Source organism: Papio anubis, chromosome 5 (genome assembly GCF_008728515.1).
Source record: "Papio anubis isolate 15944 chromosome 5, Panubis1.0, whole genome shotgun sequence".
In the NCBI taxonomy this organism is placed as follows: domain Eukaryota; kingdom Metazoa; phylum Chordata; class Mammalia; order Primates; family Cercopithecidae; genus Papio; species Papio anubis.
In genome coordinates, this window is record NC_044980.1 from 144,214,009 (window position 1) to 144,358,187 (window position 144,179).

General features: G+C 46.7%; 1 protein-coding gene across 1 annotated transcript; it reads right to left on the bottom strand.

The window, feature by feature from the left end:
• Positions 1-7,012: 7,012 nt before the first annotated feature.
• FAT2 (FAT atypical cadherin 2) lies at positions 7,013-81,008 on the bottom strand. Its single transcript, XM_031666829.1, has 24 exons — positions 80,225-81,008; positions 68,555-71,833; positions 66,279-66,593; positions 58,885-58,943; positions 56,869-57,180; positions 55,686-55,896; positions 53,943-54,082; positions 53,066-53,347; positions 51,762-51,972; positions 44,738-48,790; positions 43,010-43,218; positions 42,783-42,822; positions 37,262-37,660; positions 34,506-34,889; positions 32,105-32,319; positions 30,913-31,050; positions 30,152-30,295; positions 28,675-28,872; positions 24,204-25,014; positions 20,561-20,706; positions 15,026-15,467; positions 12,959-13,112; positions 10,058-10,515; positions 7,013-9,018 (listed from the first exon to the last, which is right to left on the bottom strand). Exons 1-24 carry the CDS (start codon positions 80,247-80,249, stop codon positions 8,486-8,488), a joined length of 13,158 nt encoding a protein of 4,385 aa, XP_031522689.1. The 5' UTR covers positions 80,250-81,008; the 3' UTR covers positions 7,013-8,485.
• Between the last annotated feature and the right edge of the window lie 63,171 nt (positions 81,009-144,179).

Here is a 144,179-nt window from a genome sequence, read left to right on the forward strand (position 1 = left end):
ATAAAGGCTGCATGGGTTTCTTTAGGACAGAGTTTCTTAACCGCACTATTATTGCCATTTGGGGCTGCCTAATTCTTTGTTGAGGGGCTTTTCTGTGCATTGTAGGATGTTTAGCAGCATCCTGAGCCTCTGCCCACTAGATGTCAGTTGCACCCTGCAAGTTGTGACAACTAAAAATGTGTCCAGAATTGCCAAATATCTCCTTGGCTGGGGTGGGGGATGGGGTGGAAATCACCCACCTCAGCTGCCAGGAACCAATGCCTGAGAACATTTAGCTCCCACCCACCTACCTTTAGCTGAGGGGATGTCCTTTTTTTTTTTTGAGAAGAAGTCTCGCTCTAGTCCCCCAGGCTGGAGTGCTAGTGGCATGATCTCGGCTCACTGCAACCTCCGCCTCCCGGGTTCAAGTGATTCTCTGCCTCAGCCTCCCGAGTAGCTGGGATTACAGGCGCCTGTCACCACGCCCGGCTAATGTTTATATTTTTAGTAGAGACGGGGTTTCACCACGTTGGCCAGGCTGGTCTCGAACTCCTGACCTCGGGTGATCTGCCCGCCTTGGCCTCCCAAAGTGCTGGGATTACAGGCATGAGCCACTGCGCCCGGCGGGGTGGGTGGGAATGCCCTTTTATTGTGGCCATGGAGCAAAGGAAAGTGTGTCAATATGGGTAGTACACAAAGAGCTGCTTTTCCAGTAGTAATGGTAAAATATCTCTAACATCTCCTGAACGTTCACTATACCAGCTGCGCTAAGCACTTTATGTATGTTGTCTCCTTTAATACTCAAATCCAGTGAAGGAAAGTGCTGGTAATATCCCCACTTTGCAAACTGGGCATAAAAGTTTACATGACTTGCCCAAAATCACATTTCTAAAGTAGCGAAGCCAGGTCTGTCTGATGTCAAACCTCATGTCCTTGCCGCTGGAATTTTCTCCCCTGCCAGCTGATTCCTTCATTCCTTCCCTCACCTCCTTCAGTGAGCACAGCACATTTCCAAGCCTGTCTTTTGACTCCAGCCTGCTTTGCACCCTGCCCTCCATTAGTCACTCCCAGCCATCAGAACTACCCACCATTGCCCAAATACTTAAAACCTCTAGGCCTTCCCTTTGGGATTTTCCCTTAGCCTGGCTGACCCTCCTTTCTGTGCTAAATCGGAAGCTCTGCTTTAAGACCAGCTCAGATGGCTGGGCCCCTGTAGACCTTCCCTGGCCAGTTCAGTCAGAACTTACAACTCGTCCTCAGCAATGCTGTCACCGCCCTCCTCTGGTTATCCTCATACCTGCCTGCGCTGGAGACATGTGACTACGCGGCCGCTTTCCCCAGATTGTGAGCTGCCTGAGGGCACTGATCAAGTCAGATGACATCTACCCCTACTCTTCCCCTGGGGGCTAATTATATATCCGAAATCTTTGGTTACTAAATTCAGTGTTGTCTCCTTCCATAGTGAATAGTGCCCTGGCCTGCTAAGGAGGTGACATCACTATATTGTCATCTTTGTATCAATCTAACCAAGCACCTTTCTTGGTTAGACGCTTTGGATTCATTGAGGAATTTTGAGAAAAGTTTTGAAATTGTCTTTTTGCAGCTGGATGCCTGGGAAAGTTCCTGCTTTTCATTCAGTGAAACAGCTGGTACCCCTGTTCTAGAAGAAGTCAGAGGCTGCCCGAGGGTTTCCAAAGCCTGTCCTTAGACACCGCACCACAGGTGATGGATCAGCACCTGGGTCTGGCGCCCTAGCAGGCTGGCAGTGCACCAATGTTTCGAGTTGTGCAAAGAGGTTGGATTGACTCTTCTATACTAGACCAGCTGCGGGCCCTGGGCACAGCATTCCATGCCTTAAAACTTTACCTGGTGGGTCTTTTTTGCCCTCTAGCTCTTTTAGAATCTTCATACATAATCTTCAGTCCAACAGAGGTCGTTTTCCCCCCAAGGCCTTTGGCTCTGTCCTTCCTCATCCCCAGACGCTCACGTTTTGAGGGTTCTAGCCCAGGCCTCATGCCTGCCTCAGAGATCCATCCCATGTGCCTCCCTCCAGAGCACTGCCCTGATGCCTGATAAAACATATGTGCCCTTCCTGTAAAGGCTTGAAAACCACAGTGACAACAACTGTGCAAGCCCTCCCTCACCCGCCAGCCCCCGAAGGAAGCCGTTTCCCAATTCTCCTGTTTCCCAATTCTTACACGGTTTGTCCTGGCAAATCCCAGCTGCGTTTCCTTCTCCAAGAGCAAGGCCTCGTCTGGCTCCTGAAACCACTCCTCACGGCATGGCAGCAGGTCCCCACCCTGCCTCTCCCTCCCAGCCTGCTCCTCTAGCAATGCTCAAGGTCGCTGTGCCACTCTTAAGGCCCAGCCCCAAAAGTGGATGTAGGGCTTCAGGAGAGGCCTGGGGTTGAGCCCTAAGGGGAGCAGACCCCCACCTCCCCAAATCTGGATACCCTGGCTCTGTGCCACCTGGAAGTGAGCATGGCCTTCTCTTGGCTTGTTCTGAACTCAGCCTGCTCCGTTGCACTTGCCGCTGCTCATCAGTCCCCCGTATTTGTCATTTATTTCACGAACCCAAATGTAAGGCGCACCTCCCGAGTCAGGCCGACCTGGATTGGAATCCTGGCCCTGTCACTCGTGAACTCTGTGACTTACCTTATTTAAGTTACTAACACAAATTACAGGCCCCTCAGTTTATCTGTGCCTCGGTTTCTCCATTCGTAAATGATGATAGTACCTACCTCGTTAGGGTTTTTGTTGTTGTTGTTGTTTTGAGACAGAGTCTCGCTCTGAAGTGCAGTGGCATGATCTCGGCTCACTGCAAACTCCATCTCCCAGGTTCAAGTGATTCTCTTGCCTCAGCCTCCCTAGTAGCTGGGATTACAGGCACATGCCACCATGCCCAGCTAGTTTTGTATTTTTAGTAGAGACGGGGTTTCACCATGTTGGCCAGGCTGGTCTCGAACTCCTGACCTCAGGTGATCCCACCACCTCGGCCTCCCAAAGTGCTGGGATTACAGGTGGGAGCCACTGCGCATGGTGCCTCATTAGGTTTTTGTGAGAATTAAATGAGATAAGACGCTAAGTGCTTGCACAGTACCTGGCATAGCAAATGCTCAGGAAGAGGAGGCAGTAGAGGTGGTGGCTGATGGTAGTGAGGGTAATGACGGTGAACTGAAAATCTACCTGAGTGCCAGTGGTTTAGGATGCGGGGATTTACCTGAAAACCTTTAGCCCTCCCCACAGGCTCAGTAAACTAGTCCTTGATCCCAGAGAGCCCTCTGGTGGCTAATCTGTGAAGACTCAGGCTGTGGACGAAAAGGAGAAGGCGGGGCCTGGTGAGGAGAGGATGGAGGTGGGCTGGATAAGAAGGCGTTCCCCATCCGGGAGAATGGGAGTCAGGGAGGTGCTGTGTGGACATTCCCAGGCTGGGTGTCGGACCTGAGTTGGGGTCTTGCCCCTGGAATTCTGACTGAAAGACCTCAGACAAATCCCTTCTCTATGGGCCTTAGTGTGCGGAACATTAGGAATGAGGAGGACCAGGTCATTGTTTCCCAAAGACAAACAGGGGGCCCCGACAGTCATTTTTTAATCTGAATGGTTACTTATTTTCATGGTATCAGGAAGAAATACTCTCAAATCGTTTAGTGTAGAGATATTATTGTTTAAAGATGAATAGAGAGTATTTTGTAAACATCGAAATATATTTTTTAAGTATTATAGTACGAGTTGTATTCTATCAGGGCAAAAATTATGAAAGTGATAAGCAAAACAACAGAAATTTGGACAACACTGGACAATTTGTGATCTCCTGCACAGTCCTGATAAATCAGTCCTATCTGTATGCTACCTGTCCTTTTTTGTTTTTTGTTTTTTGAGACAGAGTCTTGCTCTGTTGCCCAGGCTGGAGTGCAGTGGCACAATCCTGGCTCACTGCAGCCTCCACCTGCCGGGTTCAAGCGATTCTCCTGCTTCAGCCTCCTGAGTAGCTGGGACTACAGCCGCCCACCACCACACTCGGCTGGTTTGTGTATTTTTAGTAGAGACGGGGATTCACCATGTTAGCCAGGCTGGTTTTGAACTCCTGACCTCAGGTGATCCGCCCACGTTAGCCTCTCAAAGTGCTGGGATTACAGGTGTGAGCCACACACCTGGCCTGGTATTATTTTCTATTATTCTGGCCACCATTTATTGTTTATGCTTTAATAAGCTTTCCATTTACATGTATTTCTCACGACAATATGAGATAGCTATTATTCCTATATTATTTACTATCTTCATTTTACTGAGGAATGAGAGGCCCAACTGAACTTTGATAAAGGAGCAAAGGCACCACAATGGAGCAGACAGCCTTTTCAGCAAATTGTGCTGGACAGCTGGACAGCCACATGCAAACAAAATGAACCTAGACACAGATCTTACATCCTTCACAAAAAATAACTTAAAGTGGACCATAGACCTAAATGTAAAATGCAAAACTATAAAAGTCGTAGATGATAGCATAGGAGAAAACCTAGAGACCTTGGCTTTAACAATGACTTTTAAATAAAACACTGAAGGCGTTATGTATAAAAGAAATAATTGACAAACCAGACTTCCTTAAAATTAAAAACCAGTAGGGCAGGTGCAGTGGCTCATGCCTGTAATCTCAGCACTTTGGGAGGCCAAGGCGAGGGGGATCACCTGAGGTCAGGAGTTCAAGACCAGCCTGACCAACACGGCAAAACCCTGTCTCTACTAAAAATACAAAAATTAACTGGGTGTGGTGGTGGGCACCTGTAATCCCAGCTACTCGGGAGGCTGAGGTGGGAGAATTGCTTGAACCCAGGAGGCAGAGGTTGCAGTGAGCTGAGATTGCATCACTGCACTTCAGCCTGGGCAACAGAGTGAGACTCTGTCTCAAACAAAACAAAACAAAAATTAAAAACCTGTGCTTTTTAAAAGAGTGTCAAGAAGACAAGGCACAGACTGAGAAAATATTTTCAAAGGCGTATCTGATAAAATACTGTTTTCTAAAATATACAAAGTACTCTTAATACTGAACATTGAGAAAACAACCCAGTTTAAAAATGAGCCAAACATCTTAACAGCCCCCTCACTAAAGCAGATCTATAGATGTCAAAAATATATATATATGAAAAGATGCTCCACATCCTATATCATCGGGGAAATGCAAAATTAAGACAACAGTGAGATACCACACCACACACCCATTAGAAAGGTCGAAATCCAGAACATGGACACCACCAAATGCTGGCGAGAATGTGGAGCAAAAGGAGCTCTCAGTCACTGCTGGTGGGAATGTGGAATGGTTCCGCCACTTTGGAAGACTGTTTGGCAGTATTTACCCAAAGGTGTCGAAAACCTATATCCACATAAAACCTGCACACAGATGTTTACAGCAGTTGTATTCATAGTTGCCCAAACTTGGAAGCAACCAAGATGTGCTTGAGAAGGTGAATGAGTAAATAAACTATAGTACATCCAGACAGTGGAGTATTACTCGACACCAAAAAGAAATGAATGATCAAGCCCTGAAAAGATATGGAGGAATCGTAAATGCGTATTACTAAGTAAAAGAAGCAGGTCTGAGAAAGCTACATATCATATGATTTCAACTATATGACATGCTGGAAAACCGAGACAGCAATAAGTTTTGTGGTTGCCAGGGGTTGGGATAGGAGGGATGAGTAGGCAGAGGGGTTAGGGGGCAGGAGGGATGAGTAGGCAGAACACAGAGGATTTTTAGGGCAGTGAAACTATCTGCAAGAGCCCGTAATGCTGGATCCATATTATACATTTATCCAAACCCACAGAATGTGCAACAGCAAGAGTGAACCCTAGTGTAAACTATGGACTGTAGGTGATAATGGCCCATCAATGGAGAGTTGTCAGTTGCAACAACTATACCATTCTGGTGGGGAATGTTAATAATGAGGGAGGCTATGCATGGGAGGGAGGGCATATCCCTGTACCTTCCATTCAATTTTGCTGTGAGCCGTAAAACTGCTCTTAAAAAATTCTCATTGAAAAATGAGAGGCCAGCCGGGTGTGGTGGCTCATGCCTGTAATCCCAGCACTTTGGGAGGCTGAGGCGGGTGGATCACGAGGTCAGGAGTTCAAGATCAGCCTGGCCAACATGGTGAAACCCCGTCTCTACTAAAAACTACAAAAATTAGCCGGGCGTGGTGGCAGGCGCCTGTGGTTCCGGCTACTCGGGAGGCTAAGGCAAAAGAATCGCTTGAACCCAGGAGGTGGAGGCTACAGTGAGCTGAGACCATGTCGCTGCACTCCAGCCTGGGTGACAGGGCGAGACTCCATCTCAAAAAAAGAAAAAAGAAAAAAAGAGAAATGAGAGGCCAAGTCATATATCCTCAAGTCCACATAATTAGTGTGTGACAGAGCTGGGCTTGGAATCAAGCCTGTCCAACCTCAGAGCCACCGTCTGTGTGGTATCTCCCACGGGTGTGCCTTCTTTGCCCAGCTGGATTGGGAACTTGAAGGCAGGGACTGGGCTTTCCTGTCTCGGTGTCGTCATGGTTGCCTGGTGAAGTCACATTTAGCTGGTGACTAAGGGTGTGCTGTGGAGTAGCAGCCACAGCCTGACCCTGGGTCCCAGGAGGGCGGGCTTCCCAAGACTTGTGATAGTTAAGTCCCTTCTCTGTAACTAATGCCTTGCAGTGCAAAGAGTGCTGGCAAGGGCAGGAAGCCCCAGGTCTTGTCCTGGGCTTTAGCTAGCCTGCTGGTTAGTGGACTCATCACTCAGAGCTTCAGAGCCCCATCTAAATGGAGGGGTTTGAACCACTGCAGACAGTTGTACCAGAGGCAGAGGGTTTTTTCCAAATAACTTCCTGGACCCCACCCCCAGAGGTTCTGGTTTTGTGTCTGGAGTAGGTAATGTTGCCAGGTCGGGAATCTCTGTGCTTGACAATCTCTAGGATCCCTTCCAGCTCCCAAAATCCATGAATCTTGGAAGGGCCTGTGGACCGTTGCATCATTCCCCGGACCCCAAACAGGCTAAATGACACAGAAAATAACAGTAAAAAAGATACTTTATTGTTAAAAAAAAATGACCAATGAAACCATGTATCTGTCACTCACACTCACAGTTACACACGCAGCCACAAACCACTCACACAAATTGGCTCTCGCCCACACAGCTCCCTCTCGCGTGAAGCAGCAGCCCTATGGGCAAGTCTCCATTGCTCTTCCTTTTGACTTCTGTCTCCAGAAACAACACACATGAAAAGGAGTGGACCAGAGGGAGGGACTGGATGGGAAGGAGTGGTGAGGTCACCAAAGGCCACAGAGGCTTCTGGTCCCTACCACTCCTGGCTACATACATTCTACGCATGTGTACACACATATTATCCATGGGCACCCACATGTGTAGACATGTGCCCACATTGACCCTCCATGCATAGGGTTGAGTCGCTGCAGGTAACACTTGATGGGCAGGCGTTTGCAATGGAGAGGAGGCAACGGCAGGTGTCCAGCCTGGACACTGCGGTCCAGCTCCCTGCTTCCAACCTGCCCTAAATAGGAGTTCAGAGTTCCTTGTGTCTAGGGAAGAAAAATCCCATTGAGGAAACTCATCCAGACAGCAAGGTCAAAAAGTGCCTAAGAATTTTTAAAATGAAGAATTAGTTCCTTCTTTCCTTTGGCCAAAAGTGCCTGGGAAACTTGGGATGAAGAACCCAGAGTTCCATGAGGTCTGAATTCTTTAACGAAGAAGGTTCAGAGCTGCGTAGACTCCTGGCAGGCCCTGACTGGCAGACAGTGGTGTGACTCTGAGGCAGGCCATTCCTCTGCGTGTAGGCTGAGCAGCGGGACCGCTGAAGCCCGAGGCCCGGTGATGCTCCTTGGAGTCCTTGTTGCCCTCCATCACTGTTTTCTCTCCGGTGCAAAGCACAGTGCCTGATACGGAGCAGACACTTGACAAAGACACAGTGAGTACTCGACTGAGGCAGGGGCACAGGGGACTGTGCCTGCTCCCCTGCTGCTCACCTCTCAGTCCCTAGGAGGACGCCACACAGCCCTCTAGAACTCCTCGGTATGGCCCGCGTAGTGGGTGCCTGTCAGGCACCAACCTGCCTGCCTCCAAAATGGAGCTGTGGGCAGGTATGAGAATGCATCTTGGCGAAGCTGAGCCAGCATAGTCAATCAGACTCTGCCCCGGGGACTGAGAGATGGCAGATCGGGGAGACTGCCTGTCTCTTGCCCACCCTGGGAGTCAATTGTTCCTGGTCTTCCAGGGTCACTGCTCTAGGCATGTCCCTCTCCTGGGACCCTAGTGCTGTTTCTGGAGCTCTATCCTCAGCTTCCCTCCACCCTCAGGGACTAGCTGGGGGATTGGAAGACCACATTTCAAGGGACAGCAGCCTGGGCTGGGGGTGGGGCCTTCCCTCCCACTCTCCCAGCCACACTCAACTCACCCGCTGAGACAGGAAGAAATAAGCCAAGTCCAGTCCTTGGCCTCCCGCCTGCCTTGCTCTGGGAATGGGAAGCTAGAACATGACCTCCTCACAGCTGCCGTAATCACTCTCCACCATGTCAGAGCCCTCATAGTTGGGGGGCGCCCGGTGCTGGCCCTGGCCTGCAAGAGGTGCCCCCTCTGCCTCACAGACAGCATAAGAGGGCCCAGCTCGGCTGAGGCGCATACTCATCCCCTTGTAGCCCCCCTCTGCCAGGCAGGGCCCTCCCCCTCCCTGCCGGAACTGTGAGTGGTAGTAGCTGATGGCCGTGTACTCATTGAGACAGGGGGCAACCAGGCGCTCCCGGGGACTAGGGGGCCGAGAGGGCATCAGATCTTCCAGGTTCTGGTTGCTGTAACGGGGTGGGAGAGGTGCCCGCTTATTTTCCATCTCCAGGGGGAAGGGGAAGCCCCCATAGAGGCCAGTGGGCTCCGGCATCACAACGGGGGTTGAGTGGCGGTGAGCCGAGGGCGGCAGAGGGCCCTGAGTCACTTCGGAGTGGGGGTATTCCCAGCGTTCATTCCTGGAGTAAGTAGGTGGCCAGACCATAGCTCCGCCAGGGTACACTGAAAGGGAAAAGCAAGATAGAGTGAGCTCATTTTCCCCGGGGAAGGTTTCAGCTGGCTCTATAGCAACTATATATAACCTAGCGTGTTGTGGAGACAGGAGTGGGTGCATTTGGGCCCCTCTGTGCAGGTTGTCTCTGGTGGCTCAAGTTGATATATAGAATCCAATGGGGCAAGCTCAAGGCTAGGGGTTTCACCCAAGGCCAGCCAGTCTTGCAAATCTCTGCCACTAATCTGAGGGTCAGTGAACAAGGGAAGGATCTGGATGGCTCCATGCACCCCACCCCCACAGCTGGGTACAGTAACTCCATCCCAAGTCCTACTGGTGAGTTTCATCCCCTTAACCGAAGGAAACACACACAGTTTGGTCTCACAGGTGTGATGGAGTCTATCATGGAGAGTGATGAAATGAGATGTGGCTCAGAAATCAGGAAACCAGGAGCCCTTGGTCCTAGCCCTGCCTCTGCTACTGAATAGTTGGGTGAGTTAGAACAAGTCACTACATCTTGACGGGCCTCGGTTTCCCTATTTGACACAGTGAAAATACCTGTCATAACTGCTGATGATTATGCCAAAACATGAAGTGCTTTACTAATGTATCTCCTTTTGAACCAAAGATGAGAGGAAGGTGATATGCCCCTCTAGATGAGCCAGGTCTGGCCCAAGGCTGCTGCACTTCCAGATTGGGCAACCAGAAGCTTAGACCACTGCTTCTCCTTTCCCTTCCCAGAAAAGCACAAATGTGCAGAAGCCCCCTTCTCACTGCAGGGATTCTACCCAACCCTATCCAGGGTCTACGAATTTCTGTCATAAACATCAATCCCATGGAGTGACTTGGAATTTAGGGGAGTGCAATAGAATGAGACCCAGAAACCTGACATCTGCTCTAGCATCAGTGCCCTGTAACCTTGAACACATGTCATCATGTCCCATCCCAAAGGGTTGGATGCGTGGTGGCTAAAAATGCCTGTGCCTCAGATAGCGGACCACCACCCACTGCCATCAATCCCAGAGGCTAAGCGTCTCTGGCTATACTGACCCATCTCCTCGCCGGACCAGGTTCTCTTAATGACAGGCTCATTGTCAGAGTGGGAAGGGACCGCAGCTGGCGGGAGTCTAGGGGGCACACTGCAGACCACTGGCCGTTGCTTAGAATTGGGTCCAAATGTGACAAGTTCATTTGGAAGTGAGGTCTTGCTGGGTTCCGGTTGGTTCAGGTTGTTGCAGGAGCTGGCAGTCAATGGGTTGAGCTCGATGGCAGGTATGGCTTGGGTGTCAACACCAACACTCCTGGCCAGGAGGTCTGGGTCCTCCATGGCCACAGGCTTGTGAGACTTGCAACGGCGGCAGTAGAGGAGAAGCCCGACAGTGCTTATGATAATTAACACTACGGCCACTATGATGATCAGTAACTCCTGCTGCCCCCAGTCCCCTCTTGTGATCTCAGGAGTAACTAGGCAGTGTCCTTCTGAGCAACCCCTCGCCTCCATTTCACACCTGCAGAGACAGAGAAGTAGTCAGGGGGCCGAGTCATGAAATTGCCCTTTCCATGTCCTTACAGAGATCTATGGGATAGAGACTGCTCCCCCAAAAACCTACCGTCTCCCATTTTTCACCCCCCAAAAAAGCAATTATCAAGCATATCAACATCAGAACTTTCCACCTTCCACCAGTAAAGTACGGGTCTCAGCTACATCCTCATTTGTGACCATTAGGATCTGGGAATGTCTATTATTTTTCCAGCAATGAGATCTAGGCAGTTGATACACTCTCTATCATGAAGTCAGATTTCCTCCCATGTCACTGCAGTAGAGACATTGACATACCAGCTGCCCTCTAGCAATGATGTCAGGGTTCCAGATACAAGTCAGCATTGCCCAGTAATAGCAGCCAGGCACCTGTGTTCCCTGCTCTGCTTCACCAGGAGGTCACAGGAGCCAACGTGGTCCTGCACAGATCAGCCACCTTACAATGGGCAACTTGCTCAGAGAAAGCATGTGACCTCTCAGGGTACCTCTTGCTTGGCATTCCATGGTGTGAAGCTCCAGGGAAACTTCTGTGGCCAGCTTTATCCACTTTTGAGGGATATTGGGAAAGTTTGCCCCATCCCATTTAAGTCCAAAACATTTCTCAGTGCCTGAAATTTCACTACCAGTTGTTTGTTATTTTGGGTTACATGTTGTCTTCCCCAAGGTCCTCTTTTAAAATGCAGACACCACTTTCAGCTGTGAAATGTCCTCCCAACACATCTCGTGAATGAATAGCATTCCCTACTGCAAAACAGGACAGGAAGCAGAGCAGGACACACCAGTTGCTGAGAAAAAGGACTGAGGTTGACCAGGCGCAGTGGCTCACGCCTGTGATCCCAACACTTTGGGAGGCTGAGTCAGCTGGATCGCTTGAGGTCAGGAATTCAAGACCAGCCTGACCAGTATGGTGAAACCCTGTATCTACTAAAAATACAAAAATTAGCCAGGTGTGGTGGCGCATGCCTGTAATCTCAGCTATTTGGCAGGCTGAGGCAGGGGAATGGCTTGAACCTGGGAGGCAGAGGTTGCAGTGAACTGAGATCACACCATTGCACTCCAGCCTGGGCGACAGAGTGAAACTCCTTCTCAAAAAAAAAAAAAAAAAAGAGGAGTGGGGTCATCAACATACCCAGAGTAATCATGGGAAAGCCCTTTCCCTGCCTAGGCCTCAGTTTCTCCAGCTGTAAAATGACTGGGTGAACTACATCACTGGCTGTTATACACAGGCTAATAGCAAAGGGATCCATTGGGAGCTTGTTAAAAATAGAAGCTAGGCCCATTCTTGGAGATTCTGATTCAGTTTGTCTAGGCTGGGTCTGGGAATCTATATTTTTCATGTCTCTTTCGTGATTCTTTAAAGTCTCCTAAGTCTGGGAGCCATAAAACCAGATAATTGTCAAAGCCTCTTTCCCTCTAGGAGTCTAGGAATGACAGTGTCCCTTGCAACTGCCGCAGCCCCACACAGTGTGAGGCACAGACAGCTGGCAGTGGGGTTCCAGGCACAGCAGCACCTGCCCAAGTGGAACCATTTTCCCCAGGCCACTGGGGAGTTCGGGTCCAGAATGAGAGAATAAGCACTTCAGCCATTTTCAGACTGCAGCAAGGACCAGAACTACCTGAGGAGCTGGTTAAATGTATAGATTCCTAAGCCCCAGCTTGTGAATCTGAGGCAGCAGGTTCAGAATGGGGCTGGGGAAATCTCTAACAAGCAGCTTCTTCCTCCTCCAGAAGTGTTGTAATGCAGGGGTTGGAGAGAGATGCCCTAACCCAAGGGTCCTCAACCCCTAGGTCATGGACCCATACTGGTCCGTGGCTTGTTAGGAACCGAGCTGCACAGCAGGAAATGAGCAATGGGTGAGCAAGCATTACCACCTGAGCTCCGCCTTCTGTCAAATCAGTGGGGGCATTAGATTCCCACTGGAGCACGAACCCTGTTGTGAACTGTGCATGTGAGGGATCGAGTTTGCGTGCTCCTTATGAGAATCTAATGCCTGATGATCTGTCGCTGTCTCCCATCATCTCCAGATGGGACCGTCTAGTTGCAGGAAAACAAGTTCAGGCTTCCACTGATTCTACATTATGGTGAGTTGTATAATTACCTCATTATATATTACAATGTAATAATAATAGAAATAAAGTGCACAATAAATGTCATGTGCTTGAATCATCCTGAAACCATCCCCCCTTTCTCCTGCCTCGTCTGTGGAAAAAGTGTCTTCCATGAAACCTGGTGCCAAAAAGGTTGGGGACCACTGCCCTAACACATGGGAAAGGCCTAGAAGCCAGGTCCCTGCAGCACTCTCCCCTGGCCTCCCATTGGACTTTCTAGGGGTCAGAGTGCAGAGCGCATTCCCTAATGGAGCCAAATCCAAGGTGAGGAGCCCATGGCAGGTGGCCTCTCTTGGGATTACCTGTCTCCTGTGAAAGGATGAGGGCAGTTACAGGAAGCTCCTTTGGGGGAGAGGATGCAAGTTTCACCTTCCAGGCAGGGTGCAAAAGTACAGTTCTCCCTTCCTTGTTCACAGTGCTTCCCAGAGAAGTGTGGGGGACATTTGCAGACATAACCTGGGAGAAAAAGAAGGGAGGTGAGAGAGCACTCTGGCCTAGCAGTTAAGGGAGACCTGGCATTGGCAGACTCATATGTTCGTGCAGCCATTCAGTTACCATTTATTTATTTGGTTTTTCCTCTCTGTGCACAGCACTGTGCTGGGCATTGGTGCCCTGCTGAACAAGAGCACTTTGGTCCCTGCCCTCAGACAACTGACAGCCCACCAGAGAAAACAGTCATCTAAAGAACAGTAATAAACAGGATAATAATCATAGACACTAACTTAGTCACTATTCCAAGGATCTTCCTGTGTTGGCTCATTTGATCCTCACGATGACCCTGAAATTGGTGACTGTCACCATCTTCATCAGGGGACAGGTACAAAGGGATGGCAGATGAGGAAAGGAGGCACAGAGAATGGACAGAATTTGCTCGAGGTCACATAGCCAGTAAACGGTAAAGCTAGGGTTCAAACCTAGACAGCTAGCTACAATATCAGTATCTCACTAATTATAATAAAATTAGTTGTATTAAAGGGAAATGCTGGGAGGGGTGGGGGATGAGGCTAGCTTACTCTAGGGACCTGGAAGCTATTTCATTTGAGATCCGAAGGATGAGTGGAAATTAGCTAGCAAGAAGATAGAGGGCAAAGAGAAAGGTGTTTCAGATGGAAGACAAGAGTGTGTGCAAAGGCTAGGGAAGGGTGTGGCGTGGTCAAGGAACTCAAACCACACCAGGGTGGGCCCGCCCAGTGAAGGACAGGAAGAGTTTGAACTATGGCCTGGGAGGTGCAGGAGCCACATGCGGGGATTGGACACTATCCTAATAGCATGGCGGCCACCGAGCAGTTCTCAGCAGGAAAGTGCCATGCATAGGTCTGCGCTGGGTAAAGATCACCCCGGCTCCTGCTGGAAGGTGGGAGGCAGGGGGAGAAGCTGGAGAACAGGGAGGAGGCTGGTGCCAGGGTGAGAGGTGATGGGGCCTTGGGTGAGAGGGACGGCAGTGGGGAGGGAGAGAAGTGGTGGACTCTTTGGATATTTTACAGGTAGCAATGACATGATTAACCAGACAAAAATCAGAAAGTGGGGTAATGCGAAGTGTTGACAGGCATGTGGGTACGTAGGAACCTCTCACGTTGCATGTGATGTATAGATGGCTGCAGCCATGCTGAGAGCACTGTAGCCCTATTTAGTCAAAATAATTACTTACATGCTATGAGCATGAGACTTCCACCCCTGGCTGTTGGGGGTGTGTGTGAAGGAAATTCTCACACAGGTTCACAAGGAGACATATAGGAGAATGCTCACTGCAGCATTGATGATGGAGATGGGTGTCTGGAGTGCGAGGGTGGAGAGGGAAAATGTGAGTGCGTGTACATCATGGAGTACTGAGCCACAGTTAGAAGCAATTAATGAGAATTGCTCATGGCAGCATTGACGGATCTTAAAAATATGGTGCTGAGCAAAAGTGTAAATAACATATACCACTTATATAAATTGGAAATTTAAGCATATGAAAAACAACATGTATTTTGCAAGAACTCATTCAAAAACTTAAAATGTTTGCCTCCAGTGTTAGGGAAGGGGAAGGGAGTGGAATATAATTTAAAGGGGAATGAGAAGGAGACTGTGCATAGACCAATGATGACACTAAGGTATGTGATTAATTCAACCCTCTGTCCCTGAGGTCCCCATTCATATCCTCCCTTGTCTCCCCAAAAGTAGAAAGACAGTTTTTGTTGATGGGGAAGGAAGACTCCTGACTTCCCCTGGTCTAGATTTTGCAGATTCCAACCTGTTACTCACAAGATAGGGGAAGAGAGAGAAATTTGGAACCAGGAAACTCTGAGATCTCCACCCTGACATGCCTTTCCCACCTGAAGAGCCTTCTGGGATAAATCCTGGGTTCAGCCTGGCACCCTAGCCCTCACCTGCTCCATGGGTCCATGAGCACTTCCCACCATTGAGGCATGGATTCTGGCTGCAGTAGTCACTGTGGAGGCAGCACTGGGTGAGAGCTTGTGTCTCCAGCAAGCCTGCCACCGTCTTGCCAGGGACTAGCAGATCTAGAGCCTCTTCATTGACCATGACAGCATCCAGGCAGCCTTCAAAGCCCTGGGAGACATTCGAGGAAGAATGCGACAAGACGAGGCCGCCCAGCAAAAGGTGTCTTTCGGGCCTCAGACCACGGCAGTTCTCTGGGACCACAAGGGAGGTGTTGCCCATGCTGTCAATCATCAGGCGAATGGAAGCGTCCATCTCCTCCACCAGAATGGAATGCCACTCATGGTCATTGACATGGCGCTGGGAGGAAAGGTTTCCATAGAAACCACCCCGACAGTGATATTCCAGCTGGGGCACTCCACTGACCAGCTGCAAAGGAAGCCCAAACAGCCATCAGCAAAGCCAAGGAGTCCTTGTAAACCTGCTAACAGGCAGCCAGTTCAAAGAATGTTGTTTGTATTTTTATGGGTTGGGGGGGTGTTTGGTGATTTTCAAGGCTGGTTTAGACATGGCATTTGCAAAGCATAAAAGCCCTCAAAGTGTTTTTGTGTTGATGGTCTCCTTTGCTTTCACCACACCCCATGGGATGGTCTGGGTAGGGGGTGACATCTCCATTCACAGATGAGGAAACTGAAGCCCAGAGATGCTTTGCTGATCAAGACCCTGTATTTTGGATGCTTCTTCACAGGCCTGTCCAGAGTTCCACACTTGTGAATACTGGCCTTCAGGGATTTGAAAAACCTCTCTCCCACTCCCACTTCCTTAGTCAATAGCTTAGCAGTTCTCAAAGTAGGTCCCCAAGACCTTTTCAGGGGAGCCACAAGGGTAAAGTATTTTTATAGTAATCCTAGGAGTTGATTTGCTTTTGTTTTCTCACAAGTATACAACAGAGTTTTGCAGACACATGTTGTCACAACTGATGAATGCAGAAGTAAATATGAGAAGCTAGCTATCTCCTATTAAGCCAGACAAAAGAGAGGCTTGCAAAAATGTAAAACAATGCCACTTTTCCTTTTTCTTTTGGAAAGTAATTATTTTTCATAAAAGTGTATAATTAAAGACATATACTCATATGTTGACTGCAGCACTTTTCACAATAGCAAAGACATGGAATCAACCTAGATGCTCAAAAATAGTGGGCTGGATAAATAAAATACACCATGGACTACTATACAGCCATAAAAAAGAATGAAATTATGTCCTTTGCAGCAACATGGATGGAGCTGATGGCCATTATCCTAAGCAAACTAACACAGGAACAGAAAATCAAATACCACATGTTCTCACTTATAAGTGGGAGCTAAACGCTGAGTACACATGGACAGAAAGAAGGGAACAATAGACACCAGGGCCTACTTGAGGACAGAGGGTGGGAGGAGGGTAAGGACCAAAGAACCACCTATCAGGTACTCTGCTTATTCCCCGGGTGATGAAGTAATATGTACTCCAATCCCCTATGACACATCAGTTACCCATATAACAAACCTGCGTATGTACCCCTGAACCTAAACAAAAATTGGAAGAAAAAATTAATTAATTAACTAATTATGGTATTTATGTTAACATGTGAGTTTCTTATTATTTATAAATAAATTAATACATATTTTTAAATGTCTCAGTTTTAATTTCTAATACTGAAAATGTTGATAGTTATAACCCATATAAACAAAACTTCCCTGGCATCCTCAATAATTTTTAAGAGTGTAAAAAGTCCTGAAATCAAAACGTGTGAGAACCACTGGGTTAAAACATTTTCTTTCACTTCATTCCCAAGAGGTAGGACTGCCTGTGGCCAAATACTTTTCTGGTCACTTTGGGCTACGTAGAGTTTTCTCTGTTGAAATTTGAAGATCTAACCCAGTGTTTCTTATACATTGGTCATCTGTACACCACCTCTCAGATTTTTGCCCTGGTTGAATACTACCTATACCTTTATTTACTTAAAAAGGAGACACTATTATTAGGGTAAGTAGAAAACCAACACACTTGCCATTAAGAAATGGGAATAACAAAAATGAATGCAACTCAAGTAAAATATTGCAATGAAATCATTTCTTTTTATCTGTCTGGGACCACAAATCTGTTGATCCCACTGTCTTTTCATTGTCTCCCACCTCTGTAATGTCTTCATTCCTCTCCTTATCCAGCTTAAGTTCCATAGTCAATCATCCTAACTACTCCCTTCACATACTCTTGACCTGTCTCTTTCTTACTTCATAGAACTCACTTGGTAAACCCACAACTGTGGAAAAAGCTGACTCTCCACCTGCTCTATACAGACATGGAGCAGAACATGGCTGGAAAAAAACCTGCAGCTTTGCTCACCAGCCTCTCTTTAATTTCATGACCATGGCTCTCAAATGAGCCTTTAATGATGCCCGGCAATCACACTCCCTTCCTGAGTCCATTCATTCTTCCAGATGATGGTTTTCACTACATCTCTCTCCTGAGATTCCTAATGCCTCTCTCCTCATCCCCACTCTCAGCTGATCATCTCACATCCTACTGAAGTCATCAGATGGCGGAACCTGCAGACACTTTCACCATCACATCTATCCACCTTAGCTAAAGCCAGTCTCTCCATTTATGCACTAGATTCCACCTCCTCACCTCCTCAAGGCTCTACTGATTCTCCTTCCTCTTTCCTACATCTTTATTCATTCACCACTGAATCATTCCACAGCATACAAAAACATGCTGTTATTGCTCTAATCTTTACTGTCAAAAATATACCTTCTTTACAGATGATAATCTTTATTTTTTTAAAAAAGATTGTCTTCACTTCAGTTTTCCAGCCAGATATTTTCCTTCTTTGCTCTCTCTTTTCAGCAAAATTTCACCCCAACCCACCATACACGGAAACCATTGGTGTCAGGGGATTCAATGATCTCTGTGTTGCCAAATCACTTCCCATCTTACTGGCCTCTCAGCAGCAGATCACCCAGCAGATCACTCCTTCCTTCTTGATACGTGTTCTTCACTTGGCATCCTGCATACAATATTCCCTGGGTTTTCCTCCAGCATCACCAGTTACTCATGTTCAGTCTCCTTTGTTGAATCCCCTCTTCCCCTAGACCTGCTAATGTTGGACGGTCTCAAGGAGTAATCCTTGGCCTACTCTCTCTTCAATCTACACTGCGTGGTGATCTCCTCCCATCTCATGGCTTTCAGTACCATGTATGCGCTGAAGACTCCCAGATCTCCATCTCCAGCATAGACCCTTCACAACATTAGGCTTGTCTTTCCAGATCCACTTGGAGGTCTAATGGGCATCTGAAACTTACACATCCAAAATTGCACCCTGATCTCCCCTCCCGAAACCTTGTATTCACCCATACCCTTCGCCAGACCTGCTGGCACAAACTCCATTCTTCCAGTTGCCCAGGCCAAAATCTCACCACTTGCCTTCTCTCCCACCCTTCATTCAATTCACTGGGAAATCCTGTTGACTTTGCCTTCAAAATCTTTGCGGAATCTATCTTCTTTCCAGTTCCTTTGTCATCACCCTGGTCTAAACCACCATCCTGTCTTACCCAAATTATTTCAGTGGCCTCCCGACTGGGTCTCTCTGCTCCTATCTTTGTTTCTCTAAAGCTGATTCTCAACGAAGAAGCCTTGATGACGCTTTTAAAATAGATCATTGCAATTATCTACTCAAAACCTTCTAATGCCTCCATTGTGCTCAGAATAAAAGCCAAAGTACTTACAATGTCCTACAAGACCTTTATAGATGTGCCCCCTCCCATTATGTCTCTGACCAACTCCTCTTCCTACTGTTCCCTTTACTCACTTCACTGGAGCCAGGTAGAACTCCAAGCCATTGCTTAAACATGCTAAGCATTCTCTTGCCAAAAGGCTTTTGCATTGCTATTCCCTCTACCTAGAATGTTGTTCCTTCCAGATGTCCATAGAGCTAACTTTCCCATCCTCTCCAAATTATTGCTCAATTATTATCTCAATGAAAGCTTCCCTGGCCACCTTATTTAAAATTGTAAAATTGTAACTCTGGCTGGGCATGGTGTTTCATTCCTGTAATCCCAGCACTTTGGGAGGCCAAGGTGGGTGGATCCCTTGAGGCCAGGAGTTCGAGACTAGCCTGGCGAATGTGGTGAAACCTCGTCTCTGCTAAAGATACAAAAGAAAAAAACTAGTGAACGTGGTTGCGCACACCTACTAGTAGTAATCCCAGCTACTCCGGAGACTGAGACACCAGAAGCACCTGAACCCAGGAGGCAGAGGTTGCAGTGAGCCGAGATCATGCCACTGCCCTCCAGCCTGGGCGACAGTGTGAAACTCTGTCTCAATAAATAAATAAATAAATAAATAAATAAATAAATAAATAAATAAAAATTGCAACTCTCCTCACCCCTGATGCCCCTCCAGTTTTTCCTTTTTGCTCATAATACTTATCAAATTTGAATGAATTCTATAATTTTCTGAGCTATTATTATGTTTATGTTTATTGTCAGTCTCTCCCCCATAGAATGAAAGCTTTAAAAGGGATTTCTGTCTTTTTCACTGATGAGACCCAAGCACCTAGAACAGTTCCTGTCACATAGTAGACGCTCAATAAATCTGTATTGAATGAATTAAAATCTAGTGGCCAAAGTTGGCTTTCTCTTTGTTGAAATGGTAGGTTGGGGCCGAGCACAGTGGTTCATTGGTTCGTGCCTGTAATCCTAGCACTTTGGGATGCCGAGGAGGCGGATCACCTGAGGTCAGGAGTTCGAGATCAGCCTGGCCAACATGGCAAAACCCCATCTCTACTAAAAAAAATACAAAAAACAGCCAGGCATGGTGGCATGTGCCTGTAATCCTCTACTTGGGAAGCTGAGGCAGGAGAATCGCTTGAACCTTGGAGGTGGAAGTTGCAGTGATCCGAAATCACACCACTGCACTCCAGTCTGGGCGACAGAGAGAGACTCTGTCTCAAAAAAAAAAAAAAGAAAAAGAAATGGTAGATTGGCACATGTGATAGAGGTGTTAAAATTAGACAGGCAGACTGTGACCTTCTATGTGACATAATCCAAATAACTGAATGATTATTACAAAGGAAATTTATTTTTCTTCCATGTGATCCCATGTGACTTCATGCTGGGTTTATCATCTTGAACACCCCCAGTGGTAGGCAGTCCCCCCCTCCGTGGGAAACACTGGCCTATTACTCAGCAAAAATGGTAACGTCACCAGGGCTAGGTGACCTCGTCCATCTCCATTTCTATCTTACCTCCCAGAGTAAGCAGCCCCATTGTGGTTGTCCTTGGACGTATATCTCCCGGTTGGGTGGCTGTGACCATCCAGGACAGGACAGTCATGTGGCCCAACAGTCACACCCAGAATCCCTGAAAACTGTGCAGGGATTTCTTTGGCAGAAATGGGCTTCCTGACATTCCTCATGTTGCACCCCCACCTCCTCAGCCTGGCACACCCACGTAAAATCTCTCAGGCTGGCAGTGCCTTACCTTCAGGGAGATGGATGCTGTTTCATTGGTGAATAGGAGAATGGCCTGTGGCTGGAGTGTTTTCAGATAGAAACGGATGTGCCAGTTCCGAGCCGCTGGGGCCCTGTACCGCACGTAGCTCTGACCACTGAACCTTGCAGCAGTACCTGAGAAAGCAACCAAAGCTGTCACCTCTACTTGAAGTGGTCCCCACTGAGCCCTTGGACTGACTTTGTCTTATTTAATCGTTGGGTGGCAGACAGAATCATTGCTCATATTTTATACAAAGAAACTAGGCTGGGTGTGGGGCGTGCTGTACCTTTCCAGTCTCACACAGAGAGCCAGACAGGAGCCTTCACCCTACCTTTTGTTAGCTGCAGGGACCCCTGCCTTAGGTCCTAGCCTGAGTCAAGAAGTATTAACTTAAACCATTAAGAAAGCAAAAGTCATCCAGGTGCGGTGGCTCATGCCTATAATCCCAGCACTTTGGGAGGCTGCGGCGGAAGGATCACCAGAACCCAGAAGTTCGAGACCAGCCTGGGCAACGGAGCAAGACCTCATCTCTAAAAAATAAAATAAAAATAAAAATAGCCAGGCATGGTGCCACATGCCTGTAACTCCAGTTACTTAGAATTACATCCTCTCAGCTGAGGCAGGAGTATCACTTGAGCCCAGGAAGTCAAGGCTGTAGTGAGCCATGATCTTGCCACTGTATTCCAGCCTGGGTGACAGAGAGAGACTGTGTCTCTAAGAATAATAATAATAATAATAATAATAATGATAGTAATTTTAAAAAGAAAGTAAAAATCAGGCCAGAAATGTAATAAATCAAGTGTGTGAAAATCAAAATTTTTATTCTACATAGTTTCCATGTTGTTTCTGGCATTGGGAATCTACATTGGGAATACAGATTTTGCATGTGGGTGTGATTTTAGACCTACAAAGGTTTTTGCCTCAGGATATTTCCTTGTATCAGCAGGAGTTAATCATGTAGGAGGTCAAGAGCCACTCTATGATAAAGAGAGGGGGGCAGTGATAGACTGTATGGCCAAAAGTTTTGTAAAGGCTGGCATCCTCCATCCCGCCTTAGCAATGGCTAATGCACAGTTGCATAGTATGGAGTAAACTTGAGTTTCTTAAGCTTCTTTGACTGTGGGACACTCTTATGTGGACCACTCTTGGGAATAGCATTCTATTGAACCCCCTTTGGGAAGCACTGCCCTCCCCAGATTTTAAAAAAATCCACCCTCCTCAGAAGTGAGTCCAGCTATTAAATCCCCAAAACCTCAGTGTAAATAAGCTTGTCAGTTGTCAGGGGAGAGGATGAGCGGTCCACCCTCTAGATACCTAGCAAAGAGGAATTGTTGAAGAGAGAGAACAAAAGTCAAAAGAAGGAGAAGGAAGAACCAGAAAAGATGAGGCACAAGGGATTATAACACAGAGATTCCAGCTAGACGCAGTGGCTCACACCTGTAATCCCAGAACTTTGGAAGGCCAAGATGGGGGATCACCTGAGGTCAGGAGTTCAAGACCAGCCTGGTCAACATGGTGAAACCCCGTCTCTACTAAAAATACAAAAATTACCCAGGCATGGTGGCACTCGCCTGTAATTCTAGCTACTCAGGAGGCTGAGGCAGGAGACTTGCTTGAACCCAGGAGGCGGAAGTTGCAGTGAGCCGAGATTGTACCACTGCACTCCAGCCTGAATGATAGAGCGAGACTTCATCTCAAAAACAAAAACAAAAATCCAAAGAAGTCCGAAATTCCCTGACACTTGCAATTCCATTGTAGTAGGTACTTACTGGATGGGATATTGAAGACAATCTAGATCAGAAATTCCCACCCCTAGCTGGATATCAGGATCAGCTGGAGAATCTTTATGACACAGAATCCTAAGTTCTCCTCTCAGAGAGTCTGATTCAGTAGTTCTGGGTGACACGTGGAAATATGTATTTTAAAAATCTTACCATCGTGGGTGTAACTGGAAGGGGGCCCAAGGGAGGCTTCTGAGATGGTGGTCATATTCTTTCCTTGATCTGGGTACTGGCTACACAGATATATTTGCTTTATAAAAATTATTTGAGGTGTGTACTTATGATACATGAATTGGTTTCCTGTATGTTTTATATTTCACTAAAATGTTAAAAAATAAAAAAACCTCTTTTCAACTGATTCTGGTGATCCTTGAGTTTATTCAGTATTTCTTCAACTTAAGCCCTTGCACCTGCTGCTTCAGAATTAAATGCCAATTCTAGGACTCACTCAGAACTTTCTAAATAAAAACCTCTGGAGGTGACACCCAGGAGCATGTCTCTTTAAAATCACGCTCTCCAGAAGACTTTGCAAAATCTTGAATTTTAGAACCCCTGCTGTCTGATGCCAGGTGGCTGAGACAGACCCTTCAGCCTTCTTGGCTTTCCCTGCAGCAGGCCCTGGGGCAAGAAACACAGAGAAGGAAATCCTCTCCCTGACAGAGAGAAGCCCACCCAGCCTAAATCGAGTGGTCCCTGGACAAAGTCCACAAATCTTCTGAGAAATTATATCCCTAATGCCAGGCGGCTGGACCCATAAGGGGCAGGCCAGGCCAGGCCGGGCAGGCCAGGCCAGGCCAGGCAGGAGCGCTGGTGAGCTGAAAGTCATGTCACTTTCCTTTAGCCAAGACTCCTGAGCTGCTCCCTTGGTCTTAATGCCAGGGGTGCTAGGTGAGTCTTGGAGTGCCTGAAGAGCTTAGTGAAGAGTTCAGGCTTTAGAGCGGGACACACAGATATTTGAATAACCAGGCCTTCACTGGGAGCTGCTTGCAGGACACAGGCAAGCAGAAATCTCATATCCTGAACTTTGGCACCTTGGATGAGATATATATGACTCTACCTATGGTGAGCTGTAGTGCCAGTCAGTTTTGGGTGACGTCTGGGAAGTGGTGAGTGGCACGGCGGGCTCCTTGGGCAATGGCTGCTGTGGGATGACGTTGCCTCCATTGATCCTAGAGGTTTGTTGGGCCAGCCACGGGTTAAGTGCTTTTTATAACTGTAGGGAATGGCCCTTTTTAGCCCAGCTGGGAGGCGGATGTCAGCTATTTCACTACACAGTGAAACTCCATCAGAGGGATTTTAACAAGGTTGCAGCTAGTGACTGATGGGCTAAAGTTTCCTGTGTCTGAACTGTGGGGCTTTGACCCCGGACTGGTGATGTGGTGGTATTTGGTGGCTCGTGTGTTGGGCCTTTTTCTGTGTCGGGCGCTTGTTCTGAGAGTAGAAGCGCCCGATGCATGAGACTGGGAGTGTAGTTCACCATACTTGGCGAGCCCAGCTCAGAGTCACGGAGGTTAGTTTCCTAAAGTCCTGGATTTAGTAGAGGTAGGTAGAGGCTGGGATTTTAACCCATGAGGACTGAAGCCACAGCCTATGCTCTTAGCCATGATGTTAAACTGCATATTGTAGTCTTACTGTTATTTTCTAAATCTTGAAAGGGAGCTGAGAATTGGGTATTATTCCATAACTAGATTTTGTGAGGCCACTAACTGTCTTATGGTGATCAGTGGCCTTTGGGCTTATTTAAACTTCCCTGAACTCTCCCACAGAGCCTCAGTGGAATCTCCATGCTTGGAGTCAGGCGGGCTGAGCCCAGCAGTGCTGCTTGTCCCTAGGGAAGACGCGGTACTTACCATTGCAGGAGCAGCTCCTGTGCAGGTGGTGCCGTGGGGTCAGGATGCTAAGCCTGGCGGTGCTATATGTTGGCCCAACCTTGGGGTCCAGATGCACTGTGTTATGGCAGATTTGACTCTGGCAGGTTGGCCCCTGGCAGGGCACCACGGGCATAGCTGACCGCATCTGAACCCCCACTGAATGCTCCATCTCCTTGGCTGAGTGAGTGATGATGGATGCCAGCTCCTGGAACTCGTAGAAGGTTCCAGAATGCCCCTGAAAGACCAGGAGCACGTCCACCCCATCCACGGCCTCTGCAGGCTGAAGGCTGGCCAAGTGAATGTTAGCCCGTTTGATGTCCAGCTTATGGCTGAGGAACCTCTGCAGGTTCCGCCAGTGGTCACTCACCAGCTCCTCGGGGGTGAGCTGGTAGAAGCCCATCCACATGGCCTGCTGCAGAGCCTCCCGTCCTGCATGCCACACGTACACGTGGACCCCAGCAGTCGTGGTGAAGGTCCCATCGCTGACTGTGACGTTGAACGAGTAGCGGCCACGAGGCAGGCCCTGGGCGGCGATAATCTTGCCATCGGGTGCACCCACTGAGAAGTGCCTGCCCAGGGTCTCCTCTTCTGCCAGGCTATAGGTCAGCATGTCTTGGGGGTCTCGGTCTGTGGCATGGATCTTACCCACCATGCCACCCTGGAACTCCTCCTCCCCGACAGTGATGAAGATCTCCAGTGGGAGAGCAGAGGGTGCATAGTGGCTCTGCTCTGTGACATGGACACAGACAGACGTCGAAGACGAGAGGGGAGGGATGCCACTGTCTGACGCCTGTGGGCAAAACAAACACTGCTGTCACCCAACAGAATGGCAGTGCTCTCGGGCTTGACTGAGGCTGGGCCTCCCTGTGGAGCTACGTTTCTCTGCCCCACACCCAACTTGAGGGCTGGCTCAGTGCGTTGTCACATTTAGAAAAAAAAAAAATCGAACTCCAAAAACACTGACATGTAATAAAGATTTTCTGAAGGTTTTGTAGAGATTGAAGGAGGGAGTTACATCCTATACCATGCAGTAAAACAATGCAGTTTCCTCATCTGACGTCTCTCTGAGCCTCTTCCTAAATCTCTCCAGCCATAGACTTGGGCTAACTTCCTCATGAACTTTCTCATTCTGTCCCTGTCCTCAATTGTGCTGTCAGATGTCTCAGCGATTCTGATGCACCATGCACTCTGCTCAGCCTAAGAAAATTCTCCCTGGGATACCCTTTTGCTATGCGGTTGGAATGGGAGTCGGGATTTGTTCTTCTAGTCAGTCAACAAAGTCTCCTGCTGTGGCCAGGAGAAAAGAGATAATAAATAAGTTACCAAATAACTTGGATAAAGTGCTGTGAAGGAAATAAACAGAGACCTAACTTGGATCAGGTGGAAGGGAAGGAGTCTCTGTGGAGTGACATTTGAGTCCTGAGGAATGAGAAGAAGAGGTGACAGACAGAGGGAACAGCAAGTGTAAGGTCCTGGGGTAGGAATGCAGGCGGTATGTTCAACAGCACAGTCGGGGCCACTGGTGCTGGAGCAAGTGGGCAGGGAAGCAGGCCTGGCCTCACTGCTGGGCTGGCGCATGCAGGGTTGCAGTTTATGTCAGAACTGTGAAAAGCCGTGAGGGTGACAGGACCACACTTAAGTAGGGAAAAGAATGTAAATCATAAATGCATTTTCCTTTCATGTTTCACCACACATCCCTGCAACTTCCTGCCTGACTTAGAAAGGACAAGCTTGCCTTCCTCTCCTCAGTGATGTTATCACTTCCTCAGCTGTCAACAAGGGTCTCCACAATTTTCCCTGTAGTGATATCTTGTTTACCTGCACTCCAACACTTTCAATGTACAAGAAAGTTGTAAGATTACACCTACTGCTGGAAGTCATGCAAACACTGAAGAGATATCAATAGCAACAACAATAATTAACTACTACTAATTACAATGTATAGCTAACATTAGTTACAACAATACTACTACTACTGATTATGTATAATACAGAGCTAACATTAACTGAGTACAAACCATGTGCTAGCCATTATCATAGCTTATCTTTCTTATGAGATAGGTACTATCAAGTCACCCATCCTACAAAAAATATAACTGAGGCTCAAAGAGGTGAAGTAACTTGCCCAAGGTCATACAGCAGGTAAGGCCTGAGCAGAATCTAAATGCCTATCTGTGTCCATAGCCTGTGTTTTTCTTGGCTGGCCTCTGGTGCCTCCCAGTGCATGGAAGTGGAAATATGGGACAAATGCAATTGATGGTGATGATGCCAGTCGTTATCAAGCTCCTGTCTAGGCAGGGCATGTGCCTGGGTCTTAGAAAACAGAGGTCAGGAAGCCGTTCTCTGTCATCTCTCCCTAGGCAATCACATCCATGCTCTTGACTTTAAGGGCCATCTACCTATCCTCTGAGCTGCCAACTCCATTTCCCGGCTGCTCATTGGACACCTCCGCTTGGACGTCTCACAAACAACTGGGAAATAATGTGCAAAACAGAGCTTCGGTTTAGCCCATAAACCTGTCCTGCCTTCCCGTCTGGGCCTTTCCAGTCTCATAAATGCACTACCACCCAAGTCTTCACAGGAGCCAGCAGTTTAGAAATCATCCCTGAATCTTCTCTTTTCTTTCTGTCTCTACATCCACTCCACCAACTCCTATCAATTTACATACAAAATCTGTCCCAGATCTGTCCACTTCCTGCATCTTCTCCATCACCCCTTGGTCTCAGCCCCACTATCTCCAGCTTGGATGACTTCTCATTTGTCTCCCTCACGCACTCTATAGAGCTTGAAAAATGAGCTTCCTGAGACACAAAAAGGATCCCTTTTCCATCTGAAACCCTTCAACCACCTCTCATTGTACTTAGATTAGAATCTAAAAGTGTTATACCATCTAAACCATGTGCTAGCCATTATCATAGCTTATACTTAGAAGATTGGCTGTCCTGGTTTGTCAAGGACAGTCTTGATTTTTACCTGTTGTAAATCAGCTATTACCAAGTATTATTTTTAGTGCCTGTTTTGGACTGTATGTTTGTGTCCCCTCAAAATTCATATGTTAAAATCTAATTCCCAGTGTAACAGTATTTGGAGGTGGAGCCCTTGTATATGGGATTAGGGCCCTTATAAGAAGGGCCATGTGAGCATACAATGAGAAGCCAGCAGTCTGCCATCCAGAAGAGGGCGCTCACCAGAACCTGGCCATGCTGGCACCCCGATCTTGGACTTCCAGCCTCCAGAACTGTGGGAAATACATTTCTGTCCTTTAAGCCACCCAACCTGTGGTATTCTGTTGTAGCAGCCCAAATGGACTAAGTCAGTGCTTCTCTCACTCTCAAAAGGTCACAGTTTGGATCTCAGATAATACAGTCATCCAAGCCACAAGGCCCACACGATCTACCCAGCCTATCTCCTCAGCCTCATTCCCACCCCTGCTCATGATGTTCTGAGCACCTCAGGCCACTTCAGGCTCTTTCCCAACTCATGTTGCTCTTCCTGCCTGGAAGACTCTCCTGCCCACTTTTCACATGGTTGGCAGCTCAGCTCTCTGCTCAAATGTCACCTCCTGGGGGCAGCCACCCTCTGAATGTGTGTCCCCCTGTCTTATGAGTCTCTCATCACTTTACTTCCTTATCATCATTTGTAAGGATGTTACTTCTTTATCTGTCTATTGTTTATCTCCATGATTACAATTGAAAGCCCCTGGAGACAGGAACCATTCCCTCCTTTCCCTCTGCTATGTTCCTAGCAGCTTGCAAAGGGCCTCGCATGTCATAGATGCTCAATAAGTACTTGTTGAGAGATGGACTGACTGACTGAAAGAATGAATACATCATTCCCTGCCCATAAGTTCACAGAATAGTAGGGTCCACTGGACTTGAGATTTAGGGAAGGGATTTGGGGAAAAAAGTGAGGGAGAGATATCAGACCACCATCTTGGCCACTGTTCTTTAGCAATTCCTATGCAACCCATAACACCGCCACGAGAATCCCCTGCACATGTGCATACAATATCTGACTTGAACCCCAAGCCAGTTCTCTGAGGTAGGTTGTTTTAGCTCCTGAGGTTCAGAGAGCTGTTCTGGCTCAGCTCTAGGAGCTACAGTCAGAGGGTGTTTTGCCCAGGCACAGAGCAAGGATTAAGAATTTGGACTCCGGGGTCAGAGTGCTTGGGTTTGAAGCAACCCACCTTTGCCACTTATTACCAGTACTACTTTAAGCCAGTCACTTAAATCCTCTGTGTTCCTCAGTTTCCTCATCTGTAAAGTAGGGTGGTAACCATACCTGCCCTGAGTGTTGTGAGGCTTTAGTCCTGAGAAGCACCTAGCCCAGTGCCTGATGCATCCTAAGTGCTTTGTACATTTTTCCCCTAATGATAGAAACACTGATGGGGCTTTTGCCAGCATCTTTACTGTCCCCATGGTCACCACGAGAAGCCTAGCACAGCTCTCACCTGGATCTGAAGCTGATACCATTCCTGGGCCCTCCTGCTTAGGCCCTCAGCAGTCACCAGCCATCCATCCGGGGTCACTCGGAAGGCAGAGCCATCGTTCCCCTTGGTGATTCGAAATGAGTAGGGGGGGCCATTCTCTGGAGAGTCTGGGTCACTCAGGATCAGCTGCAGGACTTTGCTGCCAATGGGGGAGTTCTCCTGAGACCAAGAGTGACAGGAAAGCAAAGAGCAGAATGAGTCCCAGTCCTTCGTTTTGCACCTGTCTGGGTCCATCATCTGGAATGAGTCCTCAGTACTCTGACTGCTTGTAGATGATGCCTGGACATCAAGCTGCTGCTCATTCATTCTGCCTGCCTTTGAGGTAGTTGTTGACTGTCCTGTCTTGACCAGGAGCTCCCCAAGGGCAGTGTTGGGTCTTAGAAACACAGCCCATTGGGGCAGGAAGGATCCTTAGAGACCAAAGGTTAAACCCTTTATTCTGTAGAGAGATGACTTGCCCAACATCACACACTGCTGAATCATGTATTTAAATCAGTTATTACCTGGGTTACATAAGGGAATGTTGTGATTTGCAAAGCCAGTTGAACACTTATAAATGATTTCTTCCTTAGAGGACCTGCATGCAATATGCATCTGATAAGCACACTTAAAGATGACTAGGAATTTAATTAAGAAAAACCAGATTCCCTGAGTATCATTTTAGACTTTGTTGTATAGCATGGGAATTTAGTATACTATAACACAATGGTTGCTAACTTTTTAGCTTCACAATATTATCTACAAACAGCATCTAATGGGCAGAAACTGATCATTGCCTATCCAACAGACATTCTCTGTTCCTTTCTTATAAAATCCTGCTTTTGTTCAGATGTGGACTGGTGATATTCTCAGAAAAGATATTTTTAGTCAGGTAACTTGTTATTTGCAGCCAAAGCATCCTAACCCATACCCATAATATATAAAACAGGTAAAAGTGGAACAGCCCTAGGTAATGCACAGTGGGACCTAGAACTCTGCCTTTTTATTCACTCCCTCACCTCCCTCACCACTTATGACCCTGAAAATTACTCATAGAATCCCAAGGCCCTCTCCAAATCCTATTTGCAAACCATTAGTAGGGAATAGCTTGGGTTCTGGAAACAAACAACAACAACAAAAACGGGGTTAAATCCCAAGTTTGCCACATTCTAGGCATGGCATGTTTTTATACCTCAATCTTCTAAATCTGTAAAATGGGTACTACCTACTTCAGGCTGTTAAGGGTCTCAAACGAGGTAATGGATATGAAAGTGCCTAACACAGTGCCTGATTCCTTTTATTTCCATAATGCCCTCCAGCAGTCTGTGTTGCCTTTGGGGACATCAGTGGCAAAGTCACAGCCATTGTTCATGTGGACTAATACCACTGAGGAGCATCTTCTGCTAGGAGGGAAATGAAGGGAGGAAGGGCTCAGGGTGCCTTGGAAGCTCAAGCTTACCTGGACAGTGGTGCTATAGTTGAGCTGGAAGAATCTCGGTGGGTTATCGTTGACATCAGCCACTTGGATAGTGATGTCTGTGTCCTCATGCAGTGGAGGCTGCCCACTGTCTGTGGCTCGGAGCTTCAGGGAATAACTAGAGGCCTGTTGCAAAATGCCCAGTGCAGGTTAGCAATGAGGTAGTTGTCCCTCACTTCTGCCCCCTGAGTCATCACTAATATTTTCAGAAAAATAAGATGGAGACACTTTCCTATGTCCACCCCCACTGCCCACCCATAGCATTTTAGGGCTTAGGTTCTGGAGTCAGACAGAAATAGGTGTGATTCCCTACTCAATCATTTGCTACCAATGAGACCTTGGGAAAGTGAATGAATTTATGTGAGGATAATGTCAGGATGCACTTCCTTAAATTATTTTGAGGATCAAATGGCATAAATCCTTATAAAACATTTAGGAAAGTGTCTGGCATACAGTAGATGCTCAAATAATGTGGCTATTTTATAATGATCTAACGATCCCTGCTCAATTGTGAGAAGCCACCTGAGCTCCTCTAGGGAAGGTTATGGGGTCACTCAGGCCCTCTCCTGCCTCTGGCCTCACAGTCCACAGAGGCCCCACAGAGAAAACAAGTGAGAGACATTCTGGGCAGGTCTGAGGAAGTTTCAGGATGGGGTCTTGACTGCGATTCATCTTCTGGACCTGCAGTGGGACTGTGTCTCTGCTCTGATGAGCTCAGGGTACACCCCTCCCACATGACTCACCTGTTCCCAGTCCAGGGCCTTGGCCACCTGTAGCTCCCCCTTCTTGGGGTGAATGGTGAAGTGCCCAAGCTGGTTCCCTCCTATCAGGCTATAGGTAATGTCACTATTTAGGGGTCCATCTTCATCAGTCGCTGATACCTGCAGTGGGGGACGGGGATTGTGAAGGGAGGGACAGGAATCTTGACTCCTGGGAGTGTAGGGGGAAACGGATATGTCCCTGCCCCAATGACTGCCTTTGGGCTAGCAGTGCCGGGATCACAGTCATCCCTGCCGAAGTAATCTCTTCACTTACATCCTCGTGTGGACTTCAGCATGCCATGGTTTATTCATTCACTCACCATTCACTTTTGCTAATAGTATGCTAGGCCCTGTCCTAGAATGTGAGGAATGCGCTAAAATGAATATGCCTGCAGGAAGTTTAATGCCTAATTTTATGGGTAATTCTAATTTGGGGTAAAGTATGATTAGCCTTATGAGAGCACAGAGCACACAGTGATACATTACACTGGGGATATTAGGAAAGGATTCATGAAGCCCTGAAGGATCAGGAGGGCTTTTGGGGCTGGAGCAGGCATTCCAGGCAGAGGAAATACTGCGAGCCCAGAGTGTGGAAGTGCAGATGATGTTTGGGGGAAAGGTAGATATCCCTGTGTGGTTGGAGCATAGGATGTACCATAGTAGGGAGTGGAGGGAGAGACTGGAAGGTGGGATAAAGAGTGTGGGAGTGTGGGTGGACAGAATTGGGTTTCACTCCATTGAATGAGGGAGCTATTGCATATTTAAATGCAAAGAGGTATTATTTGATGTCCCCTCAGTCCCTGCTGTCATTGACAGCTGTCATTCCATGTCATCCACTATGGCCAGGCCCTTCCCAGGCTTGGGAGCCTCTGGCAGTCCTCTGGGGTCTGTCTCTTTTCTCTCTTCTCCTAACAAACCTCACCTATCCCATGCCCCATTGCATCATCTCTGATCTTATCACATGGCTCTGAGACATTCTCTCAGGAGAGATAGTTTGGCCAAGCATGGTTTGGCCATACTCAAATCTCACATAAACCTCTGACAAGTCAGAGTCAAATCTACAGTGTGTTAACTTAATAAACTGATCCATGCTCATAGATGGCTGTGTGTGGGGGTGAGATAAGAACCCACCCCAGAGTTCGTCCTCACAAAGAGCAAGGTGGCAGATCCTTACCGTAAGGATGACGTCACCCACAAGGGCATTCTCTAAGACCCTTGTGCTATATGGATCTTGGGGGAATTGGGGCCGGTGTTCATTGACATCAGTGATGTTGACCACGACTGTGGTCACGTCACTGAGGGAAGAGGAGCTCTTCCGGCTGCACTCAATGGACAGGAAGTACTTGGGGCTTGTCTCAAAGTCCAGGCTCGCGTTGACATACAGGATCCCTGAAGAAGCAAGAGGTGACAGGAGGAATGAGGCAGTTGGGCCCTCAAAGGCACAGGACTGAGGGTCTGAGCCCAGCCCTAGGAGAGGCAGCTCAACAGGGTTAGGCAAGGCGAGTGTTGTCTGTCATCTCCCCGTCCATCTCCCTTTGCTATCCCCTTGACTCCCTTCCCCATCATCTCTCTCATTTTCCTTATTATTATTCCAACAGCTGTATTTCCCTCACTTACTTCTGTAATATTTGATTTAAATCTCATTTAAATGTGTGATGCTAAATTTATCTCATTGAGACCTATAAGAACCCTGTGGGGCAGGAACAATTATGATTCCCATTTTCTAGGTCAGTCCATTGACCTAGATGCTCTAATAGGCAAGTGACTTGTCCAACCTCACCCAACTAGTAAATGACAGACCTTAGGTCATAAAATGAGATTCACAATACTCAAAGTTGCCAACAAATTGTTAGGGCATAGGTTATTATTCTGAAAACTGGAAAAAAGAAATAAAAGAACAAGGATTTATTCTGCCTTTCCTGGCTAACCAAATAGTTAATGGTGGACACTCTGCTTTTTGTTTTATTTTATTTTTCCTTCAACAGCATCACTTGCCAATGAACATCTTTTTATAATTCAGTCAGAAAATAATGAGGAGTAATAGGATTAGAAAATCACCATTTTACAGCCCTTAATGAAAAGGTATATCTATCTAGGAAATGATCAGCAAAGGCTGCTAAAACCATTAGAAGAAAGGCTGATGAAGAAGTCTATAATGGACTTACATACCCAAATTATAACTATATATTTATATATAATGGATCAGGTTGACAACACCTGAACTTACCATCTATCTTAACACCAGAAAAAAAAAAAAAAAGCCAGTTAGCCCTTATGTCCCTCCAGACATGATGCAAACAGCATAGCATTATCTGTGAATCACTGTGTTGACCAAGCACTGTCAACTAAACCTGATCAAGGCCTTTGATCCAAATGTCATTCCTGGGAAATACAAGGACCCGAGGGATACGCTATATGACACTATAAGGAGCCAACCAATCCAAACGATGGAAAATTCTATCAGACACATGACTCAAATGTTTCATTAAATAAATGGCAGCGGGAAATAAAGAGGAAGAAGAAAATGTTAGAGATTTAAGGACACTTAAAATCTTGCATATCAACCAAATACAATGTGTAGACGTTTTGGGGATACTAACAAACCAACTTCAAAAAGACATTGACGAGAATCTGAAAAATGGCCTGGTGATATTAAGAAATTGTTATCTTCTAGGTGTGATAAGGTATTGTGGTTTCATTTAGAAAAACACTTATTATTATACAGAGATACACACTGAAGTCCTTACAAATGAAATGACACTGTGTCTGGGATTGGATGGATGTGGGGGCCGAAGGGTAAAGAGGAAACCAGGCTGGCCTCTGCTGATGGTTACTGAAGCTGGGTGGTAGGAACATGGGGCCCATTGCACTATTCTATTTTTTTAATATGTTCAAAATCTCCATAGTAAATTTTTAAAAATATTGCTCAATGATAAGGCAGCTGTTTGGGGAGGTAGAGAGCACCATTCCAGGGGAGCCATGGGGAGGAATCTGCGTGAGACACAGGCTGACCTGGGTAGTCTCTGAGGCCCTTCGCTGAGTTTCTGTGAGCCTTAGATTCTTCTGTGGCTAGTAGGAAAGAAGAGAGAAGGTTTCCTAGTTCTTTCTGTCTTCATGAGAATAAGAGAAAATTAAGGGGTGCCAGGATGTTTGGAGCGGATGTGGGGATCCAGGAGGGAAGCAGGCAGCCTTGTCCAGGGTTGCTTAAGCCCCAGATTCCAGCAAGGGCTTCCTGCCTCTGCAACCAAGCCTTTTCTGCCTCCTGCGCTGGGCCTGAGCTGAGACCATGAAGCCACTAACTGTGGGAGGAGACTGTTCATTGAGGGTCCTCGACACAGAGACCTGGCTGGGGACGTGGGAGGGTCCCCTTTAAGAGAGGCTCCCACAAAAGCTGGCCCCCCGGGCGGAAGGAGGTACCTGGCACTTGGGGAGAAGCAGAAGAGAGGGGAGAAACGACCAGAGGAGGCCTGCTCTGGGAGGCGCAGCACAGGGCAGATACGCACACAGGGGAGGAACACAGCGCTCCCAGAAACCCTGTAGGCGACGCTTCCGGGTTTGGTGGATCAGGCTCTCACCTGTGCGAGCATCCAGGCGGAACCGGCCTTGCTCGTTCCCGCCGACCATACGGTAGCCGGTCTTCTCTGCGCCTGGGCGAGTGAGGGTGGCCAGCTGCAGCACCTCCGTGCCAGGTGGGGCGTCCTCGGGCACCTGCACACTGTGCTCGGTATTCAGGAACACGGGCAGGTAGTCTTCTAGGCCCACCACCGAGACCGTGACGGTGCCCAGCGTGGACAGCGATATTGGGGTGCCCAGGTCGGAGGCACGGACCGTGAGCTCCAGTGGTGCCTGGGGCCTGACCTGCAGCGGCTTTTCCAGGCGGATCACCCCAGTGGTGGCGTCGATGGAGAAGTGGCCTTCGGCTGAATCCGGCAGAGAGTAAACCACCTGGGCATTGGCGCCTGGCAGGGAGACCAAGGGTGTGAGTCACACTGAGGGCGCCCCCTCTGGCTCTGCCCGCAGCAAACCCTGCAGCCACAGGAGGGGCTGAGGAGGGGGCTCCCATGAAGGCTGACAAGCTGGCTCGGGTATGTGAGGAGTTGGGATCTCTCCAGCAGGGGGTCTTGACTGGGGCAGGGAGACCCAAGGCCTCACTAAAAGGTTTTTGGGGGAACCTAATCTGCAAATCTATCAAACTATCGGAAAATATTATGTGGGGATTAGGGTCTAATATCAGTTTATTAATGAAAAACGTGCAGATAAAACCACCCATAGAGAGTTCCTTGACTGAGATAGAACAGCTCTGTAGCTTGATTGTGGTGTTGGTTACAAGAATCTAAACGGGATAATATTGCATAGAACTAAGTGTGTGTGTACACATACACACACACACACACACACAAATGAGTTCATATAGAAACTGATGAAATCTGAGTAATAAGGCTGTAGTCTAGTTACCAACAATGGTCCAATGTCAATTTTCCAGTTTTGATATTATCCTGCTGCTATGTAAGATGCTCCCATTAGGGAAGCTGCATGTAGCGTGCACACAGTCCCCACCAGTCCTATTTTTGCAACTTCCTATGGAGTCTATAATTACGTCAACATAAAAAGTTAAGAAAACACCCATGGAAGTTCTTAGTAAATCAAAACACACAGTGTTTCTCCAGCTTTGTCTCCAATTCTGTTATTTTCTTTGGTTAAGTACCAGATGAAGCAGTTGGCCATAGTGTATGAAAAACACCAACATTTAAGGCTCAGCTGTGAGGTTCTGCCCCAGTGAGATGAACACAGGCCCTCAGCCTAAGGGTCTCACATCTCCCACACACGTGGAACACACACTTCTCTGGTGGAATGGTGACAGGAGTTGCCTCTGAGAAGAGTTGAATTTATATCCATTAAATGCACATGCCATGCAACTTCCCCATATAGGCACTTATATGAAGAAACCATAATTTTTCTAGAGACAGAGAGATGCTGGTCAAGCCACACCTGGATTATTTAGTTGAAATATTTGGGTTGGAATAACCATTTTGGAAAGATTAATGGTAAATTGATGTAAGGCCACTCTAGGAGCCATCTAGGAGATCTGTGTGATTGTAGAGGGCAGGACCAGGACTGACAGATGTCCCACTTGATAATGGCCTGAAGAACCATAGAAGGAAAGGGCTGCTTAAGACATAGGGAGCATCCTGTCCCTGGAGGTGTGTAAGCAGTGGCTAAGGGAGCACTCACAGAGCCCTGCAGCCATTAGATGGAGAGGTAGATAAGATGGCTTATAGGTCACTCCAGCTCTGATGTATTCCTGATCTCTCCTATCAAACCCATTTCTGCATCTCAAGCAAGTCTATTCCACTTCCACTTGTTACCTCCAACACACATGCACGCACACACACACAACACATACACACACATTTCCCAGGTCCAGCTACTCTGCCTTTCTGTTGACTGTTTGCTCTCTCTAGAACCCCTTCATCCCTCGAATATCTCACCTCCTTCAATGCCAAGCTAAAACTCACTTTCTCTAGGAAATCTTAATTTTACCCTGCTGGTGTCAAACAGAGCAGGGTGTTTTGATCCCACTTTTATCATCATCATTTTCCTGTGTTGACCTGGCTACTCTGATGCTGACAGCATTTTTTTAACCCTACCTGCATTATAAAATTTGACTCAGGAAAATTGAACAGCTATATATATATATATATATCTCATATTAATGAGTTATATATATGTATGTATACACATATGTACATATATACAATCAGAATAGAACACGCTGTGGTAGCAGAAGCTATAATTGGTACAATATGGAACAAATATGTTTGAATGAATGCAATTTACCTTGTAAATTTTAAAAGAAAAAGAATTAACTCCAATGAAAATAGTGGCACCAGAGTTAAAATGTAAAATATTGAAAATGATTCAACTTCACTGTTTAGAAAATTGATCAAGGAATGTAATGGGTTTACTGGGGTTGGTGCCCAAAATTCCTTTCCTGAGGCAAATTAATCAGAATTGAAGAAGTCTGATTGGTATATTTCTGATTAAATGTTTGTACTTAAAAATGCCTTTGTGGTTAAATGACAGTATTGAAAAGTCCCCAGGTCTAAGTGGAAGGGGAGAAACAATAAGGCTGAAATACCTTTTTCCTGCTTCAAAACATTGCTAAAATCATTTGTCATATAGCACTTAGGTGTGCAGTTTGAGGATAAATACTTTTTACTTTTAAGTGTCCACAGACTCAACAAGGAGGCACAGCCCTTACCAGTCCTAGAGAGACACAAAGGGGACCCAGGAGATCATTGGAAATGGCCTCAATCCTTCTCAGACTCACCTTGGTCGGGATCCCGGGCAAATACTACAGCCACAGGGGTCTTCACTGTGGTGTTGTCAAAGACAGCCACAGTACAGTGGCTGGGGAAGAACCGTGGGGCATTGTCATTCACATCCTCCACATGGAGGGTGACGTCTGCCTGGCACGATCGGCCACCTCCATCCGTCGCCTTGGCAACAAGGTTGAACACATCCTTCCTTTCTCGGTCCAGGGCTGTGAGTGTGGTCAGCTCCCCTGGCCAGAGAAATGACAAAAGTTGAGCTTTCTCTGGGGAAATATTACCCAAGCATGTGCCCTCTAGATATCTACAGGAGACAAACGCAGCCACACAGAGTTTTGTTCGCAGCAAGCGGGGGTCAATACAGTCAGGAAAGCAGCTAAGCCTATATTCCCCCACACCCATTCACATCCCTGATTCTCCCAAACGCACTTCATCACATTGCCAGTTTAAGATAATCACCAACAAGCTAAAAATAGGTATATTCTTAAAGGCCAATTAGGCAATTTCTAACAATATATAAAATGCATTTTTCCTTTGGTTCATAATTCCACTTCTAGGAATATATATATTCTAGAGAATAATCAACCCAACGATAAAAATCTATGTATAAGGATATTCTCTGCAGCACTGTTTATAATAGCAACATACTGAAATCATCCTATATGTCTTTCAAAAAGGGACTGGTTAAGTATATTATGATTTTTTTTTTTTTTTGAGACGGAGTCTTGCTCGGTAGCCCGGGCTGGAGTGCAGTGGCCGGATCTCAGCTCACTGCAAGCTCCGCCTCCCGGGTTTACGCCATTCTCCTGCCTCAGCCTCCCAAGTAGCTGGGACTACAGGCGCCCGCCACCTCGCCCGGCTAGTTTTTTGTATTTTTAGTAGAGACGGGGTTTCACGGTGTTAGCCAGGATGGTCTCGATCTCCTGACCTCGTGATCCGCCCGTCTCGGCCTCCCAAAGTGCTGGGATTACAGGCTTGAGCCACCGCGCCCGGCCCAAGTATATTATGATTTAGCCACACAGTAAAATACCATGTATGATGTTATATGTATCTTGGTTTTCATGCGTGGCTTCTGCCTATAACTCCCACAGCCCTTGTTATACAGTCTTTTGTTATAATGTTGGGTATGTTAGGCCTCAGGAAGCACGATGTCTCTGACCTTCTCCTGCTCTCCTTTCACCTGCTCCAAGGCAAGACTCCCATCTTTCCCCCCTTTTCTGATTGTGGGTTTTAAGACTCTCCCCAGAGAGGGTCCTGCCTTATACCCTGGGGCAAATAATGCTGACATCATGAGGCTCCCATAACAACCCAAGAGGACTGGGTTCCGAGAGCTTCCACATAGCTGAACACATGGCAGTTCCTGGAGGGTGGTGCGCCCAGGGAGGATACGGGAGCCCCTTTCCTCATGTCTCACCCTACACCTCTCTTCACCTGTATCCTTTGCAATATCCTTTATAATAAACCAGTAAACACAAGTGTTTTTCTGAGTTCTGTGAGCTGTCCCAACAAATTAATCAAACCCAAAGAAGGAGTCTTGGGAGCCCCAACTTGAAGCCAGTTGGTCAGACATTCTGGAGGCCTGGACTTGCAACTGGTATCTGGGTAAGGGGGTACAGTCTTGTGGACAGAGCCCTCAACCCGTGGGATCTGACACTATCTCCAGGTAGATAGTGTCAGAATTGACTTAGAGGATGTGTGAGTGGTCTCTGCTGCTTGTTGTATGGGGAAAACCCACACACATTTGGCCACAGAATTCTTCTATGTTGATGATTGCTTTGGTGTGAGAGCAGAGGGAAAACCTGGTTTGAGAGAGGTTTTTCCAAAACACCATAAAACCAAAAATGGCCAGGCGCGGTGGCTCACGCCTGTAATCCCAGCACTTTGGGAGGCCGAGGTGGGCGGATCACGAGGTCAGGAGATCAAGACCATCCTGGCTAACAAGGTGAAACCACATCTCTACTAAAAACACAAAAATTAGCCGGGCGTGGTGGTGGGTCCCTGTAGTCCCAGCTACTCAGGAGGCTGAGGCAGGAGAATGGCATGAACCCGGGAGGTGGAGCTTGCAGTGAGCCTAGAGTGCACCACTGCACTCCAGCCTGGGCAACAGAGCAAGACTCCATCTCAAAAAAACAAAACAAAACAAAAAACAACCAAAAATGAATTATGATAGAGCTTTGAGATACAGCTGAGTGAAGAAAAGCAACTTACAAATAGTATTCTACTTTCATGAAGTAATTATATAGAGATTTTGGAGATGTATGGAAAACCAGTTGGATAGAATATATACCAAGAGTCCTTATCTGTGGAGGAAGGGGTTATCATGCAGACGTTCCAGTTTCTGCATAATGCATAGCTACATTACTTGAATTTTATACCATGAACATGTATTATTTCCATATTCAGAAGAAATGCCATTTTTTTTTTCTTTAAGTCCTTGCTGATCATCCTGCAAAGAGCAGCAGAGAGAGGTTAGGTAACCTGCCTGGGTCACTCTGCATGCCCCTGCTGGGTTTAGGAAGGACAACATTGTCCCCTATCTACCCAGAGAGCTTCCTGTGACACCCCTCTCCCCTGCCACCTCCTGCTCAGGTATCTCCAAGTCATCCTTTGAGCTACTGGACCCAAGCCAAGTGTCAGCAGCTGGCCCTTGTGACCTGGGCCTTCTGTGCTGCCCATCCCCACACCCTCCCCTGCAGCAGCAGGGCAGGAATCCCTCCTAGATGGGCTGGTCTTCCAAAGGAAGTCCACGCCACCAGACTCTCACAGCCCAGCCTCTCCTGGCTACTCCTGGCCTACCCTGCAGGAATCTCTGCTTCTTATTCTGCTGTATCCCCTGGCTAGTAACAATGATAAGGGCAACCACATCCTACTGAGTCAGACCTGGGCTAGGCTTCCATATGGTTTCTCACTTGTGATCTTCACAACAATTCTATAAGACGTTATCCCCGGTTTGCAGCATAGATATCTTGAGATCATGTTCTTGGCCATGACACTCACCTGCCTAAATCCCCCAGTGGCTCTAAAGGTGGGATTTGGCCCTGCCCACCCTGGGGCCTCATTTTTTGTCCTCTCTCTTCCCTCTCTGGGCACCAGTTTCTGGCCTTCTCTCAGGTCCTCAGTGTGCGTGAGCTATTGGTCCCCAAAGTCCAAGATCTGTCGTATGAATTCTCCTGCCTTGAGTGCCCTTTCCCCTACTCTCTCACCCCTGGCTAACTGTTCTGTGTCTGCAAGGCTCACATAAAGTGACATTTCCTCAGTGATGTTTTACTTAACCCCACTCCATAGCCCAAGTCAAGTTCTGTTGCCAAATATTCCCATAGCTAGCAAAGAGAGACACTAAGAGGGCAGAGATGAACAGAGACAGAGAGAGAGAAAGCAGAAGAAAGAAAGAAGGAAAGGAACAGAAAGAAGGTAGAATAAGATGAAACATGCAAGGAAAATTGAGGTTTAAAACAGGAAGAGGATGACAAGAGAAGAAAGAAAGAAAAGAGAGAATGGAAAAGTTCTGCCATCCAAAAGCCCACAGGCAGGGCTAGAAGGGACGGCTACAACTTCTTCCACCCAGTCCTTTGAGGCTTTTGGAGGAGGAAGGAGAGATGAGCCTGATGCAAGCATTCTGGAAGGTGTCAGGTCAACCTCCCCTGCCTCTGTGGCGAGGCCATGCTATTAAGCTCATCTCCCTGACTATATTCCCAGGACAGACCCTTGACCTCTGAGTCAGGTCTGGACTCCAGTGGCTCCATCACTTGGCCCACCCTCCCTTTGCTGCAGGTACTGTCACGGCATCTGAGGGAGTGGCAGAGGGGAAAGGCTGGAGCTCCCTGAGAATTCAATTTTTCTTCAGTGGCTGGCTCTGAGCCAGCCTCCAAGCATCATGCTTTCAACCACTGTGGAGTGTGGGCAAGCATGGACCCTACATGCCCTGGATGGAAACTTTATTCATTTTCTTGTTTTCTTTTTTTTTTTTTTGAGACAGTCTCACTCTGTTGTCCAGGCTTGAGTGCGGTGGCACAATTTTGGCTCACTGCAACCTCCTCCTCCTGTGTTCAAGCAATTCTGCCTCAGTCTCCTAGGTAGCTGGGAGTACAGGTGCGTGCCACCACACCTGGCTAATTTTTTTTGTATTTTTAGTAGAGACGGGGTTTCACCATGTTGGCCAAGTTGGTCTCAAACCCCTGACATCAGGTGATCCACCTGCCTCGGCCTCCCAAAGTGCTTGGATTACAGGCGTGGATGGAAGTTTTATGCCTGGGCAGGCTGTGTGGAGGTGGTTCCCCAGGCCTCTTTTTTCTGGCTGTAATGATGCTGTGAATCATCTCTGGGAGGGCCAGGGTGAGCCTGATCCCAGCCTCTCCCAGCATGGGGAGGACAGAGGTTGGTTGTAATGATGGCTGAGGGAAAAGAGAAGGAAGGTGACCACCATTCTCTCCAAAAAAGCCTCCTTCTGAGACCACCCCAAATATGGTCATCTCGGATCCTGAAAAGACATTTTGCATGCATACCAATAACTAGACTCTCTTTTTCTACTATGCTTTATGTGACTGGCATGTAGAAGAGCGGAGGAAGAAAAGGTGACGAGATATAAGTATTTATGTGTGTTGCTAGGCATGTGTCTATACATGTATATGTGTGTGCAAGCAAGTTGAAGTTTCTATATATGCAAATGCATATGTAAGTATGTTCATGTGAATTTATTATGTATAGTTGCATGTGTGGGTGAGTATATGGATGATTGTGCTAGGTATATAGGTATATGCTTATATGTTCATGTGTATACATGTATAGGTATTTGCCTGGGTGTATAGGGTTGTAGATGATCCTTTGTGTATATGTGTGGGTATGTATAACTGTGCATTTGTATATATATACTGAATGGCTGGATTATGATAATTTGAGATGTTATAAAATTAAAATGTTAGCAGTTTAACTTTATCTGTAAACTTTGAAAGAATGTAAATCCTCTCAAAATTAAAAATTACTTACTGTGTTTTAAAAAATATGTTTAAAATCAAAGTTCCATGACAGCAATTGTTGGTTTATGCCTCTAGGAACACAGTTTCTCTCCTGACAAATGCATACGCACACACACACACACCACTCAACATTTGTTCCCACTGGAAGTTTGGAGTTAAATTACATGAGATCCTTAAGAAAGTATCCCTCACCAAATGAAATTGCCCTATCTCATGTTTATGTCTGTATAAGTGAAAGAGGACATCTCAATGGGCTAAATTACCCCAGCCGATGTGGAGAGGTGCATATATGGGCATGGAGCAAGGGGTTTGTCTGGGGCCAGGTCTCTATGAGTGTATTTGATAATAGTGAGTCATGTCAACAAGATGAGCAGTGCCAGGGATTTGTCCATTGGGCATGGCTGGCTGTGTTTGGAGAATGCGTATGTTACTTTCCTTCTGGATATGTTCTGCGGAGAAATAGACCTTTGTTGGGAATGTAGGGGGAGAGATGTGGACCATGAGTCTTGAACAGCTTGGTATATCCCTATGGGGGCCAAGGAATTACCTAGAATGGTCCCTGCCCCTGGGAACTCGTCTGAGGCTTTCTGGGGAGAAGCAAGGGAGGTGAGGTCAGTGATGGCCAGCCTCAGAGATGGGTCCCTTGGTCCTCCTTTCTCCTGCCCCTCACTCTCTGTTCTCCTGCCCCTCAATCTCCCTTCTCCTGCCCCTCACCCTCTGTTCTCCCGCCCCTCACTCTACCTTCCTTGCCTCCACTACCCACTCCGCCCCTCACCAGGCTCTCACCTGTGAGCACTGTGGGCTGTTATCATTGACGTCCAGGACAAAGATCTCCACGGTGACCGAAGCCTGGAACTTGCCATCAGATGCTGTGACTCTGAGTAAGTACTTGGCTGTGTGCTCACGGTCCAGGGTCTTCCTTGAGGAAATCCTCCACTCATCTCCAACTTGGCTGATGCCAAACTGGCCCAGGGGGTCTCCCTCTAAACAGATGGGGCAGAGCTTTCAGAAGCCAAGCAATAGAAATGAACTCGGCTTTGTGTCATAGGTGGCTGCCCATCGGACACATTTTTTAGAATTGCTGGGAAAGCAAACATTTCCTTCCTTAACTAGGAACCCACAGTTCTACACTGAGTCCACTTTTTGCTGTTATGAAGCTACTTTGGACTTCAAATGCCTCCTGTTAAATGAAATTATCAATGCAACAAGCATCACTCCAAAATATGTGGCTGAAGGGAGGGTTATTTTTGTGGCCCAGAAGGCATGGGAGGAAGTTAAAGGGGAATAAATTTCAATTCTATGTAAATATCTAAGAGGCATAGCTATATAACAGTGGAGAGGTAGGAAGCAATGAAAAACACCAAACACTCCAAGGTTTTATTTTATAACTAAGGACCCACCCTAAGTGGAGGTTCTGTAGGAGCACTAGGTTTGCTTGCTAAATCATCTTTCTTTCCTTGACACTAATCACTGACAAGAATGTAGGAATATGGATTTCTCACTCTGAGATCCTAAGATTCCGGAGTTCTAAGATCCAACTGCTCCAAGAATTGATAATATGTTGACATTTATTACTCTATTATCCTGAGATTTTAAGACTTCTGTGTTTTTAGGAGTCTGATATTTTAAGATGATAAGATTCTATTTTTCTACAACTCTGTATTTCAAACAGCTTTGATCCTATGTCTTCAGGAGTCTGTGGTTCTTGGTCAGAATTACAGGCTCGTGGGCTTTTCACTGGACAGCTGTGAGAGCAGAAGGAGCCATGTTCATGGGAATGGGGGGGACATGGCACCTGGGGTGAGAAAAAAAAGGACACAGGAGTGAAGAAACTCTCTTATGGCCACTGGTTAGCTGGCTTAGTCACTGGATTGGGAATAGGGTAATTTAGTTTCACAGTAGGTATCCACTAAGAAAAGCAGCTTATAGGTGTGGGTTTTAATCCCAGCCCTGAAGCAAGCACAAGAGTGTGACCTTAGTTGAAATTCTCCATCTGGGTCTTGGTTTTCACATATGCGAAATGAGGGAATTATACCTAAGGAAGTGCTGTCATTCCTACACTTAGGACCTGTGATTGACTAAGAAGCGTTTTTTATCATTCACAACTTTCCCTGGGCAGGACACTCTCCATAAAGATAGTCACTTGACAGAATTTTCATGGATCACGCAACTTTGTTTGTGCCTCCTCCATCTTTCAAAACACAACTCACAGCAGTTAGAGTATGACTCACATGAAATAACGAGACATCCTTTTTGGAAAGCACTTTCTAACGTATAGGTGCTTTCTATAAATTACAGATCTTACAGCATGCCTGTGAGGTGAATCATAACATGCATGCCAAGTCTATAGGTGGAGAAACTGAGGTCCTAGGGAGTTAAATGTGCCCAAGGTCACACTGCTAATAAGTGGCAAACCCAGGACATGAACCCATTTTAGGGCACCTCTTCCTGGATGTTTTTCAATACATTCCAGAGCCTACAGTCCATGACAGGTGTTCTTACCTGTGATGTAGCAGGTGACCTGCCTGTTCTGCTCAGAAATGTCAGCATCCAGGGTCTTTAGAGTCACCACTAGTTTGCCAGGCTCACTGTTCTCAACCACAGATCCTCTGTACTCTTCAGAAGCAAATCGGGGAGCATTGTCATTCTCGTCTGTAATGGAGACCTGAACCAGGGCCTGAGAGGATAGCTGGATGGTCTGTCCATGGTCATAGGCCACCACATGAAAATGATAAGTCTGGCAGGTCTCACAGTCAAGTTCCTGAAGTGTGGTGATCCAACCACTCTCACTGTCAATGGCAAAGAGCTCATGGACATTGCTACCAGGGTCTGCAGACAGCCTGTAGCTCACCTGGCCATCTCTCCCAGTATCCTTGTCAATGGCAGTCACCTGAATGACTGAGGTCCCCACTGGCATATTCTCAGTGAGGACAGCCTTATATGGATCAGCCTCGAATACAGGCCTATTGTCATTGACGTCTCCCACTTGGATGTTGACAGAGACCAAGGACACCACGTCACTGTTCTGAAGGCAATGTGCCATCACATCAATCTGGTACAATTTGGTGGATTCATGGTCCATGGGCTTCCTCACCTTTATGACCCCTGTGTCTGGGTCCAGGGAGAAGACACCATCCTTGTTGCTCTCAGGTGTGGTGCCCCGCACTAGACTGTAGATGACTGGATCTTGAGCTGCCACTGCTTTAACAACCCCAATTTCAGACCCCTCTGGAAGGTCTTCAAGTGCAGAGAAAGTATACAGAGGTTCAGAAAATTTCGGCAAGGATACTTTTTTAGGAACCACCTGAAGTCGTACTGGTACCAGAGAGTTCCAGTGAGGAGGGCCTCCATCTTGGGCTTTGATGAAGAAGTCAAGGGTCTGATTTTCCAATCCCACCAGGCTGTCTTTCACCTTGACCACACCAGTGACTGGGTTAATTTCAATGACATCTTTAACTAGGTCCTCTGGATTCATTGAGTAGGTGACATCTGCATTCTGACCTTCATCTGCATCATAGGCCAACACCTGGATAACCGGAGAGTCTTTACTGACATTGGATTGAATGGATACTGTGTACTCAGATGCTTTGAACTGTGGAGGGTTGTCATTTTCATCTGTGAGGATGATCTTCACCGTGCAGAAGGCTACTCTTCCTCCTCCATCCCGAGCCATGACCTTAATAGCAATGACCCTCTCTGTTGAATTTTCCCGATCCAGTTTCTGTAGAGTGGCAATCTGGCCATTGGGGTTTATGGAGAACTTCTCACTTGCTAGTTTATTGATGATAGTATAATCTACAGTGCCATAAGGACCACTATCTTTGTCTATGGCTAGCAAATCAATCACCTTGGTTCCAACCATTGCATTCTCTGCTAATTCTGCCTCATAAAGGTGCTGCTGGAACTCTGGGCTGTACTTGTTGACATTTGTGGTGTTGATGTACACAGGCACAGTTGCTCGGAAGACTCCATCAGAAGCGCCTATCCTCAAATTGTAAGAAGAGTCCAGGTGCTTTTTGCAAAGGTTGAACATAGAAATTATTCCTGATGAGCTGTTAATGGAGAAGTGCCTGTCCTGATTGCCAGAAAGAATTAGGTACTCCAGGCGGGAGGTGTCCCTGCTATCAGGGTCAATAGCCTGGACTTTAAGAACCAGGTGTCCACAGGTTGCCAATTCACTGACATTGGCTTCATATTGAGGTTGTCTGAACTCTGGGGGGTTGTCATTGATATCAGACACATTGACAACCACAAGGGTTTCACCAGTGAGTGGGGGATCTCCTTTATCCATGGCCCTGACTTTCACATGAAAGTGTTGTTGGGCTTCATAATCCAGTTCTTGAACTGTGGACATCTCCCCTGTGCTCCCATTGATCTGGAAGAACTTGGAAACATCTGAGCCATCCTCCACAATCTGATAAGAGACGTCACGGTTCTGCCCTGAGTCCCGGTCAGAAGCCAACAGTTGGATCACAGGGGTCTGAGCAGGCAAGCCTTCTGAGATGGAGGTGGTATAGACCAATTGGGAAAAAGTGGGAGGGTTATCATTGACATCCTCCACTAGGACTTCCACTGTGGCTTCAGAAAATGACCCCAGAGCTGTATCCGTGGCTCTGACTGTGAACACATGTTTGGTCTTGGACTCATAGTCCAAAGGCCCTGTTACTGTTAGGACACCAGTCTTAAAGTCAGTGGTGAACAGCATCAAGGGTTCTTCCTCCACAATGTTGTAGATGAGCCGGAGTCCCTCTGGACTCCGGGCCTGGGTGTGGAGAATTGGGGTATAGAGGGTGATATTTTCAGGTACTCTGACTTTGTAGTAAGGACTCTGAAACAGTGGGTTGGATTTATTTCTCACAGTGACAAGTACCTCTTCCTCACTCTGGAGGGATGGCGTTCCTCCATCCTGAGCAATGACTTTGAGGCGATACTTATTTAAAGCTTGATAATCAAAGGGTTTTTTGAGTGTTATGTCCCCAAGATAGGGGTCAATTCGGAAATACGTGTAATCTTCTGCAAATTCATATGTAACGGCACCATTTGTCCCCAAGTCCTCATCAGTGGCAGATACCTGAAAGAGGACATCCCCTGGCTCTGTGCCATCTTGGATGATTGTGTAATAGGGCAGATGCTTAAATTTGGGGGGATTGTCATTGACATCCTCAATAGAGACTCTGACCAAAGCCTGAGCCACCCGCTGAGGCGTCCGATTGTCTCTCACTTCCACTGCCAGCTCGTGAGTGTCCTGCTGCTCCCGGTCAAATGCCACACCTCTTGTCTGCAACACGCCTGCTGACTGGACCATATGAAACATATCTGTGCCATTCAAGAGGAAGTAGGAAAGGGTGTCATTCAAATGATTGCCCTGGACACCAAGAATCACCAGTGCCTTTCTGTCCTGTAAGTTCTCCTTCACAGCTGCTGTATAGACATCCTGATCAAACTGCAAGCTTTTGTCAAGCACTTGGGTCAAAGAAATTTTTACCAGTGCAGTGTCTTGATACAAGCCATCAGAAGCCCTGATGGTGAGCTTCCGAGAGAGTCCCAGGAAAGCAGGATTCAGCACAGATATGCTACCAGTGATAGGATGGATGGTAACAGCTTCATCAGCATTGCCAGTTTTGATGCTATAATTGACTTCTGAGTCATCATCACTGGCCCGCACCATGAGAAGCTCCATGCCTGGATGGATAGGTCCCACTATTGCTACCTCATATATCTGTTCTGAGAACCTGGGAGGAGAGTCATTCACATCTCTGACATGAATGATGACTTGGGCAGGTCTGGGTGCAAATAATATGGGGCTTCCTTGGTCATGGACATAGACACAGAATTGGAAAGAGGGCATGCTCTCATAATCCATCTCTGATACAATGGTTAGTGTTCCCATGCTGGGATCAATTTTGAAAAACTTCAAGGCCTCCGGCTCCAAAATTTTATAGACCAACAAGGAATTAGTTTCTTTGTCACTGTCAGAGGCATGAATCACAAAGGGGTTGTTGTTTTTATCCATGATCATGCTGTACAATGGAGCTGCTTCACTAATTTGGCCCACAAAAGTTGACTTTAAGAACATAGGAGCATTGTCATTTTCATCAATTATGTCAACCACCACCATGACATCAGTAAATGCACCTGCCATATTGCTGCCTCGGATTTTCAGCTGGTAAGATGAGATTTTCTCATGGTCCAAGTTCTTCTGGGTGGAAATGAGGCCAGAATATGAGTTCATAGAGAAGACTCCATCCTTGTTTCCCTCTCTTAACTCATAGGTAACTTCAGAGGAGCTCATAGCAGAGACAAGGAGGATTGGGGAACCAACAGGGATTGATTCAGGGATCTCTACAAAGTACTCAGATTTTGAAAAGATGGGGGTGCTCCTATCTGAGGGGTAGACGTGAATGATCACTGTAGCCAGTTCATGCCACTGTGGGGAGCCTTGATCTTCTGCCTTCACTGTCAGAGTATGTGGGGCATGATTTGCCCGATCAAGCTTTTGAGCTAAAGTAATGATGCCTAGCAGGGCATTGATGTTGAAGAAACCTTCGCCGTTCCCTGAAACAGAAGACAAGACAAACAAGTTTGCCACACCCTCGAGAGGTTATCAACTAGGCTGTCTAGATCAGTAAAGGGACCATCAGACAAAACCTGGACAGAGCAAAATCTGCATATAGTGTACATCCACCATGGATATAGTGTATAGAGTAGATAATTTATAAAATCTCTAACATGTTGCACGTAGTAGGTGCTTCAAATCACACTGTCAATTATCACGAAGTTTCTGGGACACAACTTAAGCTACAAACCAAAGCTATAGTAGGTCTTTGAAACCAAACAAGGAGGCTCCATAGGAAAAGCACACTCCACCCTGAATTTCAGTGAAGGCTTTCGTAGGAAAAGCTTCATTTTGCATTATACAGAATTTGTAACCATATTTTGTACAACCTTTTGTTTTTTTAGAGTCAGGGTCTTGCCTGTTACCCAGGCTGGAATGTAGTGATGTGAGCATGGCTCAGGGCAGCCTCAAACTCCTAGGCTCAAGTGGTCCTCCATCCTCAGCCTCTGCTGGGATTACAGGTATGAGCCACCCCCGTGCCTGGCTACATTTTTAATATGATTTTTAATAGCTTTGGTTATATAGAACACCCATATCTCGAGGCTCCTGAGCAAATGTCTTTGCCCCATGCCTGTATTTCCTAAACTCTAGGCATTCTCACATCATCTTTATAATTTTTTCAATATCCATCTATTGCCTGTGTTACGTTACACTATTATTTAATTGACGTTTTCCTTTAAATAAATTCACTCAAAATTTGATAAATATTTTAAAGGTAATATTATGTTGCTTCTTTAAATAAAAACACTGTATTGCTTACCATAAATCAGAAGTTATCATAAAAAGAAGTCAAAGAAAAAATACCCTATTAAAATCGAGATAAAATCTACTGCTTGCCAAAAGGTTTGAGCCTGTGAGCTATCCTCTTTCTTTGGTAGACAAAGAGTGGCAGGTGTTAGAGAAGACGACAAGACGTTCTAGAACCCAACAGAGGCTTTGTTCTTTATTCTATCAGGGAGCTTGAGTAATTTAACGAGGAGTGCTTTCTCCATGCCCAATAATCTTTTAATGCCATTAAATGAGTAATAGTTGAATCGTTTTGCTCACCACCACAGGTACAGGCCTTAACACTTGAGAAAATACTGCCGTTTACATGTCTTACTCCCTCTATCACATGGGTGCATATTTTATTATTTCAACGGCAAAGCAAATGGCTAAGTTTTGTCATAAACTTTCAATCTGATTCTTCCACCTCTGAAGCCCTTCTCCAGCTGACTGGTTAGGTGATTTGTCACATAACCGCTAAATTCAGTCAAAGAACATGGTTTTAAAGAGTAAGTAGTCGTTTTAAAGTGATTCCATTAAAAGCAGCTAAGTTAACAACCTAGATGTAATTCTGATTGTAATTTATGATATAATATCACACTGCTGAAAGAAATAAATCAGGGCACAAAATTGTATATTCATTATGATCTCAATATTACAAAAATATGCATAGGGCAAGATGAGAGGGAAAGACAGAAAATCATTCTTTTGGGGTGATGAAAATGATGGCTGTGTGTTGTGTTCTTTATACATTCCTGTATTTTTCATGTTTTCAAAAATGAGCATGTGTTACTTCTATAATCAGAAGAATATTTTAAAGCTAATCTTATCTGGAAAATAAAGTCATTATCTCCATCAGTGAGGTTGGCAATGAGATAAAAGATGTGATTTCATTTCATAAATCACAAAAAGCAAGCAATGCATTATAAACCATATTTTTCTTCTTTGGGGGTGAATAGACTTCTGTTATATGGCAACTGTTTCTTCCAAAAAGAAAAGTTAAAGCTACTGGCTTTATACAGTACCAGTAGCTACTGTATAAGCTACTGGCATGCAATAAATGAACATTAGGTCTTGCGAGGGCAGACAGCAAATTATGTTCATCTTTGTTTCTCATAGCAACTAGCTCTATGAAGTATTATTATTAAATATAATTATTACTATTAAATATCATTAATTATGTATTACAATTATTACAAATTATCATAATAACTAGTTGGATACTGGATATTATCGCTTTTGTTATAGTAATTGCTTATAATTAACACTTATCAATGATAGTAGTAGCCCCTGGCATTTGTACAATATTTCAATTTACAACATAGATTAACATACATTTTCTTTTTTGAGATAGAGTCTTGCTCTGTCACCCAGGCTGGAGTGCAGTGGTGTAATCTCAGCTCACTGCAACCTCTGCCTCCCAGGTTCAAGCGATTCTCCTGCCTCAGCCTCTCAAGTAACTGGGATTACAGGTGTGTGCCACCATGCCCGACTAATTTTGGTATTTTTAGTAGAGATGGAGTTTCACCATCTTGGTCAGGCTGGTCTCGAACTCCTGACCTCAGGTGATCCGCCCGCCTCGGCATCCCAAAGTGCTGGGATTACAGGCGTGAGCCACCGCGCCCGGCCAGCATACATTTTCTCTTTTAATCTTTGCAATGACTTTCTGGCACAGGTAAAATTATTCCCATTTTTCAGGTGAAGAAACCCATATAATAGATACTAAATCACTGTGCAGCCTTATCAGAAAATAAAAATTACTTCTAAAACTATGCCATACAACTCATAAAACATTCTAACATACATACATGAAGTTATTACATTTTCAAATGTTGCATGGACTTCATAAATACCTTCTACATGTTTGGTCACTGGTGGGTTTATATAATATATATGCAAATTCTCCCACAGCATGAGTGGTCCTTACTCATACTGTAGTAGTTATGTTATTACTATCTTTGGATAGTAATACTATCTTTGGAAGTGCATTAATTTAGGTAGTCCCAGGGAATGCTCTAGAATTATTGTTTGCCAAGGCTTAACGAGCTTGGTACTCGATTAATTTGCAAATTCATGCCTCTAGTGCTTTCCTTTCTTTCTAAAGCATCTTGACCCATCCTCTGAGCTCATGGCCAGGCCTCTCACCTTTCAGGAGGGAGTAGTGGACCTCAGCATTGACTCCCCGGTCGGCATCCATGGCTCGGACCTGCAGCAGCTCTGTGCCAGGGACTATGGTGTCAGGAACACTTGCTTCATAGTGGAGCTGGGTGAAGCGGGGTGGGTGGAGGTTTCCATCCTCCACATGAATGGTCACCCACACAAAGTTCCTCTTGATGGGTATTTCCTGGTCTCGGACCTATGGGCCCAAAGGGGTAATTGGGTGAGCAGCAAATGGAATTAGGACAAGGCAGGGTTAGGGTAAGGTCAATGAACTAGAATGCCAATTTAAAATATGCCCAGTTGTAACTAACTCTCCGTATTCTTTTAAATCTTGTTCTAATCTATGCTCTTTTTCTTCTTTTGTGTAAATTTGTCAGTCAATGATTCCTAGGCTCAGCTATTTTAATGGATAATTCTATTTTAGGAGAAAGGCAGAAATAGGCAGAGAAGCAGTGTTTTTCAAATTACGTCTCAGAGAATAATACTCATTCTTCAAGATGTTAACATGTTATGCAGGGAAAAATAATTATATGGTCACGTAAATTTGGAGAGCACTGAATTAAATGCAAACAGTTTTCTTTGCTGCAGGACTTCTCAGAGCCTTGAATACATATTATATGCCCAGAGGATGATAAATTAGCATAAGAACCCTGATCTTTAAGACAGGAGGCCAGACTCCGATTCTGGTTCCATCATAAATAACTATATGGCAGTGAGCAAGTCTGTCTTTCTCTGTGGGTTTCAGGTGTAAGATGAGACAAATGGGCAGGATCAGGGATAGAGCTAGGGGTAGGCAACTAGGGTGCAAAATTTAAAGAGGCCCTGACTCTTGGGGTCATAAAAATGCAGGCACATGGCCCAGAGAGAGTGAGCCCTCCTTACATTTTGTGTCCTGCATGGCTTGCTGGCCTAACCCTAGTCCTTGCTCTCAGTGGGAAAGCCTCCGTGTCCCTTCCAGCTCTGACACTGTATGAATCCACATTGTGTCATGAAGTCACTGAGCAGGGAGATAGCTCTTGGGGAATATTTGGGGTAAATCCAGAGAAAGCTGAGGTTGACAGGAGTTTCCTTGGCAGCCATCCCATCTCTACCTTCACTTCCAGGCATCCCTTATGGAAGGTGCCCTTGGCCAGCTGTGAAATGTCACAACTCTGTCTCATGTATGGTCTTTATGAGCACTGGTATGCCTGGCTCACCAGGGAAGGGGACCTTTGGCATGTCTCCAAGCACATCCACCCCCACACATCTACATGCAAGCATATTCTCACCAGATTTTTCCATTTACTCACCATGACTGTCAGTGTGTGCTGGGAGGGCCCCGAGCCCAGGTCCAATTTTCCCACTGTTACCAGGACACCAGTGCTTGGGTCCAACTGGAAGAGGCTGGCACTTCCTGGGTCTTGGCTGCCATGTATGGTATAGATGAGGCTTTTGCCCTTGTCTTGATCTATGGCCTGGACTCGCAGGAGCTCCACCCCTGGCACGGTGTCCTGGGGCACTCTGACCTCATAACGAGTTTCCAGAAACTGGGGCCGATGGTGGTTAATGTTGGCAATCATGAAGATGTGGACCTAGGGAGGGAGGTCAGGGAGAAGGTCCACTGCGAGCCCCAGGGGAACAGGGACTGGGTCTGTCTGGACCTCCCTGTACCACCCAGGCCTAGCACAGTGTCTGGCACTCAGCAATCACTCGATAAATATTTGTTGAATGAATGATAGTATTTCAAAATCAAAAGACCTTCAGATGCTACACAGTCTAGTGTTTTTCAAAAACAAAAATTTTCTTGAAGGGCCTTTCCATCAAGTGAAATGTTGTGTGAAATCCAAATGTAAGAAACAGATAAAACTCTGTCTGAAGCCAGAATAGAAATTCAGAGCCCCACTTACCCAGTCATCATCCCCCTATACCCATTGGTAGCCCCATGGTACTCTATCTTTAATTAAAACTGCTCATTTAAACAAGCTTCCAATTATAGACAGATTCAGAGTGGGAGCAAGAATTCTCCCAGGGTCACAGAATTACAGAGTGTATTAGACAAGAACGTTGATTCAAATTCAGTGTTCCTTGAGGAACACCACATCCACAAAAATCCTCTGTAGCCTCATCCCAACCAAGGAGGCCTTCCATCTCCTCTCAACACAACGGTCCCCAGCTGAGGCCTCTAACCTGGGTGGCAATGGTGCGGGACCCATCTGTCACCTCGACAGTCAAGTTATAGCTCGACCTCCTCCTGGTATCAAGAGGCCTGGCAATGACGATGCTGCCTGTGGTCTTCTCAATGTCAAAGTCCATGTCCTTATCCCCACCTAGAGTGGGAGTGGGGAGAAAGCACACACAACCTCAGTGGTTTAGGCATCACAGCATAAGACAGGCTTTGGTTGTCAGGCTCAGAGGACGTGGTGGTAAAGTCCACAGTGGTAAAGATGGTAAAGGTGGTAAAGGTGGTAAAGATCTGGGTGACAGGTGGTAGTTTATTCCCCAGTCCCAAAAGTGTAATTTATTCTGTCAAGTTGTTGTCAAGTTATTTTCATTTAAATTTTACTAATAAATCAAATTGATTAATAAACTATAAGAATCCAAATGTAAAATAATATGAAGTTTTTAAAATGTCTAGTATATAGAAATATGTTTAGTGACATGGAAATATGTTCACGATATATTACACTTAAAAATATTATAAAACAATATTTTAATATAACCCTAAGGGTGTGTGTGTGTGTGTGTGTGCGTGTGCGCGTGTGCCTGTAAAGGAAAAATGACAAGAAGGAAACACATCAAAATTATAACAGTGGATTATCTTCTGATTGGTGGGACTTTAGGTGATTTTTATTCTCTTCTCTGCATTCATTTGTATGTGTGTATTTACCTATTTATAGACAGGCTCTCACTCTGTCACCCAGGCTGGGGTGTATGGTGCAATCATAGCCCACTATAACCTCAGCCTTGGCCTCAAGTGATCCTCCTACTTCAGCCTCTCAAATAGCTGGGATTACAGGTGCGAGCCACTGTGCCCAGCCCATTTGTGCTTTTGAAATGTTTTAGAGAGTACATGCATTAATTCGGTATTAAAGAAAAAAAGTCAAATAAAAGAGCAGTAAACCAGAACTGGAAGTAAGTCCAGGAGTTTCAAAGAGCTTGGGTCAGGGGCATACGTCCTATCCTACTCTTAGCCAGGACAGAAAACTGTACCAGGACTCCATGTTCATGTGGGTGCTGAAACTCTTAGAGATTTTTAACCTGGAATCCCTGGATGGGTTTCAAAGAGCCTATAAATCCTCTAAATTGTAGGCAGGTTTACATTTGTGTGTGTTTGTGCACACAACTTTTTGGAATGAGGACCTAAGCATTCATCAGATTCCTGAAGGGTTCTGTGACCCCCAGATGTTGAAACAAAACCTTGATTTAGAGACAGAGAGGAATTTCAGAGAAGGCCATCAGAGCCTGGATCCAAGTGCCTCCTAGAATGAGAATGGGCACCTTCCCCTGATCTCAAGGGCAAAACCTGAAGCCAGAACATTGAGCATGGCCCCAGGGTATAGCTGATGGCAGGCTCACTGTCCACTACGACTTTCACATTGAGGCGGAAAAGGAAACACAACGCGTTTCTGCTCTGAGTCTTCCTGGACCATCTTAGGTCTCCCAAGTTCTTGGGGCAACTGGAGGCACTGCCAACTCTGGCCGGGGTTAGAGATCGTGGCTGGAGTGAAAGGAAAGCTTGGCATTCGTGGCATTCTTACTGCCTGTGCTCCCGGAGAACGAGGGAAGAGGCAGTCCGCCCTCAGGGCTGAAAGAGGGGGTGCCAAGGAGCCCAACCTTGAGAGGGCTCAGAAGGACTGTAGCAGGAAAACTAGAGCTGGTGTATAACGACAGGAGGGCCTGGCGCTCGTTGGGCCCTCAGCCTCGCCTCACCTGAGATGTTGAACCAGAAGAGGCCGGGTCTGCCCTCTACGCTGATGACCCCCACCATGTGGTTCACAGGGTCTGTCTCCATGACCGTAAAGCTGTAGTGGGTCTCATCAAAGGCCAGGGGGATGGAGGACGGCCGAGGCTGAGGGATCCACTCAATGTGTAGCCGGACACTAGCTGAGAGTGGTGGCTGCCCACTGTCTGTTGCCTTGATCTGAAAGGAGGCCAACACCAAAACTGAGGGCAAGAGACAAGAAGACCCAAGCAGCCAGGATGAGAACCAGAGCGTTCTGTGATTCTGACCAAGCTGGCCTCTCATGCAGTCGTTCATTCATTTGATGCACACTTGAGGGCTTGCTGTAAACAGGCACCCTGCCAGTTGCTGCAGGCATGGTGGTGAACAAAACATACAACCTGTGCTCAAGAACCTCATGGTTAGTATAAAAATAATAAATGCCACTGTTAACTGAAGACTTACTGTGTGCTACTTCCTAAATTGAACTTTACATACATATGCCCTTTGCTTTTCCCAACTACCATAAACCTAACAAGCTAGAATTTATTGAATTCTCACTATTATCAGGCCTTGTTCTAAGAGCTTTGTGCACAATATCTGATTTAATCCTCACAATAACCTTGGAAGAGGTCCTGTTATCATCTCTCTTTTACAAGAAGAAACTAGGGCTCAGCGTGGTCTATTCACCTACCAGATGAAATGCTTGGCTAGCAATGAGACAGGGGTTGAATTCAGGCTGACTGATGGAAGCACCCATGCACTAGCTACTTGATATATTGGCTTCTCACAAGGAAAACGTTCTTATCTCCATTTTACAAATGATAAAACAAAGGTTAAATGACTTGTCCAAGATCACACAGGTGTAAAATGGCAGTACGAGGATTGGAACCTAGGCTTATTGATTCCAAATCCTCCCTTACTCTCACTAAATCCTTCTTTCTATGAATCGAGGGGATTTCCCAGGCAAAGACCTTATTGCCCTCAAAGAGAAGGACCCAGAATTTGATCCTTTGGCTGAAGCTGGGACTCCCAGTTTCTCTGGGAGAAGGCCAGGAAGGAGAGTGCCACTTCCCTCATGACGGCAGGCTGTCTCCCTCCTCCTGAATTCTCAAAGAAGGTCACTAACCAGCATGCCACTCCTCCCTCTGTGGCTTCCTTCTGTCTGCTCACCGTTAGGATGTTGTACTCTCCAGCTGTAAAAGTGCTGCTGGATGACACCACACCTGTGACCGGGTCGATACTGAAGCCCTCCTCATCGCTCTCCTTGATGCTGTAGGTGACTCTGCCATTAAGACCCTCATCCAGGTCTGAAGCCACCAGCCTGTACACAGGCCCAGAGGACACTGGGCTCAGCCTCTCTGGAAGGCGGACATTGAAGAGTTTATGGGAGAATACAGGTGGATTGTCATTGACGTCCAAGATGCCTATCACCACCCTGGAGGTAGACTTCAGTGAGGGCTCCCCATTGTCCAGCACAGTCACCTGGGGGCAGAATTGAGCATGAGCACCTGAGCTGACAATTGCAAATTAGTGACTATGCTTTGCCACCCACCACAGCCCTACCACCACTTTTAACAACCTGGAAATATCAGTCAGTTTGTTCTTTGGTATAAGCTTGTGCTTTTTATTATCATAACTTCACCTACTTGGAACTCAGCTCTCTGGCAACTTTGCCCATGGGAAAGCCAGTGAGAACAGAGAAAGGAAGCAGAAAGAACCGGAAGAAGACAGAGTCAGAGTCTCTAGACAAAAGCTGGTGCTGTGTATGTGGGACAACCCCTGGGCCATTTCTCAGAGACTACCTACTTTTTACTTGCTTGTGTTTCTCATAATCTTAGTTCTCTGGTTTCCTTAAGCTGCTCAATATTAGAGAAAACAAATGAGAAAATGTTTATGAGGGAATGAGTGGTACTTTTTGAGTCAGACACGTGGCCCAATGCAATGAAATCGAGTGAGAAAAGGCCCCCAAACCATTTCAGAACCAGTAGTTATTTAATGCAAGGGCAAATAAGCACAGGCATCAATAGCCCCAAGGGCATCATATCAGACAGGATGTTTCCACCTGAAATGGTTCCAAATTTTTAAAAACACTTCGGTGTTTAAAGGTAAATATCTGTTACTGAACTGTGGAGAATGCTTTCAGTCCTTAGGAATTCTAGAAAGCTCTTTAGCTACTTCTTACTAATAATACCTGTTTCTTTTTTTTTGAGACTGAGTCTCGCTCTATCGCCCAGGCTGGAGTGCAGTGGCACGATCTCGGCTCACTGCAACCTCCACTCCCGGATTCAAGTGCTTCTCCTGCCTCAGCCTCCGAAGTAGCTGGGATTACAAGCACCTGCCACCACACCTGGCTAATTTTTGTATTTTTATTAGAGATGGGGTTTCATCATGTTGGCCAGGCTGGTCTTGAACTCCTAACCTCAAGTGATCTGCCCGCCTCAGCCTCCCAAAGTGCTGGGATCACAGGCATGAGCCATTGCACCTGGCCAATAATACCTGTTTCTTACCAAAGGAAAAAGAATGTGCAGAGCATGGAATTATCAAAGGCAAAATTTATTTCCTGCTGAGGAATATGTATTCCCCCCTCCTGATGCCTTTAAAACTAGAAGAGATAATCAGTGAAGGACAGCTCAGGAGAGGAAATAGTTAGATTTCCACCTGATCTCCTTCTCTTCTGATTTCATTCCCTCTAAGCCACTAACCAATGCCTTTCATTGGAATAGGCACCAGGAATGCCTATGTGATTTTAGAGGCATCCTAGAAAGAACACAGATCTAGAAGACAAAGGTCTGGTCTTCATCCTGGCTCTGCTACTGACCTAGTGTTTGACCAAGAATGATTCTGTCTCCCTGGGCCAGGAGGGATGGACTGGACTCAATAAGTACATAGCACACATGTACTGCTCCCCTCTCCTTCACTCCCTGCAGGCATTACTAATCAATCAATGGTGCCTTCCCAGCCTGGACACAGTTTCAGACTCCTTCCCTTCTCAGTGCTGAGGAGCTAGCAAAGATCCAAGGATCATCCAGCAAGGCTCAGCTCACGTGTATCCTCCTCCCTGAGGCCAAACCCTCCTCAGCCACAGTGCTAGACATGCACGTGGCTCCAAGGCCTAACATGGCTCCACAAATCACCTTCTGTGGGAGGCATTCAAACCCAGTCGATGGATTCACCACCATTACTTACCTCCAGGATGTGTTCATCCTTGTTCTCTCTGTCCAGCTGCCGGGCTGTAGATAGGAGACCTGGGAAAGAGATGGTAGGGGAGAGACATGAGCAAAAGGCTTTCAGGGCCACTTTACTGAGGCAAGTTCAAGAATTACATTCAAATCTCAGATAAGAATTCTGATCTTTGAAGAACACTTAAAGATCATCCTCGACGTAGGATAGTTCAACTTAAATTTCCTACTTTATCATGGTGTGAAAGTGATACACATTCAGTACAAACCATACTTCAAGTACCCATACATTGTTTTTTACTTTCACTTCAGTATTCAAATACTGAAGTATTGAGTACAAATACTGAAGTGTTGAAATATTCAATACTTTATTATAAAATAGGCTTTGTGTGAGATGATTTTGCCCCCTTAAGCTAATGCAAGTGTTCTGAGCACGTACAAGGTAGGCAAGGCTAAGCTATGATGTTCTGTAGGTTCAGTGTTTAAACACAGTTTGGACTGACAGTATTTTTAACTTATGATGGATCTATTGGAATATGACCTCACTGTAGGCTGAGGAGCATCAGAACACTAAGGGGAAATGAAACTCGGGGGAAAGGAAGGGTGAAGTGAGGAGCTGCGAGAGAACAGCAGAGATAATATGTCAGGTGAAGTTCCCAGCTACTTCCTGCTTTCACTATTAGGCAGGGGTGATACATCAAAACTTCAGCAATCGGCCCACCATGAGCAGCCTCCCCAGTCAGGATGGTTGCCAGCTGGAAGCACCCAGTAGGGTTACTGGTGCACAGGGGTTAATGTCAGCACTGCTGTGATGCAGTTTTGGTTTCTTGTCACTAAAATCTATGGAACATGTTTGCATCGGGATGTCTTCTGCTCATCATTCATTTCCTCTTCTTTTAATTAACAAACGCCAGTTCTCCTGAGGGGAAACCCATTTTAGTCCTTCACTATCTGGGGTGAGGCTGAACCTCCTGGGGAGAAGTTTATAGCCCAAGGATAGCCAGTCAGCACAGACTATCCCCCTGGCCCTCGCAACTGGCTCTGCAATAGATAAGGGACCCGTCTGTCTGATAAGAATCAATTCTGGGACTTTTGCAAGAGCTCTAGAAAGATACTTTTTCTGCTGGTGTGCTGAGAGGACAGGAGGAAGCCTGACAGCAACAAGAAGAGGGACTCCTGAGGATAGATCCACTCAGAGAAAATAAGGCCAAGAGATGAGCAGAGGCAGAGCCTTCATTACATTATTCGAACGTTGGCTACACCTGTGCCTGCAGCCATCATATGTCTGGAATTTTCCATAAAGTAAGAAAAACAATGTCTTTTATTGCCTCAGCCAACCTGCATTGGGTTTCTATCTTTACATCTGAAAAAGTCCTGGCAACCAATTCAATTCTGAGAATTCACATGTTGGGACAGGAATGGGTTAGGGGTCATGGTGAGGCTGGGAAAGCATTCAGGGTCTTTGGGATTGGGAGGCCTCCAGAAAGGATTCTACCTCCTGCCTCAGCCTCTCCCTTCCCCTCCTATGGCCCTGCCAACCCCCAACTCCAGCCTCAGGTTCCTTACAGGGGACCCACTAATCCCCTCTGTGCCTTGCTTGACTCCAGGAAGCTCCTGTTAATTCTCCCAACCTTATTTCAACCCCAGCCTCCTCTGCAAAAGGAGGAATGGAATTGAGCGACCTTTAACATCTTTCTGGCTTAAGTTCTGAACTTCTCATCCCACTTTAAGGAATTTATTCTAAGGAAATCAGTGCATACATCTGGGAAGATGAGTACACACGGTGTTCACCTTAGTCATGTTTTAAAAGCAGATAATTGGACACAATCCATATAAGGGACCAGTTGTATACAGTTTACATAAAAAGGAATCTTAAGCAACTATTCAAAATACATTTTGTAGATGGGGAAATGCTGCACACAATATATTGTTGAGTAAAAAAGGCAGCTTGTCGCCCGGGCATGGTAGCTCACACCTGTAATCCCAGCACTTTGGGAGGCCGAGGTGGGCGGATGACCTGAGGTCAGGAGTTTGAGACCAGCTTGACCAATATGGTAAAACCTCATCTCTACTAAAAATACAAAAAAATTAGCCGGGTGTTGTGGCATGTGCCTGTAGTCCCAGCTACTAGGGAGGCTGAAACAGGAGAATTGCTTGAACCCAAGAGGCAGAAGTTGCAGTAAGCTAAGATCGCGCCACTGTACTCCAACCTGGGTGACAGAGCAAGATTCCTTAAAAAAAAAAAGAAAAAGAAAAAGAAAAAAAAAAAAAGCAGCTTGTCAGGAGCTGCAGCAGAAATAACAACTATTGCCTTCAGTTTCAGAGAAACCATGAAGTGATAGCATTTTCCCCATTTATTATTATTACTATTCACTAGGGTCCTAGTACTGGCTCTTCCCATGACAGGCTGGTGCAGATGAATAGAGAGGGGGCTCCTCTCAGTTCATCTCCTCTCACTTCTCTCAGTTCATCCATAATTGAAGAAGTTGGGCAGAGAAGGTGCTAGCTCTCTGCAAGATTCCGGGAAGTTGAGGTGGAGGTTTTCAGGGGCCCAGAGGTCATCCAAAGCCATGGCCTCAGAGGCCATGGTTCATGTGGATGGTCTCTTGTAAATGAAAGCAGAGTTACTGGTCAAGGTTAATGGAACATCTGAACACTTTCAGTAAGTTTCCTGATCTTGTTTAGGTGATGAAGTGATTGAGATCATGGAATTAAGTGTAGAAAAAGAAGCTCAGTGAAGAGCCCAGAGGTTCCCTGGGGGGCTCAGTGACAGAGCTGGGAGCTCAGCAAGGGGAACAGGGATTCGGTGCTGGGCCAGAGCCTCCAGTCATGGCAATGGGAGTGTGGTGTGAGGATGTGGGCTCTGTTAGGGGCATGTTTTTGCCTTGTGTAGTTGAACACAAGTCATTTCAGCTTTTTCTTCCCTAACTGAAGGTTGGCATGTGAGGAATTGGAGAAGGCTCCTGAGAAGCTCCACACTCAGGCACCGTTCCAGTCAAAGAAGAACAAAGGGAAGGAAAGACACACTCCTGTGGGACGGGAGGGTGTGGACACTGTCCCAGCTTGGCCCCAAGCTCAGGTGCCTCATGGGGGAGGGCCTTGGGCTGGGGTCCCCCAGGAAGAACGTAAGGACTAGGGGGTCTTGGCAGGTAAGCCTTCCATCTGGCTCCATCCCTTCCTTTCCTCCCTGCCCTTCTCTCCTCTCCCTTTGCTCTTTTCTCTCTGTGTATCTCCTTCACCATCCTACTCCTCTCTTCCAGCTCTTCTCTCTCGTCTCCCCTTGTGCCTCTGAATCTCAGCCTCTCTGTCTCTCTCTCCCTCTCTCCTCCAACCCCATTTGGTTTTTCTTTTCTCCTTCTGCCTCTCACCACTGCCTCCCCTGACCTTCTAAGGTCCTGTGCCTCTGGAATCAATGCCCTGTGGCATCCTGCACAGTGGCCCCTATTCTCATCCTCATCCTCCTCTCTGAAGTCAGTGTCAGAGTTCCCAAGAAGTGCCTGAATAGAATGGGGATATAGCAGAACCACCTCCATAGGGCTGTGTGCACAGTCACTAAGGTGCATAGAAAACCCCTCTCGCCCTTCCTGGATGAGGTGGCACTCAGTGGACTTCACTCTTACCATTTTTCTCCTCCAAACAAATGTTTCCCCAGCACCCTATCTCAGACCCATATTTGACCCTTCATCTTCCCTCCTCCAACAGTTTTCCGACTGTTGTTGATTCTATCTCTGATAGATTCCTGATCTTGAACTCCTCTTATCCTGAGTCACCACAATCTAGGTCTTGCCCCAGCTACCTTTCCATCTTTATCTTCCTCTTCTTCCCTCCTGCAGCATCAAAGAACCAACCCATTTGGAGCTCTCACATGCACAGGCATTCAGCTAAGCTCTTTCTGTAGCTCTGTATGTTAACCCATTTAATCCTCACAACAGCCCAGGTGGTCTCTATTATAATCTCCATTTCACTGGTGAGAAAACTCAAGCATAGAGCAGGTAAATCACTTTCCCAAGATCTCATTATTTATAAGTGGTGGAACTGTGATAAACCTTTAGAAAGTCCATCTACTTGTATTGTCTTCAACAAGATCAGGGTCTTCGTCCCTCTCAGATAGCACCTGTGTCATCATCCTTGCCCATTTGCTCTCCCAGACTGCTGCCTCTCAAAATCCTCCCGCCCTCCAGCTCAGCATAACCACCCCTGTTCCATGAAGCCCTTGCAGATCTACCACCCAGAGCAGCTTCCTCCTTCTTCTGAGTGGCCAGGGCACTGTATCGCATATTTTACGCATATTTTACGATGTTACACCCTTTCAAACTGGTTCTATCATGTTTATATCCAAATCTTCATGCTCCTAATGGACTGAATTTCTCAACACCTGAAATCGTGTTTTATTTGTCTTCATATAACTCCACGGCACATTGTTTAGAAGCCTCATAAGGGCAGACACCTTTAAACATTTGCTGAGTGTGTGAATGAATCCTAAGTTTAACAAAACATTGTGGATGCTGGCAGAGATTCATTCATCCATTTAGCAATTCTGTGTTGAGCTCCTAATGTGTGACAGGTACAGAAGAAATTGTGGTGGGCACCAACAGTTAGGGTCCCTTTTCTCGGGGAACTCTGAAGTCTAGTGAAGGACACAGACTATTAATGGAATAATCACACGAGTGAATATAACATCACAAAAGGAGTAGGTGGTGCTGGAAAGTGTGTTAGGGTATCAGGACAGACTTCTCTAAGGTAAGAACAGCTGGGCTGGCATCTGAAAGAAGAGCGGGAGTTGACCAGACAAAAGGAGAGAAGAGTCGCCTGCTAGAGAGAATGGCACATGCAAAATTCTGTGTGGAGGGGCCCCGACGGCGGCAGGGCATGTGACTGGAACATGGGGAGGGGCAACAGGAGAGGGGCAAGATGAGGCCAGAGAGGTCAGCAAGGACAGACCAGGCATGACTTTGTAGGACACAGCAGAATCTGCCTTCCTGCCTGCCTTCCTTCCTTCCTTCCTTCCTTCCTTCCTTCCTTCCTTCCTTCCTTCCTTCCTTCCTTCCTTCCCTCCCTCCCTCCCTCCCGTCTGTCTTTCTTTCCCTTCCTTCCTTCCTTCCTTCCTTCCTTCCTTCCTTCCTTCCTTCCTTCCTTCCTTCCTTCCTTCCTTTCTCTTCCGAGACAGGCTCTTGTTCTGTCACCCAGGCTGGAGACCAGTGATGTGATCATGCCTCACTGCAGCCTCAACCCCACAGGCGCAAGCCGTCTTGCTACTTCGGCCTCCTGAGTAGCTGGGACTTCAGGTGCACACCATCACACTAGGCTAATTTTTGTATGTTTTGTAGAGATGGGATTTCGCCATGTTGCCCAGGGAGCTCTTGAACACCTGGGCTCAAGCTATCCTCCTGCCTCGGCCTCCCCAAGTGCTGGGATCACAGGTGTGAGCCACTGTGTCTGGCTTACTGACTTTATCTTAAGGGCACAGGGAAGCCATGCAAGGCATCCAAGTAGGGAAGGGGGACAAAGTAATGATGGTGATGAGAAAGGTGGGCTGGGGGTGCATTGGTGATTTGTTCTACTTTTGAAAATGTTCATGCGTATAAAGATTTCTTCCTTGGCCGGGCGCGGTGGCTCAAGCCTGTAATCCCAGCACTTTGGGAGGCCGAGACGGGCGGATCATGAGGTCAGGAGATCGAGACCATCCTGGCTAACACAGTGAAACCCCGTCTCTACTAAAAATACAAAAAAAAATTAGCCGGGCGTGGTGGCGGCGCCTGTAGTCCCAGCTACTCGGGAGGCTGAGGCAGGAGAATGGCGTAAACCCGGGAGGCGGAGCTTGCAGTGAGCCGAGATCGCGCCACTGCACTCCAGCCTGGGCGACAGAGTGAGACTCCGCCTCAAAAAAAAAAAAAAAAAAAAAAAAAGATTTCTTCCTTTCAACTGCAGGAAGGCTAAGAACATCTCTGCCCTCTAGGGCATTTTGCCAGACCTGCCGTCAGGGAACTGTTGATAGTAAACAGAGCAAGGATTTGGAAGAAGCTGAGAAGTTAATGCCTTAGGTGAGAGATCTCTTCCCACTCCTGAAGAGGGAGGGACAGGGAGGGACAGGGAGGGACAGGGTGGGCCCAGGTAGAGAGCCAGCTTTAGCGTGTTTTCCAGGAGAAAAGCATCCTCCTCCTAGAACTACTCCATACCCTGAGGTCAAAGGTTAACAGGAAAGGTTGGCAACAAATGTTACCAGGCAAATAGGCACTTATATCTCACTCACCCTCCTGTCTGCTCCAGGACTCCCAGCCTCATCCTCCTCCTGGTTCCCTTTTGTCTTAAGAATAAAGGGACTGCCCGCCCGCATTCTTCCCTTCCTCCAATCTCACCAGGTTCCATCCTTCTCGAACAAGAGTAAATTGTTGGAGACGGAAAACAGGATGTTGGGTTCAGTGGGGAATATGTCAGCCTTCTCTACAATAGCATTGTTGTTCATCCCCCAAGAGGAAGATGCGGCTTTAAGAAGCGTCGGCAGCAGTGGGACCTAGCTCTCAAACTGCAGCACCAAGGAAAGCCAGGCAGGTGGTGTCAATGAGGGAGGCAGGCTGGGAATAACAGGGGATGGCAGGAACTGCAGGGACCAGAGCATCTGTGCCAGGTCTACAAAGGGAGCAGCTATTGGCTCCGGGCCACTGTGGCCCAGCGGGACTATGAAGACAGTGTGGCCTGATCCTTCCATTTTTAAAGAACAACCAGAAATCTGGAATGTTTTGTGGAATTTTCTAATTTTATGTGTTGGCTGCAACTTAAAAAATAATTGTATAAAGCTTAAGCAAATCAAACAAAACACCTTTATGGGCAATGTCTGACTCATTGCTGCCAGCTGCCAATGTCTGGATTTCTCCCAACCATCCACCATCCTTGCCCCAGAAGGCTTTGGGCAGGTGCTCCTGAGATGGTTGACAACATAAGTGGATTCACATTGCCAACACTCTGGGCAGGGTTTAGATCAGTCTGAAACTAGGGTTAAGGGATTCAACCTGTGGCTCATGACTCAGGAGAGAGTCAGGTTGGGACCATTTGGAGGTCTGAACTAGTCTCAGGTTGACCAATGGGCAACCTGCTTAGTTTCCTTGGGCCCCAAGGAAAGAAACATGAAGACAGATCCTTTTCATTTTCACACAGAGATGGACTTTGTAGAACAGCATTGTCAGATGTTAGCACACATTTGAAATACATCAGAATCCCCTGCAAGTCTTGCGAAAACACGGATTGCTGGGCCTCACCCTCGAAATTTTGATTCAGTGGGTTTAGGGTGGGGCTGGAGAATTTGAATTTCCAAGTTCACAGTAATGCTGATGGCGCTGATTGGGGCCCACAATTTGAGAACCACTATTTTAGAGATCCCTGTTCAACCAGTTTTTGGATCCTTACCTGTAACAGGGTGAATAATAAAGAATCCCATGTGGTTCCCACTGGTGATGTTGAAGGTCAACTTCCCTTTGGAACTGGAGTCTGGATCCCAGGCATCCAGTTGAAGCACAGAGGTGCCCACGGGAGCATCCTCCTGGATGGAGGGGTAGAACACAGCTTGGGACATCTGGGGTGGGTTGTCATTGGCATCCGTAACCTCAATGTAGACTTCCGTTACAGAAGAGAGGGGCACGGAACCCCTGTCCACTGCTAATACCGTCAACCAGTAGTAAGATGCAAATTCTCGGTCCAGGGGTGCCAGAGTCTGAATCATTCCTAGGGACAGTAAGTCAGCAAACGCAAAATACTTTAGAGCTCAAAGTGGCTTGAGAAATCACCCTTACCCACCATTCCCCAAACTGTACTGTGGAAAGGATATTAATAAGTAGATTTCCTATGAAAAGAAGAAACTGCTTCTACCAATATAATGTGGGAGATGCTGATTTGAACATAGGAGAATTAATATCCTTATTCTAGAACCTCTCAGAACATTCCTCTGCTAAAATGGGCCCATGCCTTTAGCATGTGAGCATATTTAGGGTTTTCAGAAGACAGTGGTAGTTTATCTACTTTCTCTTGACTACTTAAACCCAAGTTCCATTGATCTATTTCACATTCTGTAAGTGAGGTTTTCTTATAGTTGCCCTTAAATTCTTTCCTTCACACTTTATGTCCTGGTAGATAATCAGTTTCAGGGTTAGGGATTTGATGAATAAATTGCCATTCCCTTCTCCATCATTTTCATGATTTTAAGGGGCTGAGCTTCATTTTTTAGTTCATTCCCTCCACAAATTGCTTACTATGGGCTAGCACTGTTCTAGAAGTTGAGGGTCCAAGAATGAGCAAAAGAAGATTACACCCCAAGCTCTCATGGATCATGCTGTACTGGCAGGGTCTGTGTGAGATGGCGTGGCCCATGCTTACAGTCATAGCATGACAGAGACGACTGCTGGGGAAACTGAGGCTTAGAGAGGGAGCAAGACTTGACCAAGATCATGTAGCAAGTATGTGGAAGAACTGGGTCTGGGATTGACTCTTAATCTAATGCTCTTTCTAGTTACACAGCTTAATTAGATTAAGCTGTTTTCTTTCAGTGGCTAGAGTTAAGAGACAAAGGTTGCTGAAAGCCAACATTGAGAACAAGTTATTACAACTTGGTTTTGGTGGAAATAAATCACCTACCAAATTGCAAACTCTTTGAGGGCAGCCATCTGCCTTTAGTCACCTTGGATCTCCTGCAGGTACCTATCTTAGGGCCTTACCAGTACTGGGCACTCAAAAAGTGCTGACTTACACATATTTTCCTTGAAACTTAAAAAAAGGAATGTGGTTGTGTCACATTTTTGGAGAGCAATTTGGAAATACTTGTTAACACAGAAAATGCACATTGTCCTCTGACCTAGAAACTTCGTTTTTAAGAATTTTTCGGCCAGGCATGGTGGCTCACACTAGCAATCCTAGCACTTTGGGAGGCCAAGATGGGTGGATCACCTGAGGTCAGGAGGTTGGGACCAGCCTGGCCAACATGGCGAAACCTCATCGCTACTAAAAATACAAAAGTTAGCCGGGCATGATGGTGGGTACCTGTAATTTCAGCTACTTTCGGGAGCCTAAGGCAGGAGAATCACTTGAACTCAGGGGATAGAGATTGCAATGAGCTGAGATTACACCACTTCACTCCAGCCTGGGTGACAGAGCAAGACTCTGTCTCAAAAAAAGAAAAAAATTTTTTCTGTAGAGACTGAGGCATATAAGTATATAAATAAGAATATTATGCCTATATGGTAGAATAATATGTGGCCAATTAAAACAAATGAACTGACAAATAAAATGTGTTGATGTTATATGACATGAAAAAAGTAAATTTTAGAATAGTATCTATTATACTATATTTTTATAATAATAAAATGAACAATATATGATATATAAGACACAAAGAAAGAAACTTTAGAAGATTATAGACCAAACTGTTAATAAAGATTATATCTGGGATGATGGAACATGGGGGAGCATTCATTTTAAAATTTTACATAAAAAATTTATAATCTGATGTATTAGTTTTATAAACAGAATATGTAATATATGTGCATATATGTGTATGTCTATATGCACATATATAGACATATATTTCCAGTAAAAACAAATTAAAAATAAAATACACAGGAATCTCTATTTATTTTTTCCTTCAGCCCATCTACCCCAGGCCCTGGCACCCTATCCTACACCACCCCCAGTACCTGTGTCTTGGTTGATGCTGAAGGCTGCGAGTCCAGTGCCAGCGCGCAAGAAGTACTGGAGCTCCCCATCCAAGCCACTGTCATCGTCCTGGGCAGCCACTACCATCACCTGAGTTCCCGAGGGGCTGTTCTCCTGCACCTGGCCCTGGTGCACGAAGGAGGCAAAGTGGGGAGGGTGGAGATTCTCATTCACATCCAGGACGATCACCTCCACATGGCAGAGGGTCCTGCGGGCCAGGGGCCTCCCACTGTCACTGGCCCACAGGCTCAGATTGTACCCAGCTCGCCTCTCAAAGTCCAGCTCTCTCTCCAGAATAAGCGCCCCTGTCATCAGGTCCACCCGGAAGGTCCCATGGGCGCCATCCATCAGAACATATCGCACTTCACCTGCGGGGCCCAGGTCAGGATCAGAGGCATCCAGAAATGTCAAGACAGTCCCGGGGGGCAGGTCCTCTGGGACCTTCAGCCTGTTGCGTTCTGTGATGCACTGGGGAGAGTTGTCGTTGACATCCTCCAATGTGATTATCAGGTCAGTGACAGAGAAGAGCTGGTGGCCCTTGCTGGGCTGATCCCTGGCCTCCACCTTGAGTATGTACCGAGGCTCTGATTCGCGGTCCAGGTGTCCTGTAACAACCAGTTCCCCAGTGAGAGGGTGGAGGGAGAACTTCTCTGTGGGGCTTAGCAGGGTGTAGCGAACCCTGCCATTGTCTTCTGAGTCAGCATCTTTGGTTGTCAGCTCTGCAATTGTGGTTCCAACTTCTGTGTCCTCCGAGATGGTTAACTGATACCCACCAGGAGGAAACCTGGGTGCATTGTCATTCCAGTCTTTCACATTCACTGTCAGCAGCTTCCAGGAGGACTTCTGGGGAGTGCCCAGGTCATATACTGTTACATTGAGGATGTAGAAATTGGTGACTTCATAGTCCAAGGGAGCAGCTACAGTGAGCAGCCCTGTCTCCAGCTCTATGTCAAAGCAGCCCTCCTCATTGCCATCTGCAATCACATAGACCAGTTTGCCATTAAAACCAGCATCAGGGTCAGTGGCTGCTAGGCGGGCCAAGGGGGTGTTGATAGGGACACTCTCAAGGACATCAATGGATTGGGGGAAGTGGTCCTCAAACTGGGGGGTGTAATGATTAATCTGATATGTGCTTAAAGAAGTGAATTCCTCATCACTGGACTCCTGGTTCTGAAGCCCAATAGAGTGGAGGATAGTCTTTGTGAACTGTGTCAATACTCCTGTTTTATCACATGTTACAGGAACTTCAAAATGAGGGTCCTTCACCACAGTAATATTCAAAGTTGTGGGTGAGGCATAGTTTTTGCCATCTGAGGCTGTAATTTTCAGGGAATAACTGGTGGGTTGACCAGCAGTAAGATTGATAAAAGAGCGCTTGAGGGATATCACTCCGGAGAAATGATTTAGATCAAAATACTCTAATTCATTGCCTGATATAATCTCGTATTTTAGGTTCTGAAGCTCATCCACATCTATGGCTGACATAGTCACTATTGATTTCCCTACTGGCCAGTCTTGGTGGATAGACCCTGTGCAGTTGACTTCTTCAAACATGGGCTGGTTGTCATTCAAGTTCCTGAGCTGAAGAAAAATGGACACTTCCTTCTCCCGGCGAAAGGGGGATCCCCAGTCTGATGCTCTTACCCGGAAGGTATAAATTCTCTTCATGAGTTCATAGTCTGTGGGTTTGGAGGTGGAGATGATCCCCAGGTAAGGGTCAATAGAAAACGGCAAAGCTTTTGGTCCAGCAATGGAATAGGTGACATATCCATTCTCCCCGTGATCCCGGTCAGTGGCAGTCACAGCCAAAACACTGGTGCCTGGAGGGATGTTCTCATCCAAGGTGCCATCATAGGAAGACCTGTTGAAGATGGGGGCATGGTTGTTGCAGTCCACAATGTCAATGACAACCATGGTGGAGACCTGGCCCGGTGAGGTTCTGATGTGTAGCTGATAGTGGGCTCTGTCGTGGAAGTCCATGAGCTTCGTGGTGGTGATCAACCCAGTTCGAGCATTAAGTTTAAATCCTACATTCTCTGAAGATGGCTTTAGAACATACTGCAGGTTGGGGAAGGCTGGGGTGACTCTCACCATCACTACCCGACTGCCAGGAGGGGAAAACTCACTAAGTTGCACTCTGTAAACAGCCTTCTCGAATTTGAGGGAAGCCAATTTGGAAGGTGGTAGGTGAAAGCCCCTGATCTGGGAATAAAAATAAGGTCCACTCCCACTCCTGGCCTGGAGGCTGAGGTTGAACCCATGAAGGTACTCCATCCAGTTGATGTCTTTGACAGACACCAAACTGAACTCATTGCTCCGGGCATAAGACTTGATGGCTTTGAAGTGCTTTCCAGGGTCACCACCAACAACTTCCACCGACTCCACTTCAGCTCCTGAGCTATTTGCGTCGACCAGTACAGTGGCATAGGTGGTACCATCATTGCTGTCTGGTGGAGTCACCACCACCGAAGCAATGGCTGGGGGCTTCCTGAGGGCAGGCTCCACATGAATGACAAGTGCAGCCAGGCTGCCAAACCCATCGCCCTCAGAGATTTTCCGCATGCGGTCCACAGCTAGCACCTGGAGCTCATGCTTCCCTCGCCAGGTGACGTTAAGCTTCCCAGCCACAGTGACCACACCGCTGGTGGGATGGATGGCAAACATCTCTGACCTTGTGTTAAAGGCATAATAGAACTCAGCATTCTGGCCTAGATCAGCATCTGTGGCAGTCACCTTGCAGATGGGGCTCTTCAGGGGCATGTCCTCAGAGATGGTGACTCTGTATGAAGGTGGAGAGAAGAGAGGCTTCAGGTCATTCTGGTCCAGGATGTGGACCACCACGCGGGTCAAAGCTTCCAACTCCAAGGTCTTCTCTGTGGCTTGGATGATGAGGGTGTAGCTGTCTCGCACCTCTCTGTTCAGAAGAGCTGTGTTGCTGCTCTTTGTCCTTATTCTTAGGAAGCAGAAGTTGCCCACCACATACTCCTCAGTTTTAAATGCATTGGCCACATCTCCAGAGATGATCCGGTACCTCACTGCCCACTGTGGCTCTGCGAGGTAGATGCCCATTTTCTCGAAGCTCTCCACATAGGTCTTGGGAGAAGAGTTTTCATAGATGGTGGCATTGTAATGGGAGTGTGTGAAGTGCCAAGCAGAGGAGGAGAGAATCCCTTCTAGAGGCTTCTCACAGGTCGCACAATGGAGCAAGAATATGGCAAAACCCAGCAGGGCAATAGTCATGGTGGAAAACTCCCGAAACCCTGGGCAGAAAATAAAAGACAGGGTGCAAGTTAGGAAAAAAAATGGTTTCTACTGCTATGGTTCTTAACTGGAGGTGATTTTGACCCTCAAGGGACACTTGGCAATGTCTGAAGATACTTTTGGCCGTCCCATCTTGGGCGCAGTGGTGCTAATGGCATCTGGCAGGTAGAGGCCAGGGATACTGCTAAACATCCCACAATGCATAGGATGGTACCTTTGTATTAGTCAGTTCTCACACTGAGAATACAGACATACCCGAGACTGGGTAATTTATAAAGGAATGAGGTTTAATGGACTCACAGTTCCACATGACTGGGGAGACCCCACAATCATGGCAGAAGGCAAAGGAAACGCAAAGGCATATTTTACATGGCAGCAGGCAAGAGAGCGTGGGCAGGGGAACTCCCCTTTATAAAACCATCAGCTCTCATGAGACTTATTCACTATTACAAGAACAGCATGGGAAAAACACACCCCCGTGATTCAATTACCTCCCACTGGATCCCTCCCATGATACTGGGGGATTATGGGAACTACAATTCAAGATGAGATTTGGGTGGGAACACAGCCAAACCGTATCAGCCCTGCAACAGAATTATCCAGCCCCAATGTCAGTAGTGCCATGGTTGAGAAACCCCGTGGCTGAAGAATAGCAGACTAGTTCAAAATGCTCTCTCAAAGGCACTCAGCAGCTAGAACGCAGTCCTGAACTCTTACTCTTTTTCCCAAAAACTTTCTGTGACTCCTTGGGTGATGGTGAGATAGTCCCAACTCTTAGCCAGGAACCAAGTTTAGCAATCTGGTTCTAAACTACTCTTCTCTCTCTCCTTCCTACAAGGCCTTTCCATTAGGGCTGAGCTCTAGCCAAACTGAGCTGTTTCCGCACATGCAGAGGCTGCAGGAAAGCAAAGTGACCAAGATCCCAGGCCTGGTGTCTGGCTTCCTGGCTCTCAGCCCTGCCTCAGTCATTTGCTAGGTAGGTGACTTTTAGAGCAAGTTATTTAACCTCGATGAGCCTTCATTTCACCTTCTGTAGAATAAGGATCAAAAAATTATCAGTCTCATAGGATTGTTGTGAAAATTTAGTGAAATAATAAAGGTAAATGACTTATCAGAGTGACTGGTTTATCGTCAGTTCTAACTTAATATCAGCCATTATTGATAATAGGAAACTAAGGTTCATAAAAGGAAGGGAGCTGCCCAGGGCCTTATAGCTAGTGGGAACTCCTTGCACAGACCAGGGTTGCCTCCCTGCCCCAGTCCTATTTATACCTGTTTCACCACATGTCCCTTATAGACAGGGCATGACTCGGACTCATCTTGTAACCTGGAACATGAAAACTCCCAGGCTCCTGGAATGTCTGAGTTGAAATGTACGTTAGAGATGATGGGGTTCTATCCCTGCTTTTCATCCTAGATGAGCATAGATAGGGAAATAGAGCCCCAAAGTCGAGATCAGTCAAGCTCCAAGTCACACAGTGTGTGACCAGGTAAGAACTAGTCCCTGGGAGTTAGTTCTTGTTGAACTAATCAGGAATAAATGCTTTGCCTCTCTTAGACCCTTGTTGTTTCCCACAGAGCCCATCCCTGAACTCCAGCCTGGGTGAAAATGTGAGACTCACCAGGGCCAAGGATGCAGCAAGGGGCAGGTAGGAGCGGGGCCGAGTTTGGCAGGGCCATGTGTAGGGCTGGTGCACCAGGCTGATGCCTGGCTTGCCCCTGGGAGCCTTGATTCCTAGGAGCTTCGTGGCTGCCAGCCAGATGTGCTGAAGCATTCTTGGATAAAACTGGCCAGACTTGATTTTCCAGTTGCCTTGCTCTTCAAAGCCAAGGAAGAGTTAAACTTCCAAGGCAAAGGGGGAAGGAGAGGCTTGGGGCCGAGCCTTCCCAGAGTCCTGTGTGAACTGGGCACAGGGTTCCCCAAGATCCTGCTGACAGCATCCCGAGATAAGAGGCAGGAATAGAAAAGTCTGCCTAACTCGGGGTCTGAAGGCCTGTGACAGAAAATAGTTTCAATATGTCCCACCCTTCCAGCTTCCCTACCACCTGCCTCCCGACTCTTGAGATTCTGTTGGTGGTGCCCTAAGCCCAGGCACCTTGGAAAAGAGAGGGCAGGAAGGAGGCAGACTCTTCACTCGAGGTCTGAAAGCTAGTGGCAGAAAGAGCTGTTGTACATTCCCCACCCTGCCTGCCCGCTACTGTCCCTCCATGCTTAGGGCTGCAGCCCACAGTGGCGCCAGCCTCAGGCAAAAGCCACACTCACCCTACCCCTGACCCAGCCCCCACAAGCGTAAGGGGACCCCTGAGTCATTCGGCCTCCAACCCCTGCAGGATGGCATTGCTTTTAAAGTTGAAACCCAAGGGAAAAATGAGTCCTCACCCCAGTCCCAGGTCCACTGGCTCCACAGCTCTGCGAACCCAGGGTGCACGCAGCCTCCCAGCCCTGCCTGCCCTGCTGTATGGAGAGCTTCCTGTTCCCCAGGTCAGTACCCGTGTTGGGCAGGTCCCAGCAAGATACTCTGCTCGGTGACTGCACAGGCGCCTTGCAGCGCAGGCTCCGTTAAGATGAGCTGGAGGGAAGGGGAAGGGGAGGGGTCTCCCTGGAGGAGGATAAAATGCAGAGAGAATGCACCCTGGGATGGCAGCTTGGTGCCCATGGCCTGCCCAGGCTGTAGGACCTGCACACCTGGGGAGTAGTTTGCTGAGGGAGGGAACAGTGTCTGCACAGCTGTTTCCTGGCCTCAGGTCCAGATGAGTGAACAGGCTCGCAGGGCTCCTTGTACTACCTTCCTAGTTCACGACACCCAGGGACCACTATTTTAAAACATCTTGTGTAAACATACATCAATTCATCTGACTTACCTGCTTAAAATTTTCCTGTGGCTTTCCATAGCACTTAGATTAAAACAGAAGCTCCTTGGCCCATGTTACTTCTCCAGTTCACAAGCTGCAGCCACACAAAACTGGGACCTGCCTCGGCGCCTTTGCACTTCCTGCCTCCGTTAAGATTCTCACATGAATAGTTCCTTCTTGTCAACCAGTTTTCACTTAAATATCACCTCCTGAGCCCCTGTTTGGAGTAACCTTCCTGCCAACTCCCTCTTTATCACTTTGCCCTATTTTCTTCATGACACCTATCACTATATTTTCTTGTTTACTTGTTTAATGACTGTCTTCCCACTTGACACTGGACTCCATGAAGAGAGGAGTTCTGTGTATCTTATTCACAGGTAAATTCCCTAGTGCCTAGAACGGTGCCTGGCATAGAACCAGGCTCAATCAATACTAGTTGAAAAATGGAAGAATCTGGACTCAGGAAATGCCATGACAGAATGAACGCTGAAAGAGCCTTTCATGATCATTCCTTCCTTTTGGAAGCTGGAAAGTAAAGTCCCAAAGAAAGAAAGAGACTTGCCCAAAGGGTGAGAATTAGAGCCAGGTTCTTTCCTCCCAACCGTGCTTCCGGAAAGAGCTGTGGTCACTTATGAATCTGACTGTTTGAGTTCAAGTCATAGCTCTACCACCTGCTACCTGTTTAACCTTGGTAAGTTACTCAGTGTCCCTGAATCTCAGCTTTTTCATCTGTGAGACAGGGCTATTAAGAGGACTGCATTCATATTCATAGGGCTTTATGGAGACTACATAAGATCATGCACATTAATGTACTCAGCACAGTGCCTGGTATGTAGACAAAACTCAGGACATATTCGTTATTAGATTTTAATGCCACGGCAGAATCAAAGCCTAGGCTAGGTTGAGGGCGGGGTCCGCTGAAGCCTCTGGAGAAGGTCCAGCCTGTGCCCCAACACAGCAGGAAGCCACTGGTCTCTGGTCGAGTCTAAGCTTGCTGGCCTAGCCACAGACTGTTCTGGGAAGCTGCGAGCAGGCGCTTGTCTGGGGTGGGGCCTCATGTTCCTTGGCTCCTCAGGCCCAGAAAGAGACCTGCAGTGAATATGCACATTTACAAGAGGACACACATGCATACTTAGTAGTCAATTTTTTGAATAATTGTGTGGGTACATTAGTTCTGTGTCTACCTGGCCATGAATGGACCCTTTTAGGATACATGTATGAACCAACTTTGCCTCCATGTAACTCCCAGCCCCATTTCAAAGATGTGGAAGGTGGGAAAAGGTGGCTAACAACACACAGACTCTGGCTGTGTGACCTTGGGCAAATGGCTTGCCTTTTCTGATCCTTAGTTTCCCTGCTTCCTGAGATCATTTTGAGAATGAAAGTGAGTTAATGCACATAAGTGCTGAGCACAATACGTGATACAGTTTTCAACAAATATTACCCAGTAATACTACTTTTTAGCACCTGGCTTATACTATTAACAGTTGAGTTTGTGGATAATAAAAACTTTCAGGCCAGGTGCAGTGGCTCATGCCTGTGATCTCAGGATTTTGGGAGGCCACGAGGTCAGGAGATCAAGACCATCCAGGCCAACATGGTGAAACTCCGTCTCTATTAAAAAGACAAAAATTAGCCAGGCATGGTGGCAAGTGCCTATAATCCCAGCTTCTCGGGAGGCTGAGGCAGTAGAATCGCTTGAACCAGGGAGTTGGAGGTTGCAGTGAGCCAAGATCGCGCCACTGCACTCCAGCCTGGTGATAGAGCAGGACTCCATCTCAAACAAAACAAAACAAAGCAAAAAACACTTTCAGACAAATTATTCCGTCATCCCTGATCTATGCTTGTGCAGGCTGATTTTCTGCAACTTAGCGCTGTAGGGCTTTAAAGAGGTTGTGATTCAGTTCACCCTGTGTTTCAGCTCTCTACTCCAGCTTCTCAGGATCTTGATTCCGACATTCAGAAACCTGATAGTGGTAACATCCATGTCTTTATCCAACTCATGGATAAAAGTTTGAACGTGGAGAGCTCCTCCTCACCGAGGGAATCCAAGCAGAATCTGGGCGGCCACCTGAGGAGCATATTCTCCTGTAGGAGGGTATTTGTCCTTGGGGGAGATAAGAAGCATTCTGAAGGCCCTTCCAACTCATACAGGCATGGTTCTTTGGCCTGTGCACACCTATGGTCTCTATCAGACCCTAAACAAGCTCCGCAAAGGCAGTGAAGGGATTTCCTCTGGTTGTGGATCAGGGTTATACACCTGCCAATGCTTGTTTGAGAGTCAGTGTAATAAACTGATCCCCCCTGACCTGGGTTCTGGGAGGCTGAGACCTAAAGTCACTCATTCTCTGTCTGTTCTTGGTCAAGTAAGTCACCTAAGCCATGTGGACCTTTTTCCTCATCTGTAAATAATGTGTGTGCATATAGAGGGAAGGGCTGTATTGGATTGGTGATTCCAAACCCCTCTAATTGTCCTACCGTCTGCCCCACGTGTTCAGTGCTAAGACTGGCTCTTGTGACTCTCCAGAAAGAATCCTAAATATATTCTATTTATGAAAAACCTTAAGGAGGTGAGAGAAATAAAATAAGAGGGACTGTGCTTTGAACCAGAATAAAAACTGTAAATGAAAGAATGGTGACATTTGAGGTACCTGCGAGTCAAGTCTTAGCCACTGAAATAATTTCTCTCCTTGGTAGTAGGGAGTCATTGACAGTTTTTGAGAAGAAGCAGGACCAGGACGGGGCTACATCATTGGGATGAGTAATCTGACATTAGACCAAAAAAGGGATTTTCCCGTTCAAGACTCCCACTCTGGTATGGACAGGGCTTGAACACCAGCTTTGTTGGTTTAAGACAACTGGAGTTCACTGAGGGTAGAGAGGCTTAGTTTACTTTCAAGAAACTTGTATGAACATGTGAGTCATTTGTTAGTTAGTAGGCAGCCACTGTTGAATTCTCATGTAACAAAACAAAGAACTGGATGTGGCCAGGAGTGGAGTCAGTGGTTGGAGCCATTGATGGGTCCTGTGACTTGAGAATGCCACAGAATCTCTCCTGGGCCTCAATTTGCTTGTCTGTAAAATGGAGATAATGATAGCTACTCCTACCTACTTCCCAGGACTACAGGGAAAACAGAAAATTTGACAAGTGAAAGCACAGGGAGGAAAAATGCAGAGTAACACCTTATTAGAACAAATAATGGCTCAGTAAATGGTAGTCTGAAGGTCAGCTGGCAGACAGGCCATCTTAGAGGGGTTGACTGTAAAAGCCAGACCTGTCCTAGTCTGGAATTAGAAATGACTAAAAAGAAAATCTTTATCTAAAACATGGATGAAAGAGAGCTGGGACATGGGGTCCCATTATTTATTAGTATTCTTTTTATTATTGATGACAAAAATTATTCTGTCTTACATCTGTATGATAATCTATAAGTTTTTAAGTAAGCATTTGCATGCGTTATCTCACTTGGTCTTTGGGTAGAGTATGCAGTACTTGACAGAATTAAAAGCTAAGAAAGTGGGCTCTGATATCAGACAGACCTGGTTTCAAATCCCAGCTCTCTGTTTATCAGCTGTGTGGCCCTGGGTGGTCATTTAACCTTGCTGATTTCAGTCAAAGGGAGATGATCATGGTACTTAGCTCGTGGAGTTCTTGAGAAGGCTGAATGAGTTAAAGTACGGCAAATACCTAGCACTGGAACACACTCAGTACCAGTTAGTGATGTACCGTCATCATCTGTACTATGACATTCATTACTCTGAATCTGTAATTGTGAAATTGAGGGTTGGATAATTTGAAGACTGTGCCCAGGTTCACTCATCTAGTAGGTGATGGATGCAAGCACCAGCACAGAATAGGAATCCACATTCTAAGAAGAGAGACATCTCAGAGGCCTGGAATAGCTGGGGCTCACTCTAGAGCTGCGCTTTCCAGCAGAACTTTCTGCAGTGGTGAAGTGTTCTGTCTCTGTGCTGTCCAGGGTGGGAGCCACGAGCCATGCATGGCTGGCTATTGAGCACTTGAAATGCGGCTAGTACAATTGAGGAGTTGAGTTTTTCATTTTATCTTATTTTAATTAATTTAAATTTTAAAAGCCACACGTGACTTGTGTCTACCACATTGGACAGCCCAGCTCTAGAGAACATGGCATAGGAACCACAGGATTCATGAGATTCAGAGAAGAATGCTGGGTCCACTCATCTATAAGGCACAGTGGGCACACCCAGGACCCAGGACTACACATACTATTAAAGCAGAATGAAAAGGAAGAATCTCTTAAGAAAATTGAGATCTTAATATGTGGGCTAGAAAGATATGGAAGGGAAAAAGCTAAAATTCATAAATATACTTAGCAGTATGGTGTAGGAACAATGGGGTATTTTTAAAATGGTTAGCTTTTGGAATGACTATGCCCCCAAATTATGTCTTAGAGGAGGAGGGGAATGATCTGAGGGAGCAAACTGGGAGATATTATCTGGAACAGTGGGCCTCAACTATTAGCGCATATTAGAATTACCAGGAGAACATTTAAAAACATTTCACTCACCCCTAGTTTAAATCAATTAAGTTATACTATAGGTTTTTGGGTTTTTAAACATCTTTTCAGGAATGAGGACTACTGTAGAAAGTTACTATAGTTAATAAATTATTGATAATTTCCTTTTAAATTTGAAAATGGAATCAATAATAAATGTTTTAGTTTATTTTAAATACAAAAGAAAGAAAAACTTTTAGGTTGAAGAGTTTGGATATATAATAACACAGGTATGTCTCACTTAACAATGGGAATACATTCTGAGAAATGTGTCACTATTTGAACCAGAATAAAAACTGTAAGTGAAAGAATAGTGACATTCTAGGTACCTGCTAGTCAAGTCTTAGCCACTAAAATAATTTCTTTCCTTAGTAGTAGGGAGTCATTCATGGTTTTCGAGAAGTTTGCACAAGTTTGTCATTGTGCAAACATCATGGAGTGCACTTACACAAACCTAGATAGTGAAGCTTACTATACACCTAGGCTATGTGGTACAGCCTATTGCTCCTAGGATACAAACTTATACAGCTCCTACTGTACTGAATAGTGTAGGTGATTGTAACACAATGGTAAGTATTTGTGTAACTGAACATAGAAAAGGTACAGGAAAAGTATGGCATTATAATTTTATGAGACCACTCTCATATATGCAGTCCCACACTGACCAAAATGTCATGATGTGGTACATGACTATATATGCATCTTTATACCAATGCTGTCATAGAACATCATTTTTAATTTATGACTACATAATTATAATTTATAATTGTTTCATGGAAGAAGGGGCCCACAAAGACTAAGATGCTTAGAGCGCTCAAAAGTCATAGTATGACCCTGGAGAAATGAATATTTGAAGGAAGAAAAGGGCTTCCAGTGGCCTGGGCTTTGGGGAAGAAAAGGAACAAAGTGGGGGGCATGAAGAAAGTGTTTTATTATTGAGCTTCCTCTGCCAAAGTCATTCATTCATTCATTCAGTCAGTCAGTCAGTCATTTAATACTCACTGAGGGCCTGCCCTGTGCCAGGCATCTAGAGCAGCGAACAAGAGAGATGAGGTTTCTGCTCTTGTGGAGACTGTATTCTAGCAGGAGAGAGAGACAATAAACAAGAAAATATTGACTGTGTCAAGTGATGAAAAGCAATATAAAGAAACATCATGTGGGGCAAGAGGTACAGCACGGAGGGGAGATGCTATTTTTTAAAGGGGAGTCAGGGAAGTCCCATATGACAAGGTGACATTTGGGCAGGGAGCTGAGCAGAGTGAGGAAGAGAGCCACAGAGCTATCTTGAGGAAGAAAGTTCCAGACAGAACAGGCAACGCAAAGGCCCTGAGATGGCAGCAAGGAAAACGCTGCTGTGGGTTTCTGAGAGTGCAGATCCTGATACTCAATGAGGCCCAGAGAGAGGAAGAGGCGTGTCTGGGGTCTCTTCCTCTTAGGGTTGTTTATATGGATCTATGAGCTTTGCATTTGCCGCTGAAAAATCCCTAAGCCAGAGGGAACCTCAGAACTGGAGGGCCTAGGGTGGCAGGGAGAGAAGGGAAGAATCCTGAGGGATCAACAACTCTAGCCCCACTTCTTCTGGGGCTCTCTGGTAGGAGGAGTTTGTTAGATGAAAACCGTTAAAATCCATGAAAAGGGAAAGGTGAAAAAAAAAAAAAAAAGATCAAAACCAACTCCAGCTTAGCAGAACAGTGCCTGGTATTTACTCATTAGAAACTAAACACAGAACAGACTCTCCAGGAGGACTAGAAAGCTGCTTTCAGATGGAGAAGAGAACAAACTGCAAAGGCCAGAATGTACCTGCTGAATGGGTCTCGTTTTGTGGGGTGCTTATTCTCCTGTGCTTCTTGCCACTTTGATCCAGTGGAATCCTTTGCCAAAGGATGAGTTTTCAAACACAGACCTCAAGTCCCAACTGAGGCGACCTTGGATAACTTGATCCCTGAGCCTCTGTTTTTCTTCACCTTTGAAAGAGAGTTACTTAAAGCCACAATTAGATTGTGTTAGGATGACTATTCTCGAAAAGACAAGAGATAACAGCTGTTGAAGAGAATGTGGAGAAAAGGGAACCATCAGACACTGTCGGTGGAAATGTAAATTAGTACAGCCATTATGGAAAACAGTATGGAGGTTCCCCAAAAAATAAAAAATAGAACTACCATATGCGCCAGCAATCCCACCACTGGGTATACATCCAAAGGAAACGAAATCAGTATGTCAAAGAGATACCTGCAGGCCCGTGTTTACTGCATTATTCGCAATAGCCAAGATACGGAATTACCCTAAATGTCCATCAGCAGATGAATGAATAAAGAAAATATGGCCTATATACACAAAAGAATATCATTCAGCCTTAAAAGGTGGGTAAATTTTGTCAATTGTGACAGCATGTATGAACCTGGAGGACATTATGTTAAGTGAAATAAGCCAAATACATAAGGACAAATACTGCAAATACTTTTTTAGAATCCACATATACTCACTTCTGTGTGAATTCTAAAAAGGTTAAACTCATAGAAACAGTGAATAGAATGATGGTTACCAGTGGCTGGGGTGAGGGTGGGGATTGGGGAGATGGTCAAAGAATACAAAATTTCCATTTGGAGTTGAAAAATTCCTAAGCCAGAGGGAACATCAGGAACACAGGGCTTGGGGTAGGAAGGAGGGAAAGCAGGAATTCGGAGGGATCAACAAATCCAGGCCCACTTCTGGGGCTCTCTGTTTGGAAGGGAAGTAAGTTCAAGAGATCTACTGGTACAACATGGTAACTATAATTAATAAATGCATTGTATATTGTACTTGAAAATTTGCTAAGAGAATACATTTTAAATGTTGTCATCACAAAAAAATAAGCGTGTAGGGGCCAGGCATGGTGGCTCATGCCTGTAATACCAGAGCTTTGGGAGACCAAGGCAGGAGGATTGCTTGAAGCCAGAAGTTTGAGACCAGCTTTGGCAACATATCGAGATCCTATCTCTACAAAACATTTAAAAATTAGCCAGGTGTGGTGGTTTGCATCTGTAATCCTAGCTACTCAAAAGGCTGAGGTGGGAGGACTGCTTGAGCCCAGGAGTTTGAGGCTGCAGTGAACAATGATCACACCACTGCACTCCAGGCTGGGTGGCAGAGCAAGACCCTATCTCTAAAATATGAAAAAAAATAATTTAAAAAAGGCATATGAGTTAATGGATGTGTTAAATGGCTTGGTTTAGCCATTCCACAATGCATACATTATCAATACATTATGTTGCACACCATAAATATATACAAATTTTGTCAATTTAAAATACCAATAAGCAAATACTTTTTAAAAAAAAAAAAAAAAGAGAGAAAGATACTAACTGAACCCACCTCAGATAGTGTTCTAAAGGTAGAACTAGATGGTACCTGTTGAACATTCAGCACATGCATGGCACCTAGTAGTTGCTAAATAAATGCTAGCTGTTGTTATTTTATAACTATCATTCTTGTTATGTTAAGTAGATTGAAACAGACCTGCTATGATAGATGTGAGAGGAGCCCCAGAGACCCATCCCCTATGCATCGTCCCTTTGTCAGTGAAATCCACGGCCTCCCTAGGGTACAGTTTGAAGACAACTATGAGTCCAAGCTCTGTTTAATGAAGACGAGAAAACTATTCCCAGAGAAGGGAAGGGGTCACTTTAAGTTGCATAGCATGTTGGTGGCAGAATTGGAACCAGAACCCAGGCTCCCCATCCTGGGATTTTGCCACTGGCCATGCTGTTCTCCCAACCCCAGCTCTGCTGTCAACCTGTAGGATCCTCAGGAACCCACAAGGCCAAGGTCTTCTGCATTAGTCAAGAGGAGAGTGCAGGGAGAAAGAACTGGTTTCAGGATGAGACCTGCCCTCAAAACAGCCTCTGCTTGCATTGAGGGGCAAAGCTGAGCCTATCTAAGCCTCAGTTTCCCCATTTGTGAAATGGGGCTAGTAACACCTTCCTGGAGGATTTAATGAACACATGCATGGATGGCATTTGGCATGGCGCCAGTCATGCAGAAGGTCGCTAATGGGTGGTGGTTGTTACCATTACAGTAGGTGCTCAAAAAATCTGTGTAGAATGTAGGAATTCTTTTCTGTACGTGTGCTGACCCTCACTCGTGCCCCAGGAGCCTTTTGTGGGAGGGTCCCTTAACACATACACGTGCACACACACATACACGTGCACACACACACACACATACACACACACGGGTCTTTGTGACATTCCTTCTCTTTTTGCAGTGATTTGCAGCAAAGCTCAAGCAGCAACTTGAGCACCATTAAAATAATAACAGATGTGACCTCCTTCAGAGTTGAAGAGGGGGCAGAGGGTGGGTGTGAAGTGGTCAGAAGAGTATTCACAGTGAAAACACCAGGTAGAAAATGTCCTGCACATTCTATAAAAACATACATCTCCCGATCTTTTGTGCTCTGCCACTGACGTGTTGGGGTGACCACTCTGGGCCCCCTTCTTGTCTCTATCCAAGACACAATAAGCGGCCTTCCCAGGATCCAGCAGGCCCTGTGACCAACAGCAAAAGGAATACTGTTCCTCTTAACTGCTGAAACAGAAGCTTCTCCTTGTTCCCTTCCGTGAGCCCATCAGTCTCACATGGCCACTCCCAACCAGGTTCTGCCTCTAACTCAGGCACCTGCAGGAGGTGGGGTGGCTACAGTAAGGCCACACACTGAGGCTCTGGAGAGGGGATGCCTATGTTGGAGTCCTGCCCTGGCCCACTGCTGGTTGTATGTAATGTTGAGCAAATCATGGGACCTGACAAAGGCTCGGTCTCTTCAGGCGTAAACAAGGGAACATAATCATTCCCTCATTTATGTTATGAGGGTCAGAACTAAGAAGAAGGGCACAAAGCGGTGGGCACAGTGGCTTGCATGTGAGCCCCCACGAGGTAGCTGCTGTGATGAAGATGACAATCCAGGGACCTCAGACCCTACTCCTTTGGTATTATATTGGAGGGCTAAGCAGGGGTCCCAGTGAGAGAGCCCCGAGCAAATCCCCTCATTTAATGGAGACTCCACCCATCCATCTGGGAACGGAGACTAGTCCCAGCTTTCCTACCTCCCTGAGCTAACCCTCTGCTGCGCTATCACCAGCTGCCCTGAAGACGGTGAGGTTGGAACTATGGAGTGCTTGCAGAGGCGCATGCAGCTGCTCACAGCTGACTTTTATTGAACATTTATTGGGTGCCAGGCCCTGTGGTGAGCACTTGGCAGGCATTATCTCTTTTAAGCTTGCTTACAGCAACCTTATAATTATCCTCATTTTGTAGATGAGATAACTGAGACTCAGAGAGGTTATTTAACTCCTGAGATCACACAGCTAGTATGAGCCAAGCCGGGATAAAACTCAGATCACCTGTGTGTCCAACAGTCCCACTGGCCCGCTCCCTATGCCCATGGGTTAGAAAGAGCAACTGTGAAGGGGAAGGATGATATGATCCCTCCCCCATATCAGGGATCACATAACCTCAGATCCTCTCCTGCCAGCAAACACAGATTCTCAGCATAGGTTTCATTTCCAGTCTTCCCTCTCATTCCCATTTCCTCCAGCCTGGCCCAGCCCAGCCCAGCCCAGCCATCTGTCTGTCCTCTCCCCTCTGAGTAGAACAGCTTAGGACAAAGCCAGGCAGGCAGGCAGGTTGCTGCAGGTGGGAGCTGCGCTCTGGCAGTGGGGCAAGACAGGCTCTCTGCTGTCTGATGCATCCAGTCCTGCTGCTGAGCTGGCTGAACCTAACTGCAGAGCCAAGGCACGAGAGAGGTCAGGGATGATTTGGGAGCACCCTGAGTAACCCAAGGTGCATACTAATGAGATGCAAATGAGCCGCTGCCGGTGGGCTGCAGGCCAAGTGTCTGTGTTCAACATTCAAGCCCCCTGGGTTCCGTCCACACATACCAATTTTTCTTAGCCAAGGCAACTGCTCCACCCAGCCATCAGCAGACACAAAACTCAACAGAGCGGCTGGGCCCGTCTGTGTTCTCATCTACAAAGCTGGCCGGTGGATTGAACTGATGATTCCCACCATTAGGAATTCCCCAAGGGGATGGGGGTGAAGGTTAAAAATATATATATTCCCAGCCCCACCCCAGATCTAATGAATCAAAATCCTTAGGGGTGGGGCTCAGAAATAGATGTTTAACAAGTTCCCTGGGTGATTTTGGTATGACCGGTGTTCGAGAACTGCTGAACAAGGGAACCATCTCTTTCTTTAGGATCTTACACTCTACCATGCCTCTTTTCAAAGTTGATATCCCAAATGTGGCCTGATCCTACGCCCTGGCGGAGAGGGGATGGAGGACATCAGGAAAAGAGTGCAGTCTTTAGAAATTGTTCAGGCTAGAGAAGTGATTCTCAAATGTCACTGTGTTAAAAATCGCAACCTCTTCCTCCAAAAGCCTGTTTCAGGAGGGCTGCCGTGGGACTCAAAGTGGGACTCATATTTCTCCTGTAGGTGGTCTGCTGACTGTTGGTGTGGGGAACACTGGCCCTCAAGCAAAGTGGACACAACGTTACTGCTAAAGTCAAACAGAAGAGCAGATGGGAGAGGGAACGCAACAGATCTGAGTTTCATGCCTAACTTTATCACCTGGAAGTCTCTGAGCCTACACATGTCACTGTCTGCACACGCCTCTGTTCATCAGCATCTCCAGCCCCAGAGGCAGCTGTTCATCTTCCTGGGGTCTTTTGATCTTCTAGATAGATACTGAACCCTGGGGAGCCATGTTCTACTTGTAATAAATAGAACTTAACCTGCAAATAAGAGAGTTCCATTCATATATGCACAGCTCATGACCCAGCAGTTCCACTTCTAGGTCAACAGAAGTGTGAACATATGTTCACCAAAAGATTCATCACAAGACTATGCAAAGCAGCACTAGCTATAGCAGCCCCAAATTGGAAACAAACCAAATGGCCATCAAGAGCAGAATGGACAAGTATATTTCAGTACGGTCACATAATGGAATACTACACAGCAAAGAAAATGAACTGCTGTTCTAGGCACAACAGAGATGAATCCCATTCACAAAATATGGGGCAAAAGAAGCCATATATTAAAAAGTACATACTGTGGTAGTCCATGTTTATAAAGTTTAAAAACAGGCAAAACAAATCTATAGATTAGATTAAGATAGAGTCACTCTTATGTGGGAGGGAAGTGGTGAGTGACTGAAAAGGGTACAAAGAGGGTTTCTGCAATAGTAGTAATATTCTATTTATTAATCTGGGAGCTGGTGAGTTTCTGGAAAATTAATTGAGCTGTACCCTTGTGATTTGTGCACTTTTCTGTATGCATATTATACTTCATTAAAAAGGTTTTTTTTAGGAGCCAGGCATGGTGGCTTACGCCAGTAATCCCAGCACTTTGGGAAGCCAAGGTGGGTGGATCACTTGAGGTAGGAGTTCAAGACCAGCCTGGCCAACACGATGAAACCCCGTCTCTAGTAAAAATAAAAAAATTAGCTGGGTGTGATGACATACACATGTAATCCCAGCTACTTGGGAGACTGAGGCACAAGAATCACTTGAGCCTGGGAGGCAGAGGTTGTGGTGAGCTGAGACTGTACCACTGCACTCCAGCCTGGGTGACGGAGTGAGGCCCTGTCTCAAAAAAAAAGTTTTTAAAACACTAGTAAATGACTTCAAAGAAGACTTTAATTAAAAAAGAAGAAGACATTAAAATAATAAAAGCATTTGGACTACCTGCAAATTGCATGGGATTTCACAGCTATGGGATCTTGGACCCTTCCTGCCCCAGGAACCAGGAAGGAGACAGCTCTCAGAAACCAAGAAGCTCAGGAACCATGCCAGGGCATACCAGGGCTGTGGAAAACTGACACCTCAACGGTTCCCTTTACCCTCCCCTGCCCGGCCTGCCCTCACAGAACCACGAGGACAATGGCAAGCCCACTTTCCACAGGGTTCCCAGGCTTAGCTGGGTTCCAGCTCATTGGGGTTTACTTCCTGCAGCATTTTTCTGTTCTTGGAGCAATATTCTGGTCCATTTTCTTATTTAATTCCTTCAAAGACCCTAGGAAGGAAGCAAGGAGTATTTCCATTTTGTAGATGGGGAAGTCAAGGCCAGGAGACGGGGGCTCAAAAGACTTGTCCAAGGTCATATACCGCTAGCAAGTGGCCCGGTCAAGACTCAAACACAAAACTTCAGATGCCAGATTCAGCACTCCCTTGGCTCCATCGCATACGGTCTCTGCCCAGTATAATAGTAATGTTGATTATAGCACCTAGCATTTAGTGAGCGCTTGTGCTGTGGATGTCTCAGTGCCTTTCAGCAACCCACAGAGGCAGGTACTATCCTTTCATCTGTCTCCATTTCACAAATGAAAAAACTGAGGGTCAGAAAGGCCATGTGACTTGTCCAAGGTCAATGGCCAGTCAGTGTGGAGCACGGATTGGAACAAATGATCTATCTGACTTGAGTCCAAACTCTGAACCGCTAGTCCAATGGCTACCAAGCCCAGTTAGACCTCACCTCGAGCGCCCTTGGAGCTTAAATATATATATAGATTCCCGTCCTTCACCCTCACACTCCTCCATCTAATTTTGTAGACTTAGGATGGCGCTAAGTAATTTGTAGTTTTTAAAAAACAGCCCCAGACATTTGGGAAACTTGCCTCTAAATTAGGCTGCCTCTGAAATATGACAGTAAAAATTAAATAATTTAAGGTAAAGTTTAATTTAGCAACTTCCAAATTAACTCACTGGACCTCTCTAATAATTGGAGTTCTCCTAACAACAGTAAATAGCCCCTAAAGAAGGAGTGACATGGCCATCCTCAGAGGCATTGAGAATAGCCTGGCCATCTGAAAAGCAGTCACTCAACAGGGGCCAGTGACTGGCAAGGGGCACCAGGGGGATTTCAGGGGGCCGGGAACGTCTGCTTTTTGCTCCAGTTACTGGTTAACTACCATCTGAGTTCACTTTATAACAATTTATCAGATGTGGCCAGGCTCCTGCCTGTAATCCCAGCACTTTGGGAGGCCGAACCATGTTGGATCACTTGAGGTCAGGAGTTCGAGACCAGCCTGACCAACATGGTGAAACCCCATCTCTGCTAAAAATACAAAATTAGCCGGGCATGGCGGCACATGCCTGTAATCCCAGTTACTTGGGAGGCTGAGTCAGCAGAATCACTTGAACCCGGGAAGTGGAGGTTGCAGTGAGCTGAGACTGCATCATTGCACTCCAGCCTGGGCAACAGAGCAAGACTCCATCTCAAGGAAAAAAAAAAAAATTATCAGCCATAACTTACAATTTATGTATTCTGTTTTTGAATTTGTCATACACTACCAGGACAGAGTAGAGAGTGTACTAGGGATCCAATAGGGTTCTCTAATATACGCTTCCAAGAGTTTGAGCTTCTAGGAATTTTTCAAGATGCTATAATTCTCTGAGTCAATTCCCAAGACTTCAGGAGCCCCTAAATCTATAATAGTAACTAACATTTAGAGAGTTCTTAGCTTGTGCCGACTATGCTAAGCACTCTACATGCATCAACTCTCAGCAGCTCTGTGCGATAGACAGCATTATACAACTCTCAGAAAGGTGGATCATGCGTTAAGGTAACAGAGATGGAAAGTGTTAAGGCCAGGACTGGAACTCCAGCACCCCAGCTCCAGAGCCCACGTGCCATACTGATAGCGATCTCTACCGCTTCCTCAGCCTAAGCTTCCAAGGGTCCAAAATGATACGTTTTGCACCATTGAGCCTTGCATTTAATGGGAAGACCCTGAGGGGAGAGGATGCTGCAGGGACAGGCAGCAGCTCTGACACTGGACACGTGAGCACACGCAGGCCAACACGTGCACACATGCTGACGTTACTGCACCACTGGCTTGTTCCATCCTGCTTGGCTTGTGCCCAGGCCAACTGCTGCGGGCACTGGAGCCAAATGGGAACCAGAGAATTCTCATCTGTGAGCTCCCTGCCCCCAGCCAGCGGAAGGATAGATGGCATTTTCCTGTTGCCTCAGGTGGTCTTGCAGGGGCCGCCCAGGAACGGAAAAAGGAGCAAGGGAGGATTTCTCTCTTTTGCAGACTCACACTGGAAAATGCTTATGACATCGCCCCTTTCAGGAAGAGATGGATTTCAGAAGATAATTTGTTAATCAATGGGTAGTGGTGGAATATCAGGCACTGTGATCGGCCAAGGGGGAGAAAATAGGATATCTTAGCCTTCTAATCTGACTCCTTTCCTTGAATTGGTGTTCCACCTCACGGGCAGATAGGTCTACCTAGCCAAAGCACTCTAACTTAAACTCCTTTAACGGTCCTCCAATGTTTATAAAATAAAAGCCATGCTCCTGAAAATACTTTCTGAATTCTTTCTGTTTTAAAGAGATATATGGAAATATTTTCAGGTGCAATCATATATCTGGGATTTTTGCTTCAAGATCATGTGATAGGGGAAGAGTTGGAGGAGGTATAGAGGAAGCATAATTGTTGACCAGGCACAGTGGCTCAGGCTGGGCGCAGTGGCCCACACTTGTAATCCCGGCACTTTGGGAGGTCGAGGCAGGCAGATCACTTGAGGTCAGGAGCTCAAGACGAGCCTGGGGCAACATGGTGAAACCCTGTCTCTACTAAAAATACAAAAATTAGCTGGGTATGATGTCACACGCCTGTAGTCCCAGCTACACAGGAGGCTGAGGAACAAGAATCACTTGAGCCCAGGAGGTGGAGGTTGCAGTGAGCCAAGATCATGTCACGGCTCTCCACCTGGGCAACAGAATGAGGCTCCATCTCCAAAAAAAAAAAAAAAAAACCAACCCATGCCCCAAAATAAACATAATTGTTGAAGCTGAGTGATAGGGCTTCTTTACACCATTCTGTTTACTTCTGTGTATAATTTTCCTTCAATAGTACATTATATATATATGTGACATTTTTTTGAAAATGCCATGCTCCTTGGCCTGACACATACAAAAAAGAGGTAGGTTGGGGCCTTCAATGATCTGGCCCCAACCTATCTCTCGGACCATGTCTCCAGATGTTCCCCACCCAGTTTATAGGTTCCTGCACATATCTGCTGTTTTCTTTAACTGCTGTGCCTTTCCATATGTTATTTTCCCTCTGTTAAATGCCTTTCCCACTTTTCTTTCCTTATTTAACTCTCATTCAGCCTTTAAAACTGATGTTCAGTGCCAACTCCTCCAAGGACTTCATTGAATTTATAACCCAGCTACTGTCATTCCTCTGGGTCCCCATGCCAGTCTGAGTTTTACCACCTACTTTGAGATATTAAACCACCCATTTACAGGCCTGTCTCTACCAACTGTGAGTGTTTGGGGGCCTGACACATTGTAACTGCTCATTAAGTGTCTATTAAGATAACAGAACCGTGTGACTTACAGGGATTAGCTTAACATTTCTGAGTCTCTATTCATGGTCTCCACACTGAAAACCATGACAACAAGAAGCAGTAGAGGGTGATGTGGGCAGTAGCGCAGAGTAGAAGAGAAGGAGTTTGTGAAAGGGCCTAACCTGGTGACCTGCACATAGAGGGTCTAAGTCATTGAGAATTCTCACAAATAGCTCACTGTTGACTGCATGCCGACCCATGCAAACTGGCTATGTGACTCTAAGCAAGTAGTTCAAAAGCTATTGTTCCATCTGTAAAATGGGAGCAATGATTCTTCAAGGGAGACTTCAGAGAATTCCCAAGGGTTCTTCGAGTTGTACAGTTACAGCTATCTGTTGACCCACTGGCAATAGTGATGGAGTGGTGTGTGTGTGTGTATGTGTGAGTGAGTGTGTATGTGTCTGTTGGTGCGTGTTGACAGAGAGGAGTCTGATTGATGATGTTTTTGTCCCCTGGAAGGCAGCTGACAATCTAGAGATCAACCTCATTGCTGATCCCACATTGCCTCTGGAGGATGTGGGAGCCAACTGGCCTTCAAGACTGACCTGCCACTTACGTAAAAAATAGGAACACCTGAACTGGGCTAGGCAGAGTGAAGCAGAGGCAAGTCCAAGTTCTGCGTAGTGGTCTGGTTTTCCCCACTGCTGTGTGACCTCAGTCAAGTTACCAGACTTCCCTGGTGAGCCCTTACCATTACCAACTGTCTGACTCAGTGATCTCTAAGGGCCCTTCCACTGGACTCTATCTATGAATGGGTTGGGGCTAATACTTAGTCCTCCAGTAAGCAGCAGTTCTCATCTATGATTTCAAAATGAAGATTCATTCATTCAGCCAGCAGATAGGCAATGAGCTTTTCTTATGTGCCAGGCACTGTGCTGCACCCAGGCGCCCGGGCAGTGAGCAAGACAGACCCATGGCTTATCTTAGTAGGAGAGCCAATATAAAAAAAGTTATACAAAGAATTAATAATTATAATTGTGATCATTCTCAGGAAGGAACACTTCAAGGTGCTGTGAGATGATACCCACTCCAGGAGGAAGAGAGAAGAATCAATTATTTGATGACCGTGAACATAATAAATAAGGTCCTACACATTTCCTGCATTACCTTCCATGCACCCCCTCATTTCTCACATCAATTCTCTGAGGAAAGAACCATGATGGTCCCCATTTTTCAAATGAGGAGCTTGAGGTTTTAGAGAAGTTGAGGTTCAGGTCACTTGGCTAATAATATCCTGGAGTTGGACCCACACTTTACTTTGTAAACCTGTCTAGAAACCTCCATCATGAATGTGAGTGGTAGTACTATCAGTCCTAGAAATACTAGTGTTGAGGCTCTGAGCTAGCTCAGTTTGCACTCTAGGAGCCCAGGGATCATAGGAGGCTTCTAGAGGTCATGTCCATCCCCATTCAAAAAGAATCCAAAAGACAGGGATTATCCAGGAGGTGCAAGCAGGTCCCTAATTGTAGCAACTCCAGCTCCCCCCAGACACACACAGACTGTCTCTAAAACTTAGCGCCTGCCTGACAGCCTCTCCCACCTGGCCTTAACTGGTCAGCACCAGGCCAGTGCCACAGCCTGTCATAAAGCATCTGGAAGGAGAACTTACAGGCCAAGGTGAGTTCAGTTGCACTTAGGTTAGAGTATGCCAGAAGCTGAGCATCAGGCTAGCTGACATCATGGATTCAGCATCTTCCTGCAAGAAGTCTAACGTGTACTCTATGGAGAGCCCTGGGGGAGGACCCTAGTTTGCCTCTTACAGGGACATGGAACATTGAGCCTCTCAAGGTTCTTCAACAGCAAGATGGAGACAATCACTCCTGCTCTGTCTACCCAACAGAATAGATTCAGAAGGGATCTTGGCCGGGTGTGGTGGCTCATGCCTGTAACCCCAGCACTTTAGGGGTCCAAGGTGGAAGAATTGTTTGAGCCCAAGAGTTCAAGACCAACCTGGGCAACATAGTGAGACCCCGTCTCTACAAAAAAACATTTTTTTTTAATTAGCCAGGTGTGGTGGTGTTTGTCTGTGGTCCTAGCTACTCAGGAGGCTGATGTGGGAGGATTGCTTGGGCCCAGGAGGTGGAAGCTACAGTAAGCCATGATAATGCCACTGCACTCCAGCCTGGGTGACAGAGAGAGACCCTGTCTCAAAATAAATAAATATTTAATAAATAAATAAAGGGAGGAGGGGATCTTAACAAACACCCAAATGTCTTTATTTTATATGTTCAGACATAGGCCCAGAGAGGTTAGAAACTGTCCTAGGCCACACAGCCTGTGAGTCACAGAGACATGATTAATGAAATTCTCTTCCCACTCTGCCACACTGCCTGGATTTGAAACCTCAAAAATTTCAAAAGACCACGCATGCTCAGCATAGTCCCCAGAGCACAGGAAGCATTCAATGAGCATAAGCTGTGATAATTCTTAGTAGGGTCCTGCAAGCAAGGCATGTTCACCTGTCCAGTCTCTGCTCCCACCTGCAAAGCAGGGCTGAAGGACTAGAAGCACCTACTTCCTAGCCTACTTCTCCACCTCCACTGAGTCCAGGCAGCAGCTCCAGACTGAGGCTGGGCACAGAGGCAGCCTTTCTGAGCCCTTGGCAAACTTCTGCACTGCCTCCCTGCTCCCCATGCTGGGGCAAATGGCACTGCACCCGCTCTGAGAACTGAACTCTAGCCCAGTGTCTCTGCTCAGCGTTCCACTCTGGCTCTCCTGCCTCCAGAGATATGCATCAGATTTCTGCTTTCCCCAAGACAGGGGAGCAGGGCTGTTCCCACCCCAACATCTCCAGTGCTGTGTTGGTGCCACTCAGACTCACGGTCTTCCACAGCCATTAGAGACTATGCATGCCCCCATTCTACAGTCAGGGAAGCCGAGGTCCTAATCTCAGCAGCCACTGGAGAACCAGAGCTGACCAGACTATCTGACTCTCCCTTAGCCGCCGGGTAGATTTGTCTGTGATAATGTTCCTGTGCCCACCTGGACACACACAAGAAGCCAGCAACTCTCAATTCCTGGCCCTGGCACTTCCCCCTAAAACTACAGAAGAAATCTCCTCCTTGTCCTCTTAAAGGCTCATCTCCAGAAAGCCCAAGTGGGGGATTTGATTCTTCCAGGACAAGAATCCAACTTTCCACGTGTGCAAATATGACCTTCCTCCTCCACAAGATCACAGTCTCAGCCTTGCCCATTGCTGGGCCCCGATCCCCAGCCGCGGACTGGCTACCTCACTGGCTTCTTTCAGTGTACCTAGATGATCCAGGCCCAGATGTCCCTGTCTTCCCTCTCTGTGCCTGCTCCAGCCATCTCCTGGTTCCTTCTCTACCTTCCAGGAGTCCCCAACTCCAGCCTGCTTTGGAACCAGACTCGGGAATGGATTAACTTTGCCCCCCCCCCCCCCCCCCCACATCTTCCCATCCTCCAGCAATTCTTACCTGTGCCCTTCAGGTAGGGGAGGGTGCCCCAGAGCAGGCTGCTGGGCTGGCGCCCCTCTCACGAGGGCCAGGCTGACAGGCTCCAGAGGGAGGTGCAGAGACTCGGAGCAGGAAGGCGCGCAGCCCGCAGCCGGAGAGGCTGCTGAGAAAGTTGGAGTAGGTGTGTCCCAGCCCAGGAGGAGGAGGAGGAAAAAGGAGGTGGGAGAATTGAGGCGGATCATCCCCTCCTGCCAGCTCTCTGTCTCACGGAGAGGGAGGGAGGAAGCCAACTGGTTTGTGGCCCAGAACTCACGGTGGGGAATCGAGTCATGGAAAATGAAAGGAGCTGAGAAATCAGGCCCATCTCCACCTCCCTTCTTGGTTTCACTGAGGGATAAACTGAGGCCCTGGACTGGTAGTATAGCCCCGGATCACACAGTCACACAGAGACCACGAGGGAACTAGAAAAGGTCACTTGGCTCTCAGAGCAGTGTTCTCTCCACTCCTCCACGCTTCAGATCTGAGACTGACAACCACAGCACCCCCTTCCCCAAGGCTTTGGAGCCGGACAGATCTGGTTCGAAACCCTGGCACTGCCACCTACCAGCTCAGTAAGCTTGGGTGAGTTACCCAGTCTGAGCCTCAGTTTCCTTTTTTGAAAAGATGGGGATAATAATAGCTCCTACCTCATAAGGTTGTTATGAGAATTAAATGAGATAAAGGTTGCTAAGAAACCAGTAAGGACTTAGCTGAGAAAGTCCCCCATAAAAGGTAATTCTTATTCTTATTGTTTTCAGCTGTGACTTCCCCCATACCTGACTTAACCTCTCTAAGTTTGGGCTCCCCCATCTATAAAATGGGGGTAACAAGAATACCTCCTTCATAAGATTGTACAGATTCATGAGACTGATTTTGTGTGCATCACAAAGCACGGTGAGTGACGGCTCACTGGGGTGCAGGACGCCTCTGCTTCGATGCATTTTATGAGGTGCCTCTCTGTTCTGGCTCCCCAGATGATTCCACTGTGCACCCTGTGTTGAGAACCAGTGTTTTAAGGGAAAGCGAGAAGAGTTAGACAAGAATTAGCACTCGTCTCCCCTGCTGCCACGGTTTTAGTTATAGAACACATTTGTTTGCTTGTTTTGTGTGTTCATGCAGAGGTGAGGCCCGTGTCTACCTTTTCCCAGACACTGTACTAGGCCCTGGGGTCACAGAGGTAAATGATATAGCTCTTGTCCCAGAAAGCCAAAAGCAACTCTGCAACCATCCTGTCCAATCCCCTCCCTCCCCGCAGGTCTTGAAGCCCCTCTGCAACATTCCTGACAAATAAATGAGTCTTTGCTTGCGTACCTCTAATTACAAGGAGCTTATCACCTCTCCCAGCAATCAGTTTGAACTCTTAGCAATTCTAGTTGTCCAGCTGAGCAGCAACTCTTCCACCTGGTTAATAAATAAGAATTATTCGTATCGTTGTTAATGCTATTATTATTATAAGCTGTGTGTCTCAAGGCAAATGACTTAAATTTGCTAAGTCTCTGTCTCCGCATTTGTTAAATGGGGTCACAACTGCGCTGGGACCACTCAGAACAGATCTGTTTCCCCTGCCATGTGACAAAACTGAGGCCTGGTTCTGTGGCTAGGACTTAGGTGTCTAGAAGTTTAGGCTGTACCCTACGGATTAGTGAAACCCTGAAGGTTCTGGTCTTGTTGCTCATACAGGAGCCATGAGGCTTTTTGCTGTTTCCTGGCTCTCAGTGAGATGTTTATGCAGCTGCTGCAGTCACTGTGAGTTGTGCCTTCAGGGACCTGTCACCAGCATCCCGGATGACCACAGGCATCATGCAGGCTGCTATGGTGTGTTGCTCAAGATGTCCAGAGGGATTCCCCACGAGTAGGAGTCTCTGAGGCTTCCCTCTGACAAGCTGCCTCCACCCCGGATGAGAGGCCCAGGGAGTTGCAGCGTGAAGGGAGCTACTGTGATCCGCTCCCAGGGAGCCTGTGATCAAGGCTAACCTGAGCAATTATCCACTTGGCTGATTGCCACCCAAGCCTCCAAGTTTGGTCCGATTAGGCATTAACCAGATAGGGGGTGGCAGGGCAACCCCACGGGCCCTTTGATTAGTCATGTGCAGAGTGGCAGGCGACTGTCTTCCCCCGGGGGCCTTCACGGGGGCCAAGGCTGGGCTCCAGCCTGTCCAGTGCAGGGACTGTCTGCAGCCTATTGCAGGAGGGGGAGATGGGTATCAGGATGGATTTCGGAGCCTCATAGGGCTGCTGGTATCCATCCCCTTCTCCCCAGCTCCCTTACCACTCTCCTGAGCCACTCCTGGTCCTTCTCCCTGCTGGCCCCAGCACCTTTCTGGTGGGTCTTCAGGCTTCCAGTCTCCCGTGCACCAGGGAAATGGACTCCTAGTGCCCTCCAAGCATGCTCAGAAACTTCTCATTCCCTGATATCTGAAATTCTCTCTCTTCCTCCTGAAATTGTACCTCTCTGTCTTGGTATAGCTCATATTCCACTCCCCTTTGTGAGCACATCCTGACCAAGCTGCTGACCTGAGCAAGAAGTAATAATAATAATAATAGGCTGGGCGCAGTGGCTCACACCTATAATCCCAACACTTTGGGAGGCCGAGGCGGGTGGATCACGAGGTCAGGAGATCGAGACCAGCCTGGCCAACATGGTGAAACCCCGTCTCTACTAAAAATACAGAAAATTAGCTGAGAGTGGTGGCGCTTGCCTATAATCCGAGCTACTCAGGAGGCTGAGGCAGGAGAATCGCTTGAACCCAGGAGGTGGAGGTTGCAGTGAGCCAAGATCACACCACTGCACTCCAGCCTGGTGACACAGCGAGACTCCGTCTCAAATAATAATAATAATAATAATAATAACATCTCATCTTTATGTCAGCACTTTGCATGAATTATCTGATTTCGCTGAAATCCACAATGGATTAGGTGCTATTATCATTCTCTGTGTTTCAGGTGAAGAAACTGAAGCTCAGAAAAGCTTTAATTACTTGGCCAAGGTCACTGGTCTAGACTAAGCTAAGATCCAAGCCCCGGTCTGTCTGAAGCCCTTAACCCAGCATTTTGTGCACTCCCTGGGTCTCCCCTCTCCTCACAACCCTCTGGCAAGACCCCTTGTGTGACCCTGGCCTTGTGTGTACCTCTCTTCACTTTAACTCCTGCCCTACTCTATTTGAAGTTCCTCAGGGATGGGTCTATGTCTAACTCATTAGTTCTCAACCAAGGCTACACATTGGCATCACCTGGGAAGCCCAGGCCCCAGATCCAAACCAATTACATCAGACTCCCTGTGGGTGGGACCCAGGCCTCAGTGTTCATAACTGATTCTGAATCCCCTTCCTGGACCTCAGGGTCCCTCTTTCAATAAAGGAGGTGTTGAACTCTGACCTTTAACATCCACCTCTAACATTCTAGAGTTCTAAAGTCTTTACAGGGGTGCTGTAGGCTTCTAAAGAAAGAACTAGAAGAGTCATGTCCATTTCCCCTACTTGCCTGGGGAAAGCTGTCTTCTTCCCTATGAACTGGGTGAGCTCTTTCTCCCTCCCTCCTGGGCTTTTCTTTCTAGAGCAATATGGCCGCACTCACCGAATGAGCAGTGATGTAAATGAGGGGACAGGGCAGAGGACACTCTGACCAGGCAGCAGATTTCAGGGTGCTCATAAAGTCTGGAAGCATAGACAGTATTATTTGAATTTTTAAGACTGAACCCCCTTGACTCCTTCTGGGGCAGGTTAAAGGTTCAGACTTGTTCAGTGAAAATCAAACACAAATCATCAGAGGAGGCATGTCACAGATGCATGTACAGGGCTGGCTGACCAACCGTCCCAGCTGGCCTGGGACTGAGGGGTTTCCCAGGATGCAGGACTTTTCAATAACTGTGACAGTCCCAAGAGAACCAGAATGGCTGGTCATCCTAGTTGAGGGAAATGCTGCATGACTGCACCGCATGCGTCGCTTACACAGGGTAGGTGCCAAGTGAGTGTCGTCCACCTTAGAAGACCAGTAGCAAGAGAGGATTCAGCCCACTGGGGACAGTTGGCTGATGGACTGGTTACATTGCGACACGTTCAGTGACAAGTGCAAACTGTTTTTCCAGGTTGAGGCCCCTTCCTTTACACTGCATTCTCCTTGGGGAAGGTCACAGAGCAGGATGAGAGTGGAGCTGGGAGACAGGAACAAAGTAGAGACCCTGAAGCCTGGTCTGTGGACAGGAAAGCCTCTAGAGGCCCGACTGTCAAAGGGACATGATGCCTTTAAGGAGGATGAAGTCATCCGGGGATGAGGCCACCTGGCTCTGCAGCCAGGGCTGCTGCCGAAAAGGAGAAGCAGAAGGTGGAAGGTAGGAGGGCCGTGGGGGCCGGGCTTGGGATGGCAACTCCGTGGCTGACAGACGGAACTCAGCAGGAGTGGGAACGGCCAGCCCTGGTATTGCCTGGGGTGCCCGGGAATGTAATCAAACACTCAGCAGACCTGCTGGCCATAGGCATCTGGGCACCACCGGGCTCTCTAGCTCATCCTGACCCCCAGCCGGCAGTTCTGACAGGCTCCTACCAGTAGAAGCGTCCGGCCTTGTTGGCCAGTCCTGTGGGCATGAGCTCATCTGCTGCCAGCCCAGTCCTCAGTCGGCCTGGCCCAGGCTGCTGCTGGTGGGTGGGGCTCCAGGGTGAGTGCACTGGAGCTGGGCTGGCTGCTTCAATGGCCTTGGTTAGGTCTCCCCATTGGGATGCCTGGGAGGTGGCAAGCCACTCTGAAGACTTGAAACAGAACCTCTGATGTTATCCCCACCCTTCCCTGCCCCGAGACTTGCAGCTGTGATGTGGCCATGGCCCAGGGAACCAATACCCCTTCCTTGTCCCTTTCTTCATAACCATGAACTGTATTTCCAGCATCATCTCCATTTTTCCCCATTGCATAGTAATAACAACAACAATAATATTTGTAGTAATAATGACAATATTTGATCTAATTTATTGTGTACCAGGCTGAGCATCATCTCATTTAATCCTGAAATTGATCTTCCCTATGAGGCCTTAGGTTGGTGCAAAAGTAATTGCAGTTTTTGCCATTGAAAATAATAATACTAGCCTGTAATCCCAGCACTTTGGGAGGCCGAGACGGAAGGATCACGAGGTCAGGAGATCGAGACCATACTGGCTAACCCGGTGAAACCCCGTCTCCACTAAAAAATACAAAAAACTAGCCAGGCGAGGTGGCAGGCGCCTGTAGTCCCAGCTGCTCGGGAGGCTAAGGCAGGAGAATGGCGTAAACCCGGGAGGCGGAGCTTGCAGTGAGCTGAGATCCGGCCACTGCACTCCAGCCTGGGCAACAGAGTGAGACTCCGTCTCAAGAAAAAGAAAAAAAAAGGAAAATAATAGTAATACTATTATTATCATTCTCATTTTGCAGAGGATGGAACTCAGAGTCCGAGAGATTTAAGTGACTTGTCTAAGGTTATCATACCCTTAAATGGTAGAGCTAGGATTTGAACTAAGTCTATCCAGCTTCAAGATATATGCTCTTAGCTACCACTGTTAGGCTATAGTCCAACCAAATCACAGGATTTGGATTCATGGACGTGCCACTTGCACTTGTGGATAGACCCACACTTGATTCCTACTCTGCTGTCTCTGTCTTGCAAATCTCAATCACTTTTGAATAAGGTTCCCCACATTTTCATTCTGCATTGGGCCCTGCAGATTATGGAGCTAGTTCTGCAAATCAGCTAGCCTATGGGTCCCAAGCTACAGCCTATCACCCTCTAATGCCTATGCTGCCTCTCTGCCTAGACTGTCATTCCACTCACACCTGCCAGGTTCATCAGAAGATCGTCTGCTCAGGACCATCTCTATGAATTACTAGAGATTCCCTGCCATTGTGGAGCACAGATTGCTCTGTTCGGGCCTCACAGTGAAATCAGGACAAGATATTCCTGTGTAGTCCTCATTCCCTTGCTGCGCTTGTCAGGGGAGTGGAGCACAGGGTAAAGTTTGAACTTGAAGTTTGGCAGATCTGGATTCAAACCCAGCTCTGCAGCTGTGTGACCTTGGAAAAGTAATTAAAACTCTGAGGAGTTTCCTCATCTGCCAAATAGAGATGATAACAGTTCTTATCTTGCAGAGGTTATCATGAGGATTACGTAAGGTGATGAATTGGTGGTAATACACTAAGCACTGTGCCCAGGGCCAAAAAGTGGAAGCTTCCTGGATCCGTTTGGTGTCTAACTTATCTGTAGATTTCCCGTAGCTCTTTGCATAGCGCTGATGAAATGTGATGGGGCAGAGGATTTATAGATGCAAAATTGCTTTGGAGGTGCCAAAATACCACCTGTGTAGAGGAGTAGGACATGGTTTTATGTGAAGAAACTGAGGCCAAACAAGACTTCCCAGCCTGTTCAGAGCCCTACAGCCCTCCCTTGCCCACTCGGAGGCTTGGCTTCCACAGGTCACCTCAAAGCCAGTAGAGCAGGGGCCCTCATGGGCAGGAGTCTGCTCTCTGCTGCCTGAATTCCTGAGGCAGCTCTGGCAGCTCTACTGGCCCTGTCTTCCTGGGCAGCCACATTCCAGACATTCTGCCCAGGTTAGGAAGAGGCTGGCCTTGAGGGGAGAGACCCCTCGGGAGCCCCAACCTAGACAGAGACAGCAAGAAGAGAGGCAGAGGTCTCCTGAGGAGTGGGGATTACTGGGCCACTCCAAACTTTCCTCACAGGCCAGGCCTCAGTCCCACCCGACGCCCACAATGCAGGGAGGATTGCTCAGGGAAAAGAGACTCAGTAGCCCAGTGGTTCTCTAACTTCAGAGTCTGTAGGAATCATCCGTGGAGGTGGGAGACATGGAGTGTTTAAAAATGCACATTCCAGGACCCACCCCCATTATGAAGGGGCCCAGGATTCTGAATTTTATTAATTGACAAAAAGTATATATTTATCGTGTACAACATGTTATTTTGAAATGTGTTTTTAATTGAGCCTCCGAGAGGATGCCGAACCAGGTTTGGGAGACTGATTCAATCCACTGTATGGATGAGGAAGCTGAGGTTAAGAGAGGGAACGAGATTGCCCCAGGTCACCCAGCAACAAGGCTGTCAGGGTAGAAGCTGTGTGGTTCTCTCTGAGCCACTGCCCCTGCTGGAAACAGAAAGGAGCCTCAGGAGGAGGTCTGGGAACAGAGCAGCTCAAAAAAGAGTTGAGAAGATAAGCAGTGTTTGCCTTCCCCTTCTTCCCCCTTCTTGCCCCATCATTATTCCTGTTCCCCCAGCCAGAAACTGCTAACTGGACTAACTCAGCAGTGCACAGAGCCCTAGACCCCTCATACTCTGGTTGTGGACATCCATCACCCACCTCTCCTAGTGAGATTCCTTTCTTGTCATCGTATGCAAGAGAACACACCACCGGGAGTAAAACATCCTAGGATCAAACCCCGTCTTAGTCACTACTATGCTGTGTGGTCTTGGGCAGATTCCTTACCCTCTCTGCCCCTCAAATTGCCCTTTTTTATGATAAGAGGTTGGACTAGACCAGTTTTTCTTAAAGTGATCATCTCCACAAAAGCACTCTAAAGAAGCACCCAGAAACTTTGCTATGATGTGGATTCTTGGACCTCCAACCAGACAAAATAGGTGAAAATTTTTGAAGAAATCTGAACTTTAAAACAATTTCTGTACACAAGTAATACGTGATACCTTTTCCTAATAAAAATAATGAAACATTACATTTAAGGCTAAAGCCCTCTCTGCCATCACTACCGATAACCTTTCTAAAGACAGCCAATATGATAATTTTGGTGTGTAATCTTTCTAAATATTTACATTCATATATAAGTATACCAGTGGGAAATATACAGAAATGGGTTGGTTGTGGGAAGGGGGTTGCTGAATAACATCTTCTGTGTCATTTTGCAACTTTTTATTTTACTCAACAGTGTGTCTTAAGGTCTCTATCATGTAGTACACAGAGATCTATCCATGCTTTGAGTTTCCAAGGTTATTCTGGGGCTCATTCAAGTTTAAGAACCACCGCTGTGCGGCCGTGCGTGGTGGCTCACGTCTGTAATCCTAGCACTTTGGGAGGCCGAGGTGGGCAGATCACGAGGTCAGCAGACTGAGACCATCCTGGCTAACACGGTGAAATCCCGTCTCTACTAAAAATACAAAAAATTAACCGGGCGTGGTGGCGGGCGCCTGTAGTCCCAGCTACTTGGGAGGCTGAGGCAGGAGAATGGCGTGAACCCAGGAGGCGGAGCTTGCAGTGAGCAGAGATCTGGCCACTCTGCACTCCAGCCTGGGCGACAGAGCGAGACTCCGTCTCAAAACAAACAAACAAAGAACCACTGTGCTTGATAAACTGATATCTTTGGAGTCTCTGCTTTTAACATACGGGAGGGCAAAATCAGCAAGCTATTTCCCAAGAGTGAGGGAAAGCCTGGCCTGACTGGAGTATCCTTGACGCTTGGACATGGACTCCATGGCTCAGATATCCCCTGTCAAGGGTATGGTTCCCCAAGATCCAGCTGGGGCACCTCCACTTACCTTCTTTTAGCACTCTCAGGGCCACTCCTTCCATCCCTTGCCAGTCCCTGATCGCCCTGATGTGATCCATGCAGGTGAGAGCTGACTCAGGCTCTCTCTGCCACCCGGAAACTGGCTTCCTATGGCTCTCGATGGGGCCTGACTGGTTTGACTTGGTGAGGCAGCTGTGGTTTCCCAATGCCTCCTCTCTGGGGATCTTCAGGCACAGACCATCTGGCTCTGTGAGGACTTAGGAACTATCTGGGTACAGAGAGGTGGTGTTCTCCTTACTGTCATCAGGCTGTCCTTTTCTGGATTTCCCTCCCTCCTCTGTAAAACGTTGTTTTCACTAATCTCTATGCCTAGCAAGAGCACCTAGCAAACATATGTAGGCAAGATTTGTTGAAAGAATAAAAGTTGTAAAGTTCCTTCCACCTCCTAAGGACTGTGAATTTAAGCCCTTTATTGCGAGCAAAATGCTTGCCATTGTGTGTAGCCCTAGACTGGGAACTGAGGAAGGAATGAAACTCTTGAAAAGATACTATCCTTGCCCTTGCAAACAGTCTAGTTGGGGGTCCAGTCATCCACCCAATGAATATTTCCCTGGAGTCTGACATAGGGCAGGGATGGAGCCAGATCGTGGCAGTCAAGGAAGGACAGAGTCCACTCACAATCAGTCAATGAATGTGACCCAGGAGACAGCAAAGACCGTAGCCACATGGACTAAGGGTCCTGCAAAAAGGCCAGAGAAGAAAGCATTCAGTGGAGGCTGTAGTAGTCAGGAAAGATGAGGTAGATGGAGCGTGGAGCCAGGAGATACAAGTAGAGACAGTGCATGGCACATGGCAGGTGCTGGGTAAATGTTTGCCAAATTGAATAGGCAGATTTTTATAGAGAATAAGTCATAATAAATGAATACACAGAAATAGATGAATGTATTAAATAGATGACAGATATAAGCAGATGTGCGGATTCATGGACACAAGGATGGGTGGGTGGATGGATGGATGGATGGATGGATGGATGGATGGATGGATGATGAACAAATTGATGGGCAAGCAAAGAGACAGATAATCTTGGTCCAGGTTCATCTGGTTTTGGGTCAGATATCCAAGTCTGAATTTGGCCCTTCTGCTTACTGACTCTTACTGGCCATGTGATAATAAGGATTTTGTGCTGAAAAACAGGGATAACCAGTCCAGCCTGCCACCCCAGGAAATTATGAGAATCCACCTGAAATAGCAGATGGCAGGGAGTTCTGCACAAAGCTGTATGCCACTGACAGAGGATAGTGGTTATAAACACATTTAAACAACATCTCAGTCCTAGATGCACATCAACAGGACAATGCAAGGGATTCAGAGCTGGTAATAGGAAGCGTGACTTTTAGAGGAATAGGATGTAGGAGCTGGAATTTATATTACACAACAGTAGGTCCTACTCCATCAAATAACAGTTGAGAAAGCTGAGGGCCTAATGTTTTGGGACTGCTTGAAGTCAGCATCTGGCTTACTCACTTTGTCTTGCCATCCAAACCATGCCGTTCCTCCCTGATACTACACCTTCTGCTGAGGTGCTCAACGCTGGCTTCCCTCTTTAGAATCACTTTGATAAAACAGCTTCAGGGCTCATATCTAGAGCCCATCTATATTGGAATCGTTTGGATGCTGCTATCATTTAAATGTTTGTGTCCTCTCCAAAATTCTTGTTGAAACTTAATCCCCCATGCAACTGTACTAAGAAGTGGCCCTTTAGGAGTTGATTAGGCCAAGAAGGTCCACCCTGATGAATGGGATTAGTGCCCTTGTGAAAGGGCTGTAGGGAAATAGCTAGGCCCTTTTGCCCTTCCATCTCTTTTGCTATGTGAGGACACCACATTCATCCTCTCTGGAGGATGCAACAACAAGGTGTCATCTCAGAAGCAGAGACCTTGCCAGACCCTGAACTTGCCTGGCACCTTCATCTTAGACTTCCCAGTCTCCAGAGCTGTGTTCTTTATAAATTACCCAGTCTCAGGTGTTTTGTCGTAGGAGCAGGAATGGACTAAGACAGATGCCTACTGACAAAGGCAAATTCTGGGGTTTTACCTCTGTCCTCTAAATCAGAGTACTTTCATGTGCCCAGATTGAGGCTGTCTGGCTTGGTGCTTTGCACACAGTGATTGTTCTGTAAACATCTGTTTGTTTTGCAGCTGAAGTTGCTTGCCCACATTTACTGGTTGGCATCTGGCAAGGTTGAGATTTGAACCCAGCTCTCCATCTCACTATTGCAAGGCCCCTGTCAGTGCCTCCTGCCCAGGGACAAGAAAATAACTTCAATGACCTCTCCATAGCCCTTGGCCCTAAGATTTCAGACTCCTCAGCAGCTCCCAGACACAAGCCACTCAAATTGCCTGAGGATTTTGAGCTAAGCCCTCCAGCTTTCACCAGGCTTCTGTGGGGATCCTCGCAGAACCTGGGGATAAGGGAGGCCTAATGGAGATAAGTGGTTCTTGTTCCTCCTCCTGTCTGGCTGCTGCCCAGATGGAGGCCACCTAATGCCGATGCTGAAGTCCCAGGCCCGAAGGTGTGGGCTGTGCCGGTGAAGTCGAGCTGCTAATTGCCCACAGTAATCCCCGGGGTAGTTCAGAGCAGTTGTTCTCATTCCTTGGTGCTCATTGGAATCATCTGTGGAGCTTTAGAAATTACTGATATCTGGGCCAACCCCCAGAGATTCTGAATTAATTGGGATAAGATACAAGCCTGGGCATTGGATTGTTAAAACTCCCAGTTGATGCCATTGTGGAGCTGAGGATCCTTGCCTTGGGGCTTGCTGTGTTTTCCAGCTGAAGTCCCAAGCATAGAATCCCCATTTCCCAGATGGAAACAATGCTTCCAGCTCCCAGGAGCCTAAGCCCACTCCATACATATGTAAAGCCATAAGCCATACAGCCAACAAGTCCACTCTTGAGGATATGCCCAAGGGACGAGTGCTTAGAAACATGACAACATGTTCCAAAGCACATACTCTGTTAGGTTCTCTAAAAGCCACCAAAACCAACCCCACCTAACTTAAGCAAATGGGAGATTTAATGAAGAGCCATGGGTGACACAGAGAATGAGAGAGAGCACAGGGCTTACAGTTAGGAAAGAACCAGACACAACACATGTGCAATCTGTTCAGGCGATCACACATCACCACCAGAAAGATGCACCGAGGTTGGTCCTCTCAAGATCCAGATTTATGAAAGAGGGGTTAGGCTGGCTACGCTTGGGTCCCATGCAGGGCTGTGAGGAGAGTGAGGCTGACCAGGCATTTGCTGACCCTGAAAATGAGTGCCCTCTTATATTTTGCTCTGTAGGTGCTTTGGGCACCATACTTGCCCCACCATAGTGCTGATCCTGATCCAACTTAGAAGGCACACTGAGACTGCATCAGGTGGCAGCTGGTGCATCCCCAAAGGATGACTGGTGGCTGTTAGCAGAAGGAGCAGAATGGATGCCAGACAGGTGAAAATACAGGTGCCCACTCCCTGAGGCTTTAGTGTAGAGTAGTTAATAACATGACTCTGGAGTTGGATGAATCTGGATTAAATCCAGGGTCTCTTCTCAATAGTTACTTGATTTGAACAAATCAGCTTCCTTCTCTGGAGCTCAGTGTGTTTATCTACAAAACAGTACTCACAACAGTAGCGTATGTTGATCTCTGTCTTCTGGATCTTCATTCCTTACACTTGTCCTTAATCAATGTGCCCCAAACTTCCCTCCAAGGGCACTTAATTGCAAAAGAGAGTGGGCTTGGTTTTCTGGGGGCTGGGAGTGGAGCCTGAAACCACAGGCAGCAGCCACAGTATTTCCTTTGACATGCACATAAGCCATACAGCCAGCAAGTCCACTCTTGAGGATATACCCAAGGGAAAAGTGCTTATGTCCACAAAAAGACATGCATAGGGATATTCATAGCATTGCTATTCATAAAATCCAACAAGTGGACACAACCCAAATGTCCTTTAACAGTAAAGTAGGTAAATTGAGCAATACTACAGAACCATGAAAAATAGCAAGCTACTGCTATACATGACGACATGGACAAATCTCAGACAAAATCTTGAGAAAAGGAAGCCAGACCCAAAATAGCATATGCTGTATAATTCCATGAATGTGAAGTTCAAGAACAGATAAAACTGATTCAGATGACAACAGAAAGAATAGTGGTTACCTTGAAAGGTAGAGATGTATATCCATTGGAAAGGGACATGAATGCAAATGCATGTCAAAATTCATTCAACTGTGCTATTAAGATTAGGGAGCTTGGCCAGGTGCAGCGTCAGCCTGTAATCCCAGCAATTTGGGAGGCCGAGGTGGGCAGATCACTTGAGCTCAGGAGTTTGAGACCAGCCTGGACAACATAGTGAGACCTTGTCTCTACTAAAAATACAAAAAATTAACTGGGCATGGTGGTGCTTGCCTGTGGTCCCAGCTACTCAAGAGGCCGAGGAGGGAGCATTGCTTGAGCCTGGAGTTCGGAGGTTTGCAGTGAGCCCAGATCACACCACTGCACTCCATCCTGGGTGACACAGCGAGACCCTATCTCAAAAAAAAAAAAAAAAAAAAAAGTGCGCTCTACTGTATATCATACCAAAATTTTTTAAAAAGAGGAAATTATTGTTAAAGCAAGCACAATCGTGTTTGAATGAACTGTCAAATTCATTCAAACATGGTTGTGCTTACCTTAACAATAATTTCCTCCTAAGTATTCAAGTAAAATGGACCCTCCTGGACTACAGGTCTTGCTTCTCCAGTGAATTTCAGTCCCCATATCCCTTCTCCTCAATCCTCACTTCCCTGGGCAGGCACACTTTCTAGTTTGAGACGCTTTCCTGTCACTTAAATTTGAACCATCTCCACAAACACCTAAAGCTGAGAGTGACAAACTAATGATCCATGAACCAAAATCAACCTCCTATTCTATTTGACTCACTCTATTTTTTTAATTGAAAAAAATTTTATTCATTGCCAACATTTTAAATTTGAGAGTTTTCACACAAAAATCTGGGCTTCTTTTGAAATGTTGGATAATCCATAAAATGGGCATTTTGGAAGCAAAGGGCTGGACTCAGATGCTGCTGACTTTAGATGGAACCCAAGCATTCAGATCCCCACCCAGCCTGTCTCAGTCACCCCATGGACCTGCCCAGCCCCTGTTGGTGGTTGAGTGTGTGAGTCCACTAGCTCACATCTGACTCAAACCTTCCCTGCTCCCTTAGCCAAATTCCTCCCTGATCTCTGTCCCTCCTCCAGAAAGCCTCCCAGGTAGACCTCCCTCAACACTATTCTTTCCCTTCTACCTCAGAGGTCAGCAAACTGTGCCCCTGTGGCCAAATCCAGCTAGCTACCCATTTTGTACAGAACCATGAGCTAAGAAAGGATTTACATTTCTCGATGGTTGAAAAAAAGTCAAAACAAGTATAATATTTTGGGATACATGAAAATGATATGAAATTTACATTTCAGTATCCATAAATGAAGCTCTATTGGCATACATTTGTATATGGATTTATTTATTGTCTATGGCCGCAGAGTTGAGGAGTCCCAACTGAGACAGTCAAGCCTGAAATATTTGCCATCTGGCTCATTAAAGAGAAGGTGTGCTGACCTCCGCTCTAGTTCCCCACATCCCTTATTCCACAGGATTGTTGCTATATTACCTTTCTGCACTTTGCTGTTTGGATAATATAATAATTTTCCCTATCTTTTGCTCTTTAATGACATTGTATCACAGGCCACCTGTGTACCACTCCCTCCATGGTGTCACCTGTGGTTTGGCAGAGTGTTCTCTGCCTTGGAGATTGGGAGTGGGAGGCAGGGGTGGCAAGAACAGCCTGAACTCTGGAAATGGGTATGGAAGTCAGGTGAAAGATTCTGATTTAATGTCCAAGTGTAAATGCCAAAGGAGGCAAACACTTGAACACCTGCTTCCTCTTTTAATGTCCCTGCTTTCAGGAACCTTAGGACCCTAAATCACTAGACCTGGAAGAAACTCCGGAGAGCCTTTGATTCATCCATTCACTCACTCGTCCAATATACCCTTAGCTTCCCTGTGTGTCCAGCACTGTGCTAGGCTAGGCTGTGGATTAGGATATAGTCTCTACCCGCAAGGAACATAGAGCTTAATGGGTAAGACAAATGTCTAAAGAGGGAATTATATTTCAATGTGAAAATCATCTTAAGGAGCTCTGAGCACACAGCTGAAAGAGATGCTAACTCTAATGAGATCTGAGCACACAGCTGAAACAGACGCTAACTCTAAGCCTTTAATCTTGCAATTGAAGAAAAGAAAATGAGGTTAACCAGAGAGGGTGAGAAACTTGCCCAAGGTCACACTGCAAGTTAGTGACAGATCTGGAACTAGATTCCTTTCCCAATTCCCATTTCTTTGCAGTTTACCTTCGCATTCCTTCCATCACTCACTCATTCAACAAATATTACCTAGCCCCTACTCAATGCCAAGCACTGCTCTGGTGCTGGCCATTGAGTCCTGAGAAAGACAGACATACTTCTCACTACCAGAGCTTCTGCTGGGGGAGGGGGCCAAGGGGAAGATGAAAAACAAACACATCAGCAGATACATCAATCAGATGATTTTAGAGAGCTATATTCTCTAAAGAAATTAATGCAGAGAAAGGGTTAGAGAGGCTTGGAGGCTGCTCTAGTGTGGTGGTCAGGGAAGGCCACTCCAAACAGGCGACCCTGGAGGGGACCTAGAGGGATAAGGAGCCAGCCTTGAAGATCAGCAAGGAAACATTCCAGACAGGAGAGCCTTGTTCCGTGCTACCTCCAAGACCCAACCTCTTACTCCACCCTGGGCAAAGAGATTTGCAAACTGGTAGATAGCTTGACAATATTTATCTTTTTGGGTTTTGCCTTGGTTTTTGCTTGTTTTGTGTCCATCTGCTATACTAATGGAAGCACTGGAGAGGAGGCAAAAAGAGAAAGTTCACGTTCACACTTTATCCCCTTTGCCTGGTAGGGACTGCTAACTTGAAGGGGAGGGTGGTGGGAGGAAATTCTGGTGAAGATTTGGAAAGTAAGAGGGTTTATCCCTAAGTACACAACTGACAGTAAATGAGACTCTGCAAGATACCAGTTGGTTACCACAAAGTACCAAAGTCTCCCCATAACCCCCCATAATTGCTCCACTTAATTCATTAAAGGATTATATCTGAGACTGGGAGGAGGGAGGGAGCAGAATCTGGGAGTTCTGGCAGCAGCACAATCTCCTGTGAGGCAGCAGGGAGACCTGGGGACCCCAACTGTGGCAGAAACAACTGAGTCAGGACTCAGGGAGCCATAGTTCTAGTCCTGTCTTCTGCCTGTGACTGACTGTGTGACCTTCAGCAGTATATTTCCCTCTCTTCAATGAATGAGGGAGAATGGGCTAAGAAGAGTGATTTTGAACTATGCTTCAAGGAGCCCTAGAGTCCCAAAGAAGGGTGTTCGTTTGTTTGTTTGTTTTTGGTGGTGCCTTGAAGGAAGGAGCAGCAGAAGATAGACAGGACAGATAGAACTGGGGCCCCAACTCTTTTCAACCAGAAGGACCCTACTTGAATCTGTTTCATGCTCTGGGCTTCCTCACAAGGAGGTAATACATAGAGTGAAAATGAAAATAAACACTGAGCCCTCACACGTTGTTGGGTGAATTACATGCAATAACACAGCTTAGTGCAATAATTCTACATAGTATTTGTATCTCTGCTTTATTTATTTTTTATTTCTTGAGATGGGATCTTGCTAAGTTTCCCAGGCTGGTCTTGAACTCCTGGGCTCAAGCGATTCTCCCACCTCGGCCTCCCATAGCACAGGGATTACAGGTGTGAGCCACTGCACCCAGCCTATATCTCCACTTTAAAAATGAGGAAACCAAGGCTCTAAGCAGTTAAATAACTTGTCTAGAGTCAGAACTAGTGTGCAAATGCTTATAGTCAAGCTCCAAATCTTCACTTTTAACCATTCTTTGATTAAGAGTACTGATGTTTTATATGACACTGACAGTCTCTTGAGGGCCCTGATGCTTACTGACACCGTGGTCTTGAGTGCCTTGAGAGTTATTGAAGGACACAATGCACATGAGATGCTGAGCATAGTACTTGGCTCATGGTAAAGGCTCAACAATCATTAGCTATTATTATGATATGATTATTAGTATTTTAATTTCATGTGAAGACTGATTCTACGTAGTCCTAAGACATGTTGGAGAAGGACTGGAGTAGATGATCCCTAAAGATCTTCCAGCCCCAGCTGAACATGGCAAGCTGGACATGGTGGCTGAGACAGGAGGATTTCTTGAGCCCAGGAGTTTGAGGCCAGACAGGGCAACATAGCGAGACCCTTTCTCAAGAACAAAACAAACCGAAAAAACAGAGCATATATTCAGGGCAACTTGAATCTGTCTCTCAGGGAAAGAAGAAGAGAAAAAAAAGTGGCAGAGCTGGGACTCATTGAAGACCTCGGGACACCAGAGCCCTGCCTTCTTAACCAATATACTGTCTGTCCTAGGGCCCACTTTTGTGTTTAACAGCTTACAGCTTTATCGAGATATAATTTACTTGCCATAAAATTTATCCATTTAAAGTATGCTAGTCAATGGTTTTTACTTTACCTACAGAGTCATGCAACCATCTCTGCAGTCTAATTTTAGGACATTTTCACCACCCCAAAAAGAAACCTCATACCCATTATCAGCCACTCCCCAGTCCCCATTCCTCACTTCCAGTCCTAGGCAACTAGTAATCTACTTTCTATCTCTATAGATTTGCCTATTCCGGACATTTCACATAAATGGAATCATACTACATCTGTTGTTTTGTGACTGGCTTCTTTCACTGAGCTCAATGTTTTCAAGATTCATCTCTGTTATCATATGTATCAGGACTTCATTCCTTTTTTTTTTTTTTTTTTTTTTGAGACGGAGTTTCACTCTTGTTGCCCAGGCTGTAGTGGTGCAATGGTGCAATCTCAGCTCACTGCAACCTCTGCCTCCTGGGTTCAAGCGATTCTCCTGCCTCAGCCTCCCAAGTAGCTGGGACTACAGGCACATGCCACCACGCCTGGATAATTTTGTATTTTTAGTAGAAACAAGGTTTTACCATGTTGCCCAAGCTGGTGTTGAACTCTTGACCTCAGGTGATCCACCAACCTCAACCTCCCAAAGTGCTGGGATTACAGGCATGAGGCATCATGCCCAGCCTCCTCATTCCTTTTTTAGTGGCTAAATAAAACGTCATGGTATGGGTATATCCCATTTTGTTTATGCATTCATCAGATGATGGACATTTGAACTTTTGCTACTTTTTAGCTCTTAGGAATAACGTGGTTAATAACATTTGTGTGTCAGTTTTTCTTTTTTTGTGGATCTATGTTTTTATTTCTCTTGTGTAGATATGCAGGAGTACAATGGCTGGGTCATATCATAACTCTATCTTTAAACTTTTAAAGAACTGCCAAACTGTTTCCCAAAGTGGCTATATTGTTTTATGTTCCCACCAGCAGCGTATGAGAGTTCCAGTTTCTCTCTGTTCTTGTCAACACTTGTTATCTGTCCTTTTTATCATAGCCATTCTTGTGGGTGTGAGGTGATGTCTCCCTTTGTATTTCTCTAATGACTAAGGATGTTGAGTATTTTTTTCATGTATTTATTAGTCATTTGTAATATTTGCAGAAATACCTTTTTAAATCATTTGCCTATTGTCTTAAGTGTGTTGTCTGCATATTGTTGAGTTTTAAGAGTCTTTTATATATTCTGGATGCAAGTCCCTTATCAGATATACAATTTGCAGATATTTTCTCCCATTCTGCAGGTTGTTCCTTTCACTTGCTTGATGGTGTCATTTGAAATACGAAAGCTTTTCATTTTGATGATGCCCAATTTGTCCATTTCTTTTATTTCTTATGCTTTAGATATCACGTTAAGAAATCACTGACCAGGCGCAGTGGCTCACGCCTGTAATCGCAACACTTGGAAGGCCGAGGTGGGCAGATCACTTAAGGTCAGCAGTTTGAGACCAGCCTGGCCAACACGGTGAAACCCCATCTCTGCCAAAAATACAAAATTAGCCACGGGTTGTGGCACACATCTGTAATCCCAGCTACTCTGGAGGCTGAGGTGGGAGAATCCCTTGAACCCAAGAGGCGGAGGTTGCAGTGAGCCGAGATTGCACCAGTGCAGTCCAGCCTGGGCGAGAAAGCAAGAGTATTGCCTGCCTCAAGGTTGCAAAGATTTACCCCTATATTTTCTTAAAAGAGTTTATAACTAATTTAGGTCTATGACATATTTTTAGCTAATTTTTGTGAATGGAGTGAGGTAGGGGTCCAAATTCATTCCTTCATACCTGCATATACAATTGTCCCAGCACTGTTTATTAAGAAGCCTATTTCCCCCATTGAATTGTCTTGGCATCCTTGTCAAAATCAATTGACCATAAATATGAGGGTTTATTTCTGAACTCTCAATTGTATCCCAGTGACCCATATGCCTATCCTTATGTCAGTATCACACTGTGTAGGTTACCATAGCTTTGCAATAAGTTTTACAGTGGGCAAGTACATGTTCTCCAATTTTGTCCTGCTCTTTCAAGATTGTTTTGGCTTTTCTGAGTCCTTTGTATTTTCATATAAATTTTTAATTAGTTTGTCAAATTCTGCAAAAAAAGAAAGTGTCTCACTTTTAAAAATGTTTCTTCTCATGAAATAAAGTGATAGAAGATGATAATGAGATTTTTTTTTTTTTAAGACCTTGCTTGGCAAAGAAAAAAAAAAGCAAAAGCAATGCTGTATTCCCCCTCCCCATTGTGGGGAATAGTATCAATCTGTGAAATCCAAAAGTGACTTAGGATGTCCTGGTGAATGGGTCAGATTTTGAGGTGGGGCAGAAAGGTGCACTGCTGAGGAGGAGGAAGGTGGAAGGCAGAGATGGTTTCAAGTGGGGCATTGAGGGGCCCACCTGGGCCCACACTGTAATAGACACACAGCAGTGTCCAAAGGGCGGTGTGATGGGATGAGAAAGACCCTATTTACATGAAAGACCCAGGAGACTCCTAGGAAAGAAGTCACTCTCAGCAATGGGAACTAGAGCTCAGCCCCAAGACAGGGAAAGGAGTAATTTGGGGTACAGCCCAGTATCTGATGCTTAGTTGTAGCTAATAATAACAAAGTACTTGCCCTGAACTAAGCACTTTACTGGCAGTATCTCATTTAATGCTCACCATGATTTCATGAGTTTACATTGTAATTGCTTGTTTAATTGCCTAACACAGCACTGTCCAATAGAAAAAGCATGTGAGTTGCAGACGAGTTTACATTTCCAGGAGCCATATTTAAAAAGCAAAAAGAAAGAGGTGAAATTCATTTTGGTAATATATTTGTATTTAACCAATATGTTCACAACGTTATCATTTCAATGTGTAATCAATATTTAAACATTTTTGTAAGATATGTTTCATTCATTTTTTTCTTGCAATGTCTTTAAAATCCGCTATGTTTTCAGATACTTCTAGCATGTCTTGCCTCAAATGCTAAATTTTTGTCGGTGATATTTGACTTGTATTTAGATTTCATGAAATGTATAGCTGAAAGAGTAGCTTCACCTTCCCAAGTTTTATCAAGCATACTTAAAAGCGAACCGAGTTTTTAAATTTAAATTTAGATTAGTTAAAATTAAGTGAAATTCAAAATTCAGTTCCTTAGTCATACTAGCCAGATTTCAAATGCTCGATGGCCACGGGTGGTCGGTGGCCATGGTGTTGGATATGCAAGCCAACAATCCCATTACACCGTGTCATGAGAGCTATGGCCATGTCAGGTCGACCACTGAATCCCCTGCATTGTGTGTGCACATAGTAGGTATTCAATAAACACTTCTTTAAGAATGTGTATATGGATGAATGGATGGCCAAATTCAGCTAATAAACAAATGCATAGTTAATATCATTCCAATTTGATAGAGAAGCTGAGATTCAGAAAAGTAAAATAACTAGGCCAAATGCCCACAGCTTGTAAGTGGTAAGGAGGGAATTCGAAGCCAGGTCTGACTCATTCCAGAATCTATTGGCTGCAGGAAACATATGTGGGCATAGGAAAGGAAGGCTGAAGCTGGGCCATCGAGCCAAGTGTCATCAGGGTGTCCACAGTGCCCTGCCAGGTCCCCACAGCCCCCCTCACTCACCTCCACTCCTTGACCTGCTGTGACAGCTTCCCCCTGGCCAAGCTCCGGGGATGCTCCAGCAGCCCAGAGGATGAAAGGCTAGTAGGAGCAGGTGACGCCATAGACACGGTGATAGCCGGATGCACCAACCACTTAAGCAAAGCCCTGGGCATGGGAAACGGGCACCAGTGGCACAGACAGAGCCCTCTTTTGTCTTGAAATCGCTAAGACTGACCTTATATCTGGTCACAAGCCCTGGGACTGGCCCAAAACCAGAGTGAGAAGCTAAGGGGAAACTAGTTTTAGTCACAGAACTTCAAAGCAGGAAAGACTGACGGGATTGCCTCATTCAGAACATTTATTTTGTAGATGAGGAGGTCCAGGAAAGGCAAGGTCCTGCGTAAGGTTAACAGTGAGTTTCTTCAATAGGAAAGGCCATATCTCAGTTTTCTTATTGCTGATGATACCTTGACTTCTGTTCTCCAAAATGAGGCCAGGTCAGGAATCTCTTCCAGCACCCACCAATCCTTCTGCTACCTCTGTAACACTGGATCCCATAGTGTTCTTAGGGGAAGCAGCCACAGGGCTCAAAATTTCCACTGGTTACCCTTGGAGCTATTGCTGACGGTCCTGTCTGCCTGAAATGCATTTCTTCCTTGCTCCTTTCTGTGCCACCCCTGCAGTCTCAGTCTGGCTAAATTGTACCCCCCCCCCTCAAGGCCAAGCTCAAATACCGCTGTCGCAACGAATCTTCCTCCTATCCTACTGAAACTGTGACCCTTATTCCTTTATTCCAGGGGTTCTCCAGAGTGGCTGTTAGACAACGGAGAAAAGGGGGTGGCTTCAGGAATCCAGGGGAGTTATGATATCCACGGTTGAGGGGAAGTTGTGGAAATTAAGATTGGAAAGAAAGGCTGAGGCAAGATGGGAGAATGGGGCAGGTTTTAAAGAGCTGAAGAGTGAGGAAGCAGAGGCCCTACTCTACTGCCCGAGTGGAAGCCAGGAGATCTGCTCCCGTAACAGGGGCATTTCTCCCAGGGCCTAACTTGACTCCATTTTCATGAGGAGATGGAAAACAACATTGCTTAAGACATAAGCCCTGGCCTCCCACAGCTTCACCTCTAATAAAGGAGAGTCACTTATTCACGCATTCATTTCACAATGCTAATTGAGAATTTTACCTCTTGCCAGACACCATTCTAGACACTGAGGACAAAAACAGGTTTGTGAGAGTCTATGTGTGTATGTGGTGTGTGTGTGGGAGGGGGCGCATGTGTGGTGTGTGTGTGGTGTGTATCTGTAGTGTGTGTGTAGTGTGTGTGTGGTGTGTGTGTGTCTGTGTGTGGTGTAAGTGTGGTATGTGTGGTGTGGTGTGTGTATGTAGTGTGTGTGTGCGTGCAGTGTGGTGTGTGTGAGGGTAGTGTGTGTGTGGTGTGTGTGGTGTGGTATATGTGCATAGTGTGTGTGGTGTGATATGTGTGTGGTGTGTGTGTGTGTGGTGTGGTGTGTGTGTGGTGTGTGGGAGTGGTGTGTGTGTTTGGTGTGTGTGTGTGTGTGTGGTGTGTGGTGTGGTGTGTGTGTGTGGTGTGTGGGGGAGTGGTGTGTGTGTGGTGTGTGTGTGTGTGGTGTGTGGTGTGGTGTGTGTGTAGTGTGTGTGTGTGAATTGGTGTGTGTGTGTGGTGTGTGTGAGGTGTGTGTGTGGTGTGGTGTGTGTGTGTTTGGTGTGTGGGGGTGGTGTGTGTGTTGTATGGTGTGTGTGGTGTGTGTAGTGTGTTTTCACAGGGGAAAGGGTGTGTGTGTTTGAGGTGTGTCTGTGTGTGGTGTGGTGTGTGTGGTGTAGTGCGGGTGGTGTGTGGGGGAGAGGTGTGTGTGGTGTGTTGTGTGTGCTGTATGCATTGTGAGTGTTGTGTGTGATGTGTGTGTGATGTGGTAATGATGTGTGTGGTGTGTGTGGGGGTGTTGTGTGTGTGGTGTGTGTTGCTGTGTTGTGTGTGATGTGTGTGTGGTATGTGTGGTGTACATGTGTGTGGTGTGTGGGGGTGGTATGTGTGTGTGGTATGTGTGGTGTGTGGTGTGTGTGTGGGGTGTGTGTAGGGTGTGTGTGTGGTGTGGGGGTGTGTGTGTGGTGTCTGTGTGTGTGGTGTGTGTGTAGTGTATGTGTGTGGTGTGTGTGTGTGGCGTGTAGGGGGTGTGTGTGTATGCGTGTGTGTGTGTGTGGTGTGTGTGTGTGTGTGTGGTGTGTAGAGTGTGTGTAGTGTGTGTGGGGTGTGTGTGGTGTATGTGTGGTGTGGGGTGTGTGTGTGGTGTGTGTGGGGTGTGTGGTGGTGTATGTGTGGTGTGTGTGGTGTGTGGTGTGTGTGTGTGGTGTGGGGGGATGTGGTGTGGTGTATGTGTGTGTGTGTGTGTGTGGTATGTGTGTGGGTGTGTGGTGGTGTGTGGTGGTGTGGTGTGTGTGTGTGTGGGTGTGTGGGGGTGTGTGGTGTAGTGTATGTGTGTGTGTGGTGTAGGGGTGTGGTGTGGTGTGTGTGTGTGTGTGTGGGGTGTGTGTGTGGGTGTGTGTGTGGTGTGTGTGGGTGTGTGTGTGGGTGTGTGTGTGATGTGTGTGGGGTGTGTGTGGTATGTGTGTGTGGTGTGTGTGTGAGTGTGTGAAGGTGTGTGTGTGTGGTGTGTGTGGTGTGTGGGGTGTGGGGGTGTGGTGTGGTGTGTGTGTGTGTGTGTGTGTGTGGTGTGTGTGTGGTGTGATGTGTGTGTGTGGTGTGGGGGGTATGTGAGGGTAGTGTGTGTATGGTGTGTGTGGTGTTGTGGTGTGTGTGGGGTGTATGTGTGTGGGTGGTGTGTATGTGGTGGTGTGTGTGTGTGTGGTGTGTGTGGTGTGTGTGTGGGTGTGTGTGGTCAGGTGTGTGGTATGGCATCTGTGTGGTGTGTGTGTGGTGTATATGTGTGGAGTGCTGTGTGTGTGTGGCGTGTGTGTGGTGTGGTGTGTTGTGTGTGTGGTGTGGTGTATGTGTGGTATGGTATGTGTCTGTGTGGTGTGTGTGTGTGGTGTGTGTGGGTGTATATGTGTGGTGTGGTGTGTGTGTGGTGTGTGTGTAGTGTGTGTGTGGTGTGATGTGTGTGTGTGGTGTGTGGTGTGTGTGTGTGTGGGTGTGTGGTGTGTGTGTGTGTGTGGTGTGTGGGGGGAGTGGTGTGTTGTGTGTGTTGTGTGTGTGGGGAGTGGTGTGTGTGTTGTGTGTGGTGTGTGTGTGGTGGTGTGTGTGGGGGAGTGATGTGTGTTGTGTGTGTGGTGTGGTGTGTGTGCAGAACTGTGTGTGTGGTGTGTGGTGTGTGTGTTGTGTGTGGTGTGTGATGTGTGTGTGAATTGTGGGTGTGTGTGTTTGGAGTGTGTAGGGGTTGCGTGTGTGTTGTGTGGTGTCTGTGTGGTGTGTGTGAGTGTGTTTTCATAGGGGAAAGGGTGTGTGTGTTTGAAGAGGTGTATTGTCTGTGTGTGTGAGTGTAAATTGTGGGTGGTGTGTGTGTGGGGGAGGGGTGTGTGTGGTGTGTTGTGTGTGCTGTATGTATTGTGTGTGTTGTGTGTGATGATGTGTGTGTGTGGTGTGGTAATGATGTGTGTGTGGGTGTGTGTGTGGGGTGTTGTGTGTGTGTGTGCTGTGTGTGTGTGGGTGTGTTGTGTGTGATGTGTGTGTGTGTGGTGTGAATGCGTGTGTGGTGTGGGGGGTGGTATGTGTGTGGTATGTGTGGTGTGGTGTGTGTGTGATGTGTTGTGTGTGTGTTGTGTGTGGTGTGGTATGCGTGTGTACTGTGTGTGTAGTGTGGTATGAGTGTATGTTGTGTGTGTGGTGTGCTGTGTGTGTGTGTGTGTGGTGTCTGTGTGTGTGGGGGGGTGTGTGTGTGGTGTATTGTGTTTGTGATGTGTGTGTGGTGTGTGTGGTATGATGTGTGTGTGTGGTGTGTGTGTGGTGTGTGTGTGTGGTGTGTGTGTGGGGTGTGTGTGGTGTGTGTGGTGTGGTGTGTGTGTGTGGTATGCGTGTATGTTGTGTGTGTGGTGTGCTGTGTGTGTGTGTGGTGTCTGTGTGTGGTGTGTGTGTGGTGTTGTGTGTTTGTGATGTGCATGGTGTGGTGTGTGTGTGGTGTGTGTTGTGTTTGTGATGTGCGCGGTGTGGTGTGTGTGTGTGGTGTGTGGGGTGTGTGTGTGGTGTGGTGTGTGTGGAGGTGTGTGGGGGGTGTGTGTGGTGTGGTGTGTGGTGTGTGTGGTGTGTGTGTGTGTGGTGTGTGTGGAGTGTGTGTGGTGTGTGGTGTGTGTGGTGTGTGTGTGAATTGTAGAAGTGTATGTAGTGTATATGGTAATGCATATCACGTTATGTATAGTGTGCTATGTGTGTGTTGTATCTGTGTGTGGTGTGTGTGTGTGGTGTGTTGTGTGTGTGATGTGCATGGTGTGGTGTGTGTGTAGTGTGGGGTGTGTGTGGTGTGTGTGTGGTGTGTGGTGTGTGTGTGTGGTGTGTGTAGGGGTGTGTATGAATTGTGTGTGGTGTGGTGTGTGTGTATGGTGTAGAGAGAGGGATGTGGCGTGGTGTGTGTGGTGTGTGTAGGTATGTGTGTGGTGTATTGTGTGGTGTGTAGAGGATATGGTGTGGTGTATGTATGTGTATGTGTGTGAATTGTGTGTGGGGAGTGTGTGAGTGTGTGTGGTGTGTAAGTGTGTGGTGTGGGGATGTGGTGTGGCATGTGTGGGGTGTGTGGGAGTGTGTGTGGTGTGTGTGTGGGTATTGTGTGTGGTGTGGCGGTGGGGGGTGGTCTGGTGTATGTGTGTGTGTGTGGTGCCGGGGGTGTGGTTTGTTTTCATAGCGGAAAGGGCAGACGAGTAGTTAATAATTCTTTCAATCCTAGAGACAGAACTGTGGTTAAGGCAAGTAAGTTCCTGCCTTAGAAGTTTCTTTTCTGGTGAGAGACCCATGCTGAGTACACCCTGACCCGGTTGACAGGTGCGGTGCACTTCATGACAGGCGAGTAGGGAGCACTCCGGGAACATGCAACGGAGGAAGCTATTTGATCTGGGGCCTCCAGGATGGGAGACATCTCGGCTGCTTTTGCTGATGATTTGTTGCCTGAGCTTTTGCTGATGATTCTCTCTGCCTGAAATGCCTCTCCTGCCTTCCCCTGCTCTTCTCTAATCCACCCACACAGTCTCAGCCTGGCTAAATCACACCCAGACAGGCTTCAAGGCCAGGCTCAGATGCTAGTGTGTCAAGGAAGCCTCCCTCCCTTCCCCTGAACTTTCACATCCCCTCTTGCCCTGGCTCCATGTGGTTTCCCACGGTGGCTGTTGGACAATGGAGAAAAAGGCGGTGGCTTTGGGAACCATGGGAGTTGGTTGAAGGTATCATTCCCATTGACACTGTCAGCTGTCAGTTATTCCAGGGGCCCTTGTCTCTCTGTCTTCTTTACAACAGTGAATCTGTTAGATAACTACATGTCTGCATTGGGTACAAAATGAATGTATCTGTGATCCTAGCTACTCGGGAGGCTGAGGCAGGCGAATCGCTTGAACCTGGGAGGCGGAGGTTTCAGCGAGCCGAGATCGTGCCACTGCACAGCAGCTTGGGCATCAGAGCAAGACTCTATCTCAAAAAAAAAAAAAAAAAAAGAATGTATAATCTCTGGGCAACACACACTCCTTATGAATAAAATACATGGTAGAACCCATTGCAACTACTCAGAAGCCTTTTTGTGTTTAGCATGTATTGGCTGTGTGACCCTGAGTGAAACTGAGTTGAAGCTGACCAGAGTTTTAAAGTATGTGAAATGCACAGTGAGGGTTCGTTGGGAGCACCTCAGAAGGGCACTGAACCTGGATGGAGCCGAAAGAAAGACCTCTTGGAGGAGTGTCATCAAATGCTCCCCTACCTTGATGTGTAGTGTAGATGGGAGTGGATCCAGAGGAAAAGAACCTGTAACAGAAGCTCTCAGCTTTCCTGAGGAAGTGAGGTTTCAGATCTGAAACATAAGTGGCAGCTCACTGCTGAGAAGTGGGAGACAATAGGTGTTCCCTGCAAAGGGACCAGCATGTGCAAAGGTGCTGGAGCCTTATAACCCCCAGGCATTATTACAGTACTTGAGAACTGTTTTCCTCTCCAAACCCTTTGCTGAGGATTTCCAGGTCCAAACTCTGCGAAGTCAGAGTCCCGATGCTGGGAGAGTGCTCAGCTCATCTGCTGTGCTCTGCCCAGGGGGCTTTCTGGGCACCGCGATGCTTCTCCCTCAGACCTAATCCCAGACGGAGAGTGAAGAAATGTGAAAAACCACTGAATTTAGTATCATCCCCTCCTTTTCTGAAGGGAGGTTGAGACTCAGAGAAAGCAGGTGGTGTCACATAGAATCACTCTAAGCACTTACTAGGTACCAGCCAGTGTGCTAAGCATTTTTCCATCCAACACGAGGGAGACACAATTATTGGTCTCCTGTGTCACATGAAAAAAATGAGGTTCACCGAGGTGATCGTGTCTGAGGTCACACAGCTAGAAGGTCCCAGAGCTTTGAAACACAGGTAGTTGACCCCAGAACCTATGTTCCTATCCAGTGGGACTCTTTGTCAGAACTTGGCCGGAATCCAGTTTCTCTTGAATGCAGTCTCATGCATTTATCATTGCAATAAAAATTCAGCCTGGCAAATACTTTTTAGGAGGCCTCCACATCTCTGCACTGGGACTGACTGACCTTAGGCAGGTCTAACCCTAATACTACAGGGCACAAAGCTAGAGTACAAATGAAGGACCCTGTGGCTCCAGCCCACCTGCCTTCTCTTGACTCCTTTTCCTACAAGAAAAATGGTTACACGCAGGTGTTTAGACGTTTCACCCCATATGACCACGCTCCATCCTCAGCACCCTAATGCCTTCCCAGCAAACAACAACTTGGCCATCCCTCAGGCCACCCTTAGAGGTGGACAGCCTGCCCTTGGAGAAAAGACCCCTGGCAGAGGCCTAGAAAGTGAGCTGGGGGCTATTGAGCTGGAAACAGACAGCTTGGGTGCTCAGAATGTGATCTGGAAGTGGTAAGTGGGTCACAGGCTTAGGGTAAGCCATCCCCTTGGCTCCACAGACTCCTCACCCCATAGTGACAATGTAGCTGGAGGAAGAGCAGGGCAGGGCCTAGTAGCCCCAATGCAGACAGTGCCAGGGTTACAGCTGGGTCCCCTCTGCCTCATGAGCCAGCTTTCCAGCGGGGCTGACTAGTGCACATTCCTTATGCCCCTGCACAGTCACACAGCCACACAGCCACACCCTAACCTTCTCCAGAGCCTGATTACCTGACAGTGACCTCCCCCCTCTCACCACCACCATCACCCCATCCCCACCTTGGGTCGTGCCCTGACTTGTGTAAACCACAGGTCTAAGTACTGTGCTGAAGCAGAATGAGTCAGGGGCAGAACTCAAGGTGTTGAGCCTGGGAGACTGCTCCAAGCAGGGAAGAGGAAACTCTGTGGCCCCAGAGAGGAATGAATCAGGCAGGAGTGGCTCAGATCCTGGGTTCTGGCTTCTCCTCAGCAAATGCGTAGAGTAGCGGGGGATATAGGGAGAGAGACTCAGGCACCCCGGTCATGAATCAGGCAGCATTTAGGAAGTCTGTTTTTCCAGGAGAATATGTAGATGTCATTTCTAGCATTGCTGAGACTGCAATTTGCTTATGGGGGAGAATATAAGAAGGTTCCGTGTGTGTGCGCACATGCATGTGTATATACACACATTGTGTACATATGTATGCCTGTGTCTGTGTGTGATATGTATATGTGTCTGACGTGGACACATTTATACATGTGTCTATGTGTTTGTGCCTGTGTGTACAGTACCTGTGTCACTGTGTGTGAACATGCACATCGTTCTGCCTGTGGGTCTGTATAGATGTTCTTGCCTCTGTAGCTCAGGGTGTCCCCATGCTTGGCCCTGGCCGAATGATTCCAGCACCTATAATCTGTTGTTGTTGTTGTTGAGATGGAGTCTTGCTCTGTTGCCCAGGCTGGAGTGCAGTGTTGTGATATTGGCTCACTGCAACCTCTGCTTCCCAGTTTCAAGGCATTCTCCTACCTCAGCCTCCCAAGTAGCTGGGATTGCAGGTGCCCACCACCACCCCTGGTTTACTGTCACTACAACTTCTGCCTCCCAGGTTCAAGTGATTCTCCTGTCTCAGTCTCCTGAGTAGCTGGGAAACAGGGGTGCACTACCATGCTCAGCTACTTTTTTTTGTATTTTTAGTAGAAGTGGGATTTTGCCATGTTGACCAGGCTGGTCTCGAACTCCTGATGTCAAGTGATCCGCTTGCCTCAGCCTCCCAAAGTGCTGGGATTACAGGTCTGAGTCACCACACCCGACCCAGTGCCTATAATCTTAACCACTACATTTGACTGTTGACCCTGTGGGGACAGTCACCACTTCTTATTTTCTCACTATGGTGATAACAGAGCAGACATTCAGTATATATTTGTTGAATGAATATATCAGAAAGGCTCCCACCTGAACCAGCTCCCTGGAAGCTCCAGGAGTCCCAAAGAAAAGGCCCGGTGGAGAGAAGAGCTTCATTCAAGGTGACTCCTTCCTAGCTACAGGACACAAGTCTGAACTGACCTTCCTGACCCTCAGGGGCTTTTGCTCAATGTCCCCCTCTGCCCTGATCAGAAATCAAGACACAAAAGCTCTGGGCTCTGCCATAACCTGGCTCTATGATCTTGGGTAAGTCCTTTCCCTCTCTGGGCCTCAGTTTCCCTATCTGATAAAAGAACAGATTGGACTTCTGGATATCAAAAAGCACACTCAGACTCAGCATGGTGTGGTTTTTTACCTTCGAGTTCTTTATTCAGTGGCCCCTGCCCATGTAGACATTGGATCAATGTAATCGTCCCTCTCAGCTCCTTCTCCACCTACTTATGATCCCAGCCAGGCAGCAAGCAGAGGTCCCAACCAGGCCTTGTTCGTTAGGGCCTCATGCTATTGCTGCGAGTGCCTGTCGGTAATCCCCAGGCATCATCATTCAGCTCACCTTTGCTAAAAACAGGCTGGAGGACATTTACAGGCTTGGGAAGGGAGCATCTTGGGGAAATGGTGATGAAAAATGCAGTCTTCTAACACCCTGGCCTTCTGGGCCTGTGGAGGAAGGAAGCATTCTGTAAGCTGATTTTTCCAGAGAGCTGGGTTGGGGAGGGGGTCAGGGAAGAGGCAGCGTTGATCAATGTGTTCAACTTTTCTTTCGTTGTAACCATTTCGGGTGGGAACCTTCTCTAGCTCTGCTAGGTGCTTCCCTGCCTTTTCAAACAGGAAGCAAAGCATGATTTCGTCTTTCCTTGGTGACTCAGGACCATCACAAAAACATTAACGTTGGAACTGAGTTTTAAAACAGAGGTGTCCTCAAGGGCTGCAAAGATATTTCAGGCTATTTGCCTCTCACTGAAAGGCAAGGCTTTTCTTTTTTGTGTTTAATCTTCTCTCATTGACACTGTCAGCTGTCAATTATTCCAGAGGCGCTTCTCTGTCTTCTTTATGACAGTGAATCTATTAGATAACTACATGTCTGCATTGGGTATAAAATGGATATGTAATATCTGAGCAAGGGACTTTCCTATGAGTCCTGTGAGTCTACATAGTAGAAACCACTGTGGCTAGTCAGAAGCTTTTCTCTCTTCAGCACTTATTAGCTGTATGACCCTGAGCAAGATATTTCTATGACTGAGTTTTCCAATCTATAAAATGAGACTAATAGTAGTATCTGCCTCATAAGGTCATTGCAGCTCAATGTAAAGTTACGTGCAACTAAAGCACTTAGCACACTGGATTGTAACCTTAGCTGCTCAGTAAATATTTGTTTTATTCTTAGCTATTTTTTTTGACTGAGTTTTGGATCAGTGACTTTGCAAGATAAGTACTTGACTCATTTTCAGAGAATGCTATGAGCTGCCTACAAATAATAGAAAATCTACTAACAGTTGCTTAAACAAATAGGTTTTGGTTTGTATTATATTGCAAGAAACACACAGACAGACAGCTGTTGGCATTTGTTCAGTGGTTCAGTGGTATCAGGCTGGTGTCACTGCAGTTCTTTAGGCTTCTGCCTCATAAACTGAATATTGCTGCTGAAGCTCCAGACATTGCACTCACTTTCAAGGCAGGGAAAAGGAGATGGGGTGATGCTGGCTATGTCTACATTCCCAGAAGCCCTTTATGTTTTCTTTCCCAGCTGATTGCCCCTATGTTTCACAGTCTAGAACTGGGTCACATGGCCACCACCAGCTGCAAAGAATCATGAAAAACAAGAAACAGGGATGTCATGATTAACTTACACCACCATTCCATCTCTCCTGGGGTTTAACACATTGTCTCTCCCTGCTCTCATTTCCCATCCAGGGTTATTTTAGTGAGAAGGAGAAATGGATATTGGGTCAGTTACTAACACTGTTTGCCCAGTAATTATTTTTCTTTTTTTTTTTTTTGTCTTAATAAGGAATTTGATTGCAAATGACAGAAGCCCAAATTACACTTGCTTAGGCAAAAATAAAGAAATGGATAGAAAGAAAAAGGGACCAAAGAAGAATAGGAGACAATAAAAGAAATGAATTGACTCATATCCAGGGAGAGTTTGTCCTTAGGTCTAAGTATGAGGCCAAATGAGCAAACAGCATTGTCAAGAGATTGCCCTTCTCTGCTTTTTGGCTATTTTCCTGTGCATTTACTTAATCATCAGGTAATTTCTCCTCAGCTGGTGGTCCCTGGGAGCTCTGAGTTCACATTCTCCAAGGCTATTGTTCAGCTGAGAAAAGAGTGAGTCATTTCTCTCTGTCACTACAAGCAAAAGTCCCAGGATGAATATCGATTGTCTGTGATTGGGGTACAAGCCCATCCCTGAGCCAATCACAGTGACCACGGGGAACTCATGCTCTGATTGGCAAAGGCGGGTCTCACACCCAACTCTGGAGCATAGGTTGGGTCCGTTGCCCCCAACCACTAGTTAAGCTTGAAGACTAGACTGACCCTCTCCTGAAAATCAGGGGCAGAACCAGAGGGAGGGGGAATCGATGCAGAGCACTTGTAGGGCGGGCTTTGCAGTCTTCAAAGTACACTATTCCACACAGACACCTATGAATTAGGGAAAGCAGGGATTCTGGCCCCATTCTGCAGTGGCAAAATGTCTCAGAGAGGTGAAATGATGTGCCCAGAGTCATTCAGCTCACAGGTAGAAAGAGAGTTCCCACACCTCCAGGATCCTGGTGTTTCCCCGACACCACATCCTGAGATGACTGACAACTGGTCAACCCAGGTATTGTCCAGGAGCCATGGAGCCATGCGACAAAGTAGCTGAGGGACTCCCAAGAGACCACTGGTTCCACACTGGCCTTTGTAAAGTACTTTACGTCCATTGTCGTGTTAGTTATACCCTGTGAGGAGAGCAGGCCCAGAAATTGAGAAAATCTGCATTTGAGTCCGTCTAACTAGCTGTGAACCCGAGAAATGTTTCTTTTCTGGGCCTCAGTTTCCCCATCTGCAAAAGGAGTTAGTTGGACTCGGTGATACCTAAAGACACTTCTAGCTCCAGCTTGGTTACTGTCTCAGGTTCCAAGATTTCCCCACCCCTTGTGGTAGCTTCAGATTTCTTGCCTGGGGGAAGAGCTAGGGCAAGTTGCTGCAGTTCTGTTCTCTCCACACAGCAGAGTGGCAAGGCTCCCAGCCCAGAGTGGAGGCTTACCTAACCCCAGCAAGCTGAGCAAATCCCTGAGAACAAAAAGGGGAGAGGACCTGACAAGGGAGGGGAAGGAGTGAGTCTATTCCTTCCTTGCTCAGCAACTTTAACCCCTTCCATGCCTCCCCAGCAGCAGGAGGGTAGGCAGGGTTTCCAGACAGAGGATAAAGAATGCATCCCAGGCATGCATGGTCTTCCAGGAACTGCTGTGCCACCAAAGCCAACTTTCCATAGGGGAGCCCTCCCTGGGAGCAACCACAGCTGGAGATGCCATTTGTCCTTCATAGACCCAGACTCAAGGCATCAAAGCCCCTCCTGCTCCACCCCCCCAAAAAAGCCAGAAGGGAGCTGCATTCCATCCTTCTGCCAGTCAGGAAGCTGAAGCCTAGAAATGGGAAGGAACTTGCCCAGGGTAACATAGCTTTCGACTCACAGGAAGGGGCCTGGACTAGGACAGTGCCAGACACAGAGATGAATAAAGTGCGTTCAGTGACCGGAATCAAGTCCTCCCCACCTTGCGCTCCTTCCTCCGTGCCTACTATCTTGCCTTTTGGGATTCTTAAATCAAAGTTTCCATCCCCAAATTAGAAGCAGATTGTTGAGACCTGTCCATAAATTCCTCACTTGAACCTGTAGTGACTAATTCTCTCAGGAGTGTGGGATCAAACCCACCATGGCTATTAAAAATTTAATATGGAGCCCCAGTGCCTGGGGCCGTGCTTTCTCAGCCCTGAAACAGGGCGAAGCCTGCATGTCAGGCGGGGCCAAGAATGCAAAGGCTGGAGTCCCTTCCCTGAGAAGCTTCCTGGGACAGCAACCTTCCTTCTGGGGAAATTCTCAGGGGACCTGCTGAACAAGAAGCATCTTTTTTCCTGCGCCAATCCTAGTCATAGACAAAGTGGGGAGCCCCTTGGCAGAGACAAATCTGGATAAACAGCACCTCCTGACAATGTACCCTTGCCCCTAACATTTCCCACATACAACTGACCTTCATGTGCAACAGGCTCCCGGTCTCCAAAGGTCTTTGTGAACACAGTGTGACCCACAGAGAAAGAAGCAGAGGTGGGGGGCAGTGGAGGAGGTTGGTGGAACAGATCCAGTCTATTGGTGAATTGTAAGCAATGAACATATTTTTGACCTGAGAAAGCAGTCAGAGTGCATCAAATTGGGAGCCTGGGCTCCTGCAGCCAGTGAGGGGGCAGAGGCCCAGGAAGAGGGCTCTGGGTGACCAGGGACAGCAGTGGTTGATGGGAGCTGTCTCACCTATTGGACTTGGTTACTCATGGGACTGACGGTACTATCAGAGAGCATGTGGCCTGTGAACCCAGGAATGCCTTCTTCAAACAGCCTCCCATCCTCCCTGAGAGGTCCCTGAGAGAGATGCAAGCTTCAGGGACAATTTAGTGACTGAGTGCCACTCTGCCTGGGATTATGTTAGGCACTTAAAATGACAAATAAAATCCGCAAGGTTCCTCCCCTCAAGGTCAGTGACAGGTGAGAAATACAGAGATCATCTTATTATTTCAGATGTGCCTGAATCCCAAAGTTGAGCTCTTTGGCAAACCAGAGCCCCACAGGATCCCCAGGCTGTGTTTATAATTTACTAGACATGTACCAACTGCATCCCACATGTCTCTCCGTCCCTCACGAGTACATCTCACCCATCAGTGAGCGCTCACAGCTCTACCTCCAAAACATACACCCTGAATTTCACCACTTATTTCGGTCCCTCGCCCTACATCCAGTCACCACCTTTTCTTTCCTGGATGATTGTTCTTGTAGTTTCTTCTCCAAGGAGCAGCCAGAGTGATTTGCTCTAAGATAGTAAGTCACTCTCCTGCTAAAACTCTCCATGGACTTCCCATGGCCCTTAGTGGGAAATGCACACTTTCTACCATGGCCCCTGGACAAGACTTTCACCAACTGTCTCCTGCCCACAGGACGTCCTTCCCCTCCACACTGCCCCTTATGCACAGGCCTTCTTTCCACTCCGAGAAGATTACGTACTTGTTCCTTTCCCTGGGCCCCTGAAATTGTTGCTCCTCCTTGGAATGTTTGCCCCCAGCTTCCCATCTTTCAGGTCTCAGCTCAAAAGTCACTTCCTTGAAAAGGTCCTCCTTGACCACACTAACCAAACCCCCGCATCACTCATTGCCCATCATGCTCCCTTATTTTTATGTTCAGAACACTTATCAATAACAGAAATCATCTTATTTCTTTGTGTGTATGTTTACTGCCTGTCAGTCTCCTCCCGCCATGCCCCTTGAGGGTCGTGTTTCTCTTTTATTTCCTTACTACTTTCTACTTAGCACCCAGAGCTCAGTGCCTAGTAGAGTCTCCAAAAATCTTTGTGGCCTCGTTCAATGACTAGCACAATGCTCAGACATAAAATATCCGTGTGAAAAGAGCATAGAGATTGAATCCATCTACTCACTTATCGGAGGGGTAAATGGAGATTCAAAGAGGAACTGGGACTTGCCCACAGTCATACAATTCCTTCATTTATTCATATAAGCTGATACATGCAGGATAAGAAGGAGATATCCGTGTGAAGATGTGGGGGGAAGAGCTAGTGCAAAGGGCCTGAGGCACGACCTTTACAGGAAAGCAGGCAGGAGGTGAGTGTTACCAGAGCAACCCGAGGAGGAGAGGTGTGAGGGGAGGTGGCCAGGCAGGCAGAAGCCAGGCCATGCATTCGCAACTTGGATTGAGTTCCCTGTAAACCAGGGGTGTGAATTTCTCTGCCCACTTGTGAAAGATGCTCAGACAGCATGGGACCTGGGAGACTAGTTGGGCACCCATAAGAAGCCAAGAGTGAAGATCCTGTGATTGAGCAAGTCCCATGGGTGTGTTTGCCAGGACATCAAAGGTGCTGCAGGCAGCAGCAGCCGCCCGTCTGAGCTCCATTACCGTGTGAGAACTGCACAGGACCCGCCCAGTTAGTGTGAGTGCAGTACTCGCTGTGCAATTACGGCTGCCGCTGCTGGCTGACCACGTGCCAAATTGCTGCACAGTTAGTTACTCATGCCACAGGCTTTGGACCAATTAAGTGAGCAAAGAGGGTGGTTAACGAGGAGTAAACAATCCAAATGCCCATAATTACACTGAGGCTTTGCTCTAATGCATCTAAGCCAGGAGACGAGGATGGGCAGCAGGGAACATGGGGTCTCCTGTCCTTTGTTTTCTATGGTTGGCCCACTGAAATCTCTTTCACCCAGCCCACCCTGTCCTGTACTCTGCTATCGCTGTCTGCTGATTATTATTTTCTTGTCTCCCTTTTTTTTGGTGGAGGGGTGTGTGTGCGCCAAATTCTAAGCGCTGAGATTACAACAAAACAAAGCAGCTCTTATGGAACTGACATTTTAAAGTCAAACAATCAGGTAAATCAATATGATGCATCAGGTGGTAATACGGGCTATGAAGAACACTGATACTGGGTAAGAGGAATAGAGAGCTCCCAGGGCATGGGTGCTAATTCATATAGCGAGTCTAGCGAAGGCCTTTTTGGGTGAGTGCAGTGGCTCCTGCCTGTAATCCCAGCATTTGGGGAGGCTGAAGCAAGAGCGTCACTTGAGCCCAGGCATTTGAGACCTCCTGGGCAATACAGCACGACCTCATCTCTACAAAAAAAAACATATACTTTTTAAGGCTGGGCATGGTGGCTCCCACCTGTAATCCTAGCAACTTGGGAGCCCGAGGCAGGCAGATCACTTGAGGTCAGGAGCTCAAGACCAGCCTGGCCAACATAGTGAAACCTAATTTCTATTAAAAGTACAAAAAAAAAAAAAAAAAATTAGCCACGCATGGTGGCAGGTACCTATAGTCCTAGCTATTCAGGGGGCTGAGGCAGGAGAATCACTTGAACCCGGGACACAGAGGCTGCAATGAGCTGAGATCTCACCACTGCACTCCTGCATGGGTGACAGAGTGAGATTCCATCTAATATATATATATATATATATATATATAAATAAAATATATATATGTTAGCTGGGCATGGTGTTGCATGCCTGTGTCCTAGCTATGTGGGAGGCTGAGGCAGGAGGATTGATTGAGCCCAGGAGGTCAATGCTGCAGTGAGCTAAGATCACACCACTGCACTGCAGCCTGGGCAACAGAGTGAGGCCTCGTCTAAAAATAAAAACTTTTTTAAAAATAAAAGTCTTTTTGATAAAGTGGCATTTGAACAGAGACCTCTCTGAAGGAAGTCAGGGAGCCAGCCGTGCAGTCGCTGGGGAGGGCATCGCAGGCACAGGGAACGGCCAGTACAAAGGCCCTGAGATTTCTGTTTGCAGGGGTAGACCAGTGTGACTGGAGCAGAGTTAGCAATATCATAGGATGATTTGGGATTATAGAGCTACAGGGAAAGATGAGGGCAGGTTCCAAGTAGGGAGAACAGCATGCTCGAAAGCCTCCAGCGATGACAAGTGCTTTCTGTTTTTCAAAGTATTTTACCTCGTTTGATCCTCAGAACAATGCTGTAAGGGTAAGGAGGATAGATTTCTTTTTCTATTGACTGCTGAGGACCAAAGCTCTAGAATATCTAACAGTTCAGCCAGGATCACATAGGAACATTCTGATTCAGAGGCAGAGATCTGTGGTCTGCCCTATCCTTTGAGGTCAGATCGGAGGCTCATTCCTTTTGACACCATGCCATTGTGAGCTTCCAAAACAAGATCTGCTCTCAGGCAACCTCTGAATGGGTTACAAAGTTCAAAATGGAGCCAAGCACAAGAAGAGTTGCCAAGCGTGATACAGAATGCTCTGTGGGGAGCGGGTGTGGAAAATCAGCACACGCAGCGCCTGTCATAATTTAACCAATACAGCAGAAAAACGTAGCTTGCGCGTCTTTCGAAGAAACCTTTACAGAAACACTGAAAAGCTAGAATCCTCCCTATGTCCGATCATAATTTAATATTTCTGGAATAAAATCCTTCTAGAATATATGTCCTTTAGAATTCCTCCAAGAAGCTTCCTATGGAGCTCTAGATAAAGTGGACAATCTAAAAGTTAATATGAAGGATTAAATTTAAAATGCCAGCCGGAAAACAAGATTCCCCTGCAAGGGACACATATAACAGATTTTGCAAATGTGTGGTAGATCTGACTCCATGCCATCAGCGCCTACTGAATTCCCGATGCTATTGTTATCGTCATTTTCACTACTTAGTTTCTAGTGGCCACCACATCAAGTGAGAGTGACTTGATGGGCTGTCACCAAATTTGGAAGGAATGTTTGCAAACATTTTGTATAAAGTATACGCTATGTAGGAAACAAAATTTACTTTGCAGGGCTCAGGCGGGGGTGCGTCTCAAATTTCGAGAGAGTCATCTTAGACACTGGAGGGGCTGCTGACCAAGAGAGGCCTGCCATAGTTCTCAGGAAGCTGCAGAAAGGGAAGCCCAGAGACAGATTCAAAATTTAAGTCCCATATTGCAAGTCACAAAGACAGATCACCAGCACTGATTTTTGAGGGAGCTGATTCTGACACAGGCTGCTCTGTGCAGCACAATCCAGAAATCTATGACTTCATCGCGTTAATGAGACTGGCAGGCAATGCTGGGACCACACCTCAAGTGGGCCTCTGCTGGAGCATTAGCTCCCATGTGCCAAAGAGCAGGGAGCATTTCCCTTTAGGCTTATGCAGTAGTTCTCAAGCCACTCGATCTCAGGACCCCTTTACACTCTGTCTTTATTAGGAATTGAAACTGAGAAGATGACCGGATGCAGTGGCTCACACCTGTAATCCCAGCACTTTGGGAGGCTGAGGGGGGTAGATCACCTGAGGTCAGGAGTTCAAGACCAGCCTGGCCAACATGGCAAAACCCCACCTTTACTAAAAATACAAAATTGGCCGAGCATGGTGGTACATGTCTGTAGTCCCAGCTACTCGGGAGGCTGAGGCAGAAGAATCGCCTGAACCTGGGAGGCAGAGGTTGCAGTGAGCCGATATCGTGCCATTGCACTCCAGCCTGAGCAACAAGAGCAAAACTCTGTCTCAAAAGAAAAAAAAAAAAAAAACTGAGAAGAGTGTTTTAAATATTTACATGGTAGTTTACATACTGGGTACCATTGTACACTGCTTGGGTGACGGGTGCACTAAAATCTCAGACATCATCACTATACAGTTCATCCATGTCACCAAAAACCCTTGTTACCCCAAAGTTATTGAAATAAAAATAAATAAATACACAAATAATAAATAATAAATAAATATTTATGTGGTAATTTATTTTAAAATAGCAATAAGCCCATTACATGTTTCACATAATCATAATATTTTCTTTTTCTTTTTGGAGACAGGGTCTGACTCTGTCACCCAGGCTGGAGTGTGGTGGCACAATCATAGCTCACTGCAGCCTCGACCTCCTGGACCCAAACCACCCCCCCACCTCAGCCTCTTGAGTGGATGGGACTACAGGTGCACACCACCATGTCCTGAACCATACTTCTGAAGTAAAAAAGAAAAATCATGAGAAGAGTGGCATCGTTTTACACGTTTGCAAATGTCTTCAACAGATACCTGGATTCTCCTAGCTGCTTGCTTTGATATCATAAGGAGGCAGCCTCTGGAAAATGCCACTGAGCACTCGGGAGAGTATGAAAGCAAAAAGGTAAACATGTTGTTGGTACTATCATGAAAAATATTTTGACCTCATGGACCATGTACAAGGGTTATGAGACCCCCCTAGACAGGGGTCCCCAGACCACTCCATGAAAGTCTTAGTGTAATGGTGGAAGCCAAATTATTGGGGACTTTGGGCATGTTGCTAAACCTCTTCATGCCTCAATTTTCTTGCCTATAAAACATGGATAGTAATAACTGTCCTCATAAGGCTCTTGTGAAAATAAAATTACTTAATATGGGTAAAGTGCCTGACACATAGTAACAGCTCAATAAATGCTGGCTGGTATTATGAACCGCTCAAGAGCCAAGTCCATGCGTTCATTGTTCCCCTAGTGCAGAGCATGGGGAAGGCACGTGGGAATCTTTCAGGACTAAGTGCAGGCACACGGGGCCAACTCTGTCAGTGAGAGGACTTTCCAGCCTTTCCTAGGACCGGGAAAAGTCTTTTTCTCCCCCCTATTAAATAAGCTAAACAGATCAGAGAGGCCATGTGACTCATCAAAGTCACTCAGCAGGTCCTGTGTGTAGCTGCTATAGCTGTGAATGACCCTCCTGCACCTCCCCACTCCACCCTACCCTCGGCATCCAAACTCATCCGAGCACACTAGGGATGGAGGTCCTGGAGCATCGATTTTGTCCTATTGTGAAACGTACCTCATGTGCAGTCTCAGGGGCCAAACGAGGTCTACAGAAAACTGTAGCTTAAGACATCCAAGCTCTCTCCTCCCTCTGTCATGCCATCTAGAACACACTTCTAAACTGTAATTACATACTAACTTAGGTGATCACTCACTGCCTCCCCCTCCTGAGTCCTGGGATCCTCTCAGTCTTTTTGGTTTCAATGGCTGTCATGTCAGGGATCTGGTAGAAACTCTATCAATATTTAGATGTCTGTTTTAGGAAAGAAGGAAGAAATAAAACAATGTGTTTTCATTGATGAAAAGAAAGCAAACAACAGACAGCTGAATGTTTTCTCTAAATAATTAGGTGTTTGAGATAGTTCAGAAAGGAGGAGAGAATGGTAAAATGTCAAAACAGAAAATCAACCAAGAGTTAGGGTGTCTGTCTACCCAGAGTGCTGGTTCTGCTTAGTTTTAGAAATAATAACAACAAGGATAAGGACAAGAATGGCTCACGGTTCCCGACAGCTTAGTGCTAAGCATTCTGCATGTGTTGTCTCACTGAACGCTCATTATCTGCTGTGATGTTATTTCCATTTTACACATGGGGAAACAGTGCTTGAATGACTCCTGAAGTCCCACAACCAGTGAGTAACACAGTGCATCAAGGAGGTGGGTCATCCTTAGAAGGCCTGGGGCGTGGAATACAAGCAGGAGAAGGTGGAAGGAGACTGGGATGAGATGGTGGCAGGTTGGGGTGCCAGGTAGTAGAGGAGGCCTGAGTGCAGGTGCTAGAAGTTCAGTGTCTCTGGTCCTGGGCACACGTGAGCAAGGGAAAATGCTGCTGACTTCTTAATTCTGGGACCAGACACTGACTGGGGCACCAGGCACAGAGCTGGAGCACACCATATTTTACAAAAAGAAATGTTGAGGCTCAGAGGGAGAAAAGGCCTTGCCCAAGGTCACCCAACAAGTTAAAGCCCAGCCCAGTCTTGCTCCCAGCCCAGGGATTTTGGCACTGCAACAAGTGCCCCTCTTCTGACTGACAGACTCACATACTTCCACCATGTCAAGCTCCGCCGTCCCGAGCTCCCTGCAGAGAGGATGGCGTGGGAAGGGAGCAAAGCAGCAGCCTTCACTCCAGGATTCCTCTCCCAGGGCAGGAAGGAGAGGGCTGTGGGGGCATGACCAGGCCTGCTGTGGCTAACTAGGGGTTCTCAACCAGCCCCCCAACCCCAGAACAAAGCAAAGTTAATGAGAGCAAATTACAAAGGCTCTGAAAATGGAAGGGACCCTTTGAAGGCCGCTGGAGAGTGAGAGCTGGGGTGGGACCAGCCTGCTCTCTCTGTCCTCTTGTGCAATGCGCTTCACCCGGGAACAAGCTGGCACAGGACGGTGCTCACAGAAGCATCCATCCCTGTGGTCATTGCTGGGACTCTGGGTTGGGCTTCTACTCTGAATTTTTCTACTTTCCAATTGCCAGAAAAATGAAGATTTCTGATTGCAGACAGCTCAGCAGAGTTCCCCAGCCCTTCCAAGACTTGGGGCTCAAAGGAGATTTGTAGGGAGGAGCTCCACCACACCCAGAACCTCTGCAGCACAGATTAAGGCTCTGCGCATCGCTGTGCATCATCTCTGCATTGGTTCACTTTTCTCTTTGTGGTGAGGGGTGGATATAGTAATACGCACTGACATATGTGATTAAATTCTTAGTCTGATGCTAGCACAGTGCTAAGGGGCTATACACCTTAACCCCGACAATAAGCCTATGAGATGGGAATCATCAAATTACCCCTTTGGGTGGCTTAGAGCAGTGGTTATCAAAGTGCATTCTTGGACTAGCAACATGAGCATCACTTGGAAATGTGTTAGAAATGCAAATTCCCAGGTGCTATTGCCTTAAATCCCTTAGGGGAGCATAAGAATATCCCCCAAGTTGCATAGCAGCAGGTGGCAGCCAGGACCGCCCCAGGACCCACACTTCTGCCCACTAGTCACTGCTGCCTGTGTCTGTGGACCCTGTCTCCCTTCCACAGGGGTCAGTGAGTGATCATGAGCTGAGAGAGGCTGAAAGGAATACAAAAGAACAGCATATTCACTACCACAGTCTTTGTAATTAGAAAAGATTGGGGCCCGGCGCAGTGGTTCATGCCTATAATCCCAGCACTTTGGGAGACCAAGGCAGGGGGATCACTTGAGCCCAGGAATTCAAGACCAACCTGGGCAACATAGCCAGACCCTATCTCGATAAAAATTAGAAAAGAAAGGATTGGAAACAACCTAAACATCCGCCAGCCCTAGGCTGGTTAATAAACTATGGGGCGTTCATGTAATGCAAACTTTTATAGAAAAAGAGTAGGAAAGCTTTTTATATATACTATGAAATGGTCTCTACAATGGAGTATTAAGCAGCAGAAAGCAAAGTGTAAACACTAAATATAGGAAACTACCATTTGTATGAAAAAAGAGACAATATGTAAACAAATTTGTTTATATGCGCGCGCGCGCACACACACACACGCACACACACACACACTGAAAGACAATTCAAAGAACTAGCAACACAGAGACTTCTTAGAGTTGACCGTGCAAAGGGATGTGAGGGGGACCTCTCATATGTGCTTTGGTACCCTTTGCATGAATTACCTACTCAATTGACAGAGTACAATTCAAAAGAAGAAGAAGAAAGAAGAAGAGAGAGGAGGACCAGACCGAGGGCTTATAAAATGCCAGATACTGGGCTGAATTCTTACATGCATCATCTCCTTTAATCTCCTCAACAATGCTTTGAGGTGATTACTATTATTAGCCCCATTTTGTTGGCATGGAAACAGAGGCACAGAGAGGCTAAGTGACTTTGCTTGAGTCACAGAGCTAGTGAGTGGCAGAGCTGGGATTTGAACTGACATATGTGTGACTCCAGAGCCCAAGCTGTAAATCACGATATTACTTTATATGTGTGAGTTTATTTCATACTACTAACTTTCTTTGGAAGAAGTGATGGTTTTCCCCTTTATAAATAACCCCAACGGGGTTATGTGGCTTGGCCAAGGTCACATTGCTGAAGCATGACCAACCAGGAAGAGAATACCTAGAAAGGATGTATAATTGCTGGAGTCTGTAGCTGCACGTTCTCACTAGAAGAGAACCCTTCTCAATAGGCTAGAGGGGAAAGGCTGTTGTCCTGTATGTGTGTAAAGGCAGGGACCATCATGTCAGCTGATTGCCCAGTTTCTGGCATAGCATCTGGTACATGTTGAACACCTGAAAACTTTGGAAGGAAGAGAGGGAATGAGGAAGAGCAATGCTGACCAGTGGCTACCCCAGGCAGGAACTCTATAAGTCAGCTAGGCCAGATGGACAAACTGAAGCCTAGAGATGGGGAGGGGCTAGCTTAAACTGGTCCAGTAAGGAGGTTTTTTTAATTACTATTTTTTAATTTTTATTTTTAGACGGAGTCTCACTCTATCACCCAGGGTGGAGTGCAGTGGCAATGTCTTGGCTCACTGCAACCTCCACCTCCCGGATCCAAGTGATTCTCATGCCTCAGTCTCCTGAGTAGCTGGAACTACAGACATGCACCACCACACCTGGCTCCTTTTTTTGTATTTTAAGTACAGATGGCATTTCACCATGTTGGCCAGGCTGGTCTCAAACTCCTGACCTCAGGTGATCTGCCCATCTTGGCCTCCCAAAGTACTGGGATTACAGGCGTGAGCCACTGCACCAGGCCCAGTAAGGAGTTCTGAAGAGAATGGACACAAGGGCAGATAATATTTTTTAATGACCTGCTTACAGGCTAGACACGGTGGCTCATGTCTGTAATCCCAGCACTTTGGGAAGCTGAGGCAGGCGGATCACCTGAGGTCGGGAATTTGAGACCATCCTGACCAACATGGAGAAACCCCATCTCTACTAAAAATACAAAATTAGCAGGTACGGTAGCACATGCCTGTAATCCTAGCTACTCGGGAGGCTGAGGCAGGAGAATTGCTTGAGCCCAGGAGGTGGAGGCTGCAGTGAGCAGAGATCGCGCCATTGCACTCCAGCCTGAGCAACAGGAATGAAACTTTGTTTCAAAAAAAAAAAAAAAAAATGACCTACTTACCTTGGGAAATTTTCATGATTTCCTTCTGTCTCCCTAACAGGGATGGAATGGGACAGGAACTGGCCAATTTTGATTGGAATGAGAAGAAATATCCATCCCAAGGTTAAATTCAGTGGGAAGGAGGGTCTTTCAGCAGCTGTTGAGGTAACAGGGAGGCAGTGGATACAAGAAGGCAGCTGAGGTATAAAGTAGAGGCCAGTGGATTAGAAATCAGGGGATCTGGGTTCTAGTCTCAGCTCTGCTTTGTGGTAGCTGTGTTATGTGAGCAAGCCACTTCCCCTTCCTGACCCTTAGTGTCTTCATCTATAAATAGCAGAGTTCTCGTGGGACACAAATGAGAATAGAGAAAGCATGCATAAAGTATGCCAGGCCCTGTGGCTCATGCCTGTAATCTCAGCACTTTGGGAGGCCAAGGCTGGCGGATCACCTAAGGTCAGAAGTTCGAGACCAGCCTGACCAACATGGCAAAACCCCATCTCTACTAAAAATACAAAAATTAGCCGGGCATGGTAGTGCGCATCTGTAATCCCAGCTACTCAGGAGGCTGAGGCAGGGGAATAACTTGAACCTGGGAGGCGGAGGTTGCAGTGAGCTGAGACCACACTACTGCACTCTAGCCTGGACGACAAAGACTGTCTCAAAAACCAAACCAAAACAAACAAACAAAAAGAGAAAGCATGAATAAAGTAAATGTTAATATGGGGAGTTATTAAGGACACACAACAGTACTGGTGACAAACTGCGCTGGACAACTTGCCTGTCAGCACCAGCTATTCTCTTGATTTCAAATGTAGTGCAGAGCTGAGTCCATGCAGGTCTCCTTCACTTGTTGAAGGGGTGTTAACTGTCTGGGCTCCCTGTGAGGCTTTTGCTGACCTCCCTTCCCCCAGGGCAGCACTTACTGTGTTCCTTGCTTAGGTGTCTGCCTCTCTCACTGACAGCTAATTGAGGGCACTGAGCATGCAGTATTCCTCACTTAATCCTTAAACTTAGGACACAGTGGGACAGATGGAGGGAAGGAAGGAGACACGGATGCATGGATGGATAATGGACAGTTGAATATTTTCAGAATCCAGAGGAAAGATAATTCTAATTCTGATAAGTTAATACTTCTTAGAGAAAATCTATTTGGACTGAGACTTAAAGAGTAGGTAAGATTTCAGTAGGGTGAGATCAAGAGGTTAGAGAGGAGGAAGGTGGTCGGGTAGGTGAGAAGAGCCTGAGCTCAGGTACAGGGCAGGAAAGCTCAAGGCATCAGGCAGTCACGGGCAGTGGTCTGGGATCAACAGAGCGGAAAGAGGGCTGTGGCCTGCTGCCGCTGGAAAGGCAGGTTTGAGCCAGGTTGTGGCAGGCCTTGAAAACTGAGCAAAGTGTCTGGACGCCTCCATCCTCCAGGCAATGGGGCGCCACAGAAGGTTTTGTAAGAGGAGTGACCTGCTCTGCCCTGTGCTCCCTGGCGGCGTGTGGAAGGGTGGGCACCAGGCCAGGGCCGGCTCGGGGAGGAGGTCTCACCACTTGCTGCTCTCTGCCAGGCTCTCCTGAAGAGCTGCTCAGGATCAGGGCTAGATGTGGGAGGCTGTGGATCCTCCTGCAGGTAAGGCTTCCCCCTCAGAAATGGCTAGATTGGACAGCAAGCTTTCCAGGCCTGCCTGCTGGGCATAGAACCATGAGGCCAGACTTACCCTCTGCATTCCCCAGAGCACCCTCAGCAGCACTGCCCCAGTTGCCAGGAAGTGCCTTAGCTCTGGGTTAAAGTCCTGGCTCTTCCACGGACCCTGGGATTTGGGCTAGTCCCTGTGCCTCTCTCGCAGCCCCTGCGTTTCACAACTTCAGGAAGTCCCATTCACACAGGAGACAATGAAACAATGTGCCCAGACTTGTGCAACATAGCGGCCCTGCTTCTAATCGCAGTTTCCTTGGCTGTGCTGAAAGGAGGACGAAGGTTGGTGTGGATCACCTCTACAGGCCACTCCAAGTCTCAATTTATAGCAGTCTGAGCAAAATGAGGGGCTTTGATAGGAGATAGGGGACCAGGGCCTTTGCCCAGTGCCAGAGACGGTGGTAGAGAAGGTTTAGGGGCTGGAGGATGGCCAAACCCCCAAAGCAATCGTGACTCCCTCCTCCCAGGGTGAGACCTGGATTTGTGTCTCTGACCCATCCCTACTCTGTTTTGCAACCATGTAGAATCTCACTCCTCTAGCCAGGTTTTCCATGAATGAACCAGGGAAAAGAGAAAATATCCCTCTTAGGGTGATAGTGAGCATTAAAAGAGGTTATGCATGTCAGGCACTTAGCGGGGTGTCTACTCCAAAATTGTAGCTCAGGAAACTTTAGATCCACCAGAATTTTTGTTTTGTTTTGTAAAACAAATGTATCTGCTTCTGGGCATTCTTACCTTGACCTGCCTCAATATCACAATCAAGCCATCCAGGGATGGCCCCAGAGCAGAATTCGCTATTTGCCAAAAGCTCAAAAGGGGTTCTGGGGTGTGAGAAAAGGGAGAGCAGAACACCTCTCTTCCCACAAACAGAATGACCCCAACCTTCCGATGAACCCATTCCTCTAGAGGTGGACATGGCAGCCCGAGGAATCTGGCCAAAGTTTCAGTTATAGGAATGAAGCTGTGATTCTTAAATTTCAGGTAGGATAATGCATGTATGGTTTATCTTCCTGGCCCCTGGAGTCAGGCTCTGTGGGTGGCATATACAGCACCTGGTTGTTGCACTAGCCCCAGCCCAACTTTCCATGGAAGGATGAGAAGAAGCCAGCAGAGAAGACTGGTTGTTGCACTAGCCCCAGCCCAACTTTCCATGGAAGGATGAGAAGAAGCCAGCAGAGAAGACTACTCAGGGCCTGAGTGTTTCCAGCTGTCACCCGGAAGCATCTTGCAGAGGAATGGAGTTAAGCTCTGCCCTGCCCTGCCCTGCCCAGGCTGCTGGGATGGAAGGAAGGGCCAGGTGTGTGCCCCAGAGAGACAGGAGAGCCCCATCTGAACTCTAGAGATTGTTAGAGTATGGAAACCAGCAACCAAAATCCACTAGATATGGCTCTTCAGAGTTTTGTGTATTTTCAGATTTTATGTGTTTCTTTACATACCTAGAAAAAAATAACATTATACATTAAAAAACAACTGGGCATGGTGGCTCACGCCTGTAATCCCAGCATTTTGGGAGTCCAAGGCAGACAGATGGCGAGGTCAGAGTTTAAGATCAGCCTGGCCAACATGGTGAAACTCTGTCTCTACTAAAAATACAAAAATTAGCCAGAGGTGGTGGCATGTGCCTGTGGTCCCTGCTATTTGGGAGGCTGAGGCAGAAGAATTGCTTGAACCTGGGAGGCACAGGTTACAGTGAGCCAAAACTGTGCCATTGCACTCCAGCCTGGGCAACAGAGTGAGACTCCATCTCAAAATAAAATAAAATAAAATAAAATAAAAACCAATATTAAGTTAGTCTGAAACTCAAAACACATAATCTCTAGTCCTGACTCTGCCACCAACTCTCTATGTGACGTTGAACAAGTTACTGACTCTCTCTGGGCCTCAGTTTCCCCAGCTGTACAGTAAGTACAGATTCCTTCTTGTTCTGACAAACTACCTGTCAAATGGATGCCATAATTAGGGGGGCAAGATTATAGATGCCTTTGCCATTTGCTTTTTATTTTTTATTTTCCACACTTCTTATAAATGTCCTAATTCTTTTTAAAGCACAGTGTAATGGTAATTTGGCCACAACTTTTATTGTTATGAAGGAAAGAAGGAAGAGAAGAAAGGAGGGAAGAAAGAAGAATTGTTTTTATTTGTTAGAAAGGCAGCCACTGAAAAATCATTTCTCCTCCTCCCCAGCAGGAAACAAACCCCATACTCCAGGTAATTTGATAAACATGGGAACAAAGAGTGACCCTACACTTCAGTCACCCAATGGGTCACCTGTGTAATTCTGACATTCCAAAAGCCCAGAGCCTTAGAATTCCAGAAAGCCAGAGCTCATCAGTCTTATAAAGATCATGTGGTGTCCAGTTGCATCCCCTCCACAGTGAAGTCTTAGTGAGAGGTGAAGCCAGCTGGACTTCCTGGGTCCAGTGAGGACTTGGAGAACTTTTCTGTCTTACAAGAGATTCGTAAAATGCACCAATCAGTGCTCTGTAAGAACGCACCAATTAGTGCTCTGTAGCCACCTTGAGGTTTGTAAAATGGACCAATCAGCACTCTGTAAAACTGACCAATCAGCAGGACATGGGCGGAGACAAATTAGGGGATAAAAGCGGGCCCCCACCTCAGCCAGCAGCAGCAACCAGCTGGGGGTCGCCTTCCACGCTGTAGAAGCTTTGTTCTTTTGCTCTTCACAATAAATCTTGCTGCTGCTCACTTTTTGGGTCCATGCCACCTTTAAGAGCTGTAACACTCACCCCGAAAGTCCGTGGCTTCATTCTTGAAGTCAGCGAGACCACAAACCCACCAGAAGGAACCAACTCCAGACACATTAGGATCAAAGAGAAAAGCAGGTGCCTAAGATCATGCAGCTCACCAGAAACAGAGTGGACACATCCAAAACCCGGGAAGGTCTCACATGCCACTGTAGTCTGTGACTTTATATCTTACCATAACTTCTAATTTATTTTTTAAAATAAAAAAGTACAGAAACCTCCCACAAATCCTTGACCCAGATTCACCATTTGTTTATATTTTGCCCTATTTTATTTACCATTCTCTTTCCTACAGACACACACACACAAACACACACACACATGCACAGGCATGAACTATTTGGAAGTAAGTAAAAGATAGCATCCCTCAAAGCTTCAGGGTGTGTTTCCCAAAGTAAGAACATTCCCTTACACAATCACAGTACAACGATCAAAATCAGGAAATTTGACTTTGATACAATACCACCATTTAATCCACAGTCCATATTCAAATTTCCTCCATTGTTCCAATAATTGACTATCTCCCACCCCACCTCAGAACTGGCGATGTTTTGCACTCATTACTCCTGTGCCCAGGAACTTGCTTGCCTCTGGGGGAAACATGAATAAGGTCTTTAATCCTTCTTCTTCTACCCTCCCATCCTCTGAGTGCTCTTGTCCACTGCCCTCCCCACTCCAGCGCACCCAGACAAGACAGAACCGGGGGGTGCCACTATGAGGAACACTCAAGCCTGACCTGAAAGTGCAGGAGGACCCCTGAGACTATGCCAGGTGGAAAGGTGCATGGAAAGCCCAGAGGACACACTCACCAGCCCTCAGTAATGCCCACCAGCCTTCCCTGTCCTCTAGGATCAAGAGCGGTGCAGGACACTGACTAGGTCAAGGAGCTTAAATTCTATCTACTTCCAGAGACGAAACCCACTCCCATGAAAAATCCACACACCCCCAAATATATTTCAACTGTGAGGGATCCATGTCTGGGAAGGGGCAAGAAGGTACTTTCTGGAGTGCTAAAAATGTGCTGTATCTGAGAGGTGGTTACATGGAGGCACACTCATGCAAACATTTAACCTGCTGTGCCTGTAAAAGTCTTCCCTTCACTCTACGTATATCTCAGTAAACAACGAAAGCTGTAGGTGTGTGTAGTCAACAATCCCAAGGTGGAACATGGTGCAGTGGAGAAAGGCTGTGAGCTCCAGAGGAAGGGACAAGACAGCTTCTGGTTTTTCCTACCTGCCTGCAGTAGTTCCTGCCTGCCACTTGGTAGACACCAAATAAATACTGTTGAATAATCAAATAAATTAATTTGATGCTGTGACTATATTTCTTAACATGGAAATTTGTCAATGATATCTTGCTAAGTGCAATAAACAGGCCATAGAAGAGTATATGAGAATTATCTCATTTTAGTAAATATTTATGTTCGTATTTTGTGTATATCTAGTCTGGAAGAACACGCCAAAATCCTAATAAAAGTTCTCTTGGGTGAAAGACAAAGACAATATATTTTTATTCTTTTTTTCTTCATTTGTACTTAAATTTTTTTCTAGCAAATTAAACTGGGTGAAAAAGCAAGTGTGTGTGTGTGTGTGTGTGTGTGTGTGTGTATGTATCAGTAAATTGCTCCAGGGCAACAAAGTAGGGTCCAGAGCACATCAGAGCCGATTTGTGAGTCTCTAAAAGGGGGTTATAGTATGTAGTGCGTCTCAAGCTTACCTGACCAGAGACCATTTGGGGAACTGCTGCTCTAAAGAGAACTGCATAAAAGGAGTTGGGTCTCTGATAATTGCATGAAACCATCACAGCAAATCCCAACTACTTACATCCAAACTTCTCTTATACACAAGAAAAGCAAACTCTCTGTGTAAGTTAATGTTATTTGGCTCTTCTACCATGCAGTTGAACTGAATTCTAGCTGGTACCGGAGCTTCGCACAGTGCCG

Coding starts and splice junctions, on each gene's coding strand:
- FAT2 (XM_031666829.1), bottom strand. CDS start 80,249: ATGCCTGGCACAGGGCAGGCCCTCA. Junction 43,219..44,737: donor GGTCACCTGCTACATCACAG/GTAAGAACACCT, acceptor CCATCTGTTTAG/AGGGAGACCCCCTGGGCCAG. Junction 10,516..12,958: donor CATCCTTTCACAGGAGACAG/GTAATCCCAAGA, acceptor CTGTCTCTGCAG/GTGTGAAATGGAGGCGAGGG.